The 144,179-nt window shown below is 33.6% G+C and overlaps 3 protein-coding genes across 3 annotated transcripts; 2 read left to right on the plus strand and 1 right to left on the minus strand.

Annotated features, from left to right (window-relative positions):
- The first annotated feature begins 3,161 nt into the window (after positions 1-3,161).
- Positions 3,162-31,399, plus strand: LOC143922541 (putative fatty acyl-CoA reductase CG5065). The gene is made up of 8 exons (XM_077445808.1): positions 3,162-3,249; positions 23,758-23,966; positions 24,036-24,344; positions 28,932-29,127; positions 29,239-29,437; positions 30,187-30,426; positions 30,508-30,765; positions 30,842-31,399. The coding sequence occupies exons 2-8, from the start codon at positions 23,775-23,777 to the stop codon at positions 30,972-30,974; spliced, it is 1,527 nt and encodes a 508-aa protein (XP_077301934.1). The 5' UTR covers positions 3,162-3,249; positions 23,758-23,774; the 3' UTR covers positions 30,975-31,399.
- A 7,735-nt stretch (positions 31,400-39,134) lies between these two features.
- On the plus strand, positions 39,135-79,239 carry LOC143922682 (laminin subunit gamma-1-like). Its single transcript, XM_077446017.1, has 25 exons — positions 39,135-39,387; positions 54,451-54,715; positions 54,794-54,911; positions 56,652-56,835; positions 56,996-57,305; positions 65,065-65,476; positions 66,782-66,990; positions 67,072-67,286; positions 69,003-69,360; positions 69,441-69,626; positions 71,730-71,927; positions 72,004-72,295; positions 72,369-72,524; positions 72,887-73,001; positions 73,081-73,268; positions 73,343-73,460; positions 73,549-73,790; positions 73,861-74,065; positions 74,397-74,634; positions 74,708-74,910; positions 77,834-77,915; positions 77,988-78,076; positions 78,146-78,275; positions 78,359-78,452; positions 79,035-79,239. The coding sequence occupies exons 1-25, from the start codon at positions 39,241-39,243 to the stop codon at positions 79,150-79,152; spliced, it is 4,872 nt and encodes a 1,623-aa protein (XP_077302143.1). The 5' UTR covers positions 39,135-39,240; the 3' UTR covers positions 79,153-79,239.
- A 45,368-nt stretch (positions 79,240-124,607) lies between these two features.
- Positions 124,608-127,770, minus strand: LOC143922257 (uncharacterized). Its single transcript, XM_077445481.1, has 6 exons — positions 127,695-127,770; positions 126,881-127,095; positions 126,429-126,698; positions 125,689-125,945; positions 125,050-125,183; positions 124,608-124,672 (listed from the first exon to the last, which is right to left on the minus strand). Exons 1-6 carry the CDS (start codon positions 127,768-127,770, stop codon positions 124,608-124,610), a joined length of 1,017 nt encoding a protein of 338 aa, XP_077301607.1.
- Positions 127,771-144,179: the final 16,409 nt, after the last annotated feature.

The raw sequence follows: 144,179 nt of genomic DNA on the forward strand, positions 1-144,179 counted from the left end.
CTTATTTTCGCCCGTCAAAAAAAGTCTTCATTAAATGTAAATATAGGATTTTTATAATTATTGATAACTAATACAGCTTGAATGTATATGCACATATTTGTTTCTTGTGTATGAACATTTCATCGTGAGGACATTTTACCGTGCGACCTTTTCTCCGTGCGGACATTTCACCGTGCATTTAACATTTAAAACCTGCATTATAAATAATCAATTACACCTCTTAGTTATATATGTACATATAAGTGATTGATAAAACAGACTAAATGTATAAAAATAGTGCTCTATAGCATTTGAAATTAAGTATTGTATTTAGATAGGATATAAGGACCACAACCTTAAGTGTGAATGTTTCATATATTCATGACAGGTCATCCTAATTCGAAATTATGGCTAATTGTGTACATATCCAAAATAATTATAAAATGTAGGTACACATATATTAAAAACCGTAAGCATGTGTATACTTGCAACAATTAAAATAATCGGATGTGACTAACCCATGACATTATCTATGTATTTGAGGAATATAAGGTCACAAACCAAAATTCAATAATTAAACATACATACACGTTCATACATTGCGGTTATGAGAGCGTTTTCGATACAAATTGAGCGCAAATGTAGGTAAACTTACACAAGACAAAAGTTCTACTTCCGGTTGTCGGATTTTGTTCGAAATTTTTTTATTACTTAAAATCATTATAATTATTATACGCATTAAATATCAAGAAAATAAAAATTATTTAAAAGGTCAAAATAAAATAATGAAATATTGTTTTAAAAAAAAACACTACTTCCCGTTTACGAATTCTGACCGAAACCTTATCAGCTCTAAGTTAGTACATAAATAATACAAATATAAATTTTCAGCTTGATACGTTCAGCGGTGTGGAAAGAATGGTATCACATTGATACAAGAATTATACTTGAATTTTGTCGTGAAGAGCATACATACATGTTTACGGCTGTTGTTCCACAATTCTGTTCATTCGTTTTTGTATGTATGTAGAATACCCTTGTTTGCAGATTCGGCAAAGAGAAGGTTAATCGCGCGAATCGTCCCTGGCCGCAATTCTTGCCATTTTCATTTAAAACATGCGTACATGTACATGTCATAATCGGTATATATTATATATTCTCAATATTGTTCTCAATCTCAAATCGTTCCGAACCTTTTCACGGTCAGTAATCGTTAAAAGTGAAAACCGTGTACTTAAAAGTACCCATGTACCGAAGTCAAGGTCGAAGAAACTGGATAAATTAGGAGAACGATGACCTCAAACCTCAAACCTGACCCAAAGCGAGAACAGATGATACGTTTGTATTGCCCATTTCCAAACACTTGTCTCTATCGTTTTGCCATTGGAACGTGTCATTTCGTAAAATTGAGTTCGTACAATGCATTGACGCACGTGGGCTGGTTAGGGCAACATATCTACCTAAATAATACATATATACATATGTATGTATGTATTATTATTCGGATGTTTCATACATAGCTCGTGAGTAAGGAAAATTGCAGGCTGTATAACAAAATGATGACGGCACCTGGTCGTTTATTTTAATGCGATGTAAATAAATAGGTATACATTGTCGATTTAGTAAGGTGATAGTTAACCTTTTTTATTTTGGTCAAAGATCGACAATTTAATGTTCGAACTTCAATTTCTTAACTAAAAACAATCCCCAAATATTATATGTGAATTTATCAATAATAAATACAAGTTTATCGGTAATTATCTATTTATTTTATTTCTTTTTCAATGCTTTTTACTGTTCATAAATTATGTTCACAATCAGTAGAGGATCAATTCGACAATCCTAGGTGGAGTTGATTCTTGCCCTCCCCCCCTCCAAATAAATAAAATTAAAAAAAATTATAATAATTTTCAAGGTATTTTGGTGATCATTTTCTATTTTATACAGTATTTTTTTGTTAGTATGTATTTATAGTATTATTTTATTTAAATTGTATGCAGCATAAAGGAAAAAAGGCATAAAATCTATTTTCAATTCCTATGAATGCTCAATACATGCATTTGTTTTTTATTTTGTAATGTAACTAATTGGAACGGGGTTACGGCATTTTTTTAAAAATAAATTTTGGACAATTTTTCATGCACTTAATACCACAAAAAAAAAGCTTTGAATTTAATTTAAATAATATTTAAACATAAATTTATTTAATAAAATACTTGACAAGAAGTGCGTTCCGGCACCATTTTATAAAAAAAAAGTACTTTTTAATTATGTATATATTATTTTTAATTAAAGTCGACGATCTAATGTAAAATCTACATTTTTATAAATGTGAAAACCAAAAAAATCTACAAAAATACAAATAACACGAACTTTTAAGTATGATATAATGAACAAAATTTGGTGGTTCTAATTTGTTTGGTATGGCTCAGACTTTATAAGGCAGATTAATTTTTTTTTCCAATTTCTACTTGCCCTAGCAACGCCGGGCAATTCGAATAATTTCAAATAATATAAAAAAAAAGGTATTGCGAATAAAAAAATCTATAAAATATATATCTACTAGCGGCCTTGGTGCACACATTTATGCACTTGATGTGTGAACAATGTGTGCTGTCTCTTCATTTTTCATCTTTGAAGAGATCTAAACAGAAATTTAAGATTTTATTTATATTAATTATAATGTAATTGCTTTGTTAATAGTATACAAAATTGATTTTTTTAAAAATCAACCTTTAAATTAGCACGCTGGACTCATTTCGTGGGTGTATAAACGAGGCGATTTTATAGATGTTTGGTGGCTCCTAGCTCCTATATAAAATAACTAATCAAAAAAATGAAAAGATAGAAACATGCCTGTAATTAATAAGTGTAATTACATAAGTGTAATACGTTTGTATGGACAAGGCGCTGGTGTCCAGCCCTCTTAAGCATCTTTTGACTTGTTTTCGAAGTTCCAACCATTATCCAACCAACAATATTTACATACAAAGTCTCTTTCGAAATTATATATTAGATAATGTGATAAGAAAATATGTGCATAATATACAAATAGCATTATAGGATTCCGAGCCGTTGAGTAAATGTATGAAATTCAGAATTTTCAAGGTTTCATTGGAGAAAACTTTCTATTTTTCGGAGAGTTTCGTCACCTTTTTACGAATCATCGATGATATTTGGTCACTTTTATGTGGTCCAGTGTCCACGCAACTTCCAACGCTTATGTACATATGTACTTGCAGTGGCCATAGTACGTATGTACATATGTATGTAAGTACATACATGTACAGTGAAACTTACTAAAAATTACTTATCCGGAATCGTCGGCGATTGCGTGATCACATCGCAGACGAGTTTAACCTGTACTTACACAGACGTTTATTGTAATCAGAAGTGTGGCAAGCCTCCTTGTACATATACATATATTCATGTATTACATAAAATGGCCAAATACTCATCTGTAGGCAATGAATGGCGATTAGTTAGCGGCCGCTTCGAAAAGTTTGGAATTCTGACAAATTTTGTAAGCGTGAAAACCTCAAATTAGCCACTTTGTCGAGCCGTGACGATTTTTACTAAGAAAACTAAGCAACAGATTTTTTTTTGTTTACCGAAATTGTACAATTTTTATATATGATTTAAATGTATGTGTAAGTACGTTATTTACTTTATGATTTGTGTGCGATTTTTTTTACACGTAAAACCGGTTTTCGTTGACAATATTTTCAATCCGGTCATTACAGACAGTGTGATTGAAAAATATAATTTTTTCGAATCAATTTTCAAATACTAACCATTTTCCAGGTAACCGAATAAAATATTTAGTACTAAAATTAACATCTCATTGGAATCTTGATCTGGTATATCAAATTGAATCAAATTCGCTTAAATACATTTAAGTACCCGGATTTAGATTTTTTACGATTTTTACGAGAGTGCAAAGTGTAAAAGAGGTACTTGAGTAATATGAACAAGTTTCTTGCTTGAAATTTTCCAGAATAATTATATGTTATGTTCATTTACACATGCATTCTATCAAACGCTGTGCTATAAATTGCTTTTTACATACATATATGGCGAATACAATCTAAATGATGTAAATCTGATATAATTTCTCAAAGAAATTAAGGCCCAGTTTAATCTGAAGGGACTTCAGATTAAACTTCAGTATTGTAACTCACTTTGTATTTCATTATGATAGATAAAGTGGGTGCAGCAACATAATATTTTTTGCAACAAGTCAGATTCGACACCTGATACGTAATAATATATTGCGTAGTAAAATAATAATGGATTATTTTATTTTATTTAAAATTATTATTTATTTCGATAATAATAAAACAGGGAAAATATAGTCCAATTACAATCCAGAGTAAATATATTGTGTTTAATGCTTTAAATACAACTAATTTTCGACACAAATACCGTGCGTGGACTTTTGATCGAATGGACACTTGGCCAAGGGACGTTTGGCCGAACGGACACTAGGCTGACGGACTTTTTTAATTATTTTAATTTATTTTCAATCGGCAGTGGGTGACGAATGATGACGATGATCATGGAAGAAGGATAAATAAAAAAGAAAGCTAATATAATTGCCGATTATTATTTTATTTATATTAATTATAATGTAATTGCTTTGTTAAAAATGGTATAAAAATAAATTCAATAATGACGCACATACACAATTTTGCCACCAGCCTATTAAGGGCCTTAAGAGGGCTGGACACCAGCGCTTTGTCCATACAAGCGTATTACATTTCTCCCTTCCTCAATTATGGCACTTGAGAAATTATTTTTTAATATGCTATGGATATCTATCTACCTTTGGCATGTATCTGTGCTTTTATTTTTTTGATTAGCTATTTTTTATAGGAGCTAGGAGCCGCCAAACATCTATAAAATCGCCTCTTTTTTACACCCACGAAAAGAGTCCAGCGTGCTTATTTAACGGTCGATTTAAAAAAAAATACGCGCACAGTTGCATAGAAAATATCTTTCTCATACCGATGATGAAATTTTTTTAAAAATTGGTCCAATTTCGGAGGAGAAAATTGGAGAATACGAAACCTCGATTTTGTCGATTTAAAATACGTATTATCTGGTCGAAGCGTAACTGTCGCATTCACTCAATATATATATATATATATATGTATATATTGATATATATCGTCGCATTCACTCAATATATACATTGACTCAATATATATATCGAAGAAAGGAACGGCAAAAAAAATTAAGGTTTCGGGTGTACGCCCTCTTAAGCATCTTTTTTCTCGGCTAAAAATATTATTTTCAAACAAAAAAAAACGCAATTTTTTTATTGTATTATATAAAACGATAGTAATTAATAATTGTGCATCGAAATTATTCAAAATTCTGTTCTCTGTCTATTTGGCCGATAGGACGTCAACCGATAAGTTTATTTATTTTTTTATATTTTTATTCAATCAATCAAATACATATGTAGACTTCGCCCTTTTGATGTAGGGAAACGTAAAATCGCGTGTAATGAAGTACTCTCACTTTCCCTAAATGTACGTATGTACGTAAGTACATAAATTAAGTACACATATTTTCGCAGTACAATATTCATTCCGGGTAAATTTAAAAAAAATCTATTTAAAATCTATGACCCATGTCCGTTCTTACGACACGCACATTTCACTAGCGATATTATGAAAATATTTTATTCGCATGATCCGATTCCGTTCTCTAGCAATTCCATTCCGCAATATCGGATTTCTTTCCTTACGGTATTAAATTAAACTATGATTAATATTAATATATACTAAGCAGAAAATACTAGTGAAGACCGATGATTTTCCTTACATTGTAATTTTTTACATGTAATATATGTATATATTATATGCAAGATTCTACACTTTTGTTTATTATATTATACATGCATACTGATAAGCATAGTATTATACAGGTTTTGTATAGTGTTTATTGGCTTGGAAAAGCTAACGATCGTTTAATGTTCTTTTCATTCATCAATAAAATTTCGGAAAATCCCCATTATAACACAATTATAAGCTTATAATGAGTCATTAAAATAATAAAAACAAATCAACGAATTCTTCCAATTGAAATTTGCATTTATTTCGCTTTTATTTATATCACTTAGCCATGGTTTTGTCTAACGGAATTGATATTTGTTCATAATTTTTGGAGACTGAGCAAAACCTATGGTATAAAACTATATATATAGAATTTATAGACTATTAATTTGAAATCATATTCAAATAGTGGCTACATTGTAGGGTGGTTTTGCTAATTTAACTTATTTCAAGGAACCGTTTCGATATTGAAATAAGATAAATTGGCAAGGTCTGATGGGAAGCAATCGACTTGGAGACACAAATATCCAAATACTTCTAATTTTTTTTTCATTCAAGATCTACCCAGGGCTTGACACCAGATACCTCTCGATGGTTAGCATTAACAAAACCACCGAGCTATACTGCTGTCTTATGTACCTACCTATTTATGTACAAAAAAAATTTGAAATACTAGCTTCAAAATAGACGTACTATTGCCTAATAGAACTAAGTCAATTTAAATGATTTTGCTTTTTCATTGTGCGGTACAAAAAACATTCAAGTTACTATTTCGCAAACTGGGTACTATATCTATGTAAGTATGTATGTGGAAATATTCGTTATTGAATGAGTATGAAATTCCTTTATTAAGATATGTAGAAGGTTTCCTAATTGTTTCTCAAGGTTTGAGCAAACTTATTTTGCCAGAATCTCGTATTCATCTGTATGTGCTTTTACAATTATATAACCCGCCATTTCAATGGATCGTAATCGTTGAATAAGCATACATTTGTTTCATAATCGTTAGCCTCGTGCAATAAATAGACACTGAAATCTTTGCAAAGTATGCAAAATTGAATATTTACTTTCATATTCACGAGTCATAATGATCCGTTATTATTAACTAAGAGCTAAATGTTATCTTCTGATGGCTTACAATTACACAAATCAATTTACATGAAATTGTCATAGAATTATTAAGAATTAAATAATAATAAATAAAAAACACACTGTTTTTTGTATTGGCTATTGCAAAATGTGTTTTAGAAATATGTATGTATGTGTACATACAGATACATATGCCAAAATGTACATACATACATATGTATATACATATGTATTGCTTATTAACACAAATAGCGTATATTTTATGGAAAATAAAATTTCATTCGTGAATATGAAATTAAGAAAACGTTATATTACATATAATGCAAATACGCTATTGTGATTTAAATAAATTTTACAAATTGATTTTCAAATATTTTTTAATATATTTTCTTACTACCTTTGATACAAGTACATGTGTATGTACATATATGTTACAGTTGAAGTGTATCTTCTAGTTGTAATGTATTTTGACTAGTTGGAATATATTCCATCTAACCTGGTATTAACCACTGTTACAGTTGAAGTGTATTTTCAGTTGTAATATATTTTGACTCGTTGGAGTATATTCCGTCTAACCCATGAAACTTCATTCATATGGCGAATTACATTGAAATTACAGTTCAACTATAAGTTGGTACCACGATAGATGGAGAGTTACATTAGGTTGGAAAGTCACATTTTTGCTTTGAACACAATCTTAGACTTACTGTAATACGGTAATCATTACCTTTATTCGTGATATCTAGCAAATATCAACGCATTATTGGAATCTAAAGCATTCGTAAAAAAATCAGAGCTGTCAAAACTCAACTGTTATATCAAAACTGGCGCACATTGTTGAAAGTGTAAATGCGCTTGTAGAGATATAATGTACTAGTTGAATTGCATTCGAATATGAATGAACTAAAACGCTAGGTGGAGTATATTACAACTGAAAATACACTTCAACTATAACGGTGGTTAGTACCAGGTTATATGGAATATATTCCTGTATTATAACATACACATTAAATAGTACTATACATATATATATATATATATATATATATATATATATATATATATATATATATATATATATATATATATATTCCATCCTTCTGGTATAGCTAAAAGGCGACAAAAGCGATATCAAGAACTACCGACCCATTAGTCTACTTTCAGCGGTCTACAAGCTCTTCACGAAGGTTATTACAGAAAGGCTGAAAAATATCCTCGACGAGAACCAACCTATAGAGCAGGCAGGGTTTAGGGCAAATTTCAGCACAATGGACCACCTCCAAGTAGTTGGCGAACTAATCGAGCGCGCCAACGAATATCAACGGCCATTGTGCCTAGGTTTCGTCGATTATGAGAAAGCCTTCGATACAGTTAGTCATAATGCAGTACTTAACGCTCTAAAAACACAGGGAGTGCCGGAACCCTATGTGGGACTGTTAGCTGCAATATATAAGAATGCCACAGCTTCGGTTAAAATTTTTTCAGGTACAGATAGATTTAGCATAGGAAAAGGAGTAAGACAAGGAGATACAATCTCGCCCAAGTTATTCAATGCGGTGCTTGAGGGAGTTTTCAGGAAATTGGATTGGGATACAGCCGGAGTAAGCATCAATGGTCGCTTTTTGAGTCACCTTCGGTTCGCAGACGATATAGTTTTAGTAGCTCGTGATTCAGCTGACCTACTTATCAGACTAACACAGCTGGACAGGGAAAGTAGAAAAGTAGGATTAAAAATTAACGTAGATAAGACTAAACTAATGTTCAATAGTTATTGCATGCCTGATAGCATCCCCTTAGATGATAAACCAGTAGAAGTAGTAAATAATTATTTATATTTAGGTCAAATAATTGAAATGTCTGGTAGTAAAAATGAAGATATATATATATATATATATATATATATATATATATATATATATATATATATATATAAATTATTAAATCAAAAATAAAGTTAAAAGTACGCCATTTCCAAATATTTATGTACAAAAAATAATATCACTCAAATGTGGATCGTTTGTACGAGCATGCTTTTTGAGCCGTTTTCGAAAATTCGCCTCCACTCTTCCCAGTGTTTCCATTTGTTCGATTTGATTTTGTATTGCGGTTTTCAGTTCTTCCAATGTTCGTGACTTTCTTTCGTACCTGTGTATGTGCTTTAAGACAACTCCACAAATAAAAATCACACTTGGAAAGTGAACGGGCAGGTCAGGTGACATCACCAAAGTGTGAAACAACTCTCGAACTGCAGCCAGTGAAGATCTGGCTTGCTAAGACCATACGTTTGCTCGAAGTTCTGGTTATATTACTGAAATGTCGACTAGATTGTATTATGTACATATATAAAGTGAGAGTCGAACAACCATAATCAAAAGTTCTTATTCTCTTCAATTTCCGAGTATTACTCAGTACAAAACCGTGGACCACTCTTTTTGTATATATGTATATATGTATATCAAATTGAACATATGTAATTCTGTATAGAAGATCCATACCAAAAGAGTGATATCACAACCGGCCTCCGTGACGGGCCGGAATGTGAAATTACCGAAAACGCAAATATCGGAAGGCAAAGATCGAAAATCGAAAGATCTTAAGTCGAAAGATAAAAAAGGGTGCATGGTAAACGGTACATACTCATGTACATACTCACTTAATTTGCGCGAGCAGGATACAACAGGAACAAGAGGAACAGGCTTTTCCTCCCGTATTAATGTGCGCGCGCAGAATACGGAAGGAAAAGCCTGTTCCTCTTGTTCCTGTTGTATCCTGCTCGCGCAAATTAAGTGAGTATGTACCGTTTACCATGCACCCTTTTTTTTTTGATCTTTCGACTTAAGATCTTTCGATTTTCGATCTTTGCCTTCCGATATTTGCGTTTTCGATAATTTCACATTCCGGCCCGTGAGGTAGACCCTATTACAACATGTGTACCAAATACTGCTAATGTGCATAGGTTGGGTCTTCTTTGCAAAACTACCAATAAGATCGTATTCGAGGTTTACCTGGGGACTTTGAATGCATTTTTTCTCAACTTTTTGACCCAAATAAATATCTAAGGTCATTTTGAATCACAAAAAAATCGCTAATATACCAAACTTTGTATCTTTTAACTTCGCGTTAAAAGATGCATACAAGCAAAACACTAATTACTCACATGCATACAAGCAAAACACTAATTACTCACATGCATACAAATTACATAATATCCATGCAACATCATTATAATGTAACAATAGTTCCGAGTACAATTATTACTTTTTTTTTATAATATTATTAAATAGACTTAATCGGCGTTCTCTTGAATAATAGAATTATCAACAACTTCGTTTCGCGCTAATGATAAAGCAACTATACAAAGTGCCAATGCTAAAAATCAATTTATGTAAATTTCGAAATAGCTCTACGATGAAACAACGTCGTTTATAAATATTTTTATATTAACCAAAAAGGCGTTCTGTATAATTTTAGAAATAAAATATGTATTATACCTTTTTCATTGCCAAATATAAAATATGTGCATAAACACGTATTTGAACCTTCAATTCCACAAATTTAAGTATTCGTATTCGTAATTTTGTATTCTGATATAAATCGAAGTAGAACTACGAATTTATTTATTTCTTTCGAAAACAAGTTGAATCCCTAATTGTATTCGCAATAAATACACCATCAACGCTCGTAAAATTGAACATGATATTTTTTCTTTTATTTTAATGAAACTCGCGTTGTTTACGCTCGTTGTAAAATTATATATGTATATACATATTTATTCAAATACTGCGGTTCGTTTATTTAAAACCGCAACGAGCAAAAAATCCACAATGTGTTGAGTCTGTACGTACAAAGTGCAGTCAATAATAAATATGACGATCGGCAAGTTACAGATTTATAAAAACCTTGCTAAGATACTAATTATCTCAAAGTGATGATTTCTAATCGGATAATTATGCACAATTAGGCATACGGTTTAAATTGGAAAATCGTAATTTTTTTATTTAAATTGTAAAAATATATATGTAAAGCCTCGACCTTCAGATTAAGATTTCCTCGGATTTAAGATTTCCTCGATTTTATAATTTAACCTTAATTTGACGATTCTATATTGAAAACTAATAAACACTTTACTAGTATCTATACTAGCGTTTTTGTATTAGAGTCCTTCAAATTCGGGCTTCGAAATTTCGCCGTTTCAGTGCCATCGCAGTGTTGATTATGTTCTTGGGTATCCTTTTTGGAATTAAAATAGCAAAGTGATCCTTTATCAAGGTACACCCTTTCATAAAGTAATGCATTGTATAATAATAAATAGCACTAAGCCATGGGTTCAGTGTTATAGAGGATAATTTGTTCAATATCAATGAAAAGTTCATTAAATGAATCTCCAACAATTTTTTCCTTTTTAAAATATATTTTTAAACATGATAATTTATTTATGTGTGCATCTTAGAATCAATTTAAATTATGTGTACAAAAACATAGATATGTATATGTATAATACCTACATATATTAGAAAGTCGTAAGGTAATGGGTCAGTAATAGCGAATCATAACAAACATAATAACATGATAAAACCCCGACAATAAAAAATTTAATCCTCATTACAATTTCAATTTATCGTATAAGTAATTTTATTGTGTACTTATTTGAACCTAAGTGGAGCTAGATTTTTTTATCACAACGTGTAGCATTTATGTGCATACAGAGATTAGGGTTGCCAACCGGAAATTAAAATAAAGAGAAAAATTGTCAAAAATGATTAATTTTATTAAAAAATCTAAAAACTATGTAGTTCTAAATTTAGCACAAGATCGTTTAGAATAGCGATTGCCAATCTTTATGGCTTCACGACCCACTGAATTCATAATTTTAAATACCGCGGATCACTTACATATACATAATGTATGAATTTTTTAAAAGGATTAGATCAGAAAATTTACATTTTATTTATATAAAATGCACTCAATGTGGACCATGGTGCAAAGCTTGAAATTTGGTTCTCCATATTATTATTTAAATATATTAATACATTTAGTCCATATAAAATCATTTTGTTTACTAAGCAGCGTTTTTTTTATACAAAATAGTATAATGTACATAGTTAACACTCACAATTTAAATTTTTCAAATTTTCATATAATATACTTAATACATATGGTGCTGTCACAAAATGGCGTGGACAAAATCGCTTGAACGAAACCACACAGCGACAAAATCGCGCAAAGCGTGTATAAAGAAAAAAATGAATATAAAAACAAGTAATATAGATTTTAAAAACAGATCTAATATATAAGAAAAATCCAAACAAATTAAGGGATAATTTGATTATATATGCGTTGCGCGATTTTGACGCCGCGTAACTTTGGTTTGCCCGATTTTGTTTGTTTCGTCCAAGTGATTTTGTCCCGCGCGGTTTTGTCGCGATACCAATACATATGTACATACATACATACATACATATTAAAATAATGCGCTCGTTGATTTTCAAAATTCTAGAACTATGTACATAAACGCTCTATATAAATGTTTATTTTACGATAAAAAAATCGTAATTTTTTTTTTATTATTACAAAATACTTGAAAGTTGACTTAATCAAAAAAGAACATTTTGAGTATATTTGACAAAAAAGAGTGAACAAAAAGAACTGACAAAAAAGAGAAACTCTGACATGTTGCATAGATGATGTTCTTTTTCTATTACAAAATGTATTCAAATGCATATCAACTATACTAAGTAGAATGAAAAAAATCACCATTTGAGTAAGTGTTAAAAAAAAACGAGTGGGCATATCAGAATACATAAAATAAATTGATTAAATATGTAAAAATATGGACTTTAATTCCACATTTCTGCACAAGCATCTATGTATATTAAAAAATACATCACATAAATAAATTTATATTATCATGTAATTGCATGTGCATTCAACATATTGCAAATCAATTTTCTAACGCTTCTGCAAATAGCGGGCATTTCTCAACTTAATGAATTCCCAATTACGACACGCACCGAGCAATTATCTTGATCTGGTTAAATTACATTTGGTGAAGAAAAGTCTCCGGTTTCGTTTCTGTACGCTTTAGTACGTACTTGAGAGTTGAGAAACGCAATTTAGTTGGGCAACAGTGCAATTGGGCATATTTGCCCGACATCAAATTGAGCGGATCACCAAAGTGAAAGTGCCTGAAATGACAAAAAAAAAATGCGAAATGTTTAATCAATGGAAACACAATGCGTACTCTGCGTATTTCCTAGTTGCGTAAATTTTCGAGTTCCGCACGTTGGATTTACAATGCGGACTGTTTTAAAAAGATGAACCTGACTATAAATCACTACATATGTATATCTCGGAGACTTTTATCATTTGAAAGGAGATCTTTAGATCTCAGTGAACAGCCTCTAACCAGTGGCTTTCTAACTAGAGTCTCTACATATTCGAATAGTAAGCTTGAAATGGTTTAAAAAAACCTTTAGAAAGGTTAAAATATCGACAGAATCCTAATTTGGTACGTCGAATATACTCAAATGTGCTGTATAGGTTGAAAATTAAAATATAAATTCACATAAAAAATATTCGAAAACACTGATTTCGGACCATTACTATGTACTACATAATGTACTCCTCCATTTCTTCAAATATGGGAATCGCCGTTATCGATAACAGTCAAACCAATGTCAATACAAGGATAAAATATCACCGAAAACAATTCAGGTGGTGAGTTTTGGGAAGGATCGCGACGGTGCAGACTAGGCATGCCGGCGTTTTTTTCCACGTGAAAAACTGGTTAGTAATTAACTTATGTAACATGGATTAGTAATTAACTTAGCAGATAACTTATGGTTATGTAACATAACCGTAGGTAAATAAATATTACTAATCCATGAAAAGTATAAAAGTTGATTGTTTTTTTAATAATTGTAAAAAAGCGCTGGCATGCCTAGTCTGTAAATTCTTCCCAAAACTCACCCCCTGGATTGTTCTCGGTGATATTTTATCCTTGTACAGACATTGGTTTGACTGTTATCGATAACGGTGATTTCCATATTTGAAGAAATGTAGGAGAAACGTCGAAATAATAAGATCGTACAAATTAGCAGTGACTTGAAGACACGCCTATCACAGCTGGAGTCTACCTAGAGTTCGTTCTTGCCATTGGAGTAAAAGTTGATTATACTTCTGGGTGAAATCTTAGCTAACGCAATTTAAAGGTCCTAAATAACACGTTAAACAATATAATTTTCAATTAAATAGGAAATAATTTGTAAACAAAATTTTTGTTATTAGAATATTTATAAATGTTATTTTTTTATTTTTTATTGGCCTTCATAGCAAGTTCATTTTTCATTTTAATGCAATTTGAAGAAACTTTTAATTGGCTTATGTTTAACTATTTATTTTATCATCTTGGTTTTAGCTGTAAGTTTCTCTCTGTTCATAAATAAAATAAAATAAATAAAGTTGTGGCAAGAAGCAGCCCTGTAGTATTTCGAACCGAATCAATCGTCATATTGGGAATGATTGAGGTTAGGTTAGGTCATGTTAGGTTATCATCTTCCGAATGATTGAGGTTAGGGGCTGTTTGTTGGTCAGGAGAGACATCTAGCGGTAATTGTTTGAAACTTGATGCTTCACCCTTTCAAGTGTAGGAGTTTCATTCATTTGTATGTATGTAAGTGGTCAGCGGGTGTAGGGATATGCGATTTAAAAGCGGGCCCATGTTTTTATACAACCTGTATATATGGCAGTACGGGGTCTACCTCATGGGCCGGAATGTGAAATTACCGAAAACGCAAATACCGGAAGGCAAAGATCGAAAATCAAAAGATCTTAAGTCGAAAGATAAAAAAAGAGTGCATGGTAAACGGTACATACTCACTTAATTTGCGCGAGCAGGATACAACAGGAACGAGAGGAACAGACTTTTCCTCCAGTATTCTGCGCGCGCACATTAATACGGGAGGAAAAGCCTGTTCCTCTTGTTCCTGTTGTATCCTGCTCGCGCAAATTAAGTGAGTATGTACCGTTTACCATGCACCCTTTTTTATCTTTCGATTTTCGATCTTTGCCTTCCGATATTTGCGTTTTCGGTAATTTCACATTCCGGCCCGTCACGAAGACCGGGTAGTACGCAATGTGTGCGCATGCACGCGGCAAAATCTTTTTTACGCATCCGCATTTAATGTGTTAATTAAATGCGTATATTGGTCCTGGCCGCGATGCGTGCGCTTTAGATCGTCATTGGAGCACGTCGAATTCCATCACTCGCATGTTTGATTTTTTTAAATTTATTAATGTTAGCTATGACACTTTCGTTGTCAACTTTGATCGATCGTTTGAAAAGTGCTTGTGGAAGTGAAGGACCGAAACAAATAGTTTTTCTATGATAATTAACTTGGTAATTTCATATGATGTAAATTAATTTATGAACGTTTGAAATGTATGTACAGTTGAGTACTTGGGTAATTGGATTGTTAGTCACATTGCGATCGCCTAAGAGACAATTTTTGGCATGAAAATCGCGAATATGGAATATTTGGCACTCGGTTCTTGTTAGTATGATAGTTATCGTTAGTATGATGGATTTTTCGGCTGCCAGATGTTTCGTTATAGAGATTCGTGACCAATAATCACCGAACCGAGTACTTGTGAGTAAAGAACGGCAATGGAACGATGCTTTTGACACAAAAAAAAAATGGTTCAATATTGTCTCTCTTGTTCTGTAGCATTCTGAAGACTACTTATGACTAGACTACGGATACAGACCGTGCTTTTTCCAGGAATCGGGGCGGTTTGACTCTATTTACAAAGCTAGAGTACAACAAGAAAGAGGTTCGGCGAATCTTTAACAAAGCATTTACAACAATTGAATAATAAACGGCGCACTGTGGGTCCGGCCACTACTTATGACTCGAGCTAATAACTCATAAGTTTTGAGTAGACTACGGATAGAGAGGGTGGGTGCTTTTTCCAGGAATCGAGGCGGTTTGGCCCTATTTTTACAAAGCTAGAGTACACAAAAAAAAAGGTTCGGTGAATTTTTATCAAAGCGTTTACAACAATTGAACAATAAACGGCGCGCTGTGGGTCCGGCCACTAGCTTTTGCTTAGCTTTATTCCAACTATCCCTGAATTACAATCTAGCATTTAATTTACAGATTTACAAAGTCTCTTTCGAAATTATATATTAGATTTACTTTTATATGAAAACGCACTGGGCTATCAAGAGATTAGACCAAGGATAGAATTTTTAACTTTTATATAGGTATTACATTGATTGTATCTTAAAATCATGGTTATAGTGGAATTTTATTTAAATTTTAATGTGAAATTTATCATACTCATTTTCTCATTTTGCATTTTGCATGCACTTGCACGTGAAAGTTCACAAAAATGTCAATAAAATTCGATTTTACCAGTTGCGGCTCTAGAAATATGTAATAACGTAATTTATTAATTAGTTCAAATTCACAATTTTACAAATTTATGATGTTTTATTTTAATTTTTATTAAATTTTCAATCTAACAGTTTTTATGGTATAATATTACGAAATAATACTCTATTACCAAAATCACGGTAAAATCTTTTTGTCTTCCATTAATCGTATCTTAAAATGACACAATACTTAATTTTAAGGAAAGAAATTCGTTTTACAAAATTTGTACATTTCAGTGTTTTTCTTTTTTCAATATATCATTGGGTGTACAATGTACGTTCAATTATGTAAATTTAAAAATTTATGATATTACCCGTCCCTCAAGTTAATTAATACAATAAATTATGTTTATTCCAAGTAATGCTATTTTCTTGACTAAAATGCAAATAAATTCGTTTGAAATTATAGCTTTTTTATATTGTAAAATTCACTTAAATCTCTATAACGAAACATCTGGCAAAGTCCATTACAATACTAACGATAACTATCATACTAACGAGATCTCGAGTGCCAAACATTCCTTTTTCGCGATTTTCATGTCAAAAATTGTCTTTTGGGCGATCGCAATGTGACTAATAATCCAATTACCGTAAAATTATGTATGAAAATCAATATATGGACTTGTGAATATTGCATTATCTAATATATAATTTGGAAAGAGACTTTGTATGTATGTAACCTTCGTTCGTTGGGTCGTAAATCCGTGACGTCATCGAACAAATAATTCGATTTTTTTCGATTTAAAGAATTTAAAGTACCCGGGGGCAAAGGCACCGAGGGCGAAGCCGCCTTCGCGCTGGGGGCGAAGTTCTTGGGGGCGCAGGCGCCGGATTCTTGAATTCGAATTTTGAAAGAGACTTACTATATATGTTTGTTTATTCGTGACAGTCAATTTAATAAAAAAAACAAATGAGTATTCAAATAAATTTATATAAATTAAAACTATTCAAATAAATTTAATAAAATGGTTACTATTAGATAAGTCATGTCTAATCGGTTTACATTACAAATGCCGAGCGAAGCCGGGTAATACAGCTAGTACATATATGATATATGTATTTGCGTACATTCATATGCATACTATTAACATTTTGAATCATTAATACATTCATAATTTAAAGTTTATTTTAATATTATTTATTTGTTAGTTTATAATTCATAATTTTCATTATGATATATGTATAGTTATATGTATGTATGAATATGTACATATGAATGTATGTACATACATACATATATGTATTTACATATGTACATACATGTATTGTATAACATTTAAGTATTTTTTAACATGAAATTTTATTGTTAGTATCAAGAGTAATAAATTTTTCAGAATTTCTAAGCACTCTTCCCTTTGAAAAACTTCACTGATTTGTACTTCCTAATTGCCATTTAGAATTACTATGAATTTAAAACTATTTTTTTTTTTAATTACGTAGGTTCGGCAAACCTTTAACAATGCATTTACAACATGTGAACAATGAACAGCGCGCTCTGGGTCAGGTCTTTACTAATGACTATCCGTAGATTATTTAAAATTTTGTTCGTTTCAATGTATTTATGGGCGACGTTTTTGTCTATCAAGTTACATATGTAACTATGCAAAAAGCGAACATCTAAATTTCACCTTGGAGAGCCTATGTACATTTACATATATATCTTTTTTAACAGGTAGAAAATAAATAAAATTTTATGTAATGTATTTTTTACGATGCTCCTTTTGCAAATTTTGTTTAATATTTAAATTAATATTATATATAAACTTTTTGCGCTTAAAGATTTTTTTAGGTGTTAATACCGTAAACTCGAAACGTTTTTGAGTAATTTTTTTTAAATGTTTTTAAGTAAAAATAAAAAATATATTTTTACATTTAATTTTATTGTCAAAAACACATGCAATTGGAATAGCCATAAAAATTCGTTAATGTAGAAAATATTTGAAAAGTTACATGTCTGCTTGAAATAATGACAATATTGTTTGCCAGTTGAGCGTTCGAAACACAAAACAAATATAAAATAACCTGTGACACATTATGTATTGATGGCGAGTGGCATGGACTCAAATTTCAAATTTTATGACCCGTAAAATGTTACAACATTGCACTTAAGTGACAACATGTTTTATACTGATACGAATTATTAACTTATTATTATGCATTCATGCTAAAATTATCTTTGCTATCAATATACATATGTACAGAGGTGTGACACATATGGATGGACCACTAAGGTTAAATAGTAAAACAGGCTGGAACAAAAATTTGTGAAATTTAAGATTGAATATGCTAGTTAGGGTTCAGGTAGTGACCCAAGTTAAAAAGAAAAAAAAGGGGTCGAAGGGGGATGCAAAATCGGTCAATTAGCAGTTTTTCAGTTTGGCGGTGTCAAGACGTTTCGGGAAAAAAATTCATATTTCATTTCACATAAGACTTTATTTAAATTTTATTTCATTAATAAACCTTTTTTTATTCATTACTAGTTTATATTACAATTTTTAAAATAAAATTGTATATCAAGTGATTTTTAGTTACCAGAACAAACCTCTCGGGACGCCCAAATGTCCCGGTTTACTACTTTTTAAATTCCTATAGAAGTTTTTAACTCATATGTAATTTAAAAAATATGCAACATCTAATATATAATTTCGAAAAACACCTTGTATATGTTTATGTAAACTTCGTTCGTTGGTTCGTAGACAACACATTCGGTTTATTTTTTTTTTTCGATTCATAGGCACCGATTCGATTTTTTTCGATTCAAAGGATTCGAAGTCCCCGATGTCGTAAGCACCGGGGACGAAGGCTCCAGGGGCGAAGGTGCCGAGGGCGCAGGCGCCGGATTCTGGTATACATATAATTTCAAAAGAGAATTAGTATATATGTTTATTTGTTCGTGATAGTCAATTTAATAAAAAAAAAAAAACGAGTATTCAAATAAATTTATATAAAATAAAACTATTTAAATAAATTTTATAAAATTTTGACTATTAGATTAGTCATGTTTAAGCGGTTTATATTACAAATACCGAGCGAAGCCAGGTAAAACCACTAGTAAACTATAAACAGAAAGTCCATGTCTGGACCAGACATTCTGGTTCACACCGGAGCAATATTCAACAATGAACTATTTGTCTCTGTCTTACATATACAACTTTATGGAGAACTATGTGTAGAAGGGAGAAAAAAATAATTATCAATCAATTTATCTTGAATCGATAATTTTCTCACACTCAGAATGAACACCTATTAAGAGGGCTGGACAGCAGCACCTTGTCCATACAAACGTACTATACTTCTCCCTTCCTCGATTATGGCACTAGAGAAATTATTTTTTAATATGCTATGGATATCCACCATTTGGGTGCATCTATCGTTTTATTTTTTTTGATTAATTATTTTTTATATGAGCTAGGAGCCGCCAAATATCTATAAAATCGCCTCTTTTTTACACCCACGAAACGAGTCCAGCGTGCTTATTTAACGGTCGATTTTAAAAAAAATACGCCGATAGAAAGTATTTTTCTCATACCAATGATGAAATTTTTTTAAAAATTGGTCCAGTTTTGGAGGAGAAAATAGTAGAATACGAAACCTCGATTTTGTCAATTTAAAATACGTTTTATCTGGTTGAAGCGCAATTGTCGCATTCACTCAATATGTATATATATTGATATATATTGTCGCATTAACTCACTATATACATACACTCAATATATATATCGAAGAAAGGAACGGTAACAAAATTAAGGTTTCGGGTGTACAGCCCTCTTAATGTCTTCATGTGGACTTTTTATGTAATTTAGATATTTTTGTTCCTATTTGAGTAATTAATATAATTATTTAATATAAATTACAAATGATTTGATCTGATTTGGGAGGGCGGGGGGGGGGTGTCCCGGTTTGACTTGCATGAAATCTGACAACCCTAGACACGGCAAACCTCAATGCAAATCAGTGCAAAGAGTTAAAAAACAAAAAACTTGCCTATTTTTTTAATTAAATTAAATTTTATGTTTTTTTTCTTAATATAAACATAAAATTTCAACAAAAAGGGCCGCGCCTGCTTATATGTATGTAAATTGACATATGATCACATCAATCCTTGTGCTCGTCGAGAAAGTTTATCAACTTTGGCCTTGTTTTCACCTATGCATACATAGTATACATAAACTAATATATGTAGGTATGAAGATATTATACATATTTCCTACACGTGCATTACGCAGTGTCGTGCGTGATGCAAGAGCCATCTTGTTTTGTTCCTTTCTCCAATTTCTTTACACATGAAAAGAGAGAATGGTTGCAGCGATATCGCGACAAGTCGACCACCATACTGATGAAAAAAATCTATATACAACACAATCAGTAGCATTACAATTTTAACCGAGGCCGGCGTGACAATTGTTAGTTCAAAACTCAAAAGCTAACAATTAACGATGTGATAATTTCAATAAGTGTTTGTTTTTTTGTGTAAACAAGTGTGCGATAAGCGAAACAGTGAATCGGAGGATTGGAGTGATTATACATATTACATATGTAAATTTTGATTTGGCGCCTATTATTTATGTATTGCGATTACAGTATCTTTCTTTACATCTTCGTTCTATTAGGTATACTGTGTGTGTGAGTATTGTTTTTGCTTTTTATTACTGTTCATACCTATATATATATGTATATATATATATATATATATATATATATATATATATATATATATATATATATATATATATATATATATATATATATATATATATATTATGTTCACGATACATCTTCTCACGTACAATATTCTAATATCACTGATCCAGTGATCATTATCTATTTTACACGGGTGACCGTCATCGCACCGACAGTCAAAAAATCGAAAATGTTCGTTTACCATTTAACATACATATGGAAAACGGTTAGTATATATGTATATCAGTGGCGTGCGGTAAAATTTTCTCTCCCCCCCGTCGTTCATCCTCACTTAATTTGCGCGAGTAGGATACAACAGGAACAAGAGGAACAGGCTTTTCCTCCCGTATTCTGCGCGCGCACATTAAACAAAGCTGTATAACAAAAAAAAAAGATAATTTCACCGCATGCCACTCATATATATTATATATACATACATAGTACCGTTTACCATGCACCCTTTTTTTATCTTTCAACTTAAGATCTTTCGATTTTCGATCTTTGCCTTCCGATATTTGCTTTTTCGATCTTTTGACTTTCGATGCCGTGAGGTAGACCCATTTTACACATACATACATACATAGATATACAGCTAAGCGATTTTTTATATATGCTTTCTTAATCAATTGAGCCGTTATAATTGAAGGTGGTATAAGTCCACTTTTCTTATTTCCAGATACAATATTTAAAAATACTGTAGGCCTTCCGATATTCTTGACATATCGAATTAATATATTATTTTTCTTTTGTTTTTATCGTATTTTTCTGCTTTTGCCTGTTATTTACATATTTTTATTCTATAAATTTACTTTATTTTTTTTCTCTCTTAGGCCATTGTGGCGCATTGGGTTCTTACTGTAATGTCAAAATGGTCCAAACCTATGCTTAAATAAAATAAATGATAACACTGATAACAATTGGTGAATTGAGTCAAACAGAAATAGTGTTTTTGGAACTGAAAATTGGACTTTTAAATATAACGGCTCAATTATAGTGTATATATTGATCGAATATTCATGTAAAAATGGTTTTGTATGGCAGATCAGTTCAATTAATATCAAACCACCATCTGAATGAGGTGTGGGCAGTAGGTTTGTGCTAAAAAAATAAGTATCGGAGCGCTGAACTTATACTTAAGAAATGAAATATTAGACAATATAATATTAAAAAAAATTCTTTCAAATAAATTTATAATTTGTAAATTTTTATTTCGAAAAGTGAAAAACGTATATTTTTTCCTTGTTCTGTTGTAATTATTGTAACTTGTCTTTTAAAATTTTGAAAAAATGTCTATTTAAGTTGTATGTGCGTGGAGACTGTGCAGCCCGTTGTAGATCATGGAAGTATGTATAGTAGAACGAAAACAGTGTTATTTTGACGAGTTTATTTATTTAATACTATTATTTGTAATATAAACCGCTTAAACATGGCCAATCTAATAGTAAACATTTTATTAAATTTATTTGAATATTCATTTTTTTTTATTCAGTTTTTCTACGAACCAAGTCTCTTTCGAAATTATATATTAGATTGTAAATATGGTCTGGCCACCAACAAAGCCAGAGATAGAACCCGTGACCACACGCATTACATGCTAACCACTGATCTATGTTGATGGTTGAATGGGAAATCTGCTAGTCGAGGAAAACATTTTCTGAATGGTATACAAGAATATAAAATTATTGACTGTCAGTTAAAGACTGTCAGTAGGAACTAATATGGTTTATTTTTGTATTACATATGTACGTATATATGTATGTAAATCTTAAAAGATTGCTATCTCCTTTATTATTCAATTGGAACTATACATATGTACATACATTCTTCTATTTTATGTTTGACGTTAGTTCTACTCCAAAAGATTTGAACGTTTTTATTAGCAGGTATATAATTTTAATTGGTCAATAGAAAGACATGATTGTGAGTGGAATTTAAATAATTACTAGTAATTTCTGAATTATAAAGAATATTACAGGCAATTAAACTTTTGAAAAAAAAAACTTTTGAAAGTTTCAAAATAAAAATGTCCAAAATGCATAATTATGAAATAAAATAAAATAGGCACTTTCATGAAAAAATCTATTAGTTTTAATTAAATTACTGCTTAAATTTCAACATATAAAATGTATCAGTATTATAGATTTTAGGTACCATAACTTACTGCAAAACTATAATATAAATAAACAATTAATTCAATATTCCAATAAAATGATTAAAAATCACAGCAGAATTAAAAAAAATACTGTCATATCGTCATTCGGGCAATTGAGCACTTTTAGGAGGCTATAGGACCGCTCACTTCATATTCCCTTCTCACTCAAAGGGAAATTTAATTATAATTACGCTTAAGTCCTTCCAGAATTATATGAGCGTTGAGGCCTTCCTAATTGTACAAATGATTATGTTGGCCTTGGTTTTATAAATTCGTTTCCATAAAAAAATATAAGAAATTAGTAATGTATGCATTCATCATTAAAATTATGAATATATGTATATTGGGATTGGAATAGCTGTTGCGTTACTATGACCTAATATGATAATAACAAGATAAATAAAAATATTAATTACTAAATTTTAAGTAAATTAAATTATATAATTTACACATAACCTTGAGTGCGCAAATTAAAAGCGATTTTGAACACATTCATAAATTTATGTTATTTTATGTAAGTGAACTCTGCTCGTATATGATTTGGATACAGCAATTCAATATATCTTCATATTTCACAGAAAACCATAACTGAAAAATGGCGTCCCCGATGTCTGAATTTTACAAGGGGAAGACGATCTTCATCACCGGAGCATCAGGATTCATGGGAAAAGTCCTCGTAGAGAAGCTGCTGTACAGTTTCCCCGATCTGAAGCACATTTACATATTAATCAGACCGAAACGCGGCAAATCTCCAGGAGAGAGGATAACCGCCATGTGGAACCTACCAGTAGGATATTTCATCTTAATGATATGGAAGCTTAAAGAATGTTTCTAAATTTGACTCGTCTAATTTCAGGTGTTCAGCAGACTGAGAGAAAGCCAGCCTGGAGCTGTCGACAAGCTGTCTGGACTCGAAGGAGATGTCTTGATGGAAGGTTTGGGCTTAAACCCTTCGGCCGTGAAGACACTCGAGGATGAGGTTCAAGTCGTGTTCCATTGTGCAGCTACCTTGAGGCTGGAAGCTAAGCTGAAGGATGCCATCGACATGAACACTTCGGGAACTTGGAGAGTGCTCCAGCTCTGCAAGAACATGTCCAAGTTGAAGGTGCTCGTCCACCTGTCGACTGCTTTCTGCTACGCCGATAAGGAGGTCCTCAACGAAGAGGTCAGTATTTAATTCGATGATGATGGTTGCGGTTTTTATTAAATTATATGTGTTAATTTATGATGCTTTGCGTGCGTAATACCTATCAGCTGCTCCTTCCAATTGCGCTCTTTGCGGTATAAATGTTGCCATTAACAATGACCAATTATGCAAGCGCGTTTATGAATTAATAAAATAAATTGTGTTGCTTCGATCGCTTGTGATTATGATGCAATGATTAGAATTGTGCAAGAAGATCTTGCACTAAAAATGACTGGTGTGTGTGTGTTAATGTGCCAAAAAAGAGTTTGTGCAACGTTAAATTAATTCGACTTCTGTTCTTTTGTACGGGAACATTACAGTTGAAGAAATGCACATTAGGGCGAAAACACACAGCGATTAAGTCGATGAGTTTTTACTTTATCTATGTACGTAGTAACAATAGATGGAGTTTTGTGATCATGCGAAAATTCGAACTCGAGATTTTGACTGATTCAAACTCAGAATCGATCACTGATCACGTTTTCGTGATCTAGAAAAAATGTGTGTATTTTTTTTGAGATTTTTTGAACACCGTTGGTCCTATCAAACTAAAACTTAGTTTCGGCTACTGAAATTCTTATCGACACGATGTAAATTTTTTTCAAATTTTTAAGTTGACCGGAAATGGTACCTTCCCTTATACATATGTAGGTGTCTTCTTTTTTTTAAGTTTTTCAATTCAATTATCTCCCAAACCGCTAACTGAATCGGACTGAAATTTTTTTGCATTTAATAGAAATAGTAATTTTTATAATCTTATATTTTTTAAATATTTTTATCTGAACCGGAAGTAGTACTTTTACTCTAGAGGATCGGGATGTTTTGTGTTTTTCTTAGAAACCTTTTAGTTTATTGAACTGAAATTTCATATCTACAAGCTTAATACCAAGTTATGTATAAAATTTGGTAAGCATCCCTCAACCGGAAGTGGCAATTTAGTCTTGTTCGATTTTTCTTCCACTATTTTCTTCGACCCCTTAGACATGTGTGTTCTTCACGAAAAAATTCAAGTATAATTCTTGTAACAATGTGATGAAAATAAAAAAAAATCACTAAATTTAATAAACCTTAAGTGGGATTTTTTTCTCTTAGAAAGGTCAAAAATTTTGTGCCCACTATTCTGTCCACACCCCAAACATATCAAGCTGAAAATTTATATTTGCATTATTTATGTACTAACTTAGAGTTGATAAGGTTTTGGTCAGAATTTTTAAACTTGAAGTAGTATTTTTTCTTAAAACAATATTTCATTATTTTATTTTGACCTTTTACATTGTTTTAATCTTTTTGATATTTATTGTGTATAATACTAATAGTGATTTTAAGTAATAAAAAAAAATTTAACAAAATCTGACAACTGGGAGTAGAACTTTTTTCTTGAGCAAGTTTTCATACATTTGCGCTCAATTTGTATCGAAAATGCTGTCAGTATTTCATAATGCTGCCGGTATGTGTGAATGTGTCTGTACGGTTCAATATAGAATTTTGTTCTGTGACTTTCTTTTATTCCTCAAATACATAGATAAAGTCATGGTTGGTCACACCCGAATTTTTTTTAAATAGTTTTAAACGTGCGAAAAAAATGTGGTATGCCTTGCACAGATTCATGGCACGCTCAGCATGCACCGTCCCAAAACTACCCCCTGGAGTGTTTTCCCATTTAAAGAGATATAGAAGAATTTGTCGATGATCCACGTGCCACGTTCCTTGCTGTGTGTTTTCACCCTTAGTCTGTTCTTGGTATGATTTCAATACTCTTGACAGGCGGAAACTGGTCTGTCTCTGAAAAGAGAAGAAATTTCAAAATATTCTTTTGCATCGCAAATTTTTTGTAGCTGGAGGATTTTTTGAAGTTGTATCCCTGGACTGAATTTTGTCGGAAATGTGAAACTTCGCGCACTGCTTAATCAATTTGCAAGATTAGGATATTGCTTAATTTATATCGCCAGTATTCAACAGCCTTGGAATTTATTTATTTTTTAAAGTTAAGACCATTGTGGCATTACTGGAATTCCTAATGCGCCACAATGGTCAAAAATAGATAACACAAAAAAAAACAATTAATACATAACGAAAAAAATTTACTAATTAATTATACATAAAAATATTGAGATGGAATTAAGATGGTTCCACACAAAATTATAAACACTATCCATCAACTGCTTGATAATTTGTATATCTGGAGACAGGTTTCTCGTTATGGCAATTTTAAAATAAAAATAGACCGTTCCATCAGTGTTTAAAGCAAGAAAGCAAAAAAGCTGGTAAAAACATTATTTTTCTAAAAAAACAACAATAGTGCCCTAACGACTTGCTTATCTCTGTTTAAAGACATAAATAAGATCGTTTTTTACAAGAGTTGGGATCTTTGCCCTAAGCCAAGTATGTAATAATTTTAAGAAAAAAAACTAAATAAATATTGACAAGTTCTTCAAATATGGGATACACCGCTTTCGATCGCTGTCAAGCAAGGATAAAATTTTACCGAAATGGTCCATAGGGTCGTTTTGGTATATATCACTTTCAAGAAAGGATAAACACTACTATACATTTCAATGAAACATCTCAAATATTTCGTTTGTACCAGGTGTGGTACCATGTATACCACAGTTTTTCTATATGTTTAAAACTATCTAAAAAAAACCACGTCCCACATCCCACGCTGTGTGATTTCGCCCTCAAGCTTTTGGTAAAATGGATTCGACTTTGTTTAGATCGATCATATAAGGCGAAAGCATGACCGTTTATGACAATTTTGGTGTATTAATATTTCGTTTTTCGGTCATCGATATATTTATAACAATTTTTGTAAAATAAAAGTCTGTGTGTAAAATATTTAAGAAGTTCAACACCCTTTGTAGAACTTCTTATTATACACTTTTGTAGTTCTATTTTGCGCGACATTGTCAGCGCGGAATTGACGGGGCTTTGCGCGGCTTTGTCCACATATGAACCATTATATTTGAAAATGGCGGAAGTCAAATTCTCAGTTCCAAAAACACTATTTATGTTTGAATTCACATATTGTCATCACTTCTTTTAATTCGATTAATCCAGAATCTCGGAAAAGTGGAATAAACGTACGACAGGTCACCAGTATTTTTAAATATTGTTAAACATTATATTTAATGTTTTGCGAGATATTTCTCTAAATGAAGAAAAGTGGACTTTTCAATTATAACGGCTCTTATGTTTACGTATTATACGTATGTTTCGTATTATATCATTATATGCATCAATAGCTGATATACCTGGCATCGCTCGAGCATATAATAATGTACGATTTCCCAATCGAAAATCTCTCGACATTGAATTAACTCGACGAAACAAAACGACCAAATGAGATATTTTGTACACAACATGTTCCATTTTTGAGCTGTTGCATAATTGTGGCCGATACACATACGTACATATTATACATTACGTTTATTCGAGGTGAATGCTTGAGCTTTATAAATAAAGTTGCACATACACGCACGATGGTCGCATGGTGACCCTAATTCCAAAAGTCATTATATAAAATCCCTGCAATACCAGTTGAACCGTGAATGGAAGTTCTACATTTACGGTTAAACCGATGATTTCCACTTTCAACATTCATATGCTTAAGAAAATCTATCACAATAATAGTTTTACAAATCTTCGTCCATATCTGTGTTTTAATGTTTTAAATGTGTGGCAATGTTTTAAAATGTTGCAAAATCCAAAAAAACATGCTCACTTTAAATTAGTTCCTTTTATATATATGTACGAACACAAAAGGCGTGACTAAAAAATATGTTGAATATGAGTATTACAAAGAAAGTCATTCAAAGTATTACAATTGCTTATTTTAGAAGCTGTTTTGTAACGTTAAAACTCATCTTCAAACACCGGCTATATTCATCATTTTATGTCTTTTAACCATCTCGAAACTGATTATTTTTAGTGTAATAGTGGAGAAGAGTCAGAAGTTGTTTTAGATAGCTAAAATTGGTTTCCTTAGTTTGCTAAAATTGTTACAGAACTAAACCAGTTGTATATATGTAGTACGTGCATAGATCCAGTTTTTATATGAAAATTTTGGATTACAGCAGTTGTCTGCCTATTAAATGATAAATCAAATATTCGAAGCTGTAATCTTTTGACTTAAACATTTATATTGTTACGATTTAAGATAAGATTGTACATATATATATAATTGGTTTGATCAAAATGCAAGCATTAATCATATATTTTACATAGTGCATAATAAATATGCACTTTATTATCCTTCACCATCTTGCGACGGTCAACTCATTTACATATTTTGGTTAACATTTAACATTTATTTTATAAAAATTTATTTATTGCAATTTCAAAACATTAAATTAGCAAAGTATAATGTACAAGTCGACATTGCAGTGGATCGTGTGACTTTGGTTGACATTTAACATTTGCACATTTCTATACATATATTTACTTTATATCTTTTCCTGTATTATGTATGTACTGTTGGGTGTACCCAGAGCTACCCAAGTATACATATAGCATGTTGAACCCCAGAAAAACACACTCTCAATTTTGTGTATTATTTAATTTTTGAAGGTTTACGATGGAACCGAAAGTCCTCACGACCTTATCAGAGCCATACAATGGATGAACGACAAATCTCTCGACTTGGTGACACCGGCTCTATTGAGATTGCATCCCAATACTTACACGTACTCGAAACGTCTTGCCGAATGCCTTGTCAAGGAGCACTATCCTGGGATTCCTGCTGTTATTGCCCGGCCCAGTATAGGTATATATTTTAATTTCCATAAATAAATCAGAACACTTAAATAATATAAAATTTTATTTTATTACCTTTGAATTTACACATCGTTGATGATTATTTGTTTTGTGTTTTTAGTGACTCCGGCATGGGCTGAACCGGTGGAAGGTTGGGTTGACAGCTTGAATGGTCCTGTCGGTATAATGGTAGGTGCTGGAAAAGGGGTCATCAGGACGATGCACTGCAATGGTGAATATAAAGCCGAAGTTATTCCGGTTGATTATGCCATCAATGGTTTGATAGTCTTAGCATGCCAGATAGGAAGACTGGAAAAGTTGTAAGTGTGTCAAAAATTTAATATTATTTAATTTTATATATGAAAGTCATCCAATGATCACCAGTGATTACTAAACTATGATTTGAAGGGGATTTATATAAACTAAAAAAAAATCTGCAAGATTTTTTCTTCTTTTATTAGACAAATTGTAATGAAATTGATTGTTTTTCATTTCTTTATGAAAGTAACAAACTCAACTAAACATAATGTAATATATAGTGATGTGTTGCAAGATATGTATAAATACTTTGAAAGTTTATAAAAATAATTTTGAAGATATAATTTCCTAAATCGAATGACATTTGAATGGATAAGGAATACTTTCTTCACCAATGTTCAAATATTACTTATTTATCTCTGAAATGTGAAAGAACAGCTCATGAAATAAACTACAGAAGGCTTTATTGAAAAAAAAAATTAAGATGGAATGACCATCTTTTTGTTTTTAATTCAGTTCTCTCAGTTAAAACTTTTATCTAGCAGCTAAACTTATCAATTTATCAAAAATATTTCTAAAGGAATAAGAACAAATTTTGCTTATGGCAAATACTACTGAATTTCCATGGTTTCACTTTAGCACGGCTTTAGTTTGTTTTTGAGTAATGTGAAATGTACAATGTGCCTTTGAATAAGATTTGTAATTAATTTTTACTTTTAATATATAATAGTGAGTGTTTTAGGTATTGATATAATTTATTATTCTGGACTGTGGAGTGGTTCTTATATTATTTTCAATATAAAAATTTCAGACCAGCCGAGATTCCTGTGTGCAATTTGACAACAAACGATGCAACGACAGCAACATGGGCAGAAGTTTTGGAGATTGGAAGATCAACTGTTCGCAAATATCCATTCGACTATCCACTCTGGTATCCCGATGGAAACATTCGAAAGAATGTAATAATTCACAAGTTGTGTGTCCTATTCTATCATCTGATTCCGGCTTACTTCATCGACTTCATAATGTTGTTGTTGGGCCAAAAGAGATTGTATGAATTTTACAACAAAGATACAATATGTTTATTTAGCATTAATTGTCCGTAATTTACTCATTATTTGGTGTTTTTCAGCATGATACGTATACAAAATAGAATCTCGGACGGACTCGAACTATTGCAATTCTTTACTACGAGAAAATGGTGCTTTTTAAACGATTACTATAAAGAGATATTCAATAATTTGACTAATGAAGAAAAGAAAAAGTTTCCCATGGACCTGTCCACCATTGACAATAATGAATATGTCAAGAGATGCATCCTCGGAGGAAGACAATATTGTTTAAAAGAACCTTTATCAACCTTGCCGAGGGCTCGCGTCGTCAACAATATGTAATTATTTACTCAAAGTTCATCAATTGATTCAATTATTTCACATAATACTAATTTAATACGTTTTAATTTTCAGAATGTACGCTCTGTCGTGGATCTTCAATATTCTATTTTACTTTTTGATATTATATTACGCCTATCATTACTCGTCGTTTGCAAAAAATCTAATAGACAGTACGCCGGTATTGGGATCCATTTTCAAAAATTGAAATATTATTAGTTATTATTACGAATATTTACGTGAAGTTGAAGCCATTTTTACATTTTTTTATAATTATTTACAATACATATAAGCAAACATCATAGATATATTCAAATTAAATGGTTTTAATTCAGAAAGAAGCTTATAAAATAAAATTTTATAAGTCTTATATTATTTGTGATCAAAGTAGGTATACAATATGGGCCATATGTATAAACTGATTAGGTTTTATTACATATATGTAAATATACTTCTTCGAATTTTAAATGGGTATCTAAATATACGTAAAATTATTTCTATACTGCGAATTAAACCTTCTCTATTCTCATTTAAGGTGTACTGTGTATTTTACCTGTGAGTAAGATAAGAAAAAAATATATTTTTTTAATAAATAAAATAATAAGCATAATCATATATATAATATTATATTTGAATAACAAATAAAGTAAAAGAAAATATAATCTTTTTATTTTTAATTTCAAATTGACCATATGATTCATATTGTACATATGTATGTATGTAGAAAATGCAAATATCAACCGCCCCTAAGTTATTTTGAACTTATCTCATCTCAAAATAACTACATCGCTTCACTATTCCAAGAAAACCCACCCATAGAAGGCCAACAGTTATGCACTACATATTTTACTTGCAGATTATTTTTATTAAATTGATTGACATTACAATAAAATGAAGCGTCAACAGGAATCTATTTCAATAACATAATATAAATATGAATTTTTGAATTATATATTTAATTAAATTATTAAATTTAGCTGAATAGCCTTCACGTTTCGCAACGCTAAGGTTCATACGTGACTTATTAGTACCTTTATATTTTTGATTTTTTAAATGATTTTTATTATTACGAAATTATGTTCACAATACATCTTATATCTATTTTAATAGCTACTGATCTACTGATCATGATCTATTTTACAATTTAATTTAATTTGGTTAGTAATCATAGTATTATATTATTATAATGTTAATGTACAGCATAATAGGAAAAAGAGCTCATAAACCTACATATTTACAATTCTTATAAATGCTCATAATACATCTAATACATAATATTAATTAAAGACTCTGTAAAGTCGACGACCTAAAGCAGACTGTGTTTAGGTAATTGTGCACGTGTTACAGTTGAAGTGTATTTCCAGTTGTAATATATGTTGACTAGTTGGAATATATTCCATGTAACCTGTTACCAATTTCCGTTATACATAGTTGAAGTGTATTTTCGGTTGTAATATATTTTGACTATGTACATAGTTGGAATATATTCCGCATAACCCACGTATGTAATTTGATTCATATGGCAAATTACATTCCAACTGGTCAAAATATGTATATTACAACTGAAAATATACTTCAACTATAATTTGGTATCGGGTAAGATGGAGAGGTTAGGTTTTCGTGAAAACCTCACTCGACTAGTAAATTGAGCTGAAAAGTCACATTTTTTTGTTTTGAATACATTCTTAGAGTTGTCGAAATACTCATATTATATGACTGAGTCATATACATTACTTTTATTCGTAATAACTAGCAAATATCAACGCATTATTGAATTCTAAAGCATTCGTAAAAACATCAGAGCTGTCAAAATTCAACTGTTATATTACAACTGGCGTACATTGTTGAAAGTGTATTTGCGCTTGTAGAGATATAATTTACTAGTTGAATTTTATTCAAATATGAATGACCTAAAACGGCAGTTTGAATATATTACAACTGAAAATTCACTTTGACTGTAACATATACGTTTGTAATATAGTGTTCGGGTTGGGACAACGTGTTTCAAAAGTACATGTGTAAAATTTGGCATTAATTTATGGAGAGAATTTTGTTTACAACAATACTTTAGCTATACGCCAGCACGCGTGATACATGCGATGGCAATCCAGGCGATAACTTACCCCATGGGGTGTTTTCGTTGATATTTTGATGATTCCCATATTTGAATAAATGTAGGAAAAACTTGTCGAAATAATAAAATTGTACGAATTAGCAATGACACCAGGATACGCCCATCATAGCTGGAGTCTATCTAGGCACGCCGTGTAGTATGATTCAGTATGTATGCGCCCTAATAAGTTTTTCGGAATATACTATTTATTGATTTGAATCCACTATTAAAAATATATTAACAAATTCTGGTGAAGTATTCAACTTTAACTCTTTCAACCAAAATGTGTAGGAATAAGTGAAAATACTGTTACGTAGGGGTGGGTGGAGGATCCAAGTAAAACGCCAAAGTCGTGTCACAGCATTTATTGGTGATTAAGAAGATACACGCACTGGCAGTGCTCAGTTCAGAATGTCTTGATATCGCCTAACTACCGCCTTATAACAGATAGGTCTCTCAAGGCATTTTCGACGTCCGGTTTGTTTACCTATTGTTATGGTCACGTACTAGATGTGCCACGGATATCGGTTTCACGCTACCGCTGTGGGTTCTGAGAACTCTACCAGAATGAGACCGAGTTACCGCTACCCCCGCTAAGTGCATTCGGGGGTATCTCACTGTTAAGCCTGGAGATAATCCTCGAAACCAATTATAACGGTTACACAGTCTCTGGGATCCTACTCGGCCTAATCTCTCTTACATAACTAGTGGTTAGCATATATGCTTTCAAACATAGTAGTCACGGCTTCGAGACCCACTTTTTGCAGCTGACTAGACCTTGGTTTGTGACTCCAGGTCGATCGTTTCCTACCAGAGTTTGCCAACTTATCTGATTTTCAGTGAAACGGTTCCAACAAATTGCCAACCTTTACCCATTTCTCGCAATTTTCGAGTTTTCAGCTTTGCAAATTTCGCTGATATCGAAATTTGACAATTTATATAAAAAAATGCTCCAAAAATGTAAGTGTATCGAAAAAATGTATCCATAGATGTCTCTATGATGCTTTGTTAAAACTATTCAAAAAATTGTGTATCAATGTTTGTAAATGGCCAGGAAGGCGCATTGGGGTATACCTGTTAGGCCTTCCTGGTGTATATGTATGTAAAAAATAAAATATCCATTGATAAACGAATACCAGGCATCTGGATGATAATGACTCATTGAGATTCCATCAATGTATGTGTGTACAATCTTTTATTAATTTCTAATTAGTTTGAGTTGAAGTTTTTGAATTTTAAACTGAGCTTTTAAAAGCCGTTCGATTGTTCTTCTGTTGATTTCAATTGTTTCAATATGGCATCTGAGATGTTTTAATTTCGACGGTGTAAGGTTATCTCTCAGATTCGAAATGTCGCGTTTAGCCGGAAACTAAACGCGGGAAGCTGCACGATAATGGCGGCCGATAAGAGAACCACTCGGCGATATTTACTGAATTATATGCTCTCATTAATACAATACATTACAGACAAAGTCCATTCGTCGAATGATTTCGGCTCACGGACTGCAGTGGTCACTCTAACGTGGTCAATTTTAATAAATCACTTTTGGAAACTGCTACTTGTCATCCTTCACTGTCGTTGTTGTTTTTCCCCTTACAACACATAAGATGGATTCTATGCATATTATAGGAAGTTAATTAGATTTTGCATTGAATTCCAATATATTATTAATAATATAACTCGAATTTATGTATACATCTATCTATATACATATGCATATAAATCAATGTACCGTGCGACTTACGAGCGACTTGGTTGAGGGCGACCAGACCAATGCATGCAGGTAGATGGGACATGCCACACCCGTCAAATTGGTCGTCGCACACATTTCCATATATTTTTTCGTGGCGCGCAACTAATCGGTCGACAAAGTTGCACGGTGCGGCCCGGCCCATTGTCTGTTCGTCATACACTTATGCATTCCTATACCATTCAACCGATTGCGATGAAACTTACAAGAGTTATTGTGTGCATGTCCGCAGAGGTTCCTGTGAAAAAAATCCCCCAAAAAACGGGAATGAGTGGCATTGCATGGTAAATAATTTTAAATCAGTTCGCAACCTACGTTTTTAGGTTAAAATAAACAATTGAATAATTGAAAAAGTGTTCGCTGTCTTCTATTTTTTTTTTAGTCAAGTTCACCACCTGCGTTTTTCCAAGAAATGGGAATGGGGACGAGAATGGGAATGGGAACAGGAACGGGAACGGGAACTGCATGCGTTATTGTGCCATTGCAACGCATGCCGGGTTCAGCTAGTGAATAATAAAAATGACATAATGAGAAAATGTTTTTATATGGGGAATACCGTAATTATGAGGATTGTTCTTATTACTAGCCTCATATCGGCGTGCTTTCGCTTTTTCGTCTGACGATTTATTTTATATGATATGGTATTGATATGTTACAGTCGAAGTGAGTTTTCAGTTGTAATATATTCCAACTGGCGTTTTAGTTCATTCATATTTGAATAAGATTCAACTTGTAAATTATATCTCTACAAGCTCAATTATATTATAATTTCAACAGTGTACCCAGTTGTAATATAAAAGTTGAGTTTTGACAGCTCTGATGTTTTTACGAATGTTTTTTCAAGACATGCATGAAGCGATTGGGTATTTTGTCATTGTTAGGTAGGTAGAAAAAGTCTGCTCTAAATCACTCGTATTTGGGATATTGGCGTCTGAGAGCTTCTGAATACGATGGTCTATTTCAGGCCACCCCCAACTAAGCTCTCACTAAAGTGTGCAAGTGTTCAGCGAAGAAATGTTAATATTTAATACAAGACAAAATTCCATATTTTGACAAAAAGTTATAATTCAAATCTCAAATGTGGGCATATTATATTTGTATTGGATATCCGAAAAATTTTTACGCCTGCGGCGTATGTTTTTATTATTTAGCTCATTGTAGCGTGTTGGAGAGGCCTTCATCCAGCAGTGGATGGTGAGTGGCTGTAAATGATGATGATGATGATATGTATACTTATATTGTATATGACATCAAAAATATGTATACTTATATTGTAAATGAGTATATGACATCAAAAATATGTATACTTTTATTGTATATGATGTTTTTAATTATACATATGCATATGTAAGTCATCGTTCTTCGTTAAATTAAAATTAGTCTTCCATCTTCATAAGAAAAATTTGTTGTTTAAGTTGTTTTGCGGCCTAAAAGGGTTCCAAAGTGAATTGACTCAAAAAGGTTCTCATTTTATTAACGCCTAAAAGTAAGTGTTTTTTTTTTATTGCAAAATACATAATCAAGGAGTTATGTAAGTGAAAAATTTCAAGATTTTTTTAGTGTTCCATCGTCGAAAAGTTTGTAAAACCCTGGTCTAATTGGACTTACATATATCATATTCATATATGTATGTATATTTAATTATTTTTGTATTTGTTTATAAAAATATCTGTATTTTGTACACAATCACTGTCAATCTTGTTTTTGAGACTTTTATTTAAAATATTTGATTTTTAAATGTTTTTTATTATTACGAAATTATGTTCACAATACATCTTATATCTATTTTAATAGCTACTGATCTACTGATCATTTTCTATTTTACAATTTAATTTAATTTGGTTAGTAATCATAGTATTATATTATTCTAATGTTAATCTACAGCATAATAGGAAAAAGAGCTCAAAAACCTATTTACAATCCTTATAAATGCTCATAATACATCTAATGCATAATATTAATTAAAGATTCTCTAAAGTCGATGACCTAAAGCAGATTGTGTTTAGGTAATCTGTGTGTTATACCTGAAGGGTATAGACATTTTGTTGTAATCACCGAGACTCTTCACAAGTGTGTTAGTATGGTTATTAGTGATTCTGTCATAGAATCTACTGGTTAGTTTGTTAGTAATGTCTGTAACAAACGGAATATTATAAATGGCATGCATTTTTTTCAAGTTAGTATATATGGGTGTATTATAAATTATTTTTAGGGATTTATTTTGTATTACTTGGAGCTTGGAAAGGGTAGTATTCGAGGCGTTATTCCATACAGGTGAAGCATAGGTTAATATCAAATTCGATATATTCGAAGCATATTTAAAATATCAAATTCGATATATGTCTTAAAATCTTTATTGAATCGGGTTGACGTTCGACACTTAAATTACATATATTTCTTAAATGGAATTAAATTAGAAGAAATGATTATAATATTAGAATTTTTACTTATAGTATGAATATGTAAATTTGATTACATTGGATAACTTAAGAAGGTTGACGACATCTGTTGTTCTGAGTTTACACTGATTTGAATGGTAGCGGTTCGGTTTGGCTGTTGTGAAGTGAAGTGCCTCATGTTGAACAAGCGTGGGCGTCAGTCAACATTTGCATTGCGTCGTATAACACGTTTATATGAAAATATTAAAATTTAATTTACCAATCATTCGACAGACATGAATCATTTTTGTTATTCTAAGTTTCAGAAGTTACTGTAACGTCCACAATTATGATTTTAAAAATGGGGGAGGAGGTGCTATAGAAAAAAATGTATTTTTCATCTTATCTTTTGATTTTGAAATGTTTATATATGTAGTATTGTCAAAGCATACCAATCAGTCGATCTTGTAATGTTTAATTACGAATATACTGTATGTATATGAGCTATGAGTTATTCTATGATTCTAATTGCTACGGTTATCGTAAATACATAGAATACAATTTATTGTTTTTAAAGTTTGTGGTCGATAGAATCATATGTTAACCGAATTCATGTTTAAATAAGATTTATTTTTTACTTAATGATATGTATTGATATTGAATTACTTACTATAATTCTGTACATTTTCTTAGTTTTGTGAGGATAATGCGACATATTTGGATATGGGCTGCCATCTTGAGAGTTGGTACAGGTTCCAGCATGTTGGTAGGTCAAATAAAATAGTCGTGTGTTAAATCACCACGTCGTCTCACCATAGTTTCACGAATGTATTTATAAATAAAAACATACAAATTATTAAAAGAAAAAAAAAGATAATGGTCTGCATCAGTTGCATCAAAATGAACCCAATAGGGCATATTACACTATCAATATTATCCCTATCACCAGTACGCGCTCGATAGCCATGGAGAATATTGATGATATTTCAGAAACCGTGTCGGGAATAAATTTAAATAAGCACATTCTTTCTTACGAGACTTGCTCGGCATTATGGTAACCGAATTATAGGAATTAACTTAATAAATGTAAAAAAATTATGACTACATATATTGTTTTGTTTTAAAATCCAATTTTTATCGAACGCCTTTTGTGGCGTTTTCTTTTCAACGCAATCGATCAAACAAGCAAAACACATGTATCTTCCACAAACTCATAATGTTGTAGATAACGTTGATAGTTCGAAACCATCCTTCAATATCGTGACCTTGAGATTAATATTGTTACGTAGGGGTGGGTGGAGGATCCAAGTAAAAAGCCAAAGTCGTTTCACAGCATTTATTGATGATTAAGGAGATACACGCACTGGCAGTGCTCAATCCAGAATGACCTGATATCGCCTAAGTACTGGCTTATAAGGGGTAGATCTCTCAGGACGTCTAATCTGTTAACCTATTGTATAGTCACGTATTCGGATATGTATTCCCACGACATTCGGTCCCACGGTATGGGTCAGTTCTGAGAACTCCACGGGATCGAGTATCGCTATCGCCAAATTCTTTAATAAACTTAAGATAAAAATAAATCAAATTTTTATTAATTTTACTAAAAATTATACAATAAAACTATAATATTTATAACCAATAAGAAATTTCTTAAAGAAATTGTTAAATATAATTTTCAAGTTAAATAATCCTTGAAACCAATTATCACGGTCGCGCGGTCTCTAGGATGCTACCTGGCCTAATCCGATTGCCGGCGGCTCTTTTTAGTATACGTTACAATATTAACATACTAGAATCACGATCCATATTGATAGTGTAATATACCCTGTTGCGATCACGCACACGTTACTAAAATCTCGATCAGTGAACACCTGGAACTCGAAAATTCCATCCCACGTGAACTATCATACTAATGAGAACTCGAGTGCCAGATATTCCGTATTCGCGATTTTTATAGCAACGATTATCGTGTGCGCGATCGCAATGCGCGAAATAGACCGTTTACCCTTGCAATCAAATTTATGAGAGTGTATGTATGTATGTTGTTATGGCCGACAACGCGCGCGTTGAATTTGTCTCGCGAGCGACGCTTGTACAATGTTGTCGCTGTGATTTGCCGGCACTCAGTTCGCCGCCGGCGTTCGGTGTGCGTGGTTGTGTGTGGGGGGCTGTTAGTGTCGCGCGTTTGTTTATCTCATAGTTTCGCGGGTCAGCTGTATTGTGCACCGCTATGGCGGCATGGTGCAAGGGTGCAAGGCTCCTAGTGGCCCTAGCGGCCCTCGCACTCTCTCCGACCCTGGGTCAGGACCAAGGACAGACACCAGCCCTCAACAGAGGACCACCCGCCACTTGCACCAACGACTTGGGAATGCCTCAGGTATATATCTACATCTATATCTTCATACAATAACTCTGGTTTCTATTTCCGTCACTTCCCGCTCAAATTCAAATTTCCCGCGTATGCATTTTGGACCGCACACGAATTTGCACGCCTTATCCTTTTTTTTTAATTTAACTAATTTTTTCGCAATAGAAAATAAAATATATTTTTACATGATTTAAAGCCGGAAAAAAGATTATTTTTTAAAATCATATACATTTTATTATAATTCTTGACACATATTTAATTAAAAGTTTTGTAAATATAGTCATTTTCTATCGTCAAATCTATTTGAAATTTATTTAGTTTTAGAATTGTTTAAGCTATTTATTTTAAACTTTGAAAGCATCTTTGAAATGTTTCATAAAATTTTTACTAAAATTACTAAATTTTGTATGTAATGGTTTTGTATGTAACTTATCGGACAAGAGTTTTGCGATTTGCCTGTCGAAGTGGTTGCTCAAAGATCAACATTACTAACAAAATAACCAGGAGATTCTGCGACGAATCACTAATAATCATTAATACACTTGTAAAATGTCTCGATGGTTATAAGTTATAACTAGAGACACGTATATTGGGCATATATTTTTGTCAATTTTAGCATTTTCATTTGCATTTTAGCGTTTTGGGGCATTAAAAATGTTAAATTTTAGCATCTATTTTTATGAAGAGTTTAATTTTAAATAATACAATATTTCGATGAATTTTAATAAAATTTATATACATATATACAATTTAAAGACAACCCAACAATTAAAAAATAATAGAAAAATTCAAAAATGTTTTGGAATAAAAATTTCAATGAAAAAAACATGAATATAAAAATACAAAGAAAAAAAATATGAATATAAAAATATAATACCAATTAAAATTTATTAAAATTCAACATGGAGCGTATTTCTGCAGATTATTTTTTGAGATTTGTGCGACGATCGGTAACAATCATATTGTATTTACTAAAATACCTTTCAGCATCCACATTTTTATCTACTATTTACAGTAGTAGACAAAAGCAGTTGCTTGGGTTCGACAGGAAAAACACCGTCTATGGTAAACTGCAAGCTCTGTTTTATCCCCTCAATTTCTTCACATAATAAATGGGCAAAGGGATAGGAAGACCCTTCTAAATTGTCTATTAATTTTATAAATTTTATGCAGATTTAACTTTTGTTTGTTATTTTAGCATCTATTCGCATATTTTACGAATTTAGCATCTATTAGCATCTATTCCGAATTAAAGCATCAATTAAGCATTAATAGCAAAATACCCAAAATACGTGTTTCTAGTTATAACTTATTACAAGATGTCTAAACCCTTTAGGAGTTGTAGACAAACATTCCTCTTATATTGAGGTACGTATTTATAGAATCTATAATTCACATTTTGTATATTTTCACCAATTCAATCATCATCATCATCATCATCACTAGGTACAGGCATCTTTAACACACGTCCGGTCTTCTTTGTGGTAAGATCACACTAAAATGTGCGGCACGGCACGCCTAGGTGGTGTAGGCGTGTCTTCATGCCATTATTGATTCACACGCCTTATTGTTTCGACCAGTTTTACCTACATTTCATCAAATATGGAAAACATTGTCAATACAATGATAAAATATCACCGAAAACACTTCTGGGGGTGACTTTTGGGACGGATCGCGATGGTATAGACAAGGCGTGCTAGCGTTTTTTTGGCATGTGCAAAAATATCTAAATCTCTCTTGGGTACAATTCTAGAACTTCTCTTATCTAGCTAAGATTACCCGCCCATTACCAATTTAGTTTCTTCACTCACTTCACTATACCAGCTTCTCGATGCATAAGGGCGAAAACACAGAGATGAACGGAACGGCACGCGGTCAAGAAGGGCTGTTCCCAGACAATTGTCAATTCGTACGATCTTTCTCCTACATTTCTTCAAATATGGGATCTGCCGTTATCAATCACTGTCAAGCTTCTATCAATACAAGGACAAAATATCACCGAAAACATTCCAGGAGGTGATTTTAGGACGGTGTATGTTGAATATGTGCTAGGCGTGCCGCATTTTTTCGCATGTCGTGCCGCATTTGATTTGTCCTTAATTTTTACTCATATCTTTTTTCGGTCTCTTCTTGCTACATACGTATATCATCTCATTCTTCTCTAAGTGAACTGCCAATCAACGGTATAATATCTAAAGCTTTTTTTTACATTTCGTAAGAAACCCTATTTTTTATTATAAGCAAAAACTCCGGCAAAAACCGAAACTGTGCGAAATTTGATAGTCTTGTCTATGCATATTAATATTGCCATTCTTACGAATTATACCTCGCTTTGTAGAAAAAATCTATACTGTATGAAGACGATATAGATTTAAAAAGTTTCGAAGGGTTTTCTGATAATAATAATCGATATATTTTTAAACGTCGACTTTGGGATTTTCGACCGGAAGTAGATAGGTATCTGAGCTAACAACAGTTGTTCACGTGAATGCTATACTTTTATATACATACATACATACATAGTTTGATAAGATTTTGATAAATTTCAGCCAAACGGAAACAACAGGGTATACTCTCTTTCATAGCAATTGAACCTTTGTTGTAAACTTGCGTATATTTATTTTCTACGTCAGAATATGCTTGGGGTATTAACAAACATTCTGGTCATTCATTCTGGACTTAATTCAATATTTAACTAATGTTCCAATGCAGCTAAAGTTTGGCATTTCAAATCTCTCAATCTGGCGTATATTGACTTGACGCTAAAAAAACGCTAGACGTACTTCGGTATGCCAAATCTGTACTGCCGCGTCCCTTCGCGAGCCTCACCCCCTGTAGTGTTTTCGGTGATGTTTTAAGGTGAAAACACACAGCGATGAACGTGGCACAGGGTTTTTTTTAGATAGTTTTAAACGTGCGAAAAAAATGGGCCATGCCTTGCACATATCCATGGAACGCTCAGCACGCGCCGTTCCAAAATGACCCCCTGGAGCGTTTTCGGTATAATTTTATCCTTGTATTTATACTTGCTTGACAGTGATCAATAACGGTGTATCCCATATTTGAAGAAATGTACGAGAACTTGTCGACGTTCCACGTGCCACGTTCCGTGCTGTGTGTTTTCGCCCTTATCCTTGTATTTGATATGTTTGATCGACTCCCATATTTGAAGTGACGTAGGAGAAAATTTGTCAAAATAATAATATCGTACGTCTCAGCAATGGCATTAAGATACGCTTCTCACTGCTGGAGTCCACGTACGCGTACCGTGCCATTTTTTTTAGTGTGTTCTTACCATTAAGGCACAGACATACATGTGTTTTGCCCATGTAAAAAAAGAGCTAGCTCATCTGATCTATGCTATGTCAATCCAGGTCAAAACCCACTCCCTAGAGTATTTTCGGCGATATTTTATCTCTATATTGACAGGTTTTACAGTGATCGATAGAGGTGATTCCCATATTTAAAAAAATATAGGAGAAATGTGTCTAAATGATAAGGTCGTATGAATTAGCAATGATACGAGGATACGCCCAACACATTTGGAGTCTACCTAAGCGAGGCGTGCGGTACGATTTAGGACGAAAACACACTGAATAGTACGGAACGTAACGTCCTTGGCTCCTCGCTGTGACAGTGGGTGTTCCCCACACCGAATTCGGGTGTACTTGCACTTGCAGAGTGCATATTTTTCTCCCACATTTCTTCATATATTGGATTCTTGTAATCGATCACTGTCAAGCAAGGATAAAATATCACCGAAAACACCCCAGGTACTATATACTATGTATATGGGTTAGGAATGCTGCGTTTTTTTTCGCATGCTTAAAAGTATCTAAAAAAAATGTACCACGTACCACTCAGTGTGTTTTCGCCTTTAGTGTGTCTTCGAACTTCGGGGTTTAAATAACCAGATTTATTCTTAATTTTTTATTGAAATAAGCATTTTGCCAATTCGACGATGTTCGTCTCATTTCTAATCATCCCGCGATGTTGGGTTTCTCATGAATCATGATCGTAATATTATGTACTTGCTTAGCATTTGTTGGGTTTCATTAAACGTATGGGCTAAGATTGACCTTAGTACAGGTCTATTCTGACATCTGCATCTTTAAAATTGTTAAAAATACTAAATAACACTATATAGTTGCTACTTTTGTCTATTATTACTTTTATAAGACTTTTTGTCGTACAAAAAGGTGATGAAGTTGCGGATGTCAACAAATACTATGTGGGTTCATTAGATAAAACTAAATCCATATATGTGACCCAGACCAAACACACATACAATAGGTCATTAGTGAAGAAACTGCTGTATGAATAGGTCAAACGAGTAAGCTTAGTTGGCTTGATTTGAAATATTTTACTCGACTAATATGCCACATGTTCGTGGAGCGATGCATCAGAAGTCGTACGATTTTGTGCTTCGAAGTTCATTCCCGTATTTTAAATATAGCCGGATTGTTCCTACCGAGAAACGGACGTTTCTATTTAAGTGCTCTATCCTTGTACAAATTAACCCACGTTAGGAATAATACTGATGCTAATATCTCAAATCAAACGAAGCTGGAAGCTCCAGTACTGATTTTGAATCATACATCTAACATATGTACACTGGCGGTCACATAAATTGCATCACTTTGAAAAAACGTGTTTTTTTTTCGTATTACGGGCTTCTTTCGTTTATAATCCCTACTCAAATCAATTGAGAAAGTGGATTATATCCCTGTGATACCTTATTGTAACAGTTAAACAAAAAAGGGATGTCGTAAAAATTTTAGGGACCAAATTTTGCGATGCATGGTTTTGTGGGGGATTAGGATCGTTATGCATGAGAGATATTTGAAACGATACTTTATTTCAATGTCATTTTTGATTATATTTTACACATTTAAAAATAAAACTTAATATTTAGTGGACCCTCCTTTTTATTTTACGACTTCCTTAATCCTAGCAGGCATGGAATTTATCAATTTATCATAATGCATCGCGGAATTTCATTGTACCACACATTATAAATGGCATTTTTTGATTTTGACGCAGTGTTGATGTTCACTTTGCCTAATCGAGGTTTTATAATCATCCACAAATTTTCTATCGGGTTCATATCGGGACTTTTCCAGGCCATGGTAACGTCGTAACTCCCATTTTCTGTATATATTTTTTTACCAATAAAAAACCATTTAATTTTTTTTATTTTTTATTTTTAAATTTCATTAATAGCATACATAAGCATTAAATAAAACATTTATTTACCGTTTTTCATCGCTGGCATGGAGCGGATACGTCTTGGAATATTACTGCACCGCAGTATGAAACATGTTTTTCCATCGATGAGACAAAACTTTCCTCCAATATTGATTTGTACATCTCTTCATTCACAAAACCATTATTTGAACAAAGTTATCCAATCCCATAGTATGAAAAACACCCCCAAACCATTTGGCTGTGAGGGTGCTTTGCTGTTTTGACAGTAAATTTTTGGTTGTATCGTTCTCCACTTTTGCGTCGAACCTACTGTAATCCATCCAATCCATAGAGGTTAAACTTGGAGTCATCCGAGAGTATCACTTTCTGCCAATACCAAACTGTCCAATTTTCATAAGTTTTGGCCCATTGAAGACGTGTCTCCTTCATTTTATTTGAGAGAAATGGCTTTTTTGCAAGTCTCCGAGCGTAAAAGCCACCTTCTATCAATCGTCTCTGCACAGTTTCCACACTAATATTAATTGAAAAATCTTCTAAAATGTCTGTTCTTAAATCTGAAGCAGTTTTGAAAAGATATTGAATAAATTGGCGTGTCAACAAACGATCTTCCCGTGAATTTATCGTCCGAGTCAGTCCAGTACCTTTACGTCGGTCCACACTGCCAATTTCTCGTTCTTTCTTCAGTATTATTGAAATTGTTGATTGAAAATATCCCAACTAACTTGAAATATCTCTTGTTGAAAGTTCACATTTCGAAAAAGTTTAAATTTTCACTTTGTTCTCTGAAGTTGTTTGGTGGTGTTTTGACATCACTATTTCTAGATTAAGAATAACGCTGCTTCCACTTCGAAATCACACTTTAAAATTAGTTCAAAATATCGAGGAGGGTATATTTAAACAATAGCCTAAAAAAAAATTCGAACCCAGAATGGGGTAGAGCTTTTACGACCCGAAAACCGTAAAATTCAAAGTGATGCAATTTATGTGACCGCCAGTGTATGTACTTATACTTATTCCCAGAAGAATGCATCGAGCTCTTTACTCGATCGTATGTACCCACTGCTTATTTATGCATCAAGTGCTTCATTGCCGACAGACATATCACAGTTCAAATAAGTGTAATTTTACTATCTAGCTCTCTGATTAATTATGTACAATTCAACTAAGACCGGCGTTGCTCGGGCGGATGAAGATTATAAAGTTGCATCTTTCATCCCTCGACTATTCCTAAACTACGACACTTTTACAATTCAACTACTGAATGTTGATCAATCGATATGGTAACCAAGTAAACATATACCATTTATTCAACAGTTTCAATCACATTAACCATCGCTGATGATTCGAAGACTTTTTTTTGAGATCAAACTTGCATTTTGATACAATATCGAAATTGATTACAAGAATCTTGTTCCACTAACAGAATTGTCTAATGAATTTTGTAGTATATTTTTTTGATTTTTAAATGCTTTTTATTATTACTAAATTATGTTCACAATGCATCTTATATATATTTTAATAGCTACTGATTTACTGATAATTTTCTATTTTACAATTTTATTTTTATTTTTGTTAGTAATTCAAGTATTACATTATTCTAATGTAAAAAACTATTTTTATGTACAATTCTTGTAAATGCTTATAGTACATCTTATACATAATATTAACAAAAGACTCTCCATAGTCGACGATCTAAAGCAGATAACTACTATCTAATATGAAATTCAACTCTACGTGAATAAATTTGTATAGCGGACAAACAAACAAACATTCACATTTAAATATGTAGTAGATAAAAAAAAATAACATGCTTTGGTAGAGTAACTATCAATCATTTGTAAGTTCCCTAACCCTATATACAAGTAACATATTATACTTCATATCGAATTTCACGACACACATCTTCTCCACACACTGAAAGTTCCAGAATTTTGATTCGACGTCGTATCCTGCACTAGTATGCTGTTATATTTGAAATATTCTAGATAATGAAGTATCTGTGTATTGTATTTCACACATAAATGGTGATATTGAGTCACGGTTTGCTCGTGAATGAATACCCACGCTGACTGATAAATATGAAAGATTGCGACCCAATGTAAAGAACGTTATCGACAAATAAACCGAACTGTAATTGTGACTGAATTACTACATATATGGCAATCTTCAAAATAGCAACGTTGTGAAGTTTCACAGATTTTAATTTAAAATATGACAACAAAGTACACATATGTCTAAAAATACAGTAAAATTTGAGGTAGTCCTCTTCGAAAACAGTTTACTCTTGGGTAGCCAAACATATATAAAAACGGTTCTTTATTTTGAAAATGCTCTAACGAGAATATTATTAAATTCATCATCATCTACGGTAGTGTTTCCCAACCTTTTTGTGACACACCCTACTTTCAATGCCTCAAATATCTCCCCTTCTCTCCTATCACAATTATGAAGCTCACCAAATTCTAAAAATAATACAGGTCGTATACCATTAATACCGGTCTCGGTGACGAGCCAGAATGTTAAATTACAGAAAACGCAAATATCAGAAGGCAAAGATCGAAAATCGAAAGATCTTAAGTCGAAAGATAAAAAAAGGGTGCATGGTAAACGGTATATACTCACGTACATACTCACTTAATTTTCGCGAGCAGGATACAACAGGAACAAGAGGAACAGGCTTTTCCTCCCGTATTAATGTGCGCGCGCATAATACGGGAGGAAAAGCCTCTTCCTCTTGTTCCTGTTGTACCCTGCTCGCGCAAATTAAGTGAGTATGTACCGTTTACCATGCACCCTTTTTTTATCTTTCGACTTAAGATCTTTCGATTATCGATCTTTGCCTTCCGATATTTGTGTTTTCTGTAATTTAACATTCTGGCTCGTCACGTAGACCCCATTAATACAGACTCCAAATTAAATGATTTTCAATGCAAAAAATCAGAATAAAAAAGTATGAGACGTTGGAAACAATCGGCTTTGGCCATAAAACATCAAAATACGTGCAATTCTACGATTTTATTTACAATGCAATTTGAAATAATGATAATAATTGATTTGATTAGCAGCCAACACCTATTTATTTAAGGGTCAGGTTAGGTTAGGTTAAGTTAGGGTTGGCCCTATTCATTTAAGATTAGGTTGTTAGGGTCGGTATTTTCTTCGCTGCTGACGATATTTTGATAGAAATGCTTCGACAACATTATGGGGCGGCAGGAAAAGACTTGTTGAAAAATTATAATAAACACGTCGTTGCTACGATACAAATAAAAAAGTCTACTGTTAATTCAAAGGTAGATCGCATGCTAAGGTAGACCGCATATTAAAGTAGTACCACCCGCCCATTTTCATTTCAACTACAGTGAAATGTATGACAAGGGTAGTTATTTAATCAATTACCCCATTAACTATTATTAATAGAGGTAGGATCGGAAGCGTGCTTTTTCCAGGAAAGACGGCGTTTTGGGTCTATTTTCCAGGTAACGGCAAACTACAAAGCTAGAGAGCATAAAAAAAGGTTCATCATAACAATTAACAAAGCACGACGAATAATGAACGATGAACGGCGCAAAGTTGGTCCGCTCTTTAATTATTAAATTAACTTTAGGTAGGTTTGTAAAAGTAAAACAATACAACTTGATTGATTGAAAAAGATATTTATTGTATTTCAAGTAAACCCTAGTGTTTTTTTCCTCATAAGGATGTACATATGCAGAGTAGGTATTGTGTATATTCATCATATTATATTATTTTTAAGTATGTACATATGAAGCGGGAATAAAAATCTTAATACATACACATATGAATATCAAATAAGTTTTAAAAATAATGAATACGTACATAAGTTGCTTTGGTTTCCAACATTTCGGTCTTGCACAAAGCTGTATTGTGAAAAAAGCACGTTTCCTGTACCTGATGGTAAACACATGTTCTGTTTCCGACGAGATGTTTCGTAGAAGGCAAAATTTAATCTGCTAACTAGAAATGCGTTTCTATTCTCTTCGCTTTTGAAAATATTATTCCATTGTTATTCAAGATGTATTTTTATTACAAGATCATTTGAAAATCCACTAATTGATGTTGTATATGTTATACTTATAAATTATAATGTATTTTGATTACTTAGAATATATTCCAACTAACCTGGTACCAGCTACCGTCATAGTTGAAGTGTATTTTCAGTGGAAATATATTTTGACTACTTGGAATATATTCCGTCTAAGTTACGTGAGTTGATTCAACTTACAGTTCAACCATAAATTGGTACCAGGTTAGATGGAGAGTTAAATTGAGTTGGAATGTCACATTTTGTTATCACAAAGTTATCGTAATACGGCACTCATTACCTTTATTCGGAATGCCTAGCAAATATTAACGTGTTATTGAAGTCTAAAGCATTCGTAAAAACCTCTGAACTGTCGAAACTCAACTGTTATATTACAACTGTAGAGATATAATGTATATGAGTGACCTAAAACGCCAGTTGGAATATACAACAACTGAAAATACACTTCGACTGTAACATATATAAAAGGAATTGTAATAATGATAAGCAATATACACACACATAGCAAGCGTAGTTTAAAATCATTTTCGTGAGAGCTAGATCTTTTTTGCCGAATTAAATCAAAATGTCAAATGAATTGTAATATAATTTGGCGACTGCGTTAATTCAAGGTTGAACTTTATTTGGTAATTGACCACATTGCATACTTATAATAATAAAAAAAACAAACAAAATTATCCAAAATTGTACCACCCTTTCTTTTGCATATAAATTGTAACAATATTACGCCGTATGCGAATGTTTTTATTTGCTAAATTTATTCAAATATATACATACATACATATTTGCAGTTTGATTTAAATGTCTATATTAATATTTTTAATGCAGAAATTTTCGTACATGGAGAATGCGCTAATTTTTGTTTGATTTTTTTGATAAATAAATTTTTATTACTAGGGTAAGGTGTCATAGCCGATGGACCCAATTCTATATTTTCCCATGATGTCATTTTCGAGTTGCCCCTGAGTGATATTTATGGTATGGTACGTGTACATGTATAAATTTATAGAATTATAAATTTTGATATAATATTTAAATAGTGGTGACATAGTGGGTAACATAACATAAACAAAAAAAGTAGGATGGTTTTTGCCAATTTGGATGAGGAACCGTTTCAATAATGAAATCAAACAAATTGGCAAACTCTTATAGTAAACCATCGACTTGGAGTCACAAATATCCAGGTTTGACCAGAAGCACTACAGATAATACTCGAAATAAACTCTTTTCAATCGAGGTCAATCCACGGGATCGAACCCAGCAACCTCTCAGTGGTTAACTGTAACGCAACCACCAAGCTACATATACTGCTGGCTAATTGTTATTATAAATATATAATAGCCTCATTTCGAGCTTGGTGACTTTTCCTCGAATTATTTAGCACTGCTTTCTGGGCAGGACTTTTGTTAGTTGAATTTGTATTCTGATAGTAGACAGTAGATTTGGCTCTTATTATAATTATAATTTTGACAAACTTTTAATCATAGAGAATATCAAATACTTTTTTTGATACCATCCAAAATTTGACCCTTTGACTTGTCAACTGATACGCAAATAGTTACAAAATAACTTGAGCAAATTTGGTGCGGCTTTTTATACATGCGTAAACAAAACCTGGAATAGAAACTTCTGGAAAACAATATTTATGACCGATTCTAACAATATTTCCTCCAGCCCAGGTTCGACCATTACGTATAGATGCGGTTATTTAGTTTTTTGATACTAAAATACTAAATAACCTGTTAACTAAAAAGCTGTTACGCCGTAACAGCTTTTTAGCTAACAGGTCAAAGGAACAAAATGTCCTTTTTAGTTATGGCAAAATGGCTTTTTAGTTAACAGGCAAAAGGAATAAAATGTCCGTAACAGTTACGGACATTTTGTTCCTTTTGCCAAATGCGAACCAAAAAATTGAACTGGATTTTTCGAGACCGACGGCAGATTTCATAAATTCTTCTGGGGATTCGCTAATGATTATTAATGTGTACGTTAAGTATATTTTTAGATGGCCTATACTAAAAATGACTTAATCGAGTAATATTCTGGGTACACACATTTGGCGAATACGATCGACATATGTACTTTACTTCCTGTGTTCAGATTGAAGATATTGTGTCAGTGCTGACATCATCGTTTGATTTAATGGTCGGATTAAATCAATTAGAGCAGTCACTGGAGCTCGGAACTGATCACACCCAAATCGCTCATTAATAACACTACGAAAAAAAAATTTAAATAGAATTCAGTTCATGCATACACTCGAGTGAAGTGGTGAACATGAGATGTTGGACTTGTCCTATCTCGTGTGTTATCGTCGTGGAATTCACATCGGAATAAATAGTACCAAGTATGCAGTTGGTTGTTCCTAATGGGGACAAAATGCTATCTCGACTTTATAATTTGTCGAGTCCCTCTTTGAATGATTTTGCTAATTTGGATCTCTTCAGCGAAATTATGTCATTTGCGGGGAATTGTGTCACGTTCTAATTTGTACATTGTACATACGTATATTTACGTAAACCTGTTGGTTAAAGTGCACGTACTCTGCGAAGTGCTTTGTATACCTACGCATATGGTGATGATACTTATAATACTAATGTCAGAGTCTCATCTATAAAACTTCGTCTTTGCTTTTGAAAGTGTTTTTTTTTAGCACATGTTTGAATGTTTCCATTCGAACATGTGTATGTATGCACATGAATATGTATATATCCTCATGAATATGATTTCTTAATGTAGGCATTCACAGAGCAGTTTCTTGGCAGATAAGTCTAAAGTTTGTGACAAGTTGTTAAGAGGGCTGTACACCAGCGCCTTGTCCATACAAACGTATTACACTTCTCTCTTCCTCAATAATGGCACTAGAGAAATTATTTTTTAATATGCTATGGATATCCAAAATTGGCATGTTTCTGTGGTTTTATTTTTTTGATTAGTTATTTTTTATAGGAGTTAGGAGCCGCCAAACATCTATAAAATCGCCTCTTTTTTACACCCACGAAAAAAGTCCAGGGTGCTTATTTAACGGTTGATTTAAAAAAAAAAATACGACCATACGAACATAGAAAATATCTTTCTCAAACCGATGATGAAATTTTTTTTAAAATTGGTCCAGTTTCGGAGGAGAAAGTTGGAGAATGCGAAACCTCGATTTTGTCGATTTCAAATATATATTATCTGGTCGAGGCGCAACTGGGCACTTAAAGTAAACAGCAAGTAAACAACAAGGCACTTAAAGTAAACAGGCATATTAAAACATTTTCGATAAAAAATCTCTCTTCTTTCTTTGACCCATTGACCTTGACCTTTGCATTGATTTGCCTTTTTTCACCTTTCCAATATCTTCTACATACATACATACATAGACTTGAATTCTTTATATTGTGTATGTTGCAGAGAAACTGTTATTGTCAGTGAAATTGTAATTATATAATAAAATTACAAATTCACTTTAATCCGAATTACAACGTACTACCAACCAAAACTTAACCTAACCTAACGTTAAATAAATAAGTGTTGGCTGCTAAGATATTATAATTTTATTTTATTTTCACATAGATATACATATATCAGGAAGGCCTAACAGGTAGACCTCAATGCGCCTTAGACAATTAATTACAAACATTGCAGCATTTTTATTACATAAATCGCTGTATTTCGAGAGGGTAAAGAACACGAAAGTAACAATTAATTAATCAATTGAGACGTCTATGGATTTATTCTTGTACATCAATTTTTACATATTGTACATAAATCAAATTCAGATATTTGTGACAGCGGGTAGGATGATTTTTGCCAATTCGATGGAGAAACTGTTTCAACAATGAAATCAGATAAATTGGCAAACTCTGATAAGAAAAGATCGACTTGGAGTCACAAATATCCAAGTCTGGCTAGCAGTATTAAATATTAGCACGGGATCGACCCCGGTAACCCCTCGGTACTAAACATAAACGCAACCACCGAGTCATACTGCAAGCCCACACATGCGGCATCAAAAAAAGCCAAATCGAAACAGATTGTGGACCATGAGGATACTGGGAATGGACAGGAGCGGGGTTGCGGAGAAGGCGTGTGAGCGCGAGTTCGAGTGAAGGCGTGAGAATGGAGAGTACATATGTGGATGGGTTGTGACGTGAGGTGGCGCGATTCGCATTGGCGACGCACTATCATCCAACTGTCAAAAATTATAATTTCACTGATAGGGGCCAGTAAAAATGTAATTGGATATGATTTCACTGAACTATACGCAGTGAAAATTTAACTGGTTTTATTATATACATACATATATACCAGGAAGGCCTAACAGGTAAACCTCAATGCACCTTCCCTGCCAATTAAAAAAAAAAAAAAACAGCATTTTTATTACATAAGTCGCCGAATAACGAGACATCTATGAATTTTAACTTGTACATACATTTTATTGTACATTAATCATTAGACACCGGATAGTTACAGTGCTTTTTCTAGGAATCGGGGCGGTTTAGTTCTATTTACAAAGCTAGAGTCCAAAAAAAAAAACGTTCGGCGAACCTTTAACAATGCAATGAACAATACACAGCACCCTCTGGGTCCGTTTTTTTCAAGACGACACCTTGGTTATCCAGCCTTTATTAATCATACTCAAATAGTGGTGACATAGTAAATTTAAATTTCAATTTCTTCTTATATTCTATCTTATAACCTTTTCCAATTATTTTAATACTATAGTTTAATTATGCAATGTACTACATATTTTGTCATGCCTTTATTCTTTACTTTTTAATTTGTTTTCCTTATATTTATCTTTTTCATTTTTGTAAAAATCTATTATTGGACTCGGGTGTTACATATATTATTTATTTACTTTTTGTGTTTTTTATACCTATCTCTGTACATCCTGTCTGTTGATTTTTCAATTAATAAAATAAAATAGTAGGTTTTTAGCCAATTTTAATTGAGTAATCGTTTCAACAATGAAATCAAAAAAATTGGCAAACTCTGATAGGAAACGATCGACCTGGAGTCACAAATATGCAAGTCCGACCAGCAGCATTACAGATATATTCAGAATAAATTCTTTTCAATCAAGGTCAACTCATGGGATTGAACCCGGCGCCTCTCGGTGCTAGGCAAAAGCCCAATCACTGAGCCATGCTGCGGGTTATGATTTCACTGAAACGTCAGTTTTTCACATCTTCATTTCACTGTGACATATAAATGCATTTTAATAATCGAGTACTCTGTATTTGCGAAATAAAAATAGATTTTCTAATATTTTCAAAAAGGATGATGAATTTTTCAACAAATTGAAGACTAGTTTTATGAATATAAATGAGAAAGAAATCATTTTTATTTTTCCGTATTTGATTAACTTTAAAATATTTTTTAAAAATTAAAAATTTTAAATTTTCCATTTTGATTTAAGATTTAGATTAATTTGGTTACTGAAAGTATAAACACTGTCCCATAAGTAAAGTGATGCTATTTTAATAAGCCATATTGTATATATGTAATTCAACGACTTTTGAAACTATCACTGTTATTATAAAAGGTTCACACAAATTGCTTGTTCGGAAGTTATCTTCGGCAACTTATTATACATATATTATTTACATAAACGTTCTATCTTTGACCTCTGTGCTATGCGGCCTTTTTTTGACAGTGATAAAAGTCACATTGAACTAGGCCACTACTATGTGGTGTTATTACTAAACGTTCCCAATTTTTTTACTAGTTTATAAACATTTTCAGATTTCCATTGATACCGTTTAAGTAATTCACATAATATATATATATACATTTTTTACTAAATATTTCAGAGATGCTTGCCACCTTTTGAAAACGCTGCCTTCGGTGTGCTGATGGAAGCCAACAACACCTGCGGAGACAGCGGAGAGACCGTATTTTGCATACAGACGGGTACGTCGACGAGGAAGGCTTGCGATACATGCAGTCCGCAACAGTTTCAGAGCTACTTCCTCACCGATTTGCATCATGATCATGAAAATCAAACGTGGTGGCAGTCGGAAACGATGAACGAAGGCATACAATACCCCAATCAAGTTAATCTCAATATAAACTTGGGTAAGTTTCGAATTATGGCTTATGAATTACCTTTTCTAGGTGTGTTTATTGGGTTAATGTTTGTGTTTGTTTTTTCAGGTAAAGCTTTCGATATCACATATGTGAGATTAGTGTTTTATTCGCCGCGTCCTGAAAGTTTTGCCATCTACAAAAGAAACGGTCAAAATAATGATTGGGAGCCCTACCAATACTTCAGGTAATTAATAAAAGTTATACAAAATAAATTGAAGCTCCTTATCCACATACATAATACATACGTATCAAAAACTTCTTTATGAAATGATTTCAAGAATGTAGGTATGTACATATATGTATGTGTATACATATGCAGTGGTTAAACTTTATTTACGCATGCTATTTATTATTTTTATTACATAAATACATCATATATACCATGACAGGAATTATCTCAAGGTGATACATGGTTAGATTTTTTGAACATATGTATGTATTTTATTACTAATAATTTTTCAAACATAACAAGAGATAGAATTCAATAGAATACAATAGACATCTATGGAGAGTCAACAAATTTTTTGATACATAGAAATTTTGGTAGTATTTTATAAAATTCAACGAATTCAAGACGCCAATAACTCGAATTTGCGAGAAATTAGTAAACCATCACAAAAATGAACAGGAGAAGATCGATCTGTGTTTCTCAATAACCACAGGATCTCGCCAGAAGCGTATTTGGTCGGGGCTTGAACCCACGACTTCTCTACTAGTATGCGATAGCTCTACTATTGCACTGCGTATCTTTATACTGTTGAAAGATTTGATCTCTGTACGTAGTCTTTGTAACCTTCGTGATAGAAGTTTTAAGCTAAGACTACAAATGATCACTAGTATCTTACGTGATTTCACAACATTGGAAATTGATAAAATATCAATTATTTTTCTACACACATATGTAGACTTGATTAGTTGTTGAAAGTTTTACTATATATGTATGTACGTATATTATCATATATATAATATCGTTATTCTGTGTTTTTGGGTGTTTGTTTGTGTATCTGAGATAACTCTCGCCGTACTATAATAGTCGTTTCGATTCGACATACATATGTACAGTTGCACGTCATAGCTAAAACAATGCCAACGAAACTATTCATTGCTACATATTTCATTGCTACATAAAATCCAATGCACTCAAAGAAGTATGGAACGCTGTATGCCTGGCATAACGAGGAAAGACAGAAAGCGGAACACGTGGGTGAGAAGTATGACAAGGGTAGTGGACATAGTGGATAGAGTGAAGAGATTGAAATGGCAATGGGCAGGTCACGTAGCTAGGAGGATGGACGAAAGGTGGACAAAAGAAGTGCTTGAATGGTACTCGAGAGAATGCAAAAGAGTAAAAGGAAGACCGCAAGGAAGATGGGTGAACGGAATGAGATGGATGAGTGTTGCGCAAAACAGAGACGAGTGGACACGTGTTGGAGAGGCCTTCATCCAGCAGTGGATGGCGAATGGCTGTAAATGATGATGATGATGACATATATGATATTGAAAAAAATGATTTCTTTTTTGATTAAAATTTATCTATCATATCACGTTAAGTTTTAACTAACTTAATGTAATTAACTCAATTAAATAAGTTTTGAATGTTTTTTCAATGAATTTTTCAGGTTCTCAAAAAGTTTTTAGAGATATTCATATTGAATGGACCATTTTGATTTTTAATTTAAATTGTTAAAATAAGTTTATACTTATTTCACCTCTCCAACCAAATACTTTTCCATTTGTTGGAAAATTATCAGTCGAAAGCTAATTATCCAAAGATTTTTACAATGCGGATTTATATCTGTTATGATTTAATAATTGCGAGCATAATTTTAATTTATTTTCAGATTAATTTTATAGTACTACATATATTATTATATGTATATACTGAATTATACATAACGTTGACATTTCAATTATTGCGTTTCAGTTCAAGCTGTCGTGACACTTATGGCCTTCCAGAATCAACTAATACTGATCTTGGTGCTGAAACTAGAGCTCTATGCACCAGTGAATATTCAGACATATCTCCGCTGCGAGGAGGCAACGTAGCTTTTTCAACATTAGAAGGCAGACCATCGGCCTTCTCATTCGATTCTAGTCCAGAATTACAGGTAAATACGAAAGCTTATATAAGTACATACATTTGTAATTGTAACGAATCCTCAATGAACATTTTACTATTAAAAATGTGGATGCTTCTATGATGGCTTACATATTCATACATATGTATATTATTTAAGGTGTATTATAACTTTTTTTTATGTATTTTAGGAATGGGTCACAGCAACGGATATCCGTATCACCCTCGATCGTCTCAACACGTTCGGTGATGAAGTGTTCGGAGACCAGCAAGTGCTCCAATCTTACTGGTATGCTATAGCCGACGTTGCCATTGGTGCGAGATGCAAGTGTAATGGCCACGCTTCTCAATGTGAATTGATTACGGGACCCAACAACAAACGTCAAAGGATGTGTCAATGCGAGCACAATACTGCCGGAGCTGATTGCGAAAAATGTCTAGATTTTTTCAACGATGCACCATGGGGCCGAGCTTCACAGAATAACGTCCACGAATGCAAACGTGAGATTTTTTTTTATTTTTTCCATTCACATCACTATATGTATATATTGTGCTTTCTTTTAACCCTTTGCCCGCGGCAATAAATATAGCGTACAAGCCCTGTACGCGGTACCTTTTTCGCGAATTTGGCAATCGAGTTTTCGTCCTTAAATACAGATTTTAATATTTACTATGAGACGTATCGTCGCCATTGTTCAACAGACGTGACGTCACATAAACGAGGTTTCAGTATGGTTCCACAAAAAACTAATTTTGACTGGTATATATTCATTTTAAGCAAATTGACTAGATGGCATTCAACTCTCAGTAATATATTCAACCAATTTTGAACCTTAAACAGTTGAAATAGGCGCATATAAGGCTCAAAATCCCGTGCAAAGTTCAGAAATTCTATGGAAGACTTGTCGCGCTACAGACTTGTCGCGCAAAGCTTCCTTAGAAGACGGATCATTTTTTAATGATCACCTTGACTGATTTTGTGCACTATACATATGTACATACAGTACCACTCGCAAGTGCAAGAGTAGCAGGTAAACTGAAGCTGGCGACTACGGGATCACGGCAGATACACAATTGCCCCCAACTAAAATACGAACCGGTTCAACTCGCCACGTGGCGAGTGGGATAAAGAAATACTTCTTGACTCTTGATGAGCCACCAACAATATACAAAATCTATTTTCTATTTTGGTTAGGAGAAATTTGTATGGGGCAGTGCCCCGGTTGCCCTTAAAGACGAGCCGCCGCTGAGTTTATATATTATTTTATTTCAGCGCATAAAATTGCAGTTGACAAAATATATAATATGTGGTTTAGATATTTTACGTTAATTTATGCCCACATGTAATAGTATTTATATGCCGAGTTAATACCGAGTATTTAGTCACGATTTTTTGATGTGTTAATAAGTACAGTGGAATAAAATTTAAAGAACGCAACCTACTAAATATGTAGACAATGTGATAATTATAGAAATTAACATCTACTCACTTTTGCTGATGAAAAGCGAATAAAGGTTCAATAAACTATGAACATATTCATGTACATTACACATATTAGTATTTTAAAACCCACCGTCTTAATTTCAATTATAACACAATTGTATCTTTCAAAAGTAACTTTAAAAAAAAAAAGTATTATATATATATTTTTTTTTGTTATAAAACTGTTAAGAGTATATTTATTCAGATTTAAAAATATTTAACACTTATGTGTAGTACTGATTAAATAGAAGTTTTCGATTTGACAGTATTCATACGCACACTACATATATAAATTTGAGAAATTCTCAACCTTTTTATTAATATCACTGAGTGTGTGTACATGGCGCAATGTTAGTGAGTTGATTTTGAACCACTTCGCTCTTCGGATCGCTTTGATATTTTACCGACATACGGAGATTAGACCGAATTAAAATAAGCATGTCTCCGACATAACGCTTGAGAAATTTAATCATTAACGAAATCACCAATATTTCATCTGAATCGACTGTCAGATCGACGCGATGACAGCTGGATATCAACCGCACCTACTCGCCGTCCCTACTTTACTTCATAGGTTACATACATAGTTGAACAGTTCTAAAAGCTAATTTTTCACACCATTTCATGATATTTTGCCCATGAAAAAATAACCGCTAGCACGCCTGATCTATGCCGGGCCAAAACTCACGCCCTGGAGTGTTTTTGGTGATATATTTGATATATTTTTCTTGTATTGACGTAGATTTGACAGTGATCGATAACGGTGATTCCCATATTTGAAGAAATGTGTGAGAAACTTGTCGAAATAATAATATCGTACTGATTAACAATGATATAAGACACGGCCATTCACAGCTGGAGTCAACCTAAGCATGCCGTGCCGTGCGATTATGTGTGGCTGCGTCTTAACTTTGTTCGGCACAAAATATTTTTTTAACTTATTCATCGTATTAATCTTATTCATTTTAAGTACACGTAATTAGAAAGCTATTTTTTTATCATCATCTACAGCCGCTCACTGCTAGATGAAGGCCTCTTCAACACGCTTCCATCTCACACCAACACATTTTCATTTTCCATTTTCCGTTTACCCTTTTACATTCTCTCGGGTACCATTCTAGTACTGTTTTTGTCCACTTTTCGTCCACATTGTCATTTCAATCTTGTCATACTTCTTACCCCACGTATTCCGTGTCCTGTCTTTCCTCGTTATGCCAAGCATACAGCGTTCCATACTTCTTTGAGTGCATTGGACTTTATGTAGCATCTTGGCGTTCAATGAACTTTATGTGGCATCTTGGCGTTCAATGAACTTTATGTAGCATCTTGGCGTTCAATGTCCAAGTTTCGCATTGATCTAAAATCTTTTTCTTCAGCCAGAGTGGCATTTTTGATTTAAAAACAACATTCATTGGTCCAAATGCGCTCCATCCTAGTTTCACACGTCTCTTTATTTCTTCTTCTTGTCAATTATTTGACCTAAATATAAATAACTATTTACTACTTCTACTATTTTATTATCTAATGAGTTGCTATCAAGCATGCAATAATTATTGAACACTAGTTTGGTATTATCTACGTTAATTTTTAATCCTACTTTTCTACTTTCCCTGTCCAGCCGTGTTAGTCTGTTAAGTAGGTCAACTGGATCGCGAGCTACTAAAAATATTCAAATTAAATCATGATTCGAGCACTTCTTTTACCTACCTTCTGTCAATTCTTTTATGGATTCATTCAGTTCATTGTTATTTCAATGGCTTCACTAGCTCCACTACTTGTCACATGCTCGTATGTTTTCTATCTAGCTAGGTTTATCTGCATATACATATATGTTAATGTTTAATATTATTATTTTTCTACTTGCCCTGTTCATCTATGCATGTCAATATCAACTAGATCTACTAGATTTCGAACTCACAGGATTTAATATTGTAACATGTTTTGCCAATTCAATTCAAAAATTTATATTTGGATTAAAATCCAGCTTTATTTTTGGGAGAGCCTCTTATTCACACTTCGAATGTACATATTACATTTAAAATATCGTTCTTAAATATTATATATATATTTGATATTTCACATACATACAATGTGTATTTATTCATTTTTCATCATTTTAATTTGTTACACTCGCTCATTCATCAACGAGTTTAATTAAGCTCATTGTAAAAAGTAACTACAATCAAGATACTCTAATTGTTAATAAGACGAAACTCAATTGCGTTGATACAATCAATTAATTTGTTTTTAGTTCGGACTGTTCAATAGTATACATATGCACCTTCGAAAAGAACCATTTTTTTGTTTATTTTCTATTAATTCAAACAACAAAAATATGGAACGCATACCCAATAATGAGATTCTCTGGCTTCCTACTACTCATTCGGAATGTACTCTCCAGAAACGGTATTTCGAAACAACATCCAGGTATACCTGTAGTTCGACATCAGTATGCACCTGAGTGCAATCGAGTGTAGTTCATTGTCGTGTTTGAATACAACTTTTTTTTTTAATAAATTATACTAAATGTAAACATAATACCTATGCTCAGTTTATGGTATATATTTATATTATGTCAAAATTAATATAATATATGAATATAAAATAAAACGTGGTGCCGTATTATTGTGACTGCTTTGTATGTGTCCGGTTAATTGCGCCTTGCTTCCTCGATACAGCGTTTCTCAAACTTTGTCGTACATATGTTTATTTACAATTATGTAACGTCGGCTAATGGTTTCCGTAGTACAATAGAACAATGCTTCCGTTGAAATGGTTGATTTGTATATTTTGGTTCGATTTTTACGTTTTCGCTTATTGGGATGGTGAAACCCCTTGGTATACTGGAACTTGTGAGTATCACTTTTATTTATCCAATTTTTGACAATATTTTGCTAACGGATGCGAAATGTTTTGATGTATAAAACATCGTGTCACGAAATAAAATCCGTAGGTATAAGATCTAACGATAAAAGATCCACGAAAAAAAGAGCTAGCCGTTAGAATGTCCAGCCGATTAAACGCCCGGTCACAAAAAGGTCCATAACAGAATATAAGAGTTAATGTTTGATTAAATTGATCGAGTCAGGTGTTGACAGCCGGATTCGATTTGTTTAAATTATTTTCCGATTCAATCATGGAGCATTTAATCAATCATTATTATTTATTCGGAAAATAGTTTGAGAAATTCAAATCGGCTGGATCTTCTTTCGTGGATCTTTTGTCGTCGGATCTTATACCTGCGGATCTTATGTCGTGGAACCATAAAATATATGGTATGATTAGTAGGACTAGTCCTGTCGTTGTTCTGGAGAGAGGTTTAAAACGAATTTAAAAATTGGTATAAGCGTATTATAGAACTAGAGGTGGAATTTGGGATGTTTTAATGGCAATTGAGGATTATTTGATTCTGCATAGGCGCAACAAGTCGAATTCGGTCCATTAAACATTTGTGAACCCACCCACGAACACTTATTACGCTCGCTTTTCTAACCCACTCAAGTGCCGAATGATTCGAATTGTGCCAGTTTTGAACGCAGTTTAACAGCGAACGGACTATATCGCACGCGAACTGATAAATCATCGTAAAATAATATTTGAAAATTGTGGAAAAAGTGGTTTGTTTTGAAAGTTGCGCGCCAAATTTCCAAAATAGTCCTGGCCAGCTATCTGATAGTTTTGGTTTAGTACATACATACATATTGGGACAGTTCGAAATTACATCGTCTTAATTTTGATATTATTCTGAACAGCTAAAACATTACATGCTGGCCATTTAGCTGACCTTTTTGTAGATTCCGTACAGAAGTCTTTTATACAGGTTTTTCATTCCAAATTGACCCTTTTTCATTTCAAATTGACCCTTTTTCATTTCAAATTAAACCTTTTCAATGTCAATTTGAAATGAAATAGGGTCAATTTGAAATGAAAAACCTATATTAAATATTATAAATTAAGCGTTTTGCTAAAATTGCCATTCAAACGTTTTCACGAAATTAAAAAAAAAATTATTGTATTTTAATTTTATTAACAATAAAAAATTATTGTAAAATGGCCGAAGGCGAATTTTTTTAAACGGCTATCTTATGAAAATTTAATATAAATTGTCTCTTTTTCATTTAAATATATTTTTTCAAATATCATCATCTAGATTGGCTACAAGTAATCTTTGACGGATCTATGGAACTTACAATATATGTATGTAGATATAATTCTGACACTTACAATCCTAAAGAAACTATTTAAATTTGCATTTCCAGAAATATAATAAATAACAGTTTCAAACCTTATCTTTAAATTTTAACATCTTGTACAACAGTATCTTGTGATGCAGTGTAGGTACGTTGGAATTTTGATCTGCAATAATATTCAATGTCAATCAAACTATTTTTTTTATCCAATAAATTGATATTCCCACCGTTACTTTTGGAGTGGATGCGAAAAACAATCCAAAACTTATTGAGAATCATATCAGTTTTAGGGGGATTATCGCGGAACCTTTATATCTTAAGGGCTATTAAGTTTTATGAAGTGTGTCGCTAGTATCAAATGTCATGCCGACTCTCATGTCCCTTCCGATGATTGTTCTAATGTTGACTTTGGTGGTGCAATTTTCAAGAGCTGATTACGTTTGCTGTTGGAACGGTTGGCCAGCCCAATACTACCATAATGCTCACGGTAAAATTGGCATGATTATACGATTATTGTTTTTTTTATTTTTTTACTAACGAAACACTGATGCTTTCCGTGGGAATCTGTTTGGTTGTTATTTGGGTGAAACTGGCGTTTTAAAAAATACCGGTTTTGATAACTGGTCGAGTGCACGCCCATAAACAGTATCGGTTGTAGGGCCTTAAATAGTAAAACAAGTATGGAAGCATCACACACTGAACCTACACTTCTTCTGTTTAAGTTCGTAAATCGCGAGATATTTATGATGTGTTCGTACTTGAAATGTATACAATTTTTTTTATTTATTTATATTATATTTCTATATGCTGTCAAAATATCAACATTCATTTTCTCCTCAATTTTTTATTGGATTTACAAAAATATATAACGTACTTCAAGTAGTTATTTTATTATTTTGGTTATGTATATTGTTTGTCAAAAAGGGGTAACCGTGAAAAAGTCGAAAATATTCGTTTATCATGCATACATATGAAAAACGGTTAGTATATATATATATCAGTGGTATATATGCGGTAAAACTCTCTCTCTCCCGTCGTACATCCTCACTTAATTTGCACGAGCAGGATACAACAGGAATAAGAGGAACAGGCTTTTCCTCCCGTATCCTTCGCGCGCACATTAAACAAGGCTGTATGACAAAAAGAGAGATAATTTCACCGCATGCCACTGATATATATATTATATATGGGTCTACGTGACTTCACAGAATGTTTAATTACAGAAAACGCAAATATCGGAAGGCAAAGATCGAAAATCGAAAGATCTTAAGTCGAAAGATCAAAAAAAAATGGTGCATGGTAAACGGTACATACTCACTTAATTTGCGCGAGCAGGATACAACAGGAACAAGAGTAACATGCTTTTCCTCCCGTATTCTGCGCGCGCACATTAACACGGGAGGAAAAGCATGTTCCTCTCGTTCCTGTTGTATCCTGCTCGCGCAAATTAAGTGAGTATGTACCGTTCACCATGCACCATTTTTTTTTTTGATCTTTCGACTTAAGATCTTTCGATTTTCGATCTTTGCATTCTGATATTTGCGTTTTCTGTAATTTAACATTCTGTCAAATCACGGAGACCGATTATATATATATATATATATATATATATATATATATATATATATATATATATATATATATATATATATATATATATATATATATATAGTACCGTTTACCATGCACCCTTTTTTTTGATCTTTCGACTTAAGATCTTTCGATTTTCGATCTTTGCCTTCCGATATTGGCTTTTTCGACCTTTTCACTTCCGGTGCCGTGAGGTAGACCCACATACTTACATACTTAAATAAATACAAAGTCTCAAAAGTTTCGAAATTATATATTAGATACTAGTGTTGTACCCGATGACATCATCGCATGGGTATTGGCATATTCAGTTATTAAATAAAAAAAATTAAAAGAAATGTGTCGTCGGTTATGTGTTCGATCCCTACGCGGTCAATTTTTTTTGAAATACTTTTTAAATATATTTAATTTAATATTTATATTTAATTGTTTAATATGAAAGAAAGTGGTAAAACATACGTACCTACCTACATATAAGCAATATAAAACACTGATAGAAAAATTAATTAATTAATTAAATACATTTTCAATAGATGGCGGTTAATTCTCTGCCGAGCCGAAAGATTGGCATCGATTAGTATATATACGTTTTTTCTTTTGTTATTATATCTTCGTATACGTTTTAGCTGTGACGTACATATGTATGAATGTATGTCGAATAGAAATTACTATTATAGTACGGCGAGAAATATGACAACATTCATCCCAATCATACATATGTACATTCTTCTAGAATAAAAAAAAAATAATGCCACACCAATATACATAATTTTAACATTAAAATCTAAGTGTTTTATATTATTTTTATATGCACACTGGCTAACAACTGTGACACTTTTTCCATGCAGTAGAATGCCCTTTTCTAAAATTTTCAAAAATAGTAAAGGTTGCTATTTATGATAGGACCTGGCTATGAAACTGAACACAAAATTTAATTTTTTATTCAGTGATTTTTGTTAGACGTCTTACAATACAATAAAATATTCTTTATTTTCAGCTTGCGACTGCAATGGATATTCAAACCGTTGTTATTTCGACAAGGACCTATATGACCGCACCGGACATGGAGGACATTGTATAGACTGTGCTGAATTCAGAGACGGTCCCAACTGCGAAAGATGTAAAGAGAACTATTACCAAAACAGCGACAACATTTGTATGGCTTGCGACTGCAATCCCACGGGATCCTGGTCGTTGCAGTGTAACAGTGTTGGAAAGTGCCAGTGCAAACCCGGCGTCACTGGCGAAAAATGCGACAGATGTGCTCCGGACTACTTCCAATTCACAAACCAGGGCTGTAAACCTTGCTTGTGCAGCAGCAAGGGATCCTTTGGTAACGGACCGGATTGTGATCCCAACACCGGAATATGTCGATGCAAAGAATACGTTGAGGGGAAACGTTGTCAAGAGTATGTTACCATTTAAATTTTGACTACAGATTGTCAGAGTAGGATTTAAGGCTTCAACATATTAACAAACCAATTTCAATGATGTTACAAACGGAGATTCGTTTGGCTAAGTATTTTATGCGAACTACGAACTCCTTTTGCAAGCTCTTTAATTGCATTTTCCATAACATTAGTTAATGTTTGCGACTCTACCACTCAAATTCTTGTTCAGATGTGCTTCCTTAACCCTTTGAATGCTGACCAACGCCGATCGGCATTTTTCCAACAAGTCCATGAGCCTGAAAAACGCCGATAGGCGTTGTATTTTGAGTATGTACAAAATTAACAAGAGTACCACCCGCTAAAGCCTTTCCAGGTAGCATTGAAAAAAAAATGTATTGAACATGGGTCGTGTAATCCATGTCATTAATTTGTCAACCTTTATAAAGACTGGTTTACACCGGAATTTCTGAATTTATAACCATAGTAGAATTTCCTGATGGAAATGCCTAGCTGTTGAGTATTTTAGATTGTGAGTATTACATTTTACCAATAATTGAAGATGGAACTAGTTTTGGAAAAATTCATTCATTAATAGACTTCTTTTGCTTATTTTATATTGTTGCAAGATATAATAGAGAGTCTAAACACACCTTTACAAAACTCGAAATCCTTGGCGGCAGTTATCTAGGGTTTGTTCGGATCAGCTATAATTTTTATACCAGTTTTCTATTGGATTTCTAAATAATTCAAGTTGGAAATGTTGAAGAAATTTTCAGCGTGGCGGGCTTTCATCAGAAAAGACGTCAGCACTCAAAGTGTTATGCTGCTCAAAGCAAATATTATACCTCTTCTATTTCAAATATCCTAAATGCTTATCTCAGAAGGTCTTTGTGGTCCTAGTTTATGATTTTCCACTAATATATGTAAATAATTTCAGTCATATTCCAATATTTCAAATCATATACCCTTTCATTTCATCATAAAGTTGCATTAGTTTCTGAATCATAGTCATTGAGAGTATTAAAATAAAATGGCAGTAGTGAGCTCTTTTCATCAAAATAGTAAACCTTTCATTTTGAAAAGAAAATTCCATTATTTTCATTTGTATTTTTTATAAAATTATTCACGATTAAACTAATGCATAAGAAGATGAAACGTAAAACTCAGCTTACGCTTCATCTTCACTTCATCTGTTGATACTTTTCATGTATATGGATAGTGTTAAAATTGGTTATTATACAAAAGTTATTGACTCCTCAAACCACACTCTGACATTTGGTATACATTTGATGATTATATGTACTGATGCACGAGAAATTTCAGATGCAAGCCGGGTTATTTTAATTTAGACTCTGAGAACGAGTTTGGTTGTACTCCATGCTTTTGCTATGGTAAATCTTCCCTGTGTGACTCCACTAATGGTTATTCGAAGGTGACCCTGGAATCGAATTTCATAAGAGATAATGAGAAATGGACTGCTCAAAATTCATACGGCGAAACTATTGGCATCAAATACACTGCCAAAAATATCGGTAATTCGCAAGTGTAATTGAAAAGTTATCTCATTGTACATATTATGATGAAATGATCTGAAAGCCGATTTGGAATTTTAGGTATCGTCTCCATCAGCAAAGACCCGATTTATTTCATGGCGCCAGAGCGCTTCTTGGGAGACCAGAGATCGTCTTATAATCATGATATTAAGTTTACGCTATACACCGGTGATAATTCGGCACATTCGTCGTCATCAGATTTAATGTTGAAAGGAGCTGGAATGGACGTTTCCATAGCGATATTCGGACAAGGAAACAATAATCCGAGTATAAAGGTATAAGTGAATTGGATGGACATGCTAATAGAAATGTTATTTTAAAATTTTGTTTTGTAGGTAATATGCGTCTATTTATGTATGTTCATTAATTTATTTAATTATACTTTCACTACCAAACACTTATTGCCATGTAGCTGGTTTAGACATAAAGCTCAGGAGTCAAAAGTTTAAAACTCGGGGTTATCATATCCTAGTATTTTAAAAAGATGACACTCATTATGTCTATTTTTTAAATTAAATCAAAAATATTTTGTATAATATTTTTTAATACTAGCAAATTTCTTATAGGTACATACATACTATTTTATTTATGTTACATATTTGTTTTCATCTTCCTATGTCCATTTATACTTTTCTGACGATTTTTTTTTTTATTATGCCTCAGTTCTTGATTTTGATTTTTAAATGCTTTTTATTATTACGAAATTGTGTTCACAATACATCTTATATCTATTTTAATAGCTACTGATCTACTGATCATTTTCTATTTTACAATTTAATTTAATTTGGTTAGTAATCATAATATTATATTATTCTAATGTTAATCTACAGCATAATAGGAAAAAGAGCTCAAAAACCTATTTACAATCCATTTTGTTGTGCATACACATTTTGTTGTAATCACCGAGACTCTTCACAAGTGTGTTAGTATGGTTATTAGTGATTCTGTCATAGAATCTACTGGTTAGTTTGTTAGTAATGTCTGTAACAAACGGAATATTATATATGGCATGCAGTTTTTTCAAGTTAGTATATATGGGTGTAATATAAATTATTTTTAGGGATTAATTTTGTATTACTTGGAGCTTGGAAAGGTTAGTATTCGAGGCGTTATTCCATACAGGTGAAGCATAGGTTAATAATGGTAATATGAGCGCGCGATATAATTTTATTTTATTTTGAGTTGATAAAGAACTATGGCGATTAAATATTGGATATATTGAGGATATACCCCGCATCGCCTTAAATGCCTCAGTTCTTAAATATGAAAGGTTTGATGTTTTTTTTGGTTCCATGATCGTTGCGCGCTTGCACTAAATCGCGCTCGATCGCTGGGTGCTCGAAATACAAAAATACTACAAATATCAAACAAACCTGAATCACGTGTAGTTTATTTGTTGTTGTAATCATGTCGGCATGATGTTTGTAGTTGCGTATCGCCGAGCGTCCAACGATTTTAGTAAGCGCGCAATAGTTTGGTTACCATTTTTTTTAGATTATTTTCGAGACATTCATATACACATGTACTTTGTATCGAAACTTTTGTATTTAAGTATCCAAATAAATGGACATGCAAAGTAAATCTGATACATTTTTACTTACATTTATGCATATTTCATAAACTCGGATGGAAAAAAGGATATTCGGAATCTGTAATTACATCATCTTCGACACTGTTGATTGACATCTGTCTATAAAGATAAATGATAAGATGATTTATTGAACTAAACTGTTTCATATTCCAATATCTGGCGTTTCTAAATAAGCAATCGGCCATTGTGAGCTGATTTACTATACATATATGTACTATAGATCTTGTGATTAGACCGCCAGATGTCGGTTGATTATTCACCATATGCTAACGGCGCGAAATTTTATTTAATAATTTGCTAGCGCTAGTGTAGATTTATGTATAAATGTTTTGCTTGGCGATTGCTTAGTGTGCTGCCATATGCACGAAATGCGGGCACTACATGCGTGTGAACTTTTCAGAAAAACGAGTACTCGTTCCGTCTCCACGAGCATCCCAAATACGAGTGGAGTCCGAGACTAACCGACCGTGAATTCATGACGATCCTATCTAACCTCACCGCGATTCGCATCAGGGCGACTTACAGCAAACACGGCGCCGGGCATCTCGAGAAGTTCAAGTTGGAGACGGCGCAACGCGGATCTTCGGGACATCCGGCCAATTGGATAGAGACATGCACGTGTCCCAAGGGCTATGTCGGTCAACATTGCGAGTCCTGCGCTCCGGGATTCAGACACAATCCAGCTCTGGGTGGACCCACTAGTCCTTGTGTGCCTTGCGATTGCAACAGACATGCCAGCATTTGTGACTCGGAGACAGGTTATTAGTTTTCCTATTAGTTTTGTGTGTTATATTTCTTCTTATGCCTTTCATTCTAAGTATCATTTCTTTCGTTTCAGGTCGTTGCATTTGCGAACACAACACGGCTGGGGATAACTGCAATCTCTGCGCTAAAGGATATTACGGAAACGCCCTATCTGGTACTCCGTACGATTGTCAACAGTGTCCTTGTCCCAATAATGGTGCATGTGTGCAAATAGTCGATTCGACTATTGTGTGCACAGAATGTCCTGCAGGATATGCAGGTAAAGCTACATTTTTACCACAGTATTTTTTTTTCGATATCCTGACACTATTATTAACCTTTTGAGTGCTGACGTCCTTTCTGTTGAAACCTCGCCACGCTGAAAATTTCGCCAACATTTCAACTTAAATAGAATTATTTAGAAATCCAATAGAAAGAAGGTATAAAAATTGTAGCTAATCCAAACAAACCCTAGATAACTTCCGCTGAGGATTTCTTATTTTGTAAAGGTGTGTTTAGACTCTCTAATATATCTTGCAACAATATAAAATAAACAAAAGAAGTCTATTAATGAATGTATTTTTCCAAAACTACTTCCATATTTTGAAATTTTGCTATGGTTATAAATTCGGAAATTCCGGTGTAAACCAGTCTTTATAAACATTGACACAGATTACACGACCCATGTTCAATGCATTTTTTTTCAATGCTACCTGGAAAGGCTTAGCGAGTAGTATTCTTGTTTATTTTTTACATACTCAAAAAACAACGCCGATCGGCGTATTTCAGGCTCATGGAATTGTTAGCAAAACGCCGGTTGGCGTTTGTCACCATTCAAAGGGTTAACCCTTTGCTTCTACGATGCTAACATTCATAATTTTTTTGAAGAAAAAAAAGTATTTTTCATTAACACACTTTATTGCATTGTATTTAAAGCGGGTGTTTGGTAAATCTTTCTTTCGTGGTTCTAAATGCGGGCCTACAAGTGAGATTCACTAGGGGTGACAGTTTATGATATTTGTATCGTAAAAATTTGGTGTGCTTTTTAATTGCACGACGGCTCGTGACCTCTATAATAGAAAACGACTTTCTATTGTTTTTGTTATTACTGTATATTATTATAGTTACAAAATAGTGGAATAAGAAAACTATCCGAGCGCAAAGAAAAAGTTTTTGGGTTGGTATAAATATAGCAAGTAAGTATTTAAATACGACCATTATGACGTCAACAACGATCGTTGTTTAGCATTCAAAGGGTTTAATACCTATAATAGTGATTGTTGTCGTTTTTTCTTTATGTAATTACATATTTATAAATATATATTAAAGAAACATAAGACTTTTTATGTGTTCTTTTGTATTATAATTTTTTTCTATAACTTTTTTTTTTAAATATATCACATAGGAAGGAACTCAGCAAATGGTTTTTTTAGATACTTTAAAACTTGCGAAAAAAATGTAGCATGCCTTGTACATATTCATGGCACGCCCAGCACACACCGTCCCAAAATTATCCCCTGTAGTGTTTTCGCTAAAATTTTATCCTTGTATTTATCCTTGCTTGACTGTGATCGATAACGGTGTATGCCATATTTGAAGAAATGTAGGAGAACCCCCACATTCGGGAGCCAAGCACATGACGTGCCTTTTTCCCTGTGTGATTTCGCTCTTATGATATGTTTATAATATGTATTGATTTTTTTGATCATGGCAACGAATTGGGGACGACCTGTAATGTTGCTATGACCCAATATGAAATATAAAATAAATAAATATAATTGTTGATGGTATATGTATATACTATTATATTATATATTATTGTTTTTATTCGGCTTCGCTCGGTATTTGTAATATAAACAGTTTAAACATGGCAAAACAATCTAATAATAAACATTTATTAGTTTTTTTTATTAAATTTATTGGAATCGAAGAAATATAATATTTAACGATGTCGATATCGTAGTCATAGGAACTTTGATTTGTTTTCGATGTTCCCAACAAATCTTACATAGTTACATACAAATTCTCTTTCGAAATCATATATGAGATATATCTATTCTAGAACGCTAGGTACCAATTAAATATTCGCCAAATGTCATTATACTCAATTGGAGTGGCTTCTTGTACGTTTTATCATAGTTTCAAATTAAAATGAGATTTGGTTCATTTTACATATAAATCTAAGAGAAATGAAAAATTAAAGTAAATTTAAGTCACAATATATGTACATATGTAATGTTATTGAACTACCGGCTAGCATTTACAGCCATTAGTTTAGAAAACATGATCAAACTCTAATTGATTTCGATTGACGGCATGCTTTCGTTTAGTATTTGAGATGAACTTAGCACTATTTGCGTCTAATTTTGTGTCAAAATTTTAGGTGCTAGATGCGACCTGTGTTCCGATGGCTATTACGGGGATCCGATGGGTACTTTTGGAGCTGTTCAAATATGCAAACCTTGCGATTGTAATCTGAACATTGATACAAATGCTGTTGGCAATTGTAACAGAACCACCGGCGAATGTTTGAAGTGTATCTACAATACTGCCGGAGCCAATTGCGATCAATGTCTACCAGGTATGCTTCGATCGAATGCAAATTTGAATTCGTCCATATTCGATTTAAAACTATCTCCTTTCTTTTTTCTTCACAGGCTATTATGGAGATGCTCTTGCGCCGACCAAGGGTGATTGTCAGCAATGCGAATGCAATTCCGTTGGCACTTTGGAAGACAGCGTTGGAATACCAAAATGCGACCGTCTCAACGGTCAGTGTGCTTGTAAACCTCACATACAGGGACGCAATTGTGATACTTGCGAAGAAGGCTATTTCGATATAACCTCCGGAGACGGCTGTCAACCGTGTAACTGTGATGCCGATGGCAGTTTTAATCAAACGTGTAATTTGTTGACCGGACAGTGTCATTGTAGAGTAGGAGTCACCGGGTAAATCATTGTGCTTCGATATTATATTTTCCATTTTACATTTCTTTTCATTTCTATCTGGTGTGTACTTCAGATTAAATTGCGACACCTGCAAAGACTACCAGTATGGATTTTCGAACACGGGATGTAAAGAGTGTTTGTGCGATCTAATGGGATCGAAAGGAATGCAGTGTGATGTCTATGGACAATGTCCTTGCTTTGAAAATGTTGAGGGTTTAAGATGTGACAGGTAAATATATTTTTAGAGTATGATCAAAAAATAAGGTAATAAACAAAGCTGACGAATACTGTTCTCAAATTTATCAAACTTGCCGTTGAAATACTCATCTATTCTTTATTATTCTGGGTTTTAGAAGGGTACAGATGGTAGATGAGTGTCAGGTACACTTTCTCAATCCAACCATTTGTCCTTTTATTTATTACTAGTTGTTTTACCCGGCTTCGCTCAGTATTTGTAATATAAACAGCGTAAACTAATAGTAAATATTCATTTGGTTTTTTATTAAATTATGCCGTATTCAACTCTAGTCGTTTTATTAACTTTTTCATGTGTAGTAGAGATTAGATAGATTTATTTTTAAACAATTACAGGTGTAAAGAAAACAAGCACGATAGACAGAGAGGCTGTATCGATTGTCCCTCGTGTTACAATTTAGTGCAAGATGCTGTGAATAATCACCGTGACAAGCTGCAACGCCTAGAAAAGGTTTCATCGACATAAAATGAATAAACAAATATAATACAACATCACTTGCAATTACTTTACTATGAATTTTTATATTTAGATGTTAAACGACATTGAAAAGAACCCGACTGTTATACCCGATTCCAACTTCGATAATAATTTGATAGCAGTGAAAGAGCAGATCAAAGATCTACTCAGGCAGACAAACGAAGTTACCAATACCGATGGCGACGGCAAAACTCTCATTCAGAGGTTGGACGATTTCAATGACAGGCTGAATGATGTCAGGTCAGTAAGATAGACAAGTGTCGAAGATTGATTTTCAAAATAGTTATCGATCTTGTAAATCAATTTGTTTTCAGAGAGCAACTGAAGAGAATCAGTACATCAGCAGAGGATACTGAAAGGTTTGCCTCTGATGGACAAGTTTTGATCAACGAAGCCGAAAGTTATATCGATTCATCTACTAAAGAGCTCAATGTATCTATTTTATTCGATTTATTACTATTTTATTTTGTTTCAAATGGTTTTGGTGTCTATTTATGTATGTATGTATTATCTTTTTTAGAATGCGTTAGACTATTTGCATAGTGATGGTGCGGCAGCGTTTGCCAAAGCGCATAATCGTTCCGATCAATTCGGACAACAGTCGACACGTATGTCTACGATAGCACAGGAATCGCGCCTGATAGCTGATAGGTTAGAAAATGAGGCTAAAAATATCAAAGACGTTGCCGATACTGCAAACGCTACGTCTTACGAAGCATACGAATTGGCCAAAAAGGGTTTTGCTCAGCAGAAAAATATAAGGTTAATTCTAATCTTCTATCTGGTTTAGGCGAGAGTTGGTGATGGTTGTTGAATTTTATATTTTTTATAGTGACAATCTCAAATCAATGAAAAACGAAATACAAAATGCTGAAAAGAAGTTGAAAAGTGTGCAAAACAAGGCAGACGAGTCCCAGGCAAAGACAAAGGAAGTGTTGGACAATTCGCTTGATCTACATGCTAAAATGCATTTATTCAATCCTCCGACTATCAATACCGCACAAATTAAGAATTTAGCTGAAGAAATGACACAACAGGTAGTTTTATATATCATTTACATATTCAAGTTACGGCTTTACAATGATTATATAAAACTCAAACATTATATTTGTTAAATAAAGAATATATATTGGAAATAATTCAAAAGTCAAACGATTTATTCTTATAATGGGTCTACTTCTCAATAGCTTTTATTTAGATATACCCGAAGAAAAATACAAAACTCGCAAAATTTTGATTAAATTTGACATTTTATTATTGAAATTTTACATTAATTCTGATAAAATTTTGGACTGAATTTATTTAAGAGTAAAGTTTCGTTTTGGATTATGTATGTATGTATGTACGTATAATATATACTATTTTCAGGCTAATGGCATTCAAAGTAAAATCGACAAACTCACGACGGATAATGATGCAATGCTTCAAAATTTGCAAAATCAAATTATGGAATCTCGAAAATTGTTAAATGCCAGTACTGATCAGCATAGCGACATGGAAAGCAAGCTTTTGACATTGGATGGCATCAACGAAACGGCAAAGGAAGCTATTAAAAATGTAACCAAAATGTACGAGTCAGCCAAGACGACCAATACTACGCTAAAACGTAATTTATTTGTTGACTGTTCGAAATTTCTAAGCGTTGTGATAGACGTTTTATGATTCATTTTAATTTTCAGAATTCCACAATAAGGTGCAGACATCGAGGGAAGACGCCGAAAGTGCTTTGAAAAAAATTCCGGAAATCAGACGATCCATAGAAGATGCCGAAAACAGAACTATGAATATCAAAGATGCTTTAGACGAGGCTGAGAAAAACGCCAAAATGGCAAGGAAAACCGCTCAGGATGCACATCACAAACACGCTCAACAAGCATCTCAGGCATGTTTCAATTATTATACCTTTATAATGGAATTGGCTATATTGAGTTATTAGTGCAATTTTGTTCAGTCATATCAGAGCACACTGGTACCTTTTCAAAATGTTGTTACATTTTTTGTAAAGTACAATTTACAATGATATACATTTTAGATTTTATTTCAAATCATATCATCATCATTTACAGCCATTCACCATCAACTGTTTGATGAAAGCCTCGCTAACAAGCTTCCATTCGTCTCTGTTTTGAGCAAATCTCTCACCTCACACATTTTTCTAATTTCCAGCTTTCCTTTTATCGGGTACCATTTCAGCACTTCTTTTGTCCACTTTTCGTCTATTCTTCTAGCTACGTGACCAGCCCATTGCCATTTTAATTTCTTCACTCTTTCCACTATATCCCTTGTCATACTTCTCGCCCACGTATTTTGTTTCCGATATCTTTCTCTCTCTATTCTCTTTATTTCGAGCTTATAGCGTTCAATACTTCTTTGAGTGCATTGTACTTTAATGCGCTCATTATCCAAGTTCACTTCCCTATACTTCATCACTGGCAAAACACATTGATCGAAGATATTTTTCTTCAGACGTATATATGTATGTACATATTTTGAAAGACAGTTAACTGAAACATAATTATAAATAATAATCAAGCAGCATATTAAACAAATATCACAATATATTTAGCGTTGAGGACTCCCTACTATACTTTGTTGATTTATATTTGACGGGCTGAAAACCAGACTGGTACAAGTGACATTTAAAAAAAAATCTGGTTTAAGTGCTAAAATAATGACATATGAAATGCTATTATTTTAGCACAAATAATACTGTACTGTAATAAACTATACTGTACCTGATATACACTGCTGACATCCCGACAAGCGAAGAGACATTCATTGGAACATTTGCAGATGACACAGTCATTATGTCATCGAGCGAGTCACAGGAGGAAGCATTCGAACGCCTGCAGCGTGCACTGGACAAGATCAGCAAATGGACCAAGGACTGGAAAATGAAACTCAACGAGCTAAAATCAATGCAGGTCACATTTGCACTGCGACGAAATAGTGTCAGCACTCAGACTTTCATAAACGGAATCCAAGTTCCACAAGCTTTGTCAGCTAAATATTTAGGACTGCATCTTGACTCAAGGCTTACGTGGAGGCATCACATTAAAAAAAAAAATAGAACAGATTCGAATTAAACAAAGAGAAATGCATTGGCTAATAGGAAGACACTCCAAATTAGACCTACAATGCAAAAAACTGATATACCAGGCAATCGTGAAGCCAATATGGACATATGGCATACAACTGTGGGGATGCAGTAAGCCATCCAATATCGAAAAAATGCAAAGATGTCAAAACCAGTTTTTGAGGATTATCACCGATGCATATCGCTTCGTCACAAATGAAGAGATCCACAAGGACCTTAAAATCAAAAAAGTAAAAGAAGTCATCCGAGAATGCGCCGGGAGGCACGAGTTGAGACTGCACCGTCACCCTAACATAGAAGCGTTGCAGCTATTAGACACAACTCACCAGCAGAGGCGTTTAAAGCGAAAAAAGCCTCACGAATTGGTGTTCTGAATGTGAGAGATTCAGAAGCCCAATTCACAATTTTGGGGACGGAGTGATGATTCCGTAGTGCCCGTACATGATCTGAAGAGCAACGATATCGCTGGTGATGATTTATCGGAAATCAATAAGATGGCACCAAAAAAAAAAAAAAAAAAAAAAAAAAAAAGTCAGCCCGTCATTTCTTCCAATATATTTTTTATTTTTTCATTACATCAATTAATCATGCACACTCGCCTAATAGATTACTCCAAAGCGACGAGTGTGCTAAACAGACTCAAAAAATTATATATATATTTTTTTTAATACATAAATATCACATGAATCGAAACCATGCATGACATATACATATGGTCAGACATTGCAAACATCGTATACAATACGATAAGTAACATTTTCATGTAAGAATGCGAATATGTATAAATACAATTAACATCCACAGAGAAGTCTATGGAGAGAAACCTAGCGAAACCTGAGATATAACACAATAATTCAAGATTTCGCGAGAGAAATGGGGAGGGAAAGCCAATTTTGCAAGAATCGTTTGAATGAAAATCAGAAAAATTGGCGAACTGATAAGAAACGGCCGACCTGGTTACAAACCAAGGTCTGGCCAGCAGCAACCAGTGTGACTCGAACTCACAACCACACTGACCATAGCAAGACATGCTAACCACTAGTCCTGCTGCTGGTTAATAATGAGAACCTATAATGCAAATTTTATAAGATATAGTGTGAAAAAGAAAAAGTTATAAGAGTTTAAACAATTAAAATTTGACAAAACGAGGAAGGAAAATATATAAAGCTACTGACCATTTAACGTCAAGATTGTCAAAATTTTAGCATTTTTAAACGTGTCTATTACGAATATTTTTCATCATCGTATTGGCGGAATTGATTTAAATATCCATCGTTGACAACAGATCAAATCAAAACGATCGGAAGAATGTAGGATATAATATAATATGTTGTCAGACCAATGAGCAAAGTGAAATATAGAAGAGCCTTGATAATAATAATAAAAATGTCTCAACACTATCCATCATTAACATAGAACTTCAATGCATAGCACGATCTAGGAATGTTACGTCATTGTGTGGTGAAAATAGTCAAAGACTATAGAGAAAATTATATAAAGAAAAGCATAGACTGCCTTCTGTTTGCAGCATTATTATTTTAATCGCAATTTTTAAACACTTCTCTGATAAATTTGGTCTTATATATTACCATTGTGCTCTAAAAATATGTACAATAATTGAATTCCAAAATTGTTTTGGTTGATTTGGTTTCTAAAATGCTCAAACTAGTAATAAAAAACATACTAATGTAATTTATGATAATCGTAGGAGGCTCACGAAATTCGTACTAAAGCAGCTGAAACCAAATTAATCGCCTCGTCGCTCAACGAAGAAGCTGATAAATTGGCCGGTAATTAAAATGAACATAAATGAAAATTTGATCGGGATAAAAATTTAAATTTAAATACCATTTATTTTACAGACCGAGTAGAAGATACGAAGCTGAAAATAGAGACGCTTGAAAATCGCGTCGAAGAAGATGAGCAAATAACAAAATATGCTAAAACAAAGGTCTGCCATCCTTTTCGTCTAAACGATATCATTAAAATGTGTTTTCATCAATTGTTGCATTGCTTTCAGGTCTCGCAAGTCAAAACTGACGTCGATGAAGCTGAAAAAGCAGTCAAGAAGGGATTGAACGAGGTGACATCAATCATGGAAGATTTGAAAAATTTGCCGCAGTTGAGTGATAAAGATCTTGATGCATTAGGTTTGATATTTATCTTGATGTTGTGTTCGGTGTTGACAGTTGTGTAAATTATAAATACTCACTTATGTAAATTATTGTTACAGAACAACGGTTGAATGAAGCTCAACAAGAATTGAGAGCAGCTAATCTCACCGCGCGAATTAAATCGTTGAATGATGCACGACACACTTATCAACAGTGCGTGATGTTTATTTTCATTTATATCTTGTATTAGACTATTATATTAACCGTTTGCCCGCGGCCGTTTTCTATGGAAGCTTTGCGCGACAAGTCTGTAGCGCGGCTGTCTTCCATAGAATTTCTGAACTTTGCACGAGATTTTGAGCCTTATATGCGCCTATTTCAACTATTTTAAGGTTCAAAATTGGTTGAATATATTACCGAGAGTTGAATGCCATCTATTCAATTTGCTTAAAATGAATATATACCAGTAAAAATTAGTTTTTTGTGGAACCATACTGAAACCTCATTTATATGACGTCACGTCTGTTGAACAATGGCGACGATACGTCTCAATTGTATGAAGAATGATTATTTGACAATTAAGCCAAAACTACGAGATATATTATGTATTTTATTGTTTAAAATAATACTTTCTGTGTTAATTAACATATCTGGTTACTTAAGTAAATATTAAAATGTGTATTTAAGGTCAAAAACTCGATTGCCAAATTTGCGAATAAGGTGCCGCGTACAGGGCTTGTTCGCTATATTTATTGCCGCGGGCAAAGGGTTAATGTTTTATGTATTTTTTTGCAGGTGGCTTAAGAGCAATGCCGTTGAGATACTGCAATTGGAAGAGCAAGTGGAAAATGTGAAGAAAATACAGGATGTCTTACCGAACGGGTGTTTCAAACGATTAAAACTAGAACCGTAAACTGGAACACACGGTCCAATAACACAAATTAAAAATCTCGATAGTATATACTAACAAAAATGACAAAAAAATAAATTTGTTTTTACCAAAGTAATTAGGAATTGTCAATTATGTTTCGCAATTTTTATGTAGCGTATAATTTTATATATATATATATATATATATATATATATATATATATATATATATATATATATATATATATATATAGATATATATATATATATATATATATATATATATATATATATATATATATATATATATATATATATATATATATATGTATATATATATATATATATATATATATATATATATATATATATATATATATATATATATATATATATATATATATATATATATATATATATACATATATATATATATATATATATATATATATATATATATATATATATATATATATATATATATATATATATATATATTTATATATATATATATAATACATAGGTCAAATATATTTTATTGGTAAGTGCTGTTTTCGTGTGAATGCGGTTTGTGTATGACGTTGGAAAAATGATTAATTGCATTTAGTGAAATATTAATGCACCGTCTCAATGAGAAAGTATTTTGAATGTCGTTTTTTTTGTAGCGTGTATTAAATGCATTTCCTAGTTATTACATATGGAATAAGTTATTTCATATTTATTTTATATGATATAAAAATAAGCATATGAGTCGTAGGCGAGTGACAGATCAAAAGTTGCCGTGTTTATTGAATTCAAACCAATGTCAATGAAACGTTAATGTTTTCAATATCAAAGTTTGCCCAATCGAAGACTGATTGTATAAGCATTTAACGTCACTGCATTTCAATAGCACTTTCGAAATTTTTTAATGCATTTTGCTCTTTTATTTTTTAATAGATATTAACTGATTAGTTGTTTAGCTGTGTGATTTATTTTGATTGTGTCCAATGACATTTTTTTACTTATTTTTTTTTAAATAAAAACAGATTCAACAACATTTTAGTTTTATTACCTGGAATTTGTATTTGAATTTTTTTCTACAAATTTTGTTTGTATGTGTGCCAAGGATTTTTATCATTATTTTGTATAGTGAAACATCTTAAAGCCGGAACTTCAATTAGTTATACTTACACTTACGAAGATCAAAAATCACTTGATTTTATTTTTGATTAAAATTGTATAAGTTTCCTACCGACAGAGCTATGCTTGTATATACATATTTGTGAAAGCCAAATCTTAACATTATAAATATCAAATACAAAGCGAAAATACGGCTGTGGAATTAAACGAATTGTTAAATCTTCATGATTCCATTAAAAAGTATCGTCATAAGTCAAAAGTACATCACGGATCAATTTTCTCGAGCGATTTTTACTAGATCAGATTCTTATTGATATGTATCATATTTAAGTCCCTGAGCAAGTGATTAATTAATGTCAAGAATTTAGATTATTATGAAACTCAAATCGACCGTCTTCTGTCAGAAATTGCAAAATTTCCTTTGACAAAAATTCCTTCTATTTCTTTTGCTCCAGAAAGCAAACAGGAAACTACCGAAGACAGAAACTATTGCCAAGACAATTTCATCACATGGTAAATAGTATAAACTAGTTTTATGCCCGTTGAAATTTCTACGGGTGGTTTCGGAAACATATTGATACATGATTAAAAATGAAGTTACAATACGTATAGTAATAATTAATCGCAAGCGGAACTAAAACAGAAATCGGAAATCGGAACTGAAACAGGGATCGGTATCCGGAACTGAAAATGGAGTCCGTATCCGAAATAAAAAGGAATCTAAAACCGGAAATGAAAAAGGAATCTGGATCCAAAACTCGAAAAGAAATCGGGATCCGGAATTGAAACAGTAATCGGGATCCGGAACTGAAACACCCTTAGGCGGCAGGGCGGGAATTTCAATTAAAAATATGTATTTAATTGTCTTATATGAAAACAAAAAAAAAATGGTTCAAAACTTCGCTAAAAATATTATAATTACGTATTTTTATATGGCGAGAACGATTTTTCAATTAATAAAAAGGCGAATTCAAGAATTGGATTTGGCGTGGTGTTAGTGACCGTTAAGCTCAGTTTAGACCTATATGAGGTTATTTTGAGATCACTGGTTCGACACCGCCGCGAGTCTCGACGAAATGAATTTATACAAAGTTTAGGCTTTTTATCGATTCATTCATTATATTCGGCTAGCGTTAGGACACACACAGATTACCGTCTTTATATATATAATGCTTATAACTAAAAATAAATTATTCCAATATGTAGATGTGTACCATTACAAAAACCATTTTTTTCAACTTCGCATTACATTTTTTCAATGACATACTATTTATAAGCCTCTTCTATATTTTTTAAATATTATATGTAAATATTTCAGACAATCTGATTTTTTTTGCATAATTCTTGATGAGTTTCTTATCAGACCTAGTTTATTGTATAATATTTATGGCCAGTAAGGTTGTATAGAAATAAATATAACATAAATTGTTTCAAATTTGACAAATAAACAAATGAATCAGAATTTATCAAACACGACTAAATTTAATGTAAAATCATTACATTTAGATATACATACATATATACGTAAAATACACAATTTTACATTTGAAGGTATAGGCGCGCCGGTTCGGTGATTACTGGTCACAAATTACTCGTCACAAAGTCACTAAAATCTCTATAACGGAAAATCTGGCAGTCGAAAAGTCCATCATACTAACGATAACTATCATAGTAACGAGAACTTGATTGCCAAATATTGTGTATTCGCGATTTTCATGGCAAAAATTGTCTTTGTGACCACCCCAATGTGACGAATAGTCCAATTACCAGGCGCGCCTGCCACTACACCACGCTGTTACGTATACGCCATTTGAATGTGTCTCCAAAGAATATTCTTCGTACTTTTGTTTACGTCTGTGCTGTACTGTGCTGTACTATACTGTACTGTGCTGTCATGTACTTTTGTTTACGTACTTTTGCCAGTCTGTGCTGTGCTATTACAAATAGACATTTAATATATAATCTTTTTCAAAAAATATTTCTTTACTAATAATTCAAAAACGCATTACTGCCAAGCGAAGGTTTATTAATAATACAAATTGGAATTAACATAAAATTGACAAGAGAACAGAACATGTACTACACTGTGAAAATAACTGCACGAGTCGCTATATTTGAAAGTGGCATAAGTCTACTTTCTACTTCTTCATTTCGAGAAATATCTCGCAAAATATTAAAGGTTGTGGCTATTTGCAGGTACTATATCTGCGACAGGCCCAAAGCCTTCTGCGCATGCGCGTGAACTTATAATCCGATTATAATTTCTTACATTTAATGTATGCCAGACTTGTTTAATCAATCGTTCATTATAAATTTCGCACGTTATTATAATAGATCTATGTATATCATTTAGCTAGTTCGCGGCTTGTACTTGTATATATGTAGGTATTATACGTTGTATATGATAATTATTTTCTAACAATTAATAATATTAACTAATTTGGATTATATGTTTTACTCTACGTCTCTTTACGAGTTCGAACTAAATTTTAAGAGGTTTAAAACAAAATTTTAACAGCAAACACGCTGACAGTGACAGTTCACGCGCATGCGCAGAAGGCTTTGCGCCTGTCACAGATATAGTACCTGCAAATAGCCACAACCAATATTAAACAATGTTTTGTGCACTACAATATTTAAAAATACTGGGGGCTTTGAATAAGTTTATTTTACTTTTCAGAGATTCTGGACACATCGAACTAAAAATAGTGATAGCGAATTGTGAAATAAGACAAAATGAAATAGTAGTTTTGGAACTGAAAGTTGGACTTCCGCCAATTTCAAATATAACGGCTCATATTTATAAAGGTTTATGTATCGAAGTGCATATTATTTTTAAATTGTTCTTGTTCATTAATAATACATTAACGTCGGGAATGGTGTTAATACATACATACCTTTCACGGCGACTGACGCTTTTTTGCGGGAAGGGTATTTTTACATTTTGCATATTCTGATGGTTATCTATATTATTATATTTCTACAAGTATATGTATTAAGTGCGAATTATTTATTTATTTATTCTAAACAGACCATTGTGGCATAACAGGAATTCCTAAAGCGCCACAATGGTCAAAAAATATAACACAAAAAAAATAAATAAATAACAATTAAACATAAACATAAATACATCCATACATAAACATAAAAAATAGCATTTAATAATAACAGATAAAGTAAAAATATCCAATAAAATATAGCATAATTATATAAGTTTCTATAGTTTTATGTTCATTTCAAACTTCACATCGGTTTTGTATGAAATCGGCCACGTGACCACTTTGAAGAGTTTCCACTTCCATTAGTGAACATTTAACAAGAAGGCAACCGAACCAACCCCCGACAGGGAACATACTTACGACTAGTAATTTATATTATGTGGTGCACTTTATTATAAGGTAGAATTTTGGGTTGGAAGGGAGTGGGGGGGGGGGGAAGGTTAGGCGAGTATTAAAATAAGTTGATGGGCTGTGAACCCTTAATGCAGGCCCTACAAACAAATTGGACAAGCCACCGCGGCACAAAAGGGAATTTGTCAGACGTCCCGCAACTTAGTGGAGATAAATTGAAACAGTTACATAAATGGCCGTACACTTATTTCAAGAGAGAGCAGACCCGAACTGGTCCACGCGAACCCACCCCCTCGGCATCCCCGGCTTCCGGTTGGTCTGACCAAATTAAAACTTTCGTATTAATTCCATTTTTGCGGGGTTGCGGGTCCGCCAGATTAATGCTATGCTCCCGCCGCTCATTACTCTCGTGTCGCCAGCTAATTGGCTTCCGCCGGAAACAACCCTCGCTGGCCGTTATCATAACCGTTTGTTATTACGGATGCTGTGTTTGCCGTGCGGTGGTTTAAATATGCATTTTTAAAGCGTTCGGTGTTTGTGTGCGTGGGTATGATTAACGACCTTATTGCGCGGATGTAATGTGTTAAGTTTGTGCCGCGCGGAGCTGGATCCGTTCCCACATATGTACGTACATATATATATATATATATATATATATATATATATATATATATATATATATATATATATATATATATATATATATGTATGCAGTGGTGCTGGGACGATGCATTTAGCACAAAAAATGGTTCACTATTGCCCATTACCATGCTTTTTTGCTTTCCTGCTTTTTATACTAATGGAGCGGTCTATTGTTATTTGACGAGCACCCAGCCAACGCCGAACACTACTGGTGTCATTCAATTTCAGTAACGGCTGGTTTTATTTCGATACATGCTGTAGTTATAAAAATAGTGCAGTTCATATATGTATTTCATAGGGTAACGGACTATTCCGTAAATTGCGATCGCGCACACGACAATCGCGACTTCTCGTTAGTATGATAGTGTTGCGTGGACGTGAAGAGGGGGCTTCCAGGATCGGAGAGAAAGACGCAGGAGTTTGTAGAAGCGGTTTATTCGTCTGCTCTCGTCGGCGCTCCATGTCGAAATCGTTTCCAATTCGAGAGCGCCCCATATTTATACATATTTAGGCTCAACAACTATTGGTCGATGAGTCGGACGATCCCATTGGCCGTTGCATACGGCTCGTTCATACGTAGAGGCCATTTTGGCGGGAACGAGAGATCAGGTGATCTGCGCTAGTAAACCATCGGTCCACGAGCGCCACTCACTTAATCTCTACGTTACAATAGTTTACGTGGATACCTCCAAATGGATGGAATTTTCGGGTGCCAAATGTTTCGTGGCTTCGTGCGGAATAATCACTGAACCATTACAGACCGTTTATAATACACACAGTTATACCTACCTGAAAAGACTGCAGTCCCAAAATAGCATTTATTAACAAACTAATATTGGTTACAACAATATGTCTATACGCCTATATCTAACTACATACATATGTATATGTATTATTTTTCTCGTCAGTATTTATAGTATTGTAACGTAGGAATTCAAACCAAAATAAGGTGGATAATTCCGAGTTTGTTGGAAATTGTTAGTTTTTGGGAAATAGCGTTTATGGAGAATGCCGGGGCTTTTCGGACTACTGCATGTCCGCACACTCGGGTATCTGCTTTTAAAAGCCGTTTCGTGTGCGCTCGAGTCGTAAAACAAATGCTGTGAACCGACTTTGGCCTATAATTTGGTCAGGGCCACTCTAAGGGGAGATTCGAGTATGCAGAACACCCGGGCGCCAAGCTCCACGAAAATAAAATAATATAAAAAATAAATCGACAGCTTCCGTTATGGTATACAACTGTGGGGATGCAGTAAGCCATCCAATATCGAAAAAATGCAAAGATGTCAAAACCAGTTTCTGAGGATTATCACCGATGCATTCCCCTTCGTCACAAATGAAGAGATCCACAAGGACCTTAAAATCCAAAAAGTAAAAGAAGTCATCCGAGAATGCGCCGGGAGGCACGAGTTGAGACTGCACCGTCACCCTAACATAGAAGCGTTGCAGCTACATATTGGACACAACTCACCATCAGAGGCGTTTAAAGCGAAAAAATTCAGAAGCCCAATTTACAATTTTGGGGACGGAGTGATGATTCCGTAGTGCCCGTACATGATCTGAAGAGCAACGATATCACTGGTGATGATTTATCGGGAATCGATAAGATGGCACCAAAAAAAGAAAAAAAGAAAAAAAAAAAAGCTTCCGTTAAAAAAAATTGGAATAAATTTGCAACGTCACCAAAGACTACGTTTCGTGTGCAAAAGTGTGGAAAAAAAGCAGCGATGGCAGAAATGTAATGCACATTGTAATGCACACGTTCCTAATATCAGATAACAATTAGATCGAAAGTAAAATTAAATTGTCAATAATGTAAGTCTTTATTGAGTTACATCAGTCAATAGGTATATTACTTAAATATATCTACGAAAGGCTTTCAATTTTGAATAATTTTCAATTAATAACAATGTTTGAATAATGTGAAATGTTCGGAATAGATCGTATGATAGATAAATTTAGATAGATTCTGACTTTCTCCAGTTTGGATTTTCAAATCTGAACTTGGTTCATATTTTCTTACACTAAAGAAGTTTACGTTTTCGGTTGATTAATTTTATTTTTTTACTTAGTGATGTGTTCCGTTAGTGTTTTGACTGCAAGTTATATGTTTTTACAGTATCATCTGTAGATAAATCTGTGTCACAGTTTTTCGGTATAGGTACATATGCACATACATATGTCATTTATGTGTATATGTATGTTACAGTTGAAGTGTATCTTCCAGTTATAATATATTTTTACTAGTTGGAATATATTATATCTAACCTGGTACCAACTACTGTTATAGCCGAAGTGTATTTTCAGTTGTAATATATTTTGACTAGTTGGAATATATAATATTCCGTCTAATCCACGTAAGTTGATTCATATGGCGAATTACATTCCAACTGGTCAAAATATATTATAACTGAAAATACACCTCAACTATAAGTTGGTACCAGGTTAGATAGAGAGTTTAGGTTTCCATAAAAACGTCACTCGGCTAGTAAATTGTGTTGGAAAGACACATTTTTGCTTTGAGCGCATTCTTAGAGATATCATAATACTGTACTCATTATCTTTATTCGTAATACCTAGCAAATATTATCGCATAATAGAATTCTCAAGCATTCGTAAAAAGCACCAGAGTCATCAAAACTCAACTGTTATATTTCAACTGGTGCACTTTGTCGAAAGTGTATTTGCGCTTGTAGAGATATAATTTACTGGTTGAATTGTATTCGAATATGAATGACCTAAAACGAAAGTACACTTCGACTGTAACATATATATAGCCAGCAGCATAGCTCGGTCGTTAAGCTTCTGCTTAGCGTCAAGAAGGTGCCGGGTTCAATCCCTGAATGAAAATGAATTTTTCAGAGTATGCTGTTGGTCAGACCTGGATTTGTGACTCCAGGTTGATCGTTTCCTATCAGAGTTTGCCAATTTTCTCTGATTTCATTGTTGAAACGGTTCCCGGAAAAAAATTGGCTAAAAACCCTTCCTACCTACTATGTTACCACTATTTGAAGTTTGATTGATGTACAATAAAATTTATGTACAATTCATAGATGTCTTGTTAATTTGCGAGTTTTTCAGTGTCTCGAAATTCAACGACTTGTAATAAATATGCTGCATTTGGATTTGTAATTGGCCAGGAAGGCGCATTGGGATTTACCTGTAAGGCCTTCCTGGTATATATGTAAATAAATATCAAATATCAAATAATGGGCCTAGCTAGCTTCCCTGTGGGACGCCTGCTGCGATTCTTTTCGGAGTTGATATTCCGTTATTTACGTTAACCACCAACTTTCTGCGAACTGAGTATGATCTGATGATGTAGGTAATTCGGTACGATATACACTGATTTCGATCAATTTCGCCAGAAGTATACACGTAAGCATATAAAATGTACGCATGTAAAATTAGGGGCGTAGGGCATAGGTTACATTCAGTGATCAGATTAAATGCAGAACTGGCTTGTTTGCAAACACACCAATTGTGTGCGCAGCCCTAGGGGTGGGCGCACACCCATTCTCGACCCCTTCACCACCTCTAATTTCACCCTCCCACAATATTTGATGGGATTTAATGTTAATTACGAGCCAGCCCTGGTGCTCTCCCACCCTTCGGATCGTAAGCCCTTCGGGGCACACATGAGAGCGCAAAACAATCGGTTGATTAGCCGGCCGCAAACCAGTTAATATTATTAACGGTAAAAATAAGGCTTAACTTTTTAATTGATACCGCAATACCCGAACGGGCCGTTTTCATTAAATGAATTTCGCCCAATCTGAACTCGACGAGGATTTCGAATGTAATAACACTTGTTACACACAACGCCTATTCATTCGTTTATTTATTTATGTATATGAATGTGTGGCCGCTTGCTTGCCGGGAATAATTCATTACGTCCACGATTTATTTTCTATTATATATGTATGTATAATATTTAAAATGTAAGTATGTTGTGTTTGTATGTTATACTAATATTTGGTTGTTTGATTTATTGTAATATCTGCGACGCGTCATCGATTTGGTTGAATTCTGTTATTCGTGCAGTTTTTTTCCTGTTTTTGTATGCCATAAGGAGTACATTGGTAGCTTTTCAAAATATAGTTCAAAAATTTCATGGAAATTTTTTTTATCAATTTTATTTTCTTAACGAAAATTACAAGAAGGCATTTCACAGTTATTTGGTTACTTACAGGGTGACCATACGTCTCGGTTTGGCCAGGACAGTACCGCTTTTTACTTCGTTTTCGTAAAATTGTTTCATTTGTCCCGTTTTGTCCATCCACTGATACGCAGAAGAACTTTTTTGTCCCTTCTTCATTTTACTCATAAAGTCATAAGTAAAGCGCGGCGCGTGGATGCGCCGGCTCGAAATAAATGGGTTTCTTTTGTCAATTTCTATCGTTAACCTTTTTTTTGCTCTCTAAAGAGTAAAAAAAAGGTTAACAATAGAAATTGACAATAGGATCCCGTTTCGGCCCCTTCGTCCGCCGAAGACTGGTCATAAGTAGAGATCGACGCTTGGTTCCTATTTGGACAAATAAAGAATGGGTTGACCATTGTCAGTTTCTATTGTCAACCTTTTTTTTTGCTTTCTAGCTTTGTAGGACAATAGCAACTGACAATGGTGAACCCATTTTTTTGTCCAAATAGAAACCTAGCGCCGATCTCTAGCCATAAGTAAAGATTGGGTTCGGAAGATCCTTTTCGCACAAAAAATGGTTCACTATTGTCAATTTCTTAGAAAAATCATCCACGGAGCGGTCTCCTGTTATTTGAAAATAACTCTATCTCTACCGTCGCACCGTTCTTTAGTCAAAACAAAGGAATACTAACCGGAATTCAGCAAATATTTTGTTACGTGATTCATAGTTATATAAAAATAATTATGATTTTTATCATAATTATTTTTATATAACTGTAAAATACAATATTATATTTTATTTATTTTTTATCTTGTTTCATTTTATTTTTTTTTAAGAAATATGCGTTATAATAAATATTTCACAATTTGTAGTTATTTTATTTGTTAACACGTTTCAGAAAAAAATCAGGACAATAAGTTCTAAAAAACTCGGGTTTTTCCTACATTTTTGTGAATGAATACGCATTATTTGATCAAATAAATCAGTAACGATTAATTTGAGAAGCCCTGACACGAAGACGACAATCTATTATAAACACATATAATACATATACATACATATGTATGTATGTGCATAAGAACACTTTCGAAGATACTCTTCTTCGAACAGTGGCCCATTGAGCTCGTATTCTACACCGGGCTTTCCCAAAAGTCTAAAAAATAATTTCATCTGCGTTTTATGTTTATTTTCACTGAGCATATTGAGTTGGGATAATATTTTATTTCTGGTCTTCTAATCTTAAAAATATGTTTACTCATGTGTGAGTTAGTGAGTTTATCTACATTAGCGCTCAAACTTGTATTGAAAATGCTCTCATAGCCGGTATGTGTACATGTATATTACATATTTTCATAAATAGTAATCGTCGTGTAAGTTATTTTCCTAATAGTATGATATTAAACAATTCCATGATTATTGGCCAACCAAACATAGCAAAAGCATTTGCACAATACTTGAAGTCGGTTTATCACACAGAATCCCCAAATCTTGATCTGAATTCGGCAATCCTCCACTCAAGTACTGATGAATTGTATGTTAATATTCCGATCGTGGATGAATCTGATATGCGCACCGTTTTTTTCAAATTGAAATTAAAAAAAACTCCTATGGACCAGACTCTATCCCGGCTTCTCTACTTTCTTTCATTTTCAGCTCAGTTTGTTTATCCAAGACATTGATGCATATTTTTAATTTGGCTATATCCTCGGGTTCTTTTCCAAAGGAATGGAAAAAGGTCTAGAATAATACCTGTCCACAAAAATGGTGAAGTAGACAACATCGTAAACTATAGACTATGCTATCCTCTTTGGGTAAGTTGTGTGAAATTGTTATTTTTAATAAAATTTCCAAACAAAATGGATAACTCTCAACATGGGTTTCGGTCAAATAGATCTACCACCACTAATATACTCATATTTAGCCATTTTTTATTATCAAAGATTGACCTGAAACATCAAGTAGATGTTATATGTAAATATATACTGACTTCATGAAAGACTTTGATAGAGTAGATAGTGACATACTCCTTATTAAACTCGCCAAATTTGAAACATATGTATGTACATATGCATGTATGTTTCACTATCGAATTTTGTTTTTATACTTCTCATATTCCTCAATATAGATAAAGATAAAGTCGTGGATTGGTCACATCCGAATGTTTTTGCTTAATATTATACTCATTGAAAATAAAAAAACTACACATAAGGGTGCAATTTTTTCCTTTTTCCTCAGGTACATATGCATATATATATATATATATATATATATATATATATATATATATATATATATATATATATATATATATATATATATATATATATATATATATATATATATACCTATACATTGTACATCCATGCATTCGTATTATATGTAAGTACATATGTACTTGTCATGAAATAGATGACTATTGACTCGACTGTCAACATTTGTAAACAGTCGATGGGTGATTGCTAATTTGGTCAATCGTAATTCCGTCGAGTGACCATCATTTAATTTGTAATCATCGTAACTGTTTACAAACGTATATACGTACATATGATCTTTTTATATGTAATCTTGTGATCTTGTGAAAAAATAATATTGTAAAGATTTTAAAACCTCGTCGATAGCAACTAATTTGCTTTGAGTTTTTCTCTGCAGTTGGAACATCAGTTAATTTATACTATTCAATCAATATTTTACGAAATATGTCCAAAAATTTCTGCTCATTTTATGAAATCGGCATATATTTTGACAGTTTCATTAAAAAGGCAATGTACTTGCGCTGTTAATGAACTAAGCATTTTTTTTACAATTTATAATTGTAATTGTAACAATTTATAATTATAATTGTGTTTACAATTACGAACAAATCTCAAGGAAGCTCTCAACAATGTTTACATTCAAAATAATGGCAGATACATGCAAAAAATAATAGTTTTCTGCAAAAAAGACCGCTCACGGCCGTTGCGAGTGTGGCACGCTTTGTATGAGAGTTTCTGGCAATACGGCAAATTTGAGTTCTCGTTAATCAGTCAAAGCTAATCACATTCGATCCAATTAAACTGCGATAGGTGATTATTGATTCTTTATTTTTTTTTAAATAGTAAAAAAATCGAAACTTTTTCAAATATATATGTATATACTACATAAAGGGTTCTCAACCCCGTGCCTGCGGGATTTGGCTTTTCTCACAGTCATTATGGAAAAATTGAATTCCTTAAACTTGGAGTTACAGGGAAAATAATGAAACATGTAGCAAAATGATAGGCTCTGTAAACTCATTTAAAGCAAAACTGGTTTTGTGGATATCACATCTACTGATGAAGTCTCTCGTGCATTTCCCAAATATGAAGGAAATGGCAGGTGACAGTGAATTCAACGTATAAGAATATTAGGTGCACATTTTCCAGGGTCAACCGTCGCTTTTGTGAGGATGGGGGCGATTCTTCAGGGACATGGCTTTGGGGCACGTTCTGGGTTGAACGTCGGTCTACAGCAGGATGCTGGGCCACATGACATATGAAGACAGGGCCACCGTAACAAATTTGGACGTTGGTGATACGAGCAACATGGACTAAATCACTTTTGTGAGGATGGAAGCGATTCTTCATGGCATAGGTGCACGTTCTGGTTTGGACGTTGGTTTGCAGCAGGATGCTGGGCTACATGACATAGTAAATTTGGACTTTGGTGATACGAGCAATATGGACATTGAGAAATTTTGGACCGAAGAGCAACCAAATAATGATTTCCAAATGTAGAACATCGGATGACTAGTTTTAGGCGATTAGAAATGTGACTGTAACTGTTTCCATTGTAAAGGTGACGTAAATTGAAGTATAACGAAAGTTTAATGTAATTGTTTCCGTTGTAAAGGTGACGTTAATGTAACTGTAAAAGAATTTAAATGTAATTGTTTCCATTGTGACGGCGCGTTAATGTATTCACTGTAAAGATAACGGCTGATATTGTAAATGTAACTGTGACTGATATCGGAGATAAATGTAAATACCACTGTAGATTTATCAGTTAGGATTTGTCGGTCAATCGGGACGATTTGACCTAAGAGGGAGGCAATGTTACGTACACCGCGTAAGTGCAATTTTATTACGCCGAGTAGCATCCCAGAGACTGTGACTGTTATAATTGGTTTCGAGGATTATATCCAGGCTTAACAATGTGATACCCCCGAATGCATTTAGCGGGGGTAGCATTAACTCGGTCGCATTCCGGTAGAGTTCTCAGAACCAACAGCGGTAGCGTGGGACTGACTTCCGTGACACATCTAGTATGTGACCATAACAATAGGTAAACAAACCGGACGTCGAAGATGCCCTGAGAGACCTACCCGTTATAAGGCGGTACTTAGGCGATATCAATACATTCTGGACGGAGCACTGCCAGTGCGTGTATCTCCTTAATCACCAATAAATACTGAGAAACGACTTTGGCCTTTTACTTGGATCCCCAACCCACCCCTACGCAACAGTATCAATATTTGTTTAACACTTTTTAGAAATTTTTGTCGAGATAAATCTATCGGTTGGGGCACAGGAAATTGTTAAAAATTGATAAAAAAAAATATTTAACGTTTCCTTTATACCAGAGCATCGTAACCTGGTGGCCGCGGCCCTTTTAATACTGTACGCACCACTTTGATCTAAATCATGCGAGCGAGATCACGTGTGAGGGAGGAAACCGATGTTAGTTAACGTTTTGTCACTTATGTATGTATTGTCATGTTCCAAAACGCAGTTTAAATATATTTTAAATTACTTGGTTAAGAAACCTATTATCATAAAAACGTTACATTTATGTTATCGGGAGATACATATATTCGAAAACTACAGATTTAATTATGAAACGATGATGAATTTAAAATGAGATACGTAGAACTTTATTTCACTAATTAACTTTGAATCACTTTGTTCTGCTGATGTGCTGACCGTCACTTGCGGAGTCGATATTAATGACTACCAATCTCGGAGTCTCGATGGTGATGACTACCTTATTTTAGGTTATTTTATTTTACATAGATATATAACAGGAAGGCTTGACAGGAAGACCCCAATGCGCCTTCCTGGACAATTAATTACAAACAATGCAGCATTTTATTATTACATAAATCACTTTATTTCCAGAAGTTGAAGAACACGAAATAACAATTAATTAATGAATTAATTACAAAATTAATCCATTGAGACATCTATGGATTTAGATTTTGAACAAATTTGTACAAATTATACACACAATAAATACAGAAGATTTGTGACACCAGGAAAGATGATTTTTTGCCAATTTTGAGGAAGCGTTTCAAAAATGATCAGATAAAATTGGCAAACTCTGATAAGAAACGATCAATTTGGAGTCACAAATACCCCCAAATCTAACCGGCAGTATGGCGGATCGAAACCACTGATCATTTAGTGCTACCATTAACATACACGCTACCATTGAGCCATACTGCTGGATTAATGGTAGCGTAATTTAGGTAATGTGATCGAATTGTGATCTACATATATAAATGATTTTTATCTTTTGGGTTGGCATTCCTGGGTTGGGCAAAGTCCGGCACACCTGTCTTATCTAGCCATCCCTTTACAGGAATTGTAATGGACTCGATACTGACGTATGTATATGAATGTGAGAAAGTGAATTTGATTATTGTGGGAACTACATTAATAAGCGAGGTACATGATAGTATGTAGGGACTAGCTAGCGACTGCCGATAAAGTACTGTAGCGTATGCTAAAGGAAGCCGTCGTTAGAATTGGTTTCGAGGATTATCTCCAGGCTAGGCAAGTGCAAGTCGGCTAAACAATGAGAGACCCGTGAATGCACTTAGCGGCAATAGCGGAACTCGGTCGCATTCCCGGGGAGTACTTAGAACTGACAACGCCAAAGCGTGGGACTGCACATCCGTGTACGTGACTAAACAATGGGGAAGAAACTGGACGTCGAAGATGCCCTGAGCGACCTGTCCTTTATAAGGAGGTACTTAGACCATATCAAGACATTCTGGACGGAGCACTGCCAGTGTGTGTATCTCCTTAATCACCAATAAATGCTGTGAAACGACTTTGGGCTTTTACTTGGATCCTCCACCCACCTCTACGCAACAGTACATATGCATGTGCCTAGCTGACAAACTCTACGAGTCGTAAACAACTTGTTCCGGGAATACCAAAAGGTTGCATGGCTCTACTTTATACGATGCAAGTTTTCCATTAGTTCCTTCGAGGGAAATCCAAAATTTGAATTCTTCACCCTTGTCTAATGTACATATATTATGATATAGGTACATATGTATATATGAAGTTGTTTAGAGTGTGCTCCACCACCAGTTTGAGGATCGATCGGCGCGTGCGCCACCACGACCACAATTCCCGCGTTCAATTATCAGCCAATTAATAGCCGGCGGGCATTATTCAATCCGGGTATAGTTTATTATGCGAGGCTCGAGCTAATTCAGAGCAAGCTCCATCCCCCCAACTCTCTCACCCTCCCTCGTCGCATACACCCACACACATAAACTTTGTTTAATTTCACTTTATGACTGCTATTTATTTTTGCCTCCGGCCCCCCAGAAGCAAACCACCCCCCGCCCCCTTCTCATACGTTCGAATTTGTCCCCCACCGTGTTCTCGTTTGAAATCACTCTTTAACCTATCTCAAACGTCGACGCGGGGTTTTTTCAGCCCGCGGCGCATTCTATCCTGCCTATTATCCTATTGTACATACATAAGTATTGCACGCGGCCCTTTTAAATTAATTTCGCGGTTAACCAATTGTCGTTGAATACATATGATTATTGGTCACAGTTGTTTTATTGAAAAGTAGTTGCTTTACCCGGCTTCGCTCAGTGTTTGTAATATAAACAGTTTGATTTTGATTTTTAAATGCTTTTTATTATTACTAAATTATGTTCACAATAAATATTAGATCTATTTTAATAGCTACTGATCTACTGATCATTTTCTATTTTACAATTTTAATTTAATTTCGTTAGTGATCATAGTGTTATACTATTATAATGTTAGTGTACAGCATAATAGGAACAATAGCTCAAAAATCTATTTACAATTCTTATAAATGCTCATAATACATCTAATACATAATATTAATTAAAGACACTCTAAAGTCGATGACCTAATCAGATTATTTTTAGATAATTAGTGTTTATACCTGAAGGGTATAGACATTTTGTTGTAATCACTGAGACTCTTCACAAGATTAGTGATTCTGTCATAGAATCTACTGGTTAGTTTGTTAGTAATGTCTGTAACAAACGGAATATTATATTTGGCTAGCAGTTTCTTTAATTAATATTATGTATGTATTTCAAGTTAGTATATATGGGTGTATTATAAATTATTTTTGGGGTTTATTTTGTATTATTTGGAGCTTGGAAAGCTTAGTATTCGAGGCGTTATTCTATACAGGTGAAGCATAGGTTAGTAATGGTAATATGATTTTATTTTATTTAATTTTGAGTTGATACAGAACTATGGCGATTAAATATTGGGTATATTATCCCGCATCGCCTTGCATTTCGCTCCCTCAATGTGAGGTGAGAAACTGCTTAAACATGGTGAAACTAATAGTAAATATTCATTTGTTTTTTTATTAAATTTATTTGAATCGAAAAAAAATATATATATCGCATCGTCGTCATAGAAACTTTGATTTGTTTTCGATGTTACCAACCGACATTACATACTTAAAAAGTCTCTTTCAAAATTATGTATTAGATTACAGCGTAGTAGAACCGATCTAGCATGAGACGTAAAATGTACATGCTATTGCCTTCACGCCTCGCTCAACCCACGATGATCAATTACATTTCGTTTCAGTTTCGCATTGCATTTTAGTCAAGAAATACGACATTGTTCGTGCGTATAGCGGTCGATAGAATTAGACTTTTATTTTATGTTAGATTTGAATTTTTGTTGCGTATTTTGAAATATTTACATTACTAAAATTTTAATATTAAATAAGCAAGTTGTTGATATTATTAATTTATTTATGGAATACGCATATATTCAATATAAATGGAAATTTATATTTTTTAGATGGTAAAAGTAATCGTCAACGTCATATTATGGACAATTAAACTTCCAGTAATATTATTAAAGACCTTGCATTGAATTATATTGTAATAATATTATATAAGATTAATATTATTACAATATAATTATATAAGAGTTAAATAAGAAATAATTAAAATAAATTATTTAACTTACAATGTTACAACACATTGTAAGTATGCGACAGCATTCTCGGTTCCCGTAAGTCTCACGTCTCATACATACATATATTGATCGATTATATGTACATAATTTGGTTAAAAGTGGAGAGTTCATATCTTGATCGAAGTTGAACAATTTACTCAAATTTCTTATTAATCATTTATAAACTGAGTGTGTCAATGTATATAACTTAGTTGTGGAACAGTCTGGATTTAGAGAGACACATTCAACAGAAACTGCTATCCAGTTGGTGGTTTCTGATTGGATGGAGGCGATGGATGAATCAGGCGTGATTGCTGGAGCAGTCTTTCTAGACTTTAAACGAGCATTTGAAATAATAGATAGGAGTATCTTATTAGATAAGTTATATAAATTAGGAATAAATAGTTTAGTTTGAAATTGGTTTAAGTCATATTTAAATAATAGACGGCAAATTGTGAAAATCGATGAGGTATGAAACACCTCATGGAGTGCAGCAAGGGTCCATATTAGGACCCTTATTATTTATTTTATATATTAACAATATTGTTAGGGTAGTTAATAAATCTAAAATACATCTGTTTGCAGATGATACATTAATATATATCGTGGGAAAAAATGTTGATGTAATGTCTGAAATTTTAAATAAATAATTAAATTATGTAAATGATTGGTTGTGTGAAAATAAATTAAAGCTGAATGTGAATAAAACAAAAATAATGTGGTTAAATAATAAAAATGTATTTAATGAAGTTAAAATTGATGGTAAAATGATTGAATAAGTTGAAAATATTAAATATATAGGAATCCACATACATAGACTCGGCACTGAATTTTAAGATGCACGCTGAATACATAATAAAAAAATGGCTAGAAAAGTTAGTGTATTATGTAGGTTAAGAAATGTTGTAAGTAAAAAAAGTAAAATTTTAGTTTATAGTACAATTGTCTTGCTACTAGGGATCCCAAATATTCGTCAACTTCAACTATTCGAATATCGAATAGTAAATCAAGAGCTAGTCGAAATATTTTCGAAAATTAAAAAAAGGTAATTACATATACATATACCAAGCATAAATTTGAATGAATCTTGAATGAATCGTCTTATCATAGTTGCCATTGAATTCCACCTCGTTTTTACAGCCAATAATAATTTAAATTTTTTATTTTCTTTTTTCATTATGATTTCTTGTAAAAATGTATATTTTGCCGGTGACTTCTTAAATATTCGTATTATTTTTCTGATGTTTTCTAAAACTTCGTAGAGATTATTATCGATCGAAAAGTGATTTTCTTCAAACATTTCCGTATTTAATGAATAAAAATCCGTTTCTTTATATGAAGAATTTCCATCTTCTTCATTATCTTCATTTTTATCACAATCATCCCCATGAAATATTTCATTTTCTTCATAATCGTCGGCTTCTTCGTCATCACTCTTTTCATGTTGATTTTGTATGACTCAGGGAGGGCATTATACATGAGCACACCCCTGTGAAAAGCCAGCTGTCTTATTTTTTCTTACTCCACTTACAACTTGTCCTTATTTCTAGTATTATCAGATGTTCTAAGACCATGGATGCATTCTTGCGAGGTGCGAGGATACACCTCCGTGAGAGTCAGTACATATAAGTTAAATATACAATTTTAGAGTTAAGTTATTAAGATTTATTTTTTAAATTAGCTAATAGCTAAAATTATATATACATAAATAAATAAAATAAGTTCCAAGTTAAAATTAACTCCATTATTCTCACAAGTTTAGCTAGTCTGTATATACATAAGCCGTTGTAGTTTAAAGTGGCAGAAGTCCAATTTTCAGTTCCAAAAAAACTATTTCTGTTTGACTTAATTCTCAAATTGCTATCACTAATTTTAATCCGATACGACCAAAATCACGAAAAAGCAGAACAAACGTATACAGGCCACCAGTATTTTTGAATATTGTTAAACATAAAACTTTATATTTAAGGTTTTCCGAAATATTTCTCGAAATGCAGAAAAGTGGACCTTTGTCACTTTCAAAGATTACGGCTCATATGCATCTACATATACATATATACATATATATTTATATATATATATATATATATATATATATATATATATATATATATATATATATATATATATATATATTCCTCAAATACATAGATAAATTAGTGCGTTGGTTACATCCGAATTTTTAAAATTATGAACAGAAAAACTGTCTGCTCTAACAGTATACTAGTTTTATAAATTCAATGTTTAATTCTCATTAAATGGATTAAAAGTCATCGTCGCAACAAATTGAACCATTATTTTTCCCACCTGTACGTCATTCTGAATGCGTGCGAAGAACAATTCACGCTTTGTACTATCCGTAGATCCTGTTGATTAGCTCAGAAAAAGACACAGAACCAGCTGGATATGTTTTATTAGTGCATCAAGATTTTTGTAGCAAGCTGTAAAACTGAAATGAGAAAATTCGAACTGAAACGAACGCGAACGCGCGTCGTTCTTACGGCTCGTCTGGGGAAATCCTCCGCGCAATAAACACTTTCGTATAATAAACGATACGGTTTTTTTTATTTTTTTTCCTGTTCATCCTGCTCTTATTAAATGTGCACTCTTATCAATACGGTAGTAGGGGGTACGTCGAATGATTTTATGCAGTCATAAAAAGTATCACAACGGCATAGTCCATTTTGGGAATCTGTGAACGCGATATATGGAGAGAAGTATAAACACTAGGGATTCCAGTACCGGTACTACCGAAACCAGTTCTACCGTTTTTTGATTGCAATTTGATCTCAGGTACAGTCGATATGATGAAGAAAATCGGGCATGCTGTTGCATTCGTGCAATCTGTTGTAGCATTGTAAGGACATAAAATGATTTACTTTTAAAATTATTTCTTATTTAACTATATAATACTATTACAATATAATTCAATGCAGAGTCTTCAATAATGTTACTGTAAGTTTTGCTGTCCTTAACATGACGTAGACAATTACTTTTATCGTCTAAAAAATATAAAATACATATATATATATGTATACATATATCCCGATTATTGTTTCAGTTCCAGTTCACGACTTTTGTTTCAATTCTGGATTCGGATTCCTGTTTCAGTTTCGGTTCCCGACTTTTATTTAATATCCGGATCTGGATTCCTGTTTCAGTTCCGGTTCCCGATTCCTTTTTCAGTTCCGGATCCCGATTATTTTTTTAGTTCCGGTTCCCTATTCTTCTTTTCATTATCTGGATTCCGGTTACTGTTTCAGTTCCGGATCCCGATTCCTTTTTCAGTTCTGGATCCTGATTCCTTTTTCATTACCGGTTCTGGATTCCTTTTTGTTTCGGATACGGACTGCATTTTAAGTTCTGGATACCGATCCATGTTTCAGTTTCAATTTCCGATTTATGTTTAAGTGCCAATTCCAATTAATTATAACTATACGTATTGTAACTTTATTTTAAATCATGTATCAATTTGTTTCCGAAACTACCAGTTGAAATTTCAACGGGCACAACACAACTTTTAAATAAAAGCTATTTGAAAAAAATTCGACTGTGTGCGGATCAAACACAGGACCGACACATTTCTTTTAATTTGCTTATATTTAATAACTTATGCCAACTAAATGGCCAATAAATATGCCAACACTCATGCGATGACATTTCATCGGGTACACCACTAGTGTGCTATAACTAGAGACCGGACCCAATTTGCGCCGTTCATTGTTTATTGTTTGCCGTGCATTGCTAATTTTTATGGTAAACTTTTTATTATTGCTCTCTAGCTTTGTAGTACAAAGCTAGACAGCAAATGAACAATGAACGGTGCAAAGTGGTTCCGGTCTCTAGTTATAACTGAAGAGCGGACCAACTTTGCGCCATTCTTTGTTCATTGTTCGCCGTGCTTGGTTCATTTTTATGATGAACCTTTTTTATGCTCTCTAGCTTTGTAGTTTGCCCTGTTTCCAGAAAAAAAGACACAAAACGTTTCTTGAAAAAAGCACGCTTCCGGTTCTACCTCTAAAAAATTTATCAGATGCAACTATTTATACCACATAAAAATTATGCCACTACTTATAACAAAAATTCAACGTTACCCAGACTTTACAAACTGGGAAACGAATTTAGCCAATTTGATTTTATTAATATTAGTAAACATAGTTTAAAAAAATTGTTGCATCATCATTTTTCTGATTTATAAAAATGCTAAATGCATTTTATTTTATTGTTTTAATTCATTCATTTATTTATTCAATTAGTTTTTAAACTCATATTTTTTCTTTTCTTTTCTTATATTAATATTGTGTTTTTTTATTTTATTGTTCTATTTTTAATATTATTGTTCAATGGTAAATCTATATTTATATATATATATATATATATATATATATATATATATATATATATATATATATATATATATATATATATATATATATATATATATATATATATATATATATATAAAATTTAATGTGTGTGTGGGTGTCTCGAATAGGATCCTAAGCCACTAAACCGATTACGATGGAACTTTCAGGATTTGTTGTATGCATTTCCGGGAAGATTACTGTAAAAAAAATTGCCCAAAAACGAGAACGGAAACGGGAAAAACGGGAATGAGTGTCATTGCATCGCAATAATTTCAAATATGTTCGCTGCCTGCGTTTTTCCGACAAGTGGGAACGGAAACGAGAATTGCATGCGTTATTGTGGCATTGGAACGCAGGCCGGGTTCAGCTAGTAAATAAATAACTTTAGAACGTTTCATAATTGTCACACATTGCAAGTAATATTATTCAAAGGTGGAGTAAATGAAACAAGCAGTCGCTCAAATGTTATCAAAATCTATGTACATACATCTGGGGTGGGTTTGTGCAATCTGTGCAGTCTGGCGAATCCCTGCGGAGGGTTGCCATCCTCCCCCCCTCACGTGTACGTACACGTGTACCTGTACGTGTGTGTATCAATTTGCAGGTGTTATTTTTAATCTTTGGAGGGCCGTTAGGAGGCCGGCCGGCAATCTCCGTACGCGAAAAGCAATTTCGTCCCGGAGCGTAGAGGTTGTATTGCTCCGGCAGGAGAGTGTTACGGCGTCCTCCCACGCCTCCCCCTTTCTTCTCATTCTCTCTCCTCTCCAGCATCGCTACCCCCCTCCCCATCCCGGGCACAAAAGCCGGAAAAATAAGGCGTTTTTATAGTTTTTAAGGCGAGCCGCCGCCGAATACAAAGGCGGGATTATTTTGGCGGGAATGGCCGTTACAGCCGTAATGGCGACGCGCATGGATCGACTGCTAACGGCTTGCTATCTGTCATTCGAGCCCAACTATGTACGAAGTTTTCATATTTTTGTAATATCTTGACTTGCATGGAAACACCAGAGGTAGATATCTGTTTTTTGCTCGTCGTCGTTGGCGTAGTCTAGTCTGGGAAAAATACATAGCAGAAATACATATGTACAAGAGAGTAAAATGTATGTACATACATATGTGTTACAGTTGAAGTGTTTTAATATATATATTTTTTACAAACCTCTTTTATGTTTCACCTACGATTACAATTCAGGAAAAAATTTGCCTCTTATCCGATCGTTTTCATACTTTACCATATTGCTCATTTTGGTCATGAATATAAGTAAATGGATCCTCCACCATTACGGTGGTGCAAAAATATCGTGTAACAGTGCGTACGAACCAAACCAACGAACGATCTCTGGGCCAACTTTTTAAACCAGTAGCGTACAAAATATCGAAATAAAAATTAAATTTAAAAATTGAAATTAAATATCAAAATTAAAACTATTGTTATTATATTAAAATTAAATTCAAATATCAAAATAAAATTATAATCATTATATTAAAATTAAAATAAAATATTGAAAGTTAAAACAGAACATGCACAATTTAAATAAATTTTCGAGATTGACCTAAAATTAGATCATCAACAATCACATACATGTAATCCTTGACTTAAAATGTTTCGAAGGTACGCACTAAGATCGAAAAAAAATCAAAGAATTATTATTTTTACTTCCCCGTAAAGCACAGTTACTGAAAATATATCATGTATTAGTATGGGTGATCCAACGACAGTTGCCGATCCGTTGCATTGTCGGTTTTATCAAACGGATTTTTTTATTCTTCAATTGTTTCTCTTGTCGAAATAAAGTAATTAAATCATTTCAGAGGTAAAATTTATCGGATAATGTGTTATTATGAATTTTATTTCGACGAAAGAAAAAAAAACCCTTTGACAAATCACCGACAAACGACACCGTGGTTTTTTGTGAATTGTTTTTTTTATCGATCATCAACGGTCGAACTGCAGTAACATATCGTGACGATTTTTAAGAAATAATAACAAGATTTTTTTTCGCTCTGAAGCAGAGAAATTATAATATTTCTCTGGTTTTAAATGCGTATCGTCGTAATTCAAAACATTGTTGTAATTCAAAACATCAACGATGATCTAATTTTAGCTCAATCTCGCTCTTTAGCTTAATTTTGATATTTAATTTCAATTTTTTAATTTATTTTTTATTTCAATATTTTGTACGCTTCTGGTTTTATCCTGCTGGTTAAAAAAGTTGGCCCAAAATCGTCGACGGTTACGTCCGTAGGCACCATAAGACGCGTTTGAAAACTCTCCCACGAAAAAGTGCCTGACGTTTATCCAGCGTTTGTTAAGATTCTTCTCATTTTTCGCCTTGTCCGATTTCAATTGTTTAAACGCCTATAACTTTTTCTTTTTTCACTGTATATTTTGACTTCTTCTTCTTCCTTCTTTTTCCTGGTTCGGATATAATTTCGGACGGTTGGGAAAATATTCCGAATTCCAGTTAAAGTGGTTATAATTTCGTGGATCCAAATGACAGTGAAATACATACTCAAAACGTGGAAAACATGTGGATGCGTGTGAAAAGAAAGATGATACGTCAATTTGGCACAACGCGTGCCCGTTTGATTCATATTTAGATGAATTTATATTGAACCACAAACGAATGCGTATATATTCTATTCGCAATATGTGGAATATTTCCGTACGCTGCCCAACCGTTCGAAATTATATGCGAACCAGGCAGTATATGTCGGAGTATTTCATCAGGTAAAAGTCGAGTTAATTCAGGGTACGGCAATACTTAGAGTAGTCTAATACAAAGAGCAACCAATGAGAGGAAGGAGCGGGTCAACCTAGCCTCACTTCCGAGCCTAGAGGGTCCGCCCTGTCGAGAATTCCGACTTTTACCTGCCCTGTTTCCTGGAAAATAGACCCAAAACGCCCTGTTTCCTGGAAAAAGCACGCTTCCGGTCCTATTTCTACTGATAATAAACGACCGACCTGGTTACAAACCAAGGTCTGGCCAGCAGCAAGCAGCGTGACTCTAACTCATTACCACACTGACCATAGCAAGATATGCTAACCACTAGTCTATGCTGCTGGTTGTATATATATTCCCCAAAAAATGTGTCTTGAAAAAAAGTTTTCATAAGATTAATTTATCCATTAAGACCGTCACTTTACATTGCACGAGAAGAGACGGCGGATGATAAAGCGGCTTAAGGATCCTTCCGTCCGTCTGTCCATCCACACTATAGGGGATATATGTATGTATGTATGTACATATAGGTATATAGGAGGAGAGGAGAGAAAGGCGCCTTTGTCGCCGAGTTACTTCGTGACATGTGCGTATTAGCGAGGTGGGTCCCCGAGGAGCCGTGCGCCATTACGCGGGGGCCCCATATGGATACAAACCGTTTGAAGTGACTTTAATTATAATCTTTCCCATTTAGCGAGCTCAATGGGATTTGCGTGGGGCGGGGGATCAGGAATCGGGAATCCCTCCTATCTATCGAATTACACCCCTGTAGGTGTATTTTCGGGATGCAATCACGACCGGACCATACGCTTCGGGATCGAACGTCGAATTTCGCAAGTGACCTGTTTTATGATTTTTCTTTATTTATATTTGCGTCTTATAATGATTTAATTTTGACTGTTATGAAATTTGGGTATGCACTCCTTTGCTGTGATTTATTGTGGATCCTTATGTAGATCCAATTACAAAGCTTATCACAAAATTTTTGACCACTAGAATGGCTATTTTTATTACCATTTCCACTCTTCTTTGATCTCTTATCGCCACACTGGGGTTAGCTAACATTGTGGTAAGTTAATGTCTCCGACATGAAGCTATATGAGTTTAATCATTAGCCAACTCATTAAAATCTACATTGAAGTCTTGTGTCAGATTGAAGCGATGATAGCTAGCTATAAAAAAACGTCTTTCTACCGCCCCTTCACAACGCACAGGCTTACAGTTACTATTTATGTATATATATATACTAGCTGAACCCGACATGCGTTGCAATGTTGGCATGCAATTCCCGTTGCGTTCCCGTTCCCGTTGCATTCCCGTTCCCGTTCTCGTTCCAAATTGTCGGAAAAATACAGGTAGCGAACACTTTTGAAATTATTCAGTTGTTTGTTTACTTTATCCAAACAACGCAGGTTGCGACGCGAAAACATTTGAAATTATTTCGTTGCAATGCCACTCATTCCCGTTTCCGTTCTCGTTTTTGGGCAATTTTTTTACAGTAAGCTTCCCGGACATGCAAGCAATAAGTTCCATTGTAATCAGTTGAGTGGTTTAGGAGCCTATACGAGAGGGACAGATAAATAGACATAAAGACATTCATTTTTATATAAATACATATGTATATATATGTATATATACATGATACATTGGTTTGATATTATTACTTTACTAGTGGGTCATCGCATGGGTGTTGAAATATTAAGTTATTAAATTAAAAAAAATGTGTTGGTCCTCTGTTCGATCTGAATGCGATTGATTTTTTTTTTCATATATGTACCTTTTAAATATATTTAATTTAATATTTATATTTGTTTGTTTAATATGAAAAAAATGGTAAAAACTACCTACTAACCTAGATGTAAACAATATAAAACACCAATAGAAAAAATTAATTAATTAAATAAATTTTCAATAGATGCCGTTAAATGTCCCGAGACTTTCCCAGAGGAAACATTGTTAACAAACAGTAAATATATAAGTTTTTTTCAACTAAACCATAGCTTCTCCCTAAATTTATCATCCCTAATATATTGTATTTGTGTATATACATATATTGTATGTATATTTATATGTATGCAAATACTAAGGTTTCAAAAACCGGTACTATCAGTTTTGCGGGTTTTCAAAATGTGACCTTCGGTACTACCCGTAATTAATAGAATAATGTAGTACTGAAATATAAAAATTTATTTTAGTTGAATTGTTTTGAGTTCTATATAGATATAAATTAACCAAGTATATTATATAAAAAATAAATAAATAAATATGGCGAAAAATGAGTCAACGTCCTTTTTGATCGCAATTCAAAGGAGCTGCTAAGTGTATCATAAATTTAAAATCAAAGATAAAGTATGCCAAAAATATCGTATTTATAACTGTCTGTTAACAATGAGAAGCCTCGTCGCCTTCAGATTTTTTCACAAACTTATTTTTTTCAATTATTTGTATACATATATGTACTAGAGTTCGTATTAAACTTATATACACTTAGCAGCTCGATATATGTACTAGAGTTCGTAAACTTATTTTTTTCAATTATTACCGTCAAATTGCAATAACCGGTAAACGGTAAATAATTTTCCCCATTACCGGTTTATCGGTTATTTACCGCCAAATGAAAAACAAATTAATAATAAAATAATATAACAATCTATTGGTTTTGTTGAGTTAAAAAATGTTCATTTTATTTGGTACAATGAATTTTCAGAATTAAAATATGCTCTCAGGAAACAAATCATATCAATACTTTCGTATTTTAGACTTGACCTGAATTTTGTACATATTTGTCCCGCAGGTGAAAATGCTCGTTCTGATTCCACACTTGTTGGTCGGCAAGTCATCAGATGTTGATATGCACTGTTTAAATATTTGCGACGAATTTTTTCAAGTTCCAAATATGACATTTCTCTCTGAATAACATTGTTTACATCTTTTTTCGGTTTATCCACTTTATTTTTGTAGTTTATTTTTTTTATTTATTGCCAATTTAAGCTTTTCTTCCAGTGTTAATATTTCGACTATTTCTATTTCATTTCCTCAGTCTTTTTTTTCAGAAATTTTATAGTTCTCATCCCTCAAAAATTCATACTTAGTTATATCTATGATTTTTTTCCATTATTGTAGTTTTATTCGTTATATTAAATATTCCATATTCATTAAAATCATTTATTGTATCAGGATCATTAAGATACTTAACCACATCGGAATATATCGTTCTTCTTTCTGTTATTCGAATTATTAGCTCTTATTGAAGTTTGATGACAGTTGACACCAGTGTGACACGTAACACAAACACGAAGTTACGAAGTCGAAAAACAAAACTCCCCATTCCACATGCATATCTACATTAAACTTTCGTTATAATATGCCTGTAGCTGTCCTTAATTCGCCAAAAAATCATTTCCAGTAATTACCGGTAATTTTACAATTTACCGGTAATTACCAAAGGTGCTTTTTTTGGCGATTTACGGGTAAACCGGTAAACCGTCAATGCAACCTCTAATATGTACATATAATATTTAAAAGCAACCCTCCCTTCCACGCGAAAATTTTGTAAAGCAGAGAGTACGTAAAAGTTTAATTACTTTTTTTGACACTCGCTGATTGGTGATTTTCTTGGTGAAGAAATATATTTTGCAATTAAAAAAAAAATTAAGCCACAATTAATTAATTAATATTTCATTGCACTAACTGCTTAAATAAATCAATGCTGGTAGTGGGGAATTTATTTTCGTTTGAATGTTCGTTTACATGCTCTCTCTCTTTCTCCCCTTGGAATCGTATATCACTTTGTTAACATGATCGGTCGACAAAAACAAAAGAATTTCAAAAAAATTAATTAAATCTAAAATTATTAATTACTAGCTGTATTACCCGGCTTCGCTCAGTGTTTATAATATAAACCGCTTAAACATGACTAAGCTAATTTAATTAAAAAAAAAAAAAATTTAAAAAAAAATAAAAAAAAAATAAAAAAAAAATCAAAAAAAATTAAAAAAAAAAACAATTTTTTTTTTAAAAAAATCAAAAAAAAAATCAATTTTTTTTTTGCCTTCTAGGGCTTCGCCCTCGGCGCCCCCCTGAGCCTTTGCCTTCTAGGGCTTCGCCCCTCCACGCCCCATGAGCAATTGCCGTTTAGGGCTTCGCCCCCATGATCAGTTGCCTTTTAGGGCTTCGCCCCTCCGCGCCCACATTATTAAATGCCGTTTAGGGCTTCGCCCCCCTTAGTTTATGCCTTTTAGGGCTTCGCCCCTCCGCGCCCCCACGATTAAATGCCGTCTAAGGCTTCGCCCCCATGATCAGTTGCCTTTTAGGGCTTCGCCCCTCCGCGCCCCCATGATTTATTGCCGTCTAGGGCTTTGCCCCCCTTAGTTAATGCCTATTAGGGCTTCGCCCCTCCGCGCCCCCATGATTAAATGCCGTCAAGGGCTTCGCCCCCATGATCAGTTGCCGTTTAGGGCTTCGCCTCATAAGGCTGCGCCCCATGGGGCTTCGCCCCATGAGGCTGCGCCCCCCTGCGCCCCCTTCGGGGCCCCATGGGGCTGCGCCCTAGGAGGCTGCGCCCCCTTGCGCCCCCTTCGGGGCCCCATGCGGCTAAGCTCCATAAGGCGGCGCCCCATAAGGCGGCGACCCATGAGGCGGTGCCCCATAAGGCGGCGCCCCATGAGGCGGCGCCCCATAAGGCGGCGCCCCATGAGGCGGCGCCCCATAAGGCGGCGCCCCTAAGGCTGCGCCCCATAAGACAGCGCCCCATAAGGCTGCGCCCCATAAGGCGGCGCCCCATAAGGCAGCGCCCCATAAGGCGGCGCCCCATGAGGCTGCGCCACCTTCGGGGCCCCATGGGGCTGCGCCCCATGAGGCTGCGCCCCCTTTGGGGCCCAATGAGGCTGCGCCCCCTTCGGGGCCCCGTGGGGCTACCCGTTCCACAAATATATATATATATATATATATATATATATATATATATATATATATATATATATATATATATATATATATATATATATATATATATATATATATATATATATATATATATATATATAGGTATAGATATATTTGTTGACGTGGGCCATCCGCTGTGTGTTTGTGGTAAAGCCCTGAATGGTCTACATTTGAATGCTGTACATTTGAGTGCGAGGTAGGCGTGGCGCGATTATTGTCACACTCGCGGCGTGATGCTTTACTTTCGCGTCAGTAAAATCGTAATTACGAATATTATTATTAAGAGGTTTTGTTCACAGCAATCATCCCGGACATGCATACAACCAGTGGTGTAGTGCTAAATAAAAAAGAACCAGGTCGGTGTTTATTTTTTACGAACCACCCCTGCTTTTTTCCTTACTAAAAAAAGGTGTATCTTAATATTGGTAGTTCAAATATTTATAAAAAAAATCAAATAATAATTAACAAATATTCTTACTTGTTGAAATTATAATGTATTTTTTTTTTATTTTATAAATACTTCCATAATGCATCCTCTTCAATATCTTTGATTTTGCAATACCCGTGTTTGTGGGTCAACAGCAACATTTGCTTTTAGCAATGCTAAAACCATGTATGTACATATGTCAAATTTTAACATTTGAATTTAGAGATGACTATTCATTTAAGCTGAGTTCCCTCATTTGTATCTATCCTCAAGTGCGTATGATCAATAGTTTAAAGAATGTTTTCTTTCGAAGTTTTGGGTGGTTTTAGATAAAAAAGCCAATACATTTCATTAAACGTCTTTTAAGTTTTGAATACGCTCAGATTACTATTCGATTGTGGTCATCGAGTGTTAGAACGAGAGTCTGCTCACAATATTTTGAATACAACATTTTGGGTTTACGTGACGAGACAGAATGTTAAACGACAGAAAACGCAAATATCGGAAGGCAAGATCGAAAATCGAAAGATCTTAAGTCGAAAGATCAAAAAAAATTCGGGTGTGACCAACCCATGACTTTATCTATGTATTTGAGGAATATAAGAAGGTTACAAAACAAAATTCAATATTGAACTAATAACTATGATAGCGATACAAATTGAGCGCGAATATATGCAAATACTTGCACAAGACAAAAGTTCTACTTCCGGTTGTCGGATTTTGTTCAAATTTTTTTTATTATTTAAAATCAGTATAATTATAATACACATTAAATATCAAGAGGATAAAAATAATATAAAAGGTCAAAATAAAATAATGAAATATTGTTTTAAAAAAAAATACTACTTCCGGTTTACAAATTCTGACCAAAACGTTATCAAATCTAAGTTAGTACATAAAGAATACAAATATAAATTTTCAGCTCAATACGTTTAGGGGTGTGGACAGGATCCAGGCGACAACATTTTTATCCTTTGTAATAGGAGAAAATCCCACTTCCGGTTCATTAAATTTGGTGATTTAATTTTTTAATTTTACTTAAAATCACTATCTTTATTATACACAATAAATATCAAGACGCTTAAAATAATTTAAAAGGTCAAAATAAATTAATGAAAAAATAATGAAATATTGTTTTTAAAAAAAATACTACTTCCGGTTTACGAATTCTGACCAAAACGTTACCAAATCTAAGTTAGTACATAAAAAACACAAATATAAATTTTCAGCTTAATACGTTCAGGGGTGTGGACAGGATCCAGGCGACAACATTTTTGACCTTTCTAAGACGAGAAAATCTCTCTTCCGGTTCATTAAATTTGGTGATTTAATTTTTTAATTTTACTTAAAACCACTATTTTTATTATACACAATAAATATCAAGACGCTTAAAATAATTTAAAAGGTCAAAATAAAATAATGAAATATTGTTTTAAAAAAAAATACTACTTCCGGTTTGCGAATTCTGACCAAAATGTTACCAAATCTAAGTTAATACATAAAAAATACAATTATAAATTTTCAGCTTAATACGTTTAGGGGTTTGGTCAGGATCCAGGCGACAACATTTTTGACCTTTCTAAGACGAGAAAATCTCTCTTCCGGTTCATTAAATTTGGTGATTTTATTTTTTATTTTTACTTAAAATCACTATCTTTATTATACACAATAAATATCAAGACGCTTAAAATAATTTAAAAGGTCAAAATAAATTAATGAAAAAATAATGAAATATTGTTTTTAAAAAAAATACTACTTCCGGTTTACGAATTCTGACCAAAACGTTACCAAATCTAAGTTAGTACATAAACAACACAAATATAAATTTTCAGCTTAATACGTTCAGGGGTGTGGACAGGATCCAGGCGACAACATTTTTGACCTTTCTAATAGGAGAAAATCCCACTTCCGGTTCATTAAATTTGATGATTTTATTTTTTATTTTTACTTAAAATCACTATCTTTATTATACACAATAAATATCAAGACGCTTAAAATAATTTAAAAGGTCAAAATAAAATAATGAAAAAATAATGAAATATTGTTTTTAAAAAAAATACTACTTCCGGTATACGAATTCTGACCAAAACGTTACCAAATCTAAGTTAGTACATAAATAATATAAATATAAATTTTCAGCTTAATACGTTCAGGGGTGTGGTCAGGATCCAGGCGACAACATTTTGACCTTCCTTCCGGATGCTTCCGGAAGGGAAAAAATCCCACTTCCGGTTTATTAAAATTAGTGATTTTTTTTTATTTTAATCACATTGATACAAGAATTATACTTGCATTTTTTCGTGAAGACCACACATGTTTAAGGGGTCGAAAAAAATAGTGGAAGAAAAATCGAACAAGAGTAAACTGCCACTTCCGGTCGACGGACGCTTACCAAATTTTATACATAACTTGGTATTGAGCCTTAACTGATCGATATGAAATTTCAGTTCGAATAATCAAAAGGCTTTTGAGAAAAACATAAAAAACCTCGATTCTCTAGAGTAAAAGTACTACTTCCGGTTCAGATAAAAATATTTAAAAAATATAAAATTATAAAAATTATTATTTCTAGTACATGCAAAAAAAATTCAGTCCGATTCAGTTAGTAGTTTGGGAGAAAATCGAATTCAAAAACTTAAAAAAAAGAGGACACCTATAAGGGGAGGTACCATTTCCGGTCAACTTAAAAATTTGAAAAAAATTTACGTAGTGTCTATAAGAATTTCATTAACCGATACTAAGTTTTGGTTCGATAGGACTAACGGTGTTGAAAAAATCCCCAAAGTACACAGACACACACACAGACACACACACAGACACACACACAGACACACACACAGACACACACACAGACACACATACAGACACACACACAGACACACATACAGACACACACACATTTTTTCTAGATCATTAAAACGTGATCAGTAATCGATTCTGAGTTCGAATCAGTCAAAATCTCGAGTTCGAATTTTCGCATGATCACAAAACTTCATCTATTGTTACTACGTACATAGATAAAGTAAAAAAGGGTGCATGGTAAACGGTACTATATATATATATAATCGGTCTCCGTGATTTGACAGAATGTTAAATTACAGAAAACGTTTATTTTTTATTTTACAAAATTTAATTATTTTGGTTATGTATGTATATTGTTTGTCAAAAAGGGGTAACCGTGAAAAAGTCGAAAATATTCGTTTATCATGCATACATATGAAAAACGGTTAGTATATATATATCAGTGGTATATATGCGGTAAAACTCTCTCTCTCCCGTCGTACATCCTCACTTAATTTGCACGAGCAGGATACAACAGGAATAAGAGGAACGGGCTTTTCCTCCCGTATCCTTCGCGCGCACATTAAACAAGGCTGTATGACAAAAAGAGAGATAATTTCACCGCATGCCACTGATATATATATATATATATATATATATATATATATATATATATATATATATATATTATATATGGGTCTACGTGACTTTACAGAATGTTTAATTACAGAAAACGCAAATATCGGAAGGCAAAGATCAAAAATCGAAAGATCTTAAGTCGAAAGATAAAAAAAAAAGGTGCATGGTAAACGGTACATACTCACTTAATTTGCGCGGGCAGGATACAACAGGAACAAGAGGAACATGCTTTTCCTCCCGTATTCTGCGCGCGCACATTAATACGGGAGGAAAAGCCTGTTGCTCTTGTTCCTGTTGTATCCTGCTCGCGCAAATTAAGTGAGTATGTACCGTTTACCATGCACCATTTTTTTTGATCTTTCGACTTTAAGATCTTTCGATTTTCGATCTTTGCCATCCGATATTTGCGTTTTCTGTCGTTTAACATTCTGTCTCGTCACGGAGACCGCAACATTTTATATGAAATTTTAGCCAAACTATTTTTTAATTGTACTCGAAAAACAATGTTTATATCAATTAAAGTGCCAGGGCGGCGACCTGGGTCAAAAAGAAGTACCAGGGCGGTAACCTGGCCCGACTACACCACTGCATATGACAAATCCTGAAAGTTCGTTTCAGTGGTTTAGGAGCCTATTCGAGACACACAGACAGACATTCATTTTTATTTATGTATATAGATAGCACTGTTTAAGCATTATGTAGCAAATGCAGTATTTTTAAATGAATTTTATTCAAACTCAATCTTGAATCTGAAAACTACGACAAAATGGCTTGGCGCCTTATCACAAAACACCATTCGGTTTTAAAACCGCTCACACTTGCGGGGGTAAGTGGGCTAAGTTGTCGTTGGCCAGAGACGGATACGTCATTTGAATATTTTAATTCCATTAAAGGGTGGGTGGGGTGGGCCGTGCTTTATACCGGGCATAATCTATGCACCGTTTGTACGTGGAGGAGCAATGAAACGGTGCTGGCGGGCCGACCTCTCCTCCCCCTTGCCAGCCCAGGCTTCGTATGACCTCTATACATCTTGTTGAGAGCTTTGTTATTGCTCCCGCCGGGGAAGGCCCGAAGCCAACAAATGTACACTATATCTCGCAAACGTGCCCAACAACGGACACATAGCCCTCCCCTCCACCCCCTGGCTGGGTGGCCAAACCGCCCCCATTCTCTCAATATCCGCGGACTATAAACACCGAACAATGCCCGTACATACCACGTCGTAGTGTATCGGCCACAACCATACATACTTCACTCGATGCTATATGTACATAGAATGCTTTTACTTACATATAAATTGGGTTCAAATCTTGAACAAGTTCAAAAATCGTTAGCCCAACCATTATTAACCTATGCTTCACCTGTATGGAATAACGCCTCGAATACTAACCTTTCCAAGCTCAAAGTAATAAAAAATAAATCCCTAAAAATAATTTATAATACAGCCATATGTACTAACTTGAAAAAACTGCATGCCATATATAATATTCCGTTTGTTACAGACATTACTAACAAACTAACCAGTATATTCTATGACAGAATCACCAATAATCATACTAACACACTTGTGAAGAGTCTCGGTGATTACAACAAAATGTCTATACCCTTCAGGTATAACACACAGATTACCTAAACACAATCTGCTTTAGGTCATCGACTTTAGAGAGTATTTAATTAATATTATGTATGAGATGTATTATGAGCATTTATAAGACTTTTAAATAGGTTTTTGAGCTCTTTTTTCTATTATGCTGTACATTAACATTAGAATAATATAATACTATGATTACTAATTAAATTAAATTGAATTGTAAAATAGAAAATGATCAGTAGATCAGTTGCTATTAAAATAGATATAAGATGTATTGTGAACATAATTTCGTAATAATAAAAAGCATTTAAAAATCAAAAAAAAAGTTAGCCCAACCAGTCGATCGCGATCAACCGATCTTTGTGCCATTATTAACCCCCCCCCCCCCCCTCTCACCGAAGTGGGGTATGCAAGTGCCCCAATTTTTACGTTTTTCGTAATAACTATGTGATTTTCTAAGCTATACACTCTATTTTAATAGATTTTGTATGACTTAGAAAAGGGGTACATCGTAAAAAAATACATTTATACATTTCTAAGTGCCGAAGTATGATTTAAAGGCGGTAGCGATGAGTCATGTTTTTGACTGTTCGCTTGCATATTCTTGTTGATCGATGAATCAATGTGAGAGAAAGAGACAGCTATATTTTCGTAAGCTATTGTTTTTATCGTGTGGCTATTGAGTCATGCAGTCACCTGTTGGCCTTACCTATGTGCGTTTGCATGTCGATACTTGTCGTTATTTTTTAATAAAAAAATAGTCAAAAACATGCTATAGGACTAAAACTTTTTTATGTTGATGTGTAAAATTATTAATAAGATATATGTATATTGAACCCATTTATATTAAGAAAAACCCTGTATTTTGATTAAAAAATACTGGGGTCTTACTCGATCCCGGTTAGGGACACTCGTTCGATCTCGACGCTCTATCCTTCAAAGGTCAGTATGTACTTATTTTGACAAATGTAGCTTGAATCCAGGGTTACCAGACGTCCCTATTTGAGCGGGACTGTCCCGAGATCAACAGATATTTTTACATATTTTTACATACATATATACAAATATAGCAGGAAGGCCTAACAGGTAAACCCCAAATTTTGTATGTGTAAAAAAATGTATGTATATATGTAGTTAATAAATAAAATTTGATACTATTAGCGTCAGCTGAAAGTGTTCGAATTAGCTGAATCCAAGTGAATCCGAAATGATTACTAGCGATATTTACTTTCTATACAATTACTAGAAATATTATTAGTGATATTGACAATTTTTACTGAGTATGGTAACGAGAAAAAGACAATGGATAATATTTTTGAACATCATTGCGTTTGCAATAATTTGTATGAAATTGTTGTCCACATACTCTCAATTCCACATTTCAATGCAATTTTAGAAATAACATTTCGTCTAATGAGTGCAGCCTGGAGAAAGAAGAGAAAAAGGCTATTATTAAATCCGTAGAAGCTGAATTACTTATCAAACAAAATTTTGATTACAATTGTAATAATGACTGAAGAAAATTTTTAACGAGCAAAGGTGGCGAACATATGTATGTATATATTTTGAAATAAGCTAAAAGCTCGGAAGTATACTTTTAATAAAACTGATATGATTGCATATTTTTTTTCATTAAAATAAAATTTAATTCCTGTCTAATCAATCAATTTTAATAACTGTGATTTCTGAGGATTATTATGTGACTATTTTTTATATGCTCTCTTCTTTATACATACATATGGACATATATACATACTTATTTACATTTATTATAATTTAATTGAAATTATTATTTTTTACAAAGTTTATATTTGTTTAATTTTCCTAATTTCTTCCTTAATTCTTAAACTTGTTTTCTTCTTTTACTTTATCTATGTACGCAGTAACAATAGATGAAGTTTTGTGATCATGAGAAAATTCGAACTCGAGAGTTTGACTGATTCGAACTCAGAATCGATTACTGATCACGTTTTCATGATCTAGAAGAAATGTGTGTGTGTGTGTGTGTGTGTGTGTGTGTGTGTCTGTGGATTTTTGAACAACGTTAGTCCTATCGAACTGAACCTTAGTATTGGTTACAGAAATTCTTATCGACACGACGAGAATTTTTTTCAAATTTTAAAGTTGACCCAAAATGGTAACTCGCCTTATATGTAGATATGTACATAGGTGTCCTCTTTTTTTTAGTTTTTGAATTCAATTATCTCCCAAACCACTAACTAAATCGGACTGAAATTTTTTTACATGTAATAGAAATAATAAATAAGTTTTATAACCCGATATTTTTACCTGAACCGGAAGTAATACTTTTACTCTAGAGAATCAAGGTTTTTTATGTTTTTCTCAGAAACATTTTGGTTTATTGAACTGAAATTTCATATCTACAAGTTTAAGCTTAATACCAAGTTATGTATAAAATTTGGTAAGTATCCCTCAACTGGAAGTGGCAGTTTACTCTCGTTCGATTTTTCTTCCACTATTTTTTTCGACCCCTTAAATATGTGTGATCTTCATGAAAAAATTATATTTTAATACTTGTATTAATGTGTTGAAAGTGAAAAACAAATCACCAAATATAATAAAACGGAAGTGGAATTTTTTCCTCTTAGAAAGACCAAAAATATTGTGGCCACTATTCCGTCCACACCCCTAAACATATCAAGCCGAAAATTTATATTTGTATTATTTATGTACTAACTTAGAGTTGATAATGTTTTGGTTAGAATTCGCAAACCAGAAGTAGTATTTTTTTTTTTAAATATTTCATTATTTTATTTTGACCTTTTAAATTATTTTAATCTTCTTGATATTTATTGTGTATAATACTGATAGGGGTTTTAAGTGATAAAAAAAATTTAACAAAAACTGACAACCGAAAGTAGAATTTTTGCCTTGTGCAAGTTTCCATACATTTGCACTCAATTTGTATCGAAATGCTGTCTTAGCTATTAGTATTTCATAATGCTGCCGGTATGTGTGAATGTGTCTGAACGGTTCAATATCGAATTTTGTTTTGGGACCTTCTTATATTCCTCAAATTCATAGATAAAGTCATGGGTTGGTCACATCCGAATATTTTAATACAAATGCTGATAAATTAAAGACAAACCGATTTAAGTTTGCACACAAGCGGCCAAACTCCTAGGCGCGGCCTTGGTTGTTTCATACCAAAATAAGATGGTTGTCATAGGGTAATTGCCTGAAGAGATTCAAGGAACTATTTGACATTCATAAAATCAGTTAATAGTCAACCATTTGTGAGTTATTCGACAAAATTTCAAACAATGAATATAAAATTCTAAAATTTTACGCATTACATAAGGTACTGTATGAGGTACTATATGTATATATATGAAAATCTACAAAAAATCAGAAGTCAAATATAACGATCGCAATACACCTGAGGGATACACAGTGAGCCTGAGGGACTTAACTTGGGGTCCCGCAGTCCTAAGGACCCCTCCGTCGCGAGCCAACCAGAAAATCCCGTGTTCGTATCTGATAAAAAGCTTCATCCCGGGAAAATCCCATCTTGGACGGGGGTGGTGGAGGAGGTTACAAGGGAGGAAGTACCTGGTTGGGAAACGTAAATCCGATCATTCAATAAAGACAAATCCCGAACCGACAGAGTGGATTTCGGGCCCCACCCGAACACTTCCGTTAGTAAGAAGACACAGAAGACGACAGACACCCTCACAGTAAAATACAGGAGAGTATTCATCACTCGGACGTGTTGTGCGATCTTCGCAGTGTAACCAGATAAAGTACCATAATGCAATTTAACATGCTCGGAATATCGACAAGAGTGACATTTAGGTAAGAGTGAGACATAGTGGCTTTTTAACCTTTTTGAGCCGCGACCCAAAATAGGATAATAAAATATTTTGGCAACGCAAGAAAAGATACATAAAAATAATACACACAAATAATAGTTTTATTAATATACATAGTACATAGTACATACATACTAGCGAATGGTGGCTTTGAGTAGATTTTTTAAAGAATTTTGATGCTATTTTAGACAAGGTGCTACATGTTTTTGTCCTAATAAGACTCACTTATGAATGTATTATTATTTAAAGGATCTTTAAAATAGTGATGTACTCAATTATATTTGAAGACATATCTTTTGAATATGTTTTAAAAGGTTTTTGTTCATTTGTAACGAGCTGTAAACAACTTATGTACGTTATGCTGATGAAACTTTGGCGGACAATCGAGATGGATTACAGGCATGACCATGGCCTAAAATTCAATATCTGCAAACACCAGATACTATCTATGTACATAAAGGCTTTTGACAGAATCGATTACAATAGTCTGCCTGAAAAACTTCTCTGGATTGGTATACATAGTGAACTTTATAAATGGTTCACCTCATGCGTTAGAGACCATTCACAGGCTGTGGTGATAAACGGATTAGCACCTAGTAGGATAAACATCCCTTCCGGTGTTTCGCAAGGCTCCCATTTGGGATCTTTATTAATCAATATTTTTATTTTTGACATTAAACAATATTTTGAATATTTTATGATCTTGATATTTGTGGATGATATGAAAGTATTTAAAAAAACACAGATAACTATAATGGCTTGTTTAATATCGAAGCATATTCTAGTATAAATAAATTAGTATAAATAAATTAATGTGCACGCGCAGAATACGGGAGGAAAAGCATGTTCCTCTTGTTCCTGTTGTATCCTGCTCGCGCAAATTAAGTGAGTATGTACGTGAGTATGTACCGTTTACCATGCACCAATTTTTTTTGATCTTTCGACTTAAGATCTTTCGATTTTTGATCTTTGCCTTCCGATATTTGCGTTTTCTGTAGTTTAACATTCTGTCTCGTCACGTAGACCCGTTAAAAATGGTACCAAAAGGAATCAAATGTAAAAATGGATTAAAATATAGAAAAATGGCTCTTTATCCACTAGTGGATGGTATTGATGATGAAATGAAAATGACGCACAGTTCGAATTTCATACATATTGAAATTTAAAAAAAGTCTATTTTATTTTCATATAAAATCAATTGTCTTTTGTTTTGAAATTTTTAATCGAAGACATTTTAAGCTGAGCAAAAATAGCTATCCATCCATTTAATTTAAATATGATATACAATATAGTGTAAAAGCTCAAATATGAATGTACATAGTTCTGCAAAAAATATATAACTAACAGGAGTACAATTATTGTGTAAAAAAATCAGTAGCAATAAAGTGAGAGTTTACTAAAACATTACCTCTGTGAGTTGGATGAGTGTGGTTAATAATTAAATATAATAAAACATTATAGCAGCTGGAGAAGCCATTTCAACTTGTGACTAATATGCATACATATGTACATCCATATATGATTGGAAATCAATAGCCATCATAGCAAGAAGAAAGATTTAAATAATTGCAGACGCAAGGTACAGTCAATTATATACATAAATATTACAAATTTTTCGAAATATATATATATATATATATATATATATATATATATATATATATATATATATATATATATATATATATATACATATATGTGTGTGTATGTACGTGTGTAGTTATTATTTAATTCCCATGTGGATATGCTGTGAGTATATATGAATGTACATATGTACTGATACGCAATTGCGAACAATAATGGAGAAAATATTAGCTTTAACCCTCGCCGAGAGGGGTCGTTTCATTGTGATTATATTTGGGGTGTTATTGCTATTTAGTTAACTGCACCTACTTGTAATGCATTATGTCAAATTTTTATTGCAAACATTCGATGCTCAGACCCAGGAACAGATTCTCTTATGAATTAAAAATGCATACGTATAAACCTGCTTTTTTACTTTTAGTATGTAAGTCTTCTAAAATATACATATGTATATTAATCGTCAAATTGATTAGTGTTAGCTTACAATTGAATTAAAATTTTAGGGCCAGTAGGTATTTTATGCTTTTTCTATATCTTCGAAGGCACATATGTATACTGAAACTTTGATTATTATTTAAAGCAAGGATCCAAAATGTTCATTCACCTGTTTTCGGTTTCAAAATGTACCTATAATTTCAAATGAGAACTTCATATATCGACTTATGACGATAATATGAACCAACTGTCAAAATAATGTGATCATTTAATTAAAGTATTGACCATTACATATAAAATACTGAAAAATCGACCATTGAAATATTGTACGTATGTATGTAGATACAGACTGTAAGTTTATTGACTGTAATGTACTGACTGTTTATATTATTGACCTGCCATTTATTATACAGTTACTATCCACATTTTGGATTTCCTTCGATGAACTTAGTGAAAGCTTGCGTCTTATCAAGAGGGCGTTAAATAAAAAGACTAATTGAAGAAGTGAAAGTAATAAAAACCCTGTAAAAAAAATCATCGATTTTTTCATATGAGCCGTTACATATATTTGAAAGTCCAATTTTCAGTTCCAAAAACACTTTTTCTGTTTAACTTAATTCACAAATTGTTATCACTTATTTTAATTAGATATGTCCAGAATCCCGGAAAAGCAGAATAAACGTATTATAGGCCACCAGTATTTTTAAATATTGTTAAACGACAAACATTATATTTAAGGTTTTGCGAAGAATTTCTCGAAATGAAGAAAAATGAACTTACGGCCATATGAATTATGGCCAATTTCAAATATTACGGATCATATTTATCTACATATAAATTCCTCAGATACATAGATAAAGTAGTGGGATAAAGTATTTTTAGGATAATTTCAATATTTTTTACCATTTTTAAAAATAATAAACCCTCAATATTCACCGATTTTAGTTTAATTTGATGAATTTTGTCAAAGTCGTTGTTACGCTCAAAAATTCATATACAGGCTATTTATGGGGGAAGCAATTTTTTTTCTTTCAGAAAATCGTAATTTTTTTCATGTTCCCGTGATTATTTTGAAACAGCGACTTTGAATTACCGTTAATCAGTCAAAGCTTATCATAATCGAACTAATTAAACTGCAATAGATGAATAGTAAGCGTAATATACATATGTTTATAATTGAAAGTATGTTAAAAAATCGCTTTTTCGTGATTTTTGTCGAAATAAATCGATTGATCGGAAGTGCAGGACATCAGTCGCAGGACGCAAGCTTAAAATCGATGATTTTTTTTTATCATTTAACGTTTTCTTAACGTAGCTAGGTTCATCGATGGAAATCTATTATTTTAAAAGTACATATATTACATTATAATGGCCTAACGAGCGTTCGCTCTCTTGAAACAATCAATTATTTCGAGTCGGCAAATGTTTACATTAACATAACACTTGTTACGAATTCACGATCGGGGGTCGCATATCAAAACAGATGTTCTTTTATATTCGGCTGCACTTATCCACAACATATCGCCGTGGGGTGCAAAAGCCACCCCACCCCTCCCGACCCGCCCTTTCCCCCTAGTCATCCTCCCCCTTACCCCTGGCCGTTGTAGCCCGGACGTACCCTTCAAAGTTGTGCCGGCGAACGAAATGTCTAATAATAATTACTGTATCGTCAGGTGGATGTGGTCGTTGCGGTTGACGAAACCGCGGTCGTCTACGTACATACATATGCACATATGTATGTACATACATACTATCATATGAACTGTGCAACTATTTAAATTATGATACCTCGCCTCGGATGTGCAAATGTTTGAACTCATCTCGTGGCCCGAGACGGTGTGGCGCTCAGTTGGAATTTTGTTTTGCGGTGTTGTTTCATTTTAGCGTGTTTGCACGTGTATGTATTATATGTACTTACATACATATTTATTTATTTTTTACATATATACCAGGAAGGCCTTACAGGTAACCCCAATGCGCCTTCCTGGCCAATTACAAACATTGCAGCATATTTTTTATCATACAAGTCGCTGAATTGCGAGACACTGAAAAACTCGCAAATTAACGACACATCTATCAATGGTAGATAAATTTTATTGTACATTAATCAAACTCAAATAGTGGATATAATAGGATATTTAGCCAATTTCACCGGGAACCGTTTCAACAATGAAATCAGAGAAAATTGGCAAACTCTGATAGGACACGATCGACCTGGAGTCACAAATATCCAGGTCTGACCAGCAGCACTACAGATATACACAGAAATTTTTTTTTCAATCGAGGTAATTTCATGGGATCGAACCCGGCGCCTCTCGACGCTAAGCAGAAGCTTAACGACCGAGCATACTGCTGGCTAAATGTGTCGATAGATTATGCTAGTGAGAAAATCCGTTTTTGTTTGCCTGTTTTTTTTGATAATACGACCGTCGTTAATCTTCTCACGCTGAAATTGTATTCGTATTGGTCAGTGAAGTGGTTTGTGTTTACAATGTAAATTTTTGTACCGTTAAAAGTGGTACCTTCTGTCGTGGTCTCGTTGATTTTTTTTTCACCCCTAAGCTGTTAAGAGCGCAGACACACTGAATCGTGTAGCGTAAGCTGGTACGTACCAACACAAACACGTTTATTGTGTCCGTGAAGATATGAATAAGTTTTTTTGTATCTGTTTTCTAGGACAATCAGTTGGTCCCTTTCATATGCACCCACTTTCCGAGCATGATAGAAACAACAATTATTTTTTGTATTGTGCTCAAAGTGTGCACTACAGGATGATTTTTTCCCGTTTCACTGGTCAGTCACCGATCAACCCCCACAAACTGACGTAACGCGTTCTTATATTGTTTGCTAATTGGTTAATTGGGGTTAGTTCATTAGAATTAGTCGATATATTATAATAAAATGCTTTGTATAGTGAATAGTGAAAGTGACGAAAGAAATAGTTTTATGAAAAATTTATATGCTTCAACTGCGGAAGCGACTGGTGTTTCTAAAAGAAGTGTTCAGCGAATTGTTTGTGAAGTACGAAATCAATTTGTGATGGCTAATAAACCGCCAACATCGCAACCTTCAATATCGGAGCCATCAACGACACAACCTATGTATGTATATCTTCAGAGTCATCAGATCCAGCAGCATCCACATCTTCATCGACTGTGCGAGTTGTTTTAAGGACACCGGGCAAAAATCGTGTAAGGTTATCAAAAATAACTACAGTGGATAGTTTTGATCAAGAGGTCATCAGGCGAACTATCTACGATTTTTATCTAGTTCATAAGACATTTCCGACCCTACAAGTTATTAGAAGTTTTGAAAGATAGTTTAAAATTTAAAGGTGCAATTTCTTCGTCAAGAGTTATCGTTCGTAGGCTAGATGAAGATGAAAAATAATAAACAAATACTTATTGAAAAAAGTTTAATTCGAATTTATTTTATTATCTTTGTAACGGTCGGGACTTAATACTAGCCGACAAAGAAGAATGTCTATACATAATAATGAAAAGGACTGCATTATTATCAAAATTCGAACACTCTTAAAATCACTTATTTCCTGTTTAATATAATTTATATCCTATATTTTTTTCTCATTTTTTAATTCGTATTAATTTTTGCATGCGTACGTTTGTTTTACTTATAATTAAAAAAAATGCTATTTATCATTTTATTCGTGGCACGTATTTTGAATATTAAATAAATATGCCATCCAAATTATATCATAGATCTTAAAAACATTACACGATCGGTTGAAATAAAATATATAAATATTAGCGTGTTTCTTTCAACAGCCTGTATATGAAAAATGCATTTGTGTGAGTACTGTGAACGCGCCTTCTGTAGCTAATATGTAGAGGTAGGATAGTCACAGTGCTATCCATTATTCCATTGTTGTAAATCCTTTGTAAAAAAGGTTCGGCAAACCTTTAACAATGCATTTACAACCTTTGAACAATACACGGCACCTTCTGGGTCCGGTGACTACTAATATGTATACCTAATATATGTACATTGAAATTAAACTTCAATGCTAATATAGCATGGCTTGCGATTTTTGAAGTTTCTCCTAATTTTTTCAAATATGGGAATCGCCGTTATCGATTACTGTCAATACAAGCATATAATCACCGAAAATACTCCAGGGGGTGAGTTTTGGCTTGTATTTCTATAGCAAATGTATATCAGACGTGCTAGTGGCTATTTACATATGCAAAGCTATAAAAAAAAAAAAAAAAAACACGTGCCAAATACCACTCTATGTGTCTGCGCCCCAATGGTTTGTTTGATGACTTTGGTATGGTGACTTTCAAATTTCGCAAAATAATATTTTTAAATATTATTTTGGCAACCGAAGAAGTGCTTATAATTTTTTTTAATCAAAACCCATTCAGTGTATCAAAGTTTTACATATGCTAGTTTGGTTAGAAAACAATAGTTTTTTTTTAAATACCAATTTGTGAATGTGACTATATTTATTACATGTGCAAAGTATCAATCTAGTTTAAATCGATTTAAAAATCAAGATAAAAATTATAAAACAAGGTAATTACATATGTGTCCAGTCAAAATCGCTCGGTCAATAAGCGCCCCGACATAGCCGCGACAAAACCGCCCCAGCAAAAACCGCTCGGTGACAAAACCGCGCCAGAATCTGCTGTCAGAATCTCGATAGGGAGTACTATCTGTTTCGATTTGACTTTTTTTATGTCGTATGGGTGGGACTGGATGCGGAATCGAACTCATCTTTGGCAAACGATTCAAATAATGCTAGTACATAAACGTTATACGGAATGTTTCGCAATTTATATTCAGACTAAATCAAGTCAACAGTCTTATCAATCGTTTCAAATACAAGTAGAGTAGCAACAATTTGTTGTATGGCTATGTTTTACTACCAATATTGACAGACAGCTTAGACACTTAGACAGCTTAGACATTGACTTAGACATCTTGCAAATTGCAAATGGCATCGTGGTTCAAATCCTTTTTATTGGAATTTTTCGAATTATACAAAATTCTAGAGCCATTGCAGTTCATTAAATACAAAGACTATCATACTATGTAATAAAGGAAAGCGTAACAAATGTTATGAATTGCTTTTAAAAAAAGTTTGCAGTACTGGTACATATTAAGAATTGCATTACAGGTTTCCGGAGTTATTTGACCTAAAGCTTGTGGCAATATGATCGTAGAATATTTTAAATTTTCATACTTTCTTTCAGTTATGATAAATCTCAGGGTTACAGTCAATCGCTCGTGAGAAGATATACATATGTAGCTTTTCGCATATTCGTATTTTTACTTATTCTTTATATCATTGGCGCAGTGGCGTAACGTGAATTCCAGGCGCCCCCCCGCAAAATATTTTACGGCGCCCCCCACCCCCATATACACATATTATTTTCTTTTCAGCAAAATAATTTTTCAAAATACATACCTTTTTACGTAGAAAAATCTGTTCGCATTGGCAAACACTTCGATTATTTCGTTAAAATTCATTTTATTTGTTCTCTCATGTTCAATACTAATCAGCGCTAATCCTTTGAGTCGATGTTGTGACATAGTTGACCTTAAGTAATTTTTAATAAGTTTCAACTTAGAGAACGAGCGCTAAGCAGTGGCTACAGTTACAGGAAGCATAAGGAACAAGATGTTTGCGGTGGCGATATCAGGAAATGACGAATTTACAGTGTAAAAATCACAAATGAAGAGCTTCGCTAAATTATGAACACTGTCGATCTTCTCTATTTTTTTTCTCTTAAGCACGAACGGAAATCAAGTACCTGTTAGGTAGTGACTTGTCAAAGTCATTGACATATTGGTCGGCTAAATATTTGGCTTCACGATATAAGTCGTCATCTGATAATTGAATGAGATTTTTACTTTGTAGGAAGGCGAACTTTGAAATAATATCGTTAAAAGATGTAAAACGAACCTTCAATTGCATCAAGGCTACGTCTAGTGCCGCATTAAAAATTGTTATTTCAAACTTTTTCAATGAATCTTGGAATCGTGTATCATTACTAAGTTCATCGAAGTGCTTTTTGACAAAAGATTGACGATTCGATGTCAATTTTGGCTCCAAACCTCATTTTGTTGCAATCTTTGTATTCCTAAAACGATTGAGATTGTCGAATGCATTTTTGAATAACATCGACGTTTTTTGATTGTAGGAGCTTTGATACGAAGTTGAGAGGCTGAAGAATGTTATCAAAAAGTACGAATAGGAGAATAAATTCGAAACTTTCCATTTTCTTTTTTAGTCCCTTTGCTTCTGATTGTTCATCCTTTCTTTTACTTTTTAAAATTATTTCTGTAAGACATTTTAAAACATCTGTATATGAATATCGAAGTGCATTGATGGAATCTAGTCTTGAAGACCAACGAGTGGGTTCAATCTTTTTAAAGTAACTGATGGTGAATTTTCCTTAAAAACTTCCCACCTGTTAATGCTGACAGCGAAAAATTTATAAATTTGTTCAACCACATCAAAAAAATAAGAAGCTTTTGGCACATCATATACGGTATCTTTAATGACGAGATTTAAATTATTAGTTGCACAGTGAACTTCATGAGCGTTTGGTTCATGTTCAGTTATCTTCTTTTGTAGACCGTTGTATGCACCACTCATTACTCTGACACCATCGTAGCCATGTCCTCTACATTTCGCAAAATCTAGTCCTTTACTTGTCAACAAATCCAAAATAAAATTTTTTAAACCCTCTGTACTTCTGTCTTTAACATTAAAGAACCCCACGAATGATTCCTTTATCAATTGAACGTTGAATTTCATCTTTTTGAACAACAATGTATCAAAAAACAACCCGCTTTCTCAAGTTTACTTAAATCTTGAGTACCGTCAATTATGTTTGAATAGAAAGGCGAAGTGTTTATCTCTTTAAATATTTCATTTTCTATTTGTGTCGAAATTAATTGGATGATTTCATTTTTAATTTTCGCGCTCAAATAAGTCACAGAACCTGCCTTGTGTTTGGCTATCAATGATTCCAAAAGTGTATCATAAGTTGCCAGAAGTTTGTTAAAAGAAAGAAAATTTCCAGGATTTCTAGAAGACACGAAATTTTCTTGATGGCCTCGAAATGCCAAATTACATTTAGCCAATGTTAATATTACATTAATAATACGATAATCCGATTCCAGAGCGTGTTCAAAATCAACTGAAGAAAAGTCTGAATGAACACAATGATTTTATGAGTAAAGTTGTAAAATTGACATATTTTGGTCGCGTTCTATGATTTAATTAATGGAAAGACGTTATACTTATGTTAAAAGAAAAGGTCGACCCATTATAAAACCGACATGATTTTGACTTTTATGACGGTCTGTAATGAAATAATTTTTATCGGAGATTTTAATGAATATTCTCGAAAATAAATTAAATTAAACATCCTCATTCAGCTGTCACTTTGACACTTGTCCACGCTGTCCAGTTCTAAAAAACAACACCGGAGCGCTGCTGTCTATTTGCCGACTCCATGCTTTGAGCAGACAAATTCTTGCCGAATACACGCATTCGCCCAAAAATTTGTCAAATCCGTGAACTGGGCAACTTGCAACACTACACAACTTTAGTTACCCATGTGTAATTGGCAACAATATGTAAAAAGCTAGTAAAAATTGGGTTACATTATGAGTAGAGGTAGAACCAGAAACGTGATTTTTCCAGGAAACAGGGTGTTTTGGGTCTATTTTCCAGGAAACAGGGCAAACTACATAGCTAGAGTGCAAAAAAAAGGTTCATCATAAAAATGATCAATGCAGTGCGAACAATGAACAATGAACGGTGCAAACTTGGTCCGTTCTTTAATTATGAGTGGTGAGTGGACCCAAAGCGCGTCATTCATTGTTCAATTGTTGCAAATGCTTTGTTTAAGGTTCACCGAACGTTTTTTTTGCACTCTAGCTTTGTAAATAGAGCCAAATCGCCCCGATTCCTGGAAAAAGCACGATCTCTATCCGCCCTTTAATTATGAGACACTTGTACGTATTTAGCACATTGCAATATATAGATACATTGTATGTATGTATGTTCATATGCAGTGGCGGACTGGGACTGAAATTAGTGCATGCCAGGAGTCAAAGGGGGCCCACCCAGGGCTAAAAAAAATTGTCCTTCCCCCCCACCATATAACAAAATTTTCTTCTTTCCATCACGCTAAAAATCAAGGGAAAAAATAAATAAAATTTTCAAAAAATGGGAATAAACAAATTTAGGTACAAGAAAAATGGCAAAAGCAAAATAGATCCATAAATTACATTGTATATGTCGTTTTAACCCTTATCCTAGGTAAATAGAATGCGTCATAAAATAATGCGACATAAAAGCGGCTTTTACTTTCGGTAGAAAACAATTAGAGACGTCATTTCAGCTTTTTCTTGGGGGGGCAGGGAAAGATTGGTCAAATTGAATTTTTTTTCAAAAAATCCTGTTTATATCGTAATAAAATTGGAAAATATTCTTTGTACACCTTATTGAGTTATAAAATATGAAAAAATAAGCTTATTTTTAAAAAAATAATTATAAAAAAATATTATGTAAAAAAATTTCGCCGCAGGCGAAAATTTTTTTCGAAAAATCTTCACATGGTCAACAAAAATCGACCATCAAACTGAGTCACTAAAAAACTATGAATTAACTTCATTTCTACCGACTGTCTTTTCACTTTATCTATGTACATATGTACGTAATAAAATAGATAAAGTTTTTGATCATGCGAAAATTCGAACTCAGAATCGATCACTGATCACGTTTACATAATATAGAAAAATGTGTGCGGCTCTGTGTGTCTTTTTATTATTTTATATAAGTATATTAGTGCTTCCAATCCTGGAAGGTTACTTCAGCACCGGGATTGCGGTGCTGGGAATTTCCGATCCCGGGATCCCGGTGCTATCACCGGGATTTCAAATTTATTAGAAAAAAAGTTCAATTGCATGTTTTCATATTTCAAAAACGTTCAATTGCATTTTGCAAACTCTCCCGATGTTTCACGCAAAAAATACTCCCATATTGGCGTACTAATTTTGGGATTTTGGCTACATTCTTTAAATTTTCGGTTCGTATCCACACCCATCCACACCCCTGAACGTATCAAGCTGAAAATTTATATTTGTATTCTTTATGTACTAAATTTGATAAGGTTTTGGTCAGAAAGCAATTTTATTAAATAACTAACACTTTTTTTGGACCAAATTCGTTACACATGAAGTTTAAATCCATCTCATTCGTTGTTTAGGCAGAGAATGGACGTCTGCAAATAAAATAAAAATACGAGAAATAAAATCATTTGTTATTGAACCGATTCAGTAAAATATTAATTTAAAACCTTTCCTGAAAACAAAAAAATATACGAACTTTCGGAAAAATAAACGTTATACATCTGTTTTTGAGACAAAATAAAGTAAAGGGGACCTTTCTAACGATTCGCTCCATAGGATGAACAATTTCTAAGAATTTCACCCGAGGCATACCACTTAAAAACCAAAATATACTTGTTTCGAAATAATAAAATCTTTTTTTTTCAAAGCACAAACATAGCAGCGATTATTTTATTAGTTTACCCAAAAGTAACATACATAAGAAATAAACGTATCATTCATAGATTCGTAGTATATCATTAATCATTAAATTCATAATATTTTCTAAATTCACACTATTCCTTAATTTAGGGGGGCGATTGCCCCCCTATGCCCCCCCCCAAATTACGTCCCTGAAAACAATGCATAATATTTTCAATTAATGTTAATCGAAAATCTAGATTTTGGGAAGGGGGCCCCTATCGTATATTTCTTTATACATGGATGTGTCTACATAGATTAGGAATAGATTTTATATTCGGAAACTGTTTAAAATTGTGTATTTAAATCTTACTATATCGTCGAAGTATAATCAAATGTTACTTTGAAAGTATGAAGTAAATTTATATCGAATATTGATGATGAATCGTCCTATCAAAATTGTTTTAAGCAATTCAGTTTATATTATTCACGGAAATTTGTTTATTCTCATTTTTATTTCAGTAGGTAGTTGTTACATAGGTATTGGTATATACATAATCTTGAGGTTGGAAATGGGCCCAGCAAAAGGGCCCACGCAAATATTGAAACTTACATTTCGAGCCTAATAAAAAAAGTTGACCGATCCTTGGTCTGTTAAAGCATGTATTAGTTGTTTGTGTATATCGTAAGAAATTTGTTTTGTTGAAATACCCAAACTTTAGATCCCAAAGTGCAATATCCTATAAATTTTTACACACGTGAAATAGTTAAAAAGTTATTTAATTTTACTGAGGGCCCATATTTTCCAACAGATAGTGGGGCCCACATGCCATCGGGCGTGTTCGCTTGTATGGCCAGTCCTCCACTGTTCATATGTATCTATATACATATACAAATGGTTGCAATCCACGCGGCTGCATGCTCATTTCGATTGAATTTTGACTGTTTGAATTTCAGCATGTACGAAAGACGAGATATTCATGGTGTTGCGCAGATGACATTTCCATGTATATTGATGATTGGCAATTCTTAAAATTGAGTTGGATCTTTCTGGCAGGTTTAAAATATCAAAAGCCGAGACAAAAGTATGAAATGAGCATGCGGCCACGTGGCTTGCAACCATTTGTAGCGGAGCGATCTATGTATATATTACATATACACCGGCAGTCACATAAAACGGAACGCTTGTGAATTTTACGACTTCGAGGCCATTAAAGGATTATCCCTTTATGTGTAGGGTTTTTAACGACCAAATATTCTAAATATGATTGTTTTCTAAGATTTGAGTTCAGTTTAGTGTGGGTTTTCAAGGAGAAAGCATCAAATTCGAATTTTAACACGTCAACATGAAAAAACGAGCTCAGTTATCATTGCAGAAGAGTGTAAAAATCGCGACATTGGCGAGTTCAGGATTTTCCTTTCGGTCAATTTCCAAGAAAATGGGATGTTCTATATCGACTGTTTCGAGATTACTGGAAAAAAAAAGAGAATCTGGAAGTTTTGATCGTAAGAAGGGGACCGGACTGAAAAGATGCACATCGGAGAGGCAAGACCGTGTAATAACCAGATTATCTTTACAGCAGCGATTCAAAACTGCTGTAGAATTAAGAACAGATGCATCTTCACAATTTTCCATGGAAATCAGCGACTCAACAGTAAGAAGGCGACTCAGAGAAGCTGGACTGTACGGTCGGAAAGCTGCAAAAAACCCATTACTAACCAAGAGAATGAAAAACAATCGATTGGAATGGGCGAAAGCACATGAAAATTGGAGTCCATCAGATTGCCAACGAGTGATACTTTCCGACGAATCAAAGTTTAACCTCTATAGTCCTGATGGTTTTCCGTATGTCCGAAGGAAAGTTGGCGAAAGGTATAATGAAAATTGTACCCTTAAAACTGTTAAGGATCTTCCAAGTCAAATGGTCTGGGGATGCTTTTCGTACCATAACATTGGACAATTGGAGTTTCTACAAGGTGCCATCGATGGAAAAAAATATAAAAAAATTTTAGAAGAAAGCTTTGTCCCATCGATGGAAAACCACCTTTCATATTCCGATGATATAATTTTTCAAGATGACTCTGCCCCTTGTCATCGAGCTAAATTGGTGAGTATTCATTTTATTTGATAGCATTGAATATAAATTATAAAATTTCAATCAAAAAACTGAATTTTTTTTTTTACTTTTTTTTAAGTTCGGGACTATTTACAAGAAATGGGTGTAAAGACACTACCATGACCTGGCAATAGTCCCGATTTAAATCCAATCGAAAATTTATGGATGTGTATCAAGTACAGGATAAGGAAGAACAATGTTTCTACTCTTAAATCGTTGAAAGAAATAATAGAAAAGATATGGTACGAAGACCTCCCAATCGAAAATTTAAAAACTTGAGTAGATTCTATGCCAAACCGAATAAAATAAGTTATAAAATCGAAAGGAGCCGCTACAAAATATTAATTTCTTTTTTATAAGTTGTAAATAATAATATGTGACTGTAATAAAATTAAAAATGTATATGTATAGTGCTATTTTCATTTCAAATTTCATTTAACCGTGAAGTCAACGCACGGTCGTAAAATCTGCCCTCCATTAAATTTCTCCCCAACTCATCTTTATCACCTTTTATTTTCACGTTTGGTGTTACACGAATGCACTATGATACAACCTATCATTTAAATGACTTTCAGTTTTGGTTTTATATAAGATTACCGAAATTTCACGCAAAAACATGTTTCGCTTAAGCGTTCCGTTTTATGTGACTGCTGCTGTATATTGCAATGTGTCAGTGCGATAGTCGATCTGTGATAGTGGTTAGTGCAGTGTCGCGCGCGGACTACGGCCCAGGGGGCGGTCGCAGGTGGCGGCACGCGCGTGCCGGGCGGCCACTCCAATAAATATCCATTAGACGCGCGTGACGCTACTAACGCCCCCACCAATGCATCATCCTCACCGACTCAAGGGCACGGAGAGTGCCGCATTGCTCCTATAGGGCTCTAGACTCCATAGGGCAGAGGCGATGGCGTTGTCTCGACAAAAACCGATACTTGTGTCGTTTCATTCAGTTCACGTCCGCGGATCCTTTCAGCTCCCGCGCCAACGCTTCGTTAGCCATTTTTGTGGCATTACATACGTTTATGTGTATGTATCCATACATATGTAGTGGTGATGAGCCCGATGGAATGGTATCAAATGGGTTTTTAATATATGACGTGAAATTTATCACTCACTAAATGCTGCTGTCTCTTCTTATTTCATCTTTGAACTCGAACATCGAACTGCCCAATATGGCGGCGTTAAAAAGATAATACTAAAAATAGTTTTATACTAAAACTAATTTCTGTGTCAACGCAGCATACATATAAATACGCTTGAAACTGATCAAAGCAATCAGAGACTGTAAAAAAGATTCGAGGCTATGTATGTATTCGCCGATGACTGTCAAACGAAATCGATGACACAATACTAAAACTAATATCTGGGCCTGGTTTGGATAGCAGTTTTTTGCACATACCTCGCAAGTTTTATTACAAAATTTGTGGATGCGCTTTTTATTTTCTATTTCACTATTTCAACAACGGAGTTTTGACAGCTCGATAGCCTTCGACTGTGGGATGTCAAAAACGATTTGGGATGAAAATGGCTTATGAAATCTGGTATGATAAAAGGTTTGTGAAATATCGCAGTTCGGAAGAGACGCTCTCTGTCCAAATTGAATCCAAAAAGTCAAAACCAGAGAGTTGAAAACAAAGATATGTACATATATTAATAGCATCGAAAATAGAGACGTCAAACAAGCGACGAGAACGCCTTGGCCAAATAACGAACATCGCATCGACCATTTCAATTTTAAAAATAAATATTTTTAACATTAATTATATGTATATTTTATTAGAGAAGTAAATATATATATATGAGATATAATGAGAGCCTATAATGAAAATTTTATACGATATAAGTAGAGGTAGGACCGGAAGCGTGCCGTTCTTTGTTTATTGTGCGTTGTGCATTGTTCATTTTTATGATGAACCTTTGTTAAAGGTTCGCTGAACCTTTTTTTTTGCACTCTAGCTTTGTGAATAGACCCAAAACGCCGTGATTCCTGGAAAAAGCACGCTCTCTATCCGCCCTTTAGATATAAGGTCTGTTCATACCTATCTAGCTCGATCCGGTGGCAGCAGGTATACTGCAAGTACGGACAGTATTCTTAGGTACAAGAATACTATCCGTACTTGCAGGATACCTGCTGCTGCCGGGTCGTGCTGGATAGGTATGAACAGACCCGCAGTGTGAAAAGATTAGTTATAGGCGTTTAAACAATTAAAATATGTAAAAACAAGTGGGAGGTGGAAAGTCAAACATGCACGGGCAATCACCCGAACGTAGTCGAGAGCTGTCATCGTTTCGAGATTTTTTGAAGTTTTAAACATGTTTATTGCGATTATATTTCACTATCGCGTAAGTGGCAATTTAAATCTCTATCGGGGGCCAAACCTTGTATAATGGCAAAATTTCAAAGCGATCGGAAGAGGTCAAGGAAAGGAACACTTAAAGTTGTGCAAGTAAAAGTCTTGTAATAAACCTTCTAGTAATAAAAACGAATAAATAAAATAGATAGAGATAATAAGTCAAGAAATGCGCATATCAGTCAGTGTTTGTGACGAACAATCATCAAGTAATCAGCGTGACGCAATAAGATTTTTGGTCACAAAACGCTCGCCCAAAAGTCACTAAAATCTCTATAACGGAACATCTGGTAGCCGAAAAGTCCAACATACTAACGAGAACTCAAGTGCCAAATATTCCATATTCCCGATTTTCATGGCAAAAATTGTCTTTTGGGCGATCGTAATGTGACTTATAATCCAATTACCAAGATTTTTATGCATGTACATACATATGTACATAATACATATGCAAAGCCGTAGCAATGTTTCTAGTGCCCTTGGAAAATATCCAATGCAGTGTTTTATTTTCTTTTGTCGTTCATTTATCGTTTTTTTAATCAATATAAATATTGTTTGTTTTCAATTTAGTTTTCCAACTCTAGCACCACTAGTCATTACTGTATATTCCGGACCCAGAGCGTGCCGCGTATTGTTCAAATGTTGTAAATGCATTGTTAAAGGTTTGCCGAACCTTTTTTACAAAGGATTTACAACAATGGAACAATGAGCGGCCCCTTGGCCCTCCTACCTCTTGTCATTAGTAGTCACCGGAGCCTGAGGGGGCCGTGTATTGTTCAAAGGTTGTAAATGCATTGTTGAAGGTTTGCCGAACAATGGATAGCACTGTGACTATCCTACCTCTAGTCATTAGTTTACTAACAAATTTAACTATAAATGTATTATATAAAAAAATACCCAAGTATGTGTATATTTATGGCACGTATGCGTAAACACTCTAAACTTTGCAAATATTTTCACGAGATTTTGCAGACGCTTAAGCGCACTGCGAGCTAACTTTCTTGGCAACGACAACACTATGCACATATTGTGCAAGTGTGTGCACACACGATGCTGTAGTTACATCTGTGTACATTGATTATTAGGGCTACCGTTCGTGTTTGAATTGAAACCGCACGAAATAAACTCGGAAATCACATTCAGAATGCTGTGAATCTCAGTAATATGTAAATAAATACGTATGTAGAACCTAATAGTTACAGTTCAGACATTATCGTTAACATTACCGTCGACACGTGTACTGGACGAGTCATAGTTATACCGTGGGTCATTTAGCGATGAGACTAATCAATATATGTACAAGAATGGTTAATCACTGCTTAAGACTCTCATTTTAATATGAAATATGTATTTTTGTATGTAATCTGTACATACATATGTACAGACGTACGTATATTTGTCATCTAAAGATAAGAACTTGAGTTCAAACACTGCTTACCGTTGATTAATATTTCGCACGGTTCTCATGTTTATATTGGATGACTAACTCGAAATATATCAATCATTCGTCGGATGTATTCCAAATATAGTTGTCGTGTGATTTATGCAGATAATGTAAACTTTTAGTTCTTATTTGGATGATTCAGGGTTGAATTTGTTTAAATGTTGGCTTGGCAACACCGAAATATGATTTTTTATTACTCTATTGGAGTGTTTAACTATATATTTCTCAATATTTGAGCACTGTTGAAGTGAGATTTCAAAAGCGTCATTCGATTCGGGAAAATGCCTGTTCAAATCGTCTTGTGAACCTTCTAAATGTTTTGTTATAGTTTGCAACATATTACTATCGATTTTTTTATACTAATTCATGGAGTTATGTACAATAATCAATTCCATTACATTTCATCGAGAAGAATCGGCGAAAACTTTGCATATGTATTTTTTAAGTTATCCCGACAAAGCCGCGCACAACAATGCCGCGAACGTCAACACCGCGTCGACATAGCCACTCTGGACAAAAGTTAATTTATATATATTCTATTTTTATATCCAATAAAAATAAAAATGTACTATTTTCTCATTTATAAATCTCCCATGATGTCTATGAGTGATATCTATGGTAAACTTGTACGTATATAAATTTAAAGATTATAAATTTTTGAAATCATATTCTTATATATTTTTTCTTTTCTTCTTTTTATTAAATATTATTAAATCATTGTCAACGGGATCGAACCTGGCAACTTCTCGGTGGTTAGTATTAAAACAACCAACGAGCTATGCTGCTGGCTCTAGTATATTATCTAGTATATTATATAATACTTTATACATTGAAGTAGAAATACTTCAATGACTTCATTCCCTCAGTTAGACATCAAAGTCACGTGGGTGTATCATTAAAAAAACAAGGTTTTGCAAGAGCATGTTTGGGGTTTTTTAGAAGTTTCCCATTGCAATAAAAATAATTTCTTTTGCAAAACAGTCATAAAGCTTTATGATGGTTGTAGTTTTAGCCTTGTACGTTCGACGCTGTGTCTAATATTTTGATTCCTTATAATCAGACTTCGGCGGCCAGAATGCTTCAACCCACAAGAAATGGTTCACTATTGTCAATTACTATTGTCCTTCAAAGCAAGAGAGCAAAAAAAAGGTTGATAATAGTGAAAAATTTTTTATGGGCTAAAGCATCCTGGCCGTCTAAGTCTGTTTTTAATAGTTGCATTCGGTTGCATAAATTTAAAGATAGCAAATTTTCCGTTCCAGTGCTTTTTCATTTTCTTTTCAAATATACCCTTTTTCTCCTATCTTCCTATCTCCTAAAAACTAATAAAAAAACTTGTCTCATTAACCTCCCCAGTCCTGACTTTATTTTTTTAGAAAAACATTTTTTGTGAAATTCTTTTATTTAGTATGTAATTTTATTTTTGTATTTTTCTGAAATTATTAGTGGAAAATACAGCATGTTATGTAATCGACCTTTTTACAACAAAATAACGACAACATCGTGCACTAATTGCCATATAGCATAATTCTCATACGTTGCATGATAACACTGACAAAACTCATTAAAGTAATATATGTATAGGTGTACAAAAGGTCCTGATGAAAATAAATCTAAAATAACTTCAATACAAGCGATAAAGCGGACTGCGTCTGAGGAGATTAAATTAATAAAATTTTGTAATTTTGTTTTGCGCGGCATTGACGGGGTTGTTATGTGTGTATGTCGGCTTTTGTCGTGCACGGCTTTGTCGGGTCACCGATTTTGATTCATTTGCACCAATTTTGGCTTCAAATCTTTCGCGTATCATAATTTGGGAAATACTCCATCGAATTCACACAAATGTGATTGAGATAATACTGATGTCCATATTGCAATTGCACTATATAGTACATATTTACATACATATCTAACATGTGACTTTTCTTAAATCCGGATAGTTCTGGGAGCCCTGTCATACGTGTAGATACATACGAAAGTATATACAGGTAGGTATATTATCGGTCGAGATTCAAAGGCTCCCGTGTCGTTGTATCCCGTCATTAGTGCGTTTCGAATGGAAATTCGTGTGAGGGTGAAGTTTGACTTGACGTGGGGGTGGAGGGCAGGCCCTCCGGGACAAATGTGACACTTGACGTTCGCCTGTCTGTGCACACCCCATTTTCGCGTTCCGCGTGCTTTTTAGCGATGCCGAGACTCGAAAAGGCTCAAATATGGGTGTGGGGGGGAGGTCGGGGGTGAGTGGGAGACCCACGTGTTGGCCCCCTCGCGATCGGGGGCCCCCAGGGGGCGCAGCGCGCGTCGCATCCGCAACCGAATCCAAGGAGCCACCATCTGCGATTTGTCCGATTTCGAGTGGTCATAAATTATAAGAAGTGGAAAAAGTAAAATATAATGGAATAACATGTCAACGTGGGTGATGGGGTTTTGACAAGTTTCGATTGATATTCAATAGGTGGTTTTGAAAAATAATATATGAAATATGTTTGTAGATGGAAAAATCGAGACCACCGAAATTTGCAAACATACAAAAGGCATACGAAATAGTGACACGTGGTAAAAACCGGAAATATTATTAGCCAGCAGCATAGCTTGGAAGTTGCGTTAATGCTAACCACCGAGATGTTTTCGGGTTCGATTCCGTGGATCGACCCGATTGAAAATAATTTATTCAAAGTGTTTTCTGCAGTGCTGCTGGTCAGAGTTGGATATCTGTGACCCAAGTCAATCTTTTCCTATTAGAGTTTGCCACTTTCTCTGATTTAATTGTTGATACGATTCCTCGTCGAATTGGCAAAACCATCCTACCCATTATTTGTCACCACTATTTGAATGTGATTTCAAATTTCAAATATATTTATATATATATGTATGTATGTGCAAGTTTAAAATCAAAGATGTCAGGGGCAACCCGAAAATAGCATTATGGGAAAATACGAAAAAAAAATTGATCCATCGTTTATCTCACCTTTCACAAGCATTAAATAAATAAATATTTTTATTTAATTATTTTTTAATATGTGTCATAGTGCTACGACGTTTCCTATCAGAGTTTGCCCATTTTTCTGAATTCACTGAAAGTCTGAAATAGTTCCATAAAATTGGCAATACTGTCCTATTTATCGCAAAATTCGTGTTAATAGCATATCGAATTCGCTGATTTACAAAATGCTGCAAATTTATCGCTGATTGATAATCGATGTTTTTAATCGGATAATACTTACAATACGTACAATGTTTGGCAATAGATTTCGTGTAAAATAAAATAAGTAGGTGTATACCCATTATTATTTTATTATTTATAAATTTGTATTATTTATTTATAAATAAATATCCAAACCCAATGTAAAATGTAAATGTACATCTATTAATTTAAATCCGCATGAAAACAATCAACAAATTTGCCAGATAATAGAGGAGGGGGGGGGGAGGACATTATGATTTTATTGGAACTGTCACAGCAATTAAGATAAACTGGCAAACTCTAAAGGTCTTTGAAGAACTATACGCAGCACGTGTTTTTTTTTAGATAGTTTGCACATGCAAAATAAAATCGCTGGCATGTTTAGTCTAGTGTTTCGGTGATATTTTATGCTTGTATTAACATATGTATGTAGATTGGACAGTGATCGATTACGAGGATTCTGATATTTGAAGAGTTTTAGGAGAAACTTGTCGAAATAATAAGATCGTTTGAATTAAGAATGGCCTGAAATAACACCTTCCCAGCTGGAAACTAAGAGCACCTCCATGCTGTATGATTCAGTGTGTTTGTTTTTTAACATTTGACGATCGATCTGGATTTAATAAACATCCAGGTTTTTTCAGTTGCGATAGACATACTTTGTATGTATCATTGAGAAAATCGAATACATTTTTCGATTTAGATCATCATAATAGCTTTGTAACCGTTACTGGATCAGTTACTATTATCAAAGTGTACGCATTGATTGCTATTACTTACATATTTCCAAATAATCAATGGCTATACTGTATGATGGATCGTAAACATACCTTACTGTAGAAAGCTTTTAGAAATCAATCGTTACGTACTTAAGAAGGTTTACAGTGAATCTAGATCAGACGTTAATTAAAATGAAACGTGATTACTTCACGTTTGTTTGTTTGATGACTTTCGGCTGTATCATGGTTTAGCCCGTTGAAATGACGTGCGATCGCAATGTATGTGATCTTATTAAATTTGATTACGTTAAGTTTCATCACATCATCATGTCGAGTGCGGTCGCATCAAGTGTGTTCACAATGAATCACATTTGATCACACTATTTTTGATTCTAGCCACTGCGTTTTGAAACATTTAACTTTCTTATTCGGATTTATCTTTTATGATGCTCCCCGCTGATCTGATTCATTTATAGCATAGACCGGCAACTGCGCGTAAACAGCAATACGAAAAATATTCTTTAGTACATCCTATATCCTAAACACCAGTTGTATTTGTTAGCATATTATGCTTTCGAGAGGAGTGGTCATGGGTTCGAGTCCCACTAGTTCCACTGCTGGCCAGACCTTGATTTGTGACTCCAGGTCGATCAGAGTTTGTCAATTTTTTATAATTTTTTAAAATTGGCATCGCCTTTTCTCTCTTACAAATCTCCTATCTCTCTCGAAAATCTCTAGCTATACTTGAGGTTCGCCAATTTGTATAATAAAAATTCTGCAATAAATTCTCCATATATGTATGAATTTGCATTGTATTTTTTTTTGCTTGTATTCATTGTATTGCAATGTTTGACCATATATAATACATACATATGTCTCTGTGGATAATTTTTGTATGAATTCGCTTTGTATAAATGCTTGTATTGATCGTATTGTATAAATGCTTGCAACGTTTGACCATAGATGTCGAATATAATGTAAAAATATATAATAATGATTATGTATTTTTTTATATATTTACATACACTCGTCGCTTTGGAGCGATCTGTAAAGACAAGTGTACATGTTCGATTGAATACAAATAAAATATGGAAACATTCATATGTTCCGTAATGGGTATGTAATGGGACGTACATATACGTAACAGCAGCAACTATCAAAATCTATTCATACTATACAGCAGTACATGTCGATGTCACTGAAACGTATCGAGCAGAACGGCTTTCTTTGGCTACTGTAGAAATATTCGCGCATGACGTGACGTCATAGTGGCGAGTGCAGCCGTACTGACGAAAGTGCTGCCATGACGATAATGTATATGTAAGCCGATTTTGCCTTGCACACGTCCAAAACAAGTATAATATGAACGTGCCGATAACAGGCGGTGCTGTATACTATGAATAGAAGTAGTATTGTTCGCGCAGTGCTATGCCGAGCTGTTGACGTGCAGTGTTGGATAGTATAAATATAATTTTATCGCCTTGCACACATCCAAAACAAGTATAATATGAACGTGCCGATAACAGGCGGTGCTGTTTACTATGAATAGAAGTAGTATTGTTCGTGCAGTGCTATGCCGAGCTGTTGACGTGCAGTGTTGGATAATATAAATAGAATTTTATGATTGAGGATATAAATTTTCCCAAGTACAACTGTCTTAAAAGTTTGTAAATCAATTTTTTTCTCGTTGAAAGTTTGCTTATTTATATTCATTGGTCGCAAATGCGACACGAGACCCGTGACGACCGATAAAGAGGGTAGATCGTGGGTGATAATGCAAGGACCAACCCCCTCGATCCATTCGCAACTGCATATTGCCATAACAATTAGCCGACACTTGCTGCTAATTCTTCTCGAGCGCATCTGGAGGGTTGCTCCCCCTCATTGTTTTTTTTTTGTTATTTTTTTTATTCAATACAAAACATTTTAAATCTGATAAATATTTTTATATATGTGTGACATATATTATATGTACTTAAGCATACACGGATTTAGTTTCACACAGTGGAACTAATACATGACATTTCATGCAAATTCATATTTTTTCATTATTATTATATTTAACACTAGGCGCGATTATCTATATGAATATTAGAATTTAACTTCAGATTAATTTAAATAAATAGTAATGATTATAATCCTTATTGGGCTTTATGTGAATAGAATTAAAACGATCGCACATATTTTAAATACGTATGTAACATACATACATATGTATGTAGATAAACCTAGTGATTACATTAATGCGATCATTAATGTAGTTACATTTTTATAAAATTTCAATGACCAACATATACATATATTATTAATTCCACTCCTAAAGGTATGTTTATATTATCCAGCACTGCACGTCAAAAGCGCGGCACAACACTGCACGGAAAAACTACTTCTATTAATTATATAGAGCAGCGCACGTTTCGGCGCGTTCATACTTGTTTTGGCTGAGTGCAAGATAAAATTGGTTTACATATACCTATACATTACAGGGTGCGACGATACGGCGCAATATTTCTTGTATCGTCAAGTCAATATTATACTGATGTATAATATTAATTCGTCATGTCGGTTACTACTGTTTTGATAATTCACTTAAATATTACGGATTTTTTTTGTGCGGTTGTTAAAGTGCAGTTGCCGGTTTGACCTGCTCGTAAGCTGTAGTATAAACAAACCTTTACTTGTCAACGGGCACTATGCTACTTATTCAATATGACGACAGATTAAACGATCATTTTTGGACCTTGTACCTTGAGAAATTATGAAGCAGCTAGTGATTGATAATACAACTATGTAACTAACCGTAAATTTAGTGATCGAATCATCCAAAGTTCTTAAGCAATTAATAACAGCACAGATCAACGGTTAGCATGTAATGCTTTCAATTGTGTGGGTTCTATCCCAAATACTGCTGGCTGGACCTTGGATATGTGACTCCAAGGTCGATCGTTTCCTATCAGAGTTTGCCAACTTATCTGATTTCATTGAAACGGTTCCAAAAAATTGGAAACCCTGTCTTAACCCTTTTGCAAAAAAATCTGAAATAATGCTCCAAAAAATTGTCTATTGTGGCTGTTAATCGTTTGACCATAAATTTCGCGTTTAATAAATGTGTGTAACTGAACCTGTATAAATAATTAATAAAAATATCTTTATCTGTATAGCTCACTCGTCGTGTTGGAGTCTGCGAGTCTCATCAATCTGCGTGATTGATTGAATAAATAAAATAAAAAATATATAATAGTCGAGTATTTTGTAGTATATGAGACCATACATATTATACTTTCGTAGTCAATATTTGAAGTGAATAGGAACTAAGCATAATACATATGTGCATACTTAATTCAGATCGTCGCAGCGTTTTCGGCGGATTTGGTTCATTCTCGTTTTAGTAGCGTGATTTTAGTTATTTCGCGTGGGTTCAGCGTCTCAAATTAAATTCAATGTTTGTACGTCGGGGTCATAAAACTTCTGTTTCGCCGGTGTTTCCAAATTCAAAATTCATCGCAGGCTAACCTAGGAACAATGCACTCAACAAAGACCCCACGTAGAGACCCTTCCCCTCCGCCCATCATCCCCCATCCCACCTACCCCTCGTTACGATGCGATAAATATCAAATCGGATTAGTTATCTTGATGCGTCCTCGTCTGATGGTGCAATTGAAAAGTGGCACCTAATACACTTGTTATACTTTTAATGTTTCGCTAATGCAAATTTGAATTTAAGTGGTTGGCCTGTCATGCGACCGCCGATGTTCGAACGTTTCAGTTTTCTTGACGAAACCGTTGATCCGATTCGAAAACACGTCCTTAGTATGATTAGTAGTGGGGGAAACATATTCATCTTCAGTTATAGCTATTCGAGAGGATATATCAATATAAATTCAAGATTATTTCAAGGGTATAAATAAAAATAGAGTTTTCATACAATAAAACTTCATTATCTTGGTTACTTACCTAGTTAGCATAGCTATGTATATTTAAATCCCATAATGACTGTAATTAACGAAATTATTGTTAGTTCTAATGATGTTCCTACCCCGATAAATCTTAAGCTAGTTCTACATATGTATGTATATTCAAACACAACTACATCGTGTTAATTTTGTTAACTATTTTTTATACTATTTGAAAGGCTTGGATTTTCGGGTTTATTTCGTGAGGTTGAATTTTTCTTTGAATTTAGTTTGTGTCTTTTCGCAATGATAAAATCATTTATAACTCAAATTTGCACCTCTTATTACATTATATTACATATGTATATATGTAACATATGTACATTTATTATTTTTAACTTAAGGTTCTCAAGTCGGTGATCTATAGAAAATAGTTGAAATTAATTTGTGTTTATACGTGAAAATGATATGGCAAACCATCTTGAATGATTTCACTGTTCGACACGAAAAATGGTCCAGAGACGAGATATGACTTTTCTTATAGATCTATGCCCAGTGAACACGAATCTGGTAATAAAAAAATATTGATTGGCTCGAGATTCGGAGATACATATACATATGTGTTTTTTATATCGCGCGATTTTTCTATATCTTATTGTTGTTCGGTCGATGTCTCAAAATCTGTCATTTTCTGTTCAAAATGAATATTGGAATCTATAGTCGGGTATTTTATCTTTCATTCGTAGTACTTTTCAGCTTTCAAATCTCTCTAAGTAGTAGTCCAGATCAAATCAAAAGTCAAAAGTACGTATTTTCACTTGAACGTACGTACGGATTTTATTCCCACTGTCAATACTATTTTATATTGAGTATTTTCTATTGAAACATGTTTATTGGGATAGTTTCAGCATCTCGATCCATTTTCATATATTATACATATCTAATATATAATTTCAAAAGAAGTGACTTTCTATATAAGTATGTAAAATGTTTCTATGTCGACAATTCAATTAGTTGAATATTATATTTTTTCGATTCAAATAAATT

Source organism: Arctopsyche grandis, chromosome 2, assembly GCF_051622035.1.
Source record: "Arctopsyche grandis isolate Sample6627 chromosome 2, ASM5162203v2, whole genome shotgun sequence".
Lineage (NCBI taxonomy): Eukaryota > Metazoa > Arthropoda > Insecta > Trichoptera > Hydropsychidae > Arctopsyche > Arctopsyche grandis.

Excerpts from the sequence above, each read along its gene's own strand:
- LOC143922682 (XM_077446017.1), top strand. The coding sequence starts at position 39,241 with ATGGCGGCATGGTGCAAGGGTGCAAGGCTCCTAGTGGCCCTAGCGGCC. Across the intron at positions 56,836-56,995 it reads ATTCTAGTCCAGAATTACAG|GAATGGGTCACAGCAACGGA; the intron begins GTAAATACGAAA and ends TATGTATTTTAG. Across the intron at positions 71,928-72,003 it reads TTGCGATCAATGTCTACCAG|GCTATTATGGAGATGCTCTT; the intron begins GTATGCTTCGAT and ends TTTTCTTCACAG.
- LOC143922541 (XM_077445808.1), top strand. The coding sequence starts at position 23,775 with ATGGCGTCCCCGATGTCTGAATTTTACAAGGGGAAGACGATCTTCATC. Across the intron at positions 29,128-29,238 it reads TATTGCCCGGCCCAGTATAG|TGACTCCGGCATGGGCTGAA; the intron begins GTATATATTTTA and ends TTGTGTTTTTAG. Across the intron at positions 30,427-30,507 it reads TTGTTGGGCCAAAAGAGATT|CATGATACGTATACAAAATA; the intron begins GTATGAATTTTA and ends GGTGTTTTTCAG.
- LOC143922257 (XM_077445481.1), bottom strand. The coding sequence starts at position 127,770 with ATGAATGACGCGCTTTGGGTCCACTCACCACTCATAATTAAAGAACGG. Across the intron at positions 126,699-126,880 it reads CCAAACACAAGGCAGGTTCT|ATGAAATTCAACGTTCAATT; the intron begins GTGACTTATTTG and ends TTGTTCAAAAAG. Across the intron at positions 125,184-125,688 it reads GACAAGTCACTACCTAACAG|CTACATATGTATATCTTCTC; the intron begins GTACTTGATTTC and ends ATATGCGAAAAG.